The 144,179-nt window shown below is 39.3% G+C and overlaps 5 protein-coding genes and 1 long non-coding RNA gene across 12 annotated transcripts; 4 read left to right on the forward strand and 2 right to left on the reverse strand.

The window, feature by feature from the left end:
* Nucleotides 1-20,087: 20,087 nt before the first annotated feature.
* Nucleotides 20,088-24,090, forward strand: LOC134227648 (thiamine transporter 1-like). 4 transcript variants are annotated; one of them, XM_062709298.1, is made up of 3 exons: nucleotides 20,088-20,163; nucleotides 20,992-21,159; nucleotides 21,222-24,090. In XM_062709298.1, exons 2-3 carry the CDS (start codon nucleotides 21,034-21,036, stop codon nucleotides 22,422-22,424), a joined length of 1,329 nt encoding a protein of 442 aa, XP_062565282.1. In that variant the 5' UTR covers nucleotides 20,088-20,163; nucleotides 20,992-21,033; the 3' UTR covers nucleotides 22,425-24,090. The 4 variants fall into 4 exon arrangements, with proteins under 4 accessions (XP_062565282.1, XP_062565280.1, XP_062565284.1 ...); XM_062709296.1 differs by having other exon boundaries at nucleotides 20,123-20,163; nucleotides 20,864-21,159; XM_062709300.1 differs by having other exon boundaries at nucleotides 20,136-20,261.
* A 6,448-nt stretch (nucleotides 24,091-30,538) lies between these two features.
* LOC134224036 (MYND-type zinc finger-containing chromatin reader Zmynd8-like) lies at nucleotides 30,539-78,803 on the reverse strand. Of its 3 annotated transcripts, none has more exons than XM_062703274.1 (8): nucleotides 78,529-78,803; nucleotides 62,297-62,545; nucleotides 61,230-62,176; nucleotides 60,897-61,169; nucleotides 58,349-58,523; nucleotides 47,752-50,162; nucleotides 46,478-47,122; nucleotides 30,539-31,367 (listed from the first exon to the last, which is right to left on the reverse strand). In XM_062703274.1, the coding sequence occupies exons 2-8, from the start codon at nucleotides 62,535-62,537 to the stop codon at nucleotides 31,119-31,121; spliced, it is 4,941 nt and encodes a 1,646-aa protein (XP_062559258.1). In that variant the 5' UTR covers nucleotides 62,538-62,545; nucleotides 78,529-78,803; the 3' UTR covers nucleotides 30,539-31,118. The 3 variants fall into 3 exon arrangements, with proteins under 3 accessions (XP_062559258.1, XP_062559259.1, XP_062559260.1); XM_062703275.1 differs by lacking the exon at nucleotides 78,529-78,803 and adding an exon at nucleotides 78,162-78,285; XM_062703276.1 differs by lacking the exon at nucleotides 30,539-31,367 and adding an exon at nucleotides 46,239-46,387 and having other exon boundaries at nucleotides 78,529-78,802.
* On the forward strand, nucleotides 38,863-40,172 carry LOC134220683 (uncharacterized). Its single transcript, XR_009982005.1, has 3 exons — nucleotides 38,863-38,996; nucleotides 39,220-39,541; nucleotides 39,606-40,172. It is a non-coding gene; the product is annotated as an uncharacterized LOC134220683 (long non-coding RNA).
* A 13,316-nt stretch (nucleotides 78,804-92,119) lies between the features above and the next one.
* On the reverse strand, nucleotides 92,120-134,381 carry LOC134219186 (E3 SUMO-protein ligase RanBP2). Of its 2 annotated transcripts, XM_062697889.1 has the most exons (8): nucleotides 134,013-134,381; nucleotides 113,767-114,936; nucleotides 111,447-113,607; nucleotides 108,940-111,386; nucleotides 97,986-98,128; nucleotides 97,149-97,918; nucleotides 96,059-96,886; nucleotides 92,120-93,507 (listed from the first exon to the last, which is right to left on the reverse strand). In XM_062697889.1, the coding sequence occupies exons 1-8, from the start codon at nucleotides 134,079-134,081 to the stop codon at nucleotides 93,206-93,208; spliced, it is 7,890 nt and encodes a 2,629-aa protein (XP_062553873.1). In that variant the 5' UTR covers nucleotides 134,082-134,381; the 3' UTR covers nucleotides 92,120-93,205. The 2 variants fall into 2 exon arrangements, with proteins under 2 accessions (XP_062553873.1, XP_062553872.1); XM_062697888.1 differs by having other exon boundaries at nucleotides 108,940-113,607.
* A 2,804-nt stretch (nucleotides 134,382-137,185) lies between these two features.
* LOC134227900 (ATPase family AAA domain-containing protein 3A homolog) lies at nucleotides 137,186-140,345 on the forward strand. Its single transcript, XM_062709605.1, has 4 exons — nucleotides 137,186-137,602; nucleotides 138,003-139,302; nucleotides 139,379-139,577; nucleotides 139,653-140,345. The coding sequence occupies exons 1-4, from the start codon at nucleotides 137,395-137,397 to the stop codon at nucleotides 139,722-139,724; spliced, it is 1,779 nt and encodes a 592-aa protein (XP_062565589.1). The 5' UTR covers nucleotides 137,186-137,394; the 3' UTR covers nucleotides 139,725-140,345.
* Nucleotides 140,346-141,607: 1,262 nt separating this feature from the next.
* Nucleotides 141,608-143,162, forward strand: LOC134223638 (uncharacterized). The gene is made up of 2 exons (XM_062702826.1): nucleotides 141,608-142,699; nucleotides 142,774-143,162. Exons 1-2 carry the CDS (start codon nucleotides 142,292-142,294, stop codon nucleotides 142,789-142,791), a joined length of 426 nt encoding a protein of 141 aa, XP_062558810.1. The 5' UTR covers nucleotides 141,608-142,291; the 3' UTR covers nucleotides 142,792-143,162.
* Nucleotides 143,163-144,179: the final 1,017 nt, after the last annotated feature.

The raw sequence follows: 144,179 nt of genomic DNA on the forward strand, positions 1-144,179 counted from the left end.
GAAAATCATTGTTTTCAGTAGTTTTTCAAGCGAAATCTTAGGATAAGTTGGATTTAACAGCATATTTAAAGCTCGAAGCATCAACTGAAACCATCGTGAAGTGTATACTTATGATTAATCTCAATAAAACCCCATTGACTCCACTATTGGTGCTACCGCCACTAAGGGTACGGTAACCCTATAAATAAATTACGCAGAAAATATCAAGAAGAATAATAAGTGACAATACAGATAACGTGGATAATCGGTAAACAATCCTATGACTATCAGGAAAGCTAGTTTTTCACGCCGTTCTGTTTGGATTTTTATGTTTTCCATCCAACGTGGTAAATGACAATTAAATCATTTTTAAAACAGTCAAATTACCGAGGATCCACGGTATTCTACTTATTTATGACTTCTTACTCGACCTATATGATTGTAGTCGATCATTTTTAGATGATTCCCTTGTTACTATTTATGCATTCGCTTAGAGACATCTTTAAATAGCATGGTGCTATTTTTAAGAAGATGTATTTGAAGAAAGTAGTTCCTTTAATTGAATGACGGCATTACAAATAAAATTTTAATAAATGTTTGCCTGGAGAACGATAAAAGAAATTGAGCAAAACGCATTTTAAGGAACAGGTCTGTTGTACTAATCTCCATGCTATTATGTTAATCAATTATTCGTCCATAAAGTAGATCTCTATTTAAATAAATACGCTCAAAGGTGATTTGGGGATTGTTTTGATTCCATTTCCTTTAAACTGTTATGTGCTATTATATTATTCTTATGTTGAAACTTAAAAAAACTCGAATATTAACCAAACGGTAATATTTTTAATGCTCTTCGTTTGCCATAAGTTAATAATTACTTATCTGCGATCAATATTTAAAGTAAAACAATTAAAACATTGTCCTTGTATGAAACGGTAATCTTAAATTATTTAAATGCTTTTATGTTTGTGTGTCGTAGTTAAAAAAATACAGATGACCCTGGAAAACTATTATTGGGCACAACACAACACAAAATAATTTCGGGGTTTGGTTTCGCAATAAAAATGCTGTTTTCAAACATGTGATTAATTATAAGAATTATCCACCAGATAGTAGGAGAATCGATTTGTGTCGAACAACATATTTTGATAATGCATTTAATTCAATCAACGGATGTGTCGACAGAGACCCAAAGGCTATAAAAAAAAACATTTGCAGATGAATAGCTTCGTGTCTTCACTGTGAAGCTTTTCAATCATCCATGTGGCAATAAAAAACGAAATGAAAATCAATGTTAGGTTTTTTCTACATTTTACATTCACAATAAATCCTATTATTTTTATTATTAAACTTAATCATATTTAATGTTTTTGCAAGGAAAGTATTGAGAACTCCATATTTGTTTACATCTATCGTTTATTTGGAAGGCTCATTTGCAGTTACGGAGCCGAAACTATGCTTTAATTTAATATTTCGCGATTTTTATACAGGTTACAGGTTACAGTAGGAATGCAAGGGAAGTTAGGGAGCTTAAATAATTACGATGCTGATGTTCATATAGGGGTAACGGCTCAAACCTTGGCCCATTATGCTACGGTTGAGCACATTTATCGTTATAAATCTTCATATATTGCGTTTCCAACCAGAATTATTCCACCAGCCGGCTTGCTTACATTTGGTTTTGACGCCAAATAGCAAAAAACGACGATGAATGTCCGCAATATCTCATTAAAACCAGCGAAAGTCTCGAGAGAAATGGACAAAATGTCGGCATCCTTGTCCCTATCAAGTGGATAATTTTTCAGCCCACTTGGGACGAATGATTGTTGATTTCGAACATACGAGAGATAAAGATGGGTTGCTGTTTATAGTACCAGTCATTTTGCTTGCGTTGAATAAAGGCAGCATGCAAACAAACAAAGAAAATCAAATCATCTTATTGAGCGTGAATTCTAATTGGTTGCATGTAAAATACTACCACACTGATTGTGAGAGTGCGTTTCAGATTCCCCCAATAGCACGCTTACCAAGGACATGCTAACGAAAATACTATTATATGAATTCTCGGGTACTTATTCAAAAGGACGTATGTGATTTTGTAAACAAAGATTCAAACGTCGATTTGTCCGATCTGATGGCACTCCCACGCAAACCAACACCGCTAACAGGTAGCCGAAGCCTTTCCCTATCTGTCTATGGTGATGGTTTGCGTGGGAGGGCAATCAGATCGGACAAATCGACGTCTGAATCTTTGTTTACAAAATCACATACGTCCTTTTGAATAAGTACCCGAGAATTATTTATTTCCCAAATATTCACCATATTTGCAGGTGAAATAGTTTAGAAAAATGAAAACTGTATTAAAAACTGCAATTGCAAAAAGGCTACATATTCTAGCCCTCATGTTGTGCCTTCAAACAAATTGCATACGTTAAGGCAATTCCTTGCATTGTACTCTGCATAAACAGTTATAACTGTGCCAACTACCTGATATTATTACACAATTATTCATAAATACAATTATTGGATGCTTGTTTTTAACTCTGCCTGCATTGAAGTTTCATGATTGGTACGTGCGTTTGATTCCACTCCTCTCTATATCGATCAGCTGTTGTGAATCCTCTCAAAACTCTCACGTGTTTTAACTTCCCGAGTTGAGAGAATACTTTTTCGGTATCATTTTACAGATCAAAATACTTTTTGCAAGCAATAATAAATCTAAATTATGATGAAGGTATTTGTCAAGTAATTTGACTTGAAATTATTCCCATGAAATGATGTTAAAAGTTTATCTAATGAAACATACGATCCATTGTATCTTACCATTATTCAACGAGAAATGGATTCGTGCGAAAGATGATAAAACTAAATATTCTTACACTAATTGAATAATTTATTTGCGAAATTATGAAGAAAATGGTGTATCGAACCACGAAAGGTTGATGCTTGAATCGCTTTTGCTTGAATCGTGTTTGGAGGCCGTAAGGTAGGCAATTATTTTTGGTATGTTCTGCGAATGAAAGCGATTATATCGTGATTCGAGAAAAGCATCATGAGGGCCCATATATAAACTACATGACGTTTTAGGTTGTGGGAAGGTACTTGTCTGAGCGTTAAGCCCCAAACGCAATACAACGGAACGGTGACGGAAACGGAAAATTTGACAGTTAGCCCATATATTTTCTATCAAATTTGCCGTTTCCGTCGCCGTTCCGTTGTATTGCGTTTGGGGCTTTAAGGACTTTATAAATTTCAGGACCCTACCATACATGAAGCATTACTAGAGGCTTGGTGTGGGTTGAGCTTAGCGTTAGGGGTCGTTCAAAAATGATGTCACAGGTTTTAGGAGGGGAGGGGTCTAAGATTTTGTGACAGTACATGTACTAGGTATACAAAAATGCGTGACGGAGGGGGGGTCTAGAAATCCCAAAAAGTAGTGGACGTCATATTTGAATCACCCCTTATGTTATTTGCGAATGAAACTTAACCGCTGAGTGGATTAACCTGTTTTTACAAAAATTCTTAGCAACCTAATCGCAAGCATCGGATATTCTATCTGCAGCTTTCGGTTATTTTCTTCAGTACGGGTTATTGGTGAGAATGTTTTGATTTTAGAGTTTCACCTATACTAACGTAGTGCTACCAATCGAAAGCGCATGCCACCATTTGGCTACGGGTGCCCCCAGTATTGTCCAAAAAAGTTTTGGTTAATTATGTCGCTATACTAATGGAAATTGTGAAATAAAAATGATAGCTGACATAGTGTGGTTGTTATCCATTCATCTGATGTGCGAAAGCAGGTATGTTCATTCAGAAAACTCTTTTATTGGGCAAAAGAAAAACTCTAGCACAGCCAGCCTGCATAAGTCAACAAAACATGGCTGCTAAAAACCGAGTCAAAGTGATTTTTCACGCAAGATAATTGCTTTTTATAGTTTAAGAAGTGTAAAACCCTAGAGTTATGAAGCAGATATATGTTTGATACACTTTTCTAAAGAAGCAGTGGTTAATATCTCCCTACAAATCGACGTATTATCGCTAAAATATTGATTAATTTGCGTGATGAGCCAATGTTACATCCAGGGCCAACATTACCGCCGGTTACCCTACATGATATTCTTGGCGATGTTTCACATCTGTAACGTGACAACAACGAGAAGAAGACGAAAGAGATTAACGACAGACATTGAAATGGACAACAAGAAGAAGACATTCGCTATGGGGCACGACAGATAAGGGGACGGGCGGACTATAATTACAGTCTAACATCAGTAATTTTCGAAAAATTGTGTACAAAGACATGTATTCGAGACACTTTTCTAATAAGGTTTGGCTGCTTTTCCTCGGACTCGGAGATGTCCAGACCTAAGGCCACGATGCTCCCCGCACGACCACACAACTTTATCGATATTCTGATAATCTGCCCCGCAAACATAGATAGGGCCTTCCGAGAGCCCCACTCTGAAAATATGTGCATTTAAAGTGTAGTGGTTGGCCATTATGTGTGTGTCATCCTCTATCCCTCACCCAGCTGGGAGTGTTGATCAAGTAGTACTACGAATAATTTGATCATATCTCTGAATATCTTCTGAAGAAAGAATATTTCTTCAGAATGTGTAGGGAATGGGATGTACTAGTTGATCATAACAGGTACAGCAAAACTTCACAAGGACGCCCTTATTCGTACTAGCTACTCAGGGAATAGAAGGTCGAGAAGAGCCACCGCTGCTAACTAAAGCGTGAACCGGATACCTGGGACTCCCACAATATCCGCGGCAATAGCAGCAAACGATGCCCTGTACGTATTTAGTGTTTAATTTCAAATTTTTAAATTCATATGACAACAAAAGAAAGAAAGGAAAGAATTGAAGAATGCTCACTAGTTTTAGTTTTGGACACGAATCAAGTACGTATAGCTGTTAATAGAATTAATTATAATAATGAAAAAACTATAATAAAATTAGCTATTTCAAAAAACAAATAAAAATTTTAAAAACAGATTTGAACTAAAAGGTTATGTATGACGTTATTTAGCATAAAGGCATGACGTCTTGAATAACTTGAAAAGTAAATAATGACAAATATAACTAGGAGAAATTACTGTATTATTACAAACATGTACTCTTATCATCGAAATCTCATTATTCATTGTGCAAACGCTTGTCGGCTTGAGTATGAGGTACCGACCCATCCAGTAAAAGATTTTTGAGGAAAAAGGATCAATTGAGAACCAAAGATAAGAAGAAGGATAAGACAGTTGAATGCAATAAAAAGATAACAACAGAGAATTTAAAATAATATTGGGTTGATCTCACCAAATGCAAATCGAGTTTAGATGATTTTATACATCCTGCGCGAAAAATGGCTCCAATCCATAGTACCAACAACCCTGCTGGAAACCGGGGTAATATTGCTCAAGAAGATGCGCCATCGTTTGGTTCAAAGGCAGCAGTTTTGATGACTACGATTCATTCTTGCGCACATTCACACCTTGCACACCTTGATCATCAGTCAGCAGCGCTTCATCAGATCCGTGCTGAATTGGGATGGCAGCAGCTTTCTCAATGTCCGGTTTCGATAGTAGAGATCCGACAGTAGGCAGACGGCAAACAAATTCGTTCACGCTGGGCTTTTGGATACGGTGAGCTTGAGGACGTTATGACGTTATATGCTTCAGTTTTATTTTATGATTTCACATTTCTCAAACACGAAAAACATTTAAATTTAAATGTAGGTAAAAAGCCCGAAAATTCATAAAAAATGACAAATATATTTTTTACATCCTTTCCGCTCTACACCTACTTAGATTCTTAAGTGTAGTGGTTGGCCATTAGACGAAAAAAGTCTCGTCTCATATTCATTTTTTTAACCATAAACGCTTCGACACCTTCATTTTCATTTATTTAGTCTACATCTATACAGATAACACTGAATCAACAATTTGACGCCACAATACACGGTTCGACACCTGCGGGGCGAATTGAATACTGCCATCTACCCAACTCCTCATTTGTCCATTACTGCTACCCGCGGATCAAGGTTTCCTGACGAAGTAAATGTGAAAAATTCATCGAAGGTGATTTTGCAATCGTATCACCTTGGCTAAAGAGTCCGCTTTCCTCGCCGCTTTCTCATTGCATGGGATCAGAGTTTGCAGAAATCGCTCTAAATAGATAACGAACAACGATAAAAGAGAGGCAAAAACTGTTCCGAATCATAATAAGCCATGATAACAAATTTATCAAACTTGAATTTAAGTTTTCTATCCGTAAAGATCTATTCAAGTCCTGATTTTTTTTTAGAATTAACCAAATTGCTGGCGCAAGCATTTCTGTCTCATATTGATATGTATGGACTGGACATGGAATAGTAGCTGTTATGCTTTTAGCGGCAATATTGGTGCGTCGATTTTGAAAAAAAACAGTGATCTAGTGACTACCGCTTCTGCCTATAAGCAGGAGGTCGTGGGTCCGATCGTAAGCTCGTTCCTTTCCTGTTCTGTATTTCTTAGCGTCAAATTATACCAAAACGTTTCCTTCTTCTCACACTAACTGCTCCATGGGGGCAGCAGGGACTATGTCCAAGGGCTGGACGACCCCTCCCCAGCTGTCTGCGAGTCAGGTTGTTCTGCCTAGGAGGTGGTGGGGTTAACAGGGGGCCCTGGGGGGTGAAACAATTATCCAGGTCGTTAACGGAGCCTGTGGAGGTTCCACAGAGTGAGGGCGGCAAGCGGGTGGCAGTGGGTGGTACCCACACACCCCCAAGTGGTGCACGTGTGGTGCAAGCGAATGGGAGTTAAGGGTATTACGAGTAAGAGTGTGAGGGACCGAGTGTATGGGTGAGCACACAAGTAAGACTCGCATGGTACGCATGGTCGGTTGTGTTAGAATGACTGAAGTCTGGTGAGGCCTGGCAGGAGTGTTGGGGGGCAGATACCTCTGCGGCACCTCAGAACTAGGAGACACGAAAGTCTCGCTGCGACTGGCAGGAGTGTCGGGGGTTGATGCTTCTGCAGCACCTCAGAAATCGGAGACATGTAAGGTAAGTGGTGCCACCCCGTTGCAGGATGGGGAGACCACCACACTGGCTGAGGACTATCGGGGCTTCGAAATGTCAATAGGTGGGTGCTACCTGCAAAGTACCTGTTCTCGGAACCTATTGGCCGTATCAAAGCCCGGGTAGGTGAGTGTTAGGCACGCGTGACGTGTCGGGTGTTCCACGCCCAAATGATGCACAGGAGGTGCACAGAGTGGATAAAAATGAGAGATGGGGGTATTACAACCCCTACTGAGTGAGTGACTGAATGTCAGTAGAGTGGTGCACAAGTGGTGCAAGCGATTGGGACTGAATGTATGAGCGATGGCGGCATGGGGTACCCCCTGCAGGGTACCTATCTCCTCTTGCAGTCATTCAAGCGGCATAGGCAGGTGAGTGTTGGGGCACATGTGGTGCCAGTATGTCTTGTGCAAATTTGTTGCATAGGGAGAGTCGAAGAGTTGAGGCGCATACGTGCACTTGTGTACGTCATGGAGGGGGCGCAATGCCCAATAGTCATCCCCCGAAGTATTGCTTAATTGTGGGCCGGGGGAATGACTGGAGAGGAAGGAGTTGGTTTTAGTGGGTCGGGAGTGGTGATTCCATCCCCACACTACCTGGGTTTGCCTCCCCAGGTGTCTGGTTGCAGATTTCCTCTACCTTCGTTAAAAAAAAACACTAACTGCTCCAAAACCTCCCGTGGCACCTATGAGAAGTCGTTGAGTTATCTACACCTATGTGGTAACAAATGCAGTTCTCTGGGGCAAAATGACTTTTGTGAGAATCTTTGACCCCTACCTACAAACCGCAGAGCATTATGAGTAAGTTTTTCTATGCTGGTTATGAAATTTTTGCGAGAAAATAATATTATGTAATAAATTAGTATAGTGTCGACCCGTTTTTGTCACTCCCCGATTTTGTCACGTTTTCGACCCGATTTTATCACGTCCTGATTTTGTCACAGCAAAAAATTTTGATTTTACTTTTTATTTTTGTAAATAATACCGCAAACAACATAGATTTTCATGGAAAACTTGCACCGCCTGTGGTTTATTATATTACAGGGAATCAATATTCGAGCAACGCCTAACAATATACCCTTTGTCATTAACAGAGTTTGTTACGGACAAATGCACTTCGCAACAAGCCTTTATCAGAACCCGAACAAAATATGACAAGAATCATTTCCCTTGCATGCTCTGATATTTCCGAGAATACGATGCTATTTTCGTAATCAGAGTTAGATTCTCGAATATTTCCATAAAAGCAGAAACTACGATAGAATAAAATCAGAATTTGATGTACTAGAGGTAATGCAAAATAACGGGATGAAAAGATAGCAACAAAACTGTCTTCTTTTTTGTTTTCTGACAAAAATTTTCGGTTATTTGTCATTATTATCTCCGACAAAAACAAAACTTTGTAGTTGGTTCTCTTTTGTCGCTTGTTTCGTAAGCGCATCCAAGGAAAATTGATTCCCTGCTTATAAATCATTTCTGAGTACCTGTCAATGATTTTTAAGGCCTTTCGACAAGAAATAACGGGTGCCAATCTCGCATTTTACCTTTCCAAGGCATGAACTGATTCATATTTGTGAAATGAACTAAAAAATTGAAAATAATTTTTCCGATTTTGTCACATTTCCTTTTTTATCACCCCAAAATTCACCAGGCGGGTGATAAAATCGGGATATTACTGGATCTTATAATTCAATTTACTTTCTCTGTACGAAGTTCTAATATAAGCCAAGAAAATGAACACATTTTCAATTTGTTACTCTGTCGCTATTCAAGCTACTAGTCGGGCAACCCTGAATATGAAATTTAAAAAAATGTCAGGCTTTCTTATCTAAGCTAAACTTAAGCTAAACTGTGTTAATAGTTTATTGAAAAAATGTATATAGACGGGCAGCTCATATTTTTTAGATATATTTGCCGGTCACGAAACATTTGCATATGAACAATTAATTGCATATTATTCGGCAACTCGGCCGTACGAAAATATTTTTTTGTTTAATATCTTGGCTATCAGCGCATGTTTCGAAATGGACAAATTGATATGAAATTTGCGAAAAAGAATCCACGTGTCTTGGTGGGACTCGAACCCTCAACCTCCTACTCTCTAGATAGGCGTGATAACCCCTAGACAACATGACCATTTAAAGGTCACGTTTGCGGAAAAGCCATCAGAATCCGAGTACCAACCTCCACCGCGGTTAGCTCTTTTTTTTTGCAAACTGAATATCTTCCGGATGCTTGATTTGTCCAATCGTCTCATGTGCTTTACTGTTGTGTATCCACAGTATGACTTTTTTTAATTTAAGATCAATTTTTTTGAGTCAAACAAAGATCATAAGAAAAGTACGCGGTCGAACATTTTAAGCGTGATAATGTTCGAAAACTTTCATAGCATTATTAGGTCTACTCAGCTCCATCGTATACAAAAGTGATTGTAAGGCCAAAGACACGAAGCAACTCATAAGCAGGATCAGAAGCAGAAATCTGGAAATCGAAATGGCATATCCGTACTGCCGTCATGTCATACCAGCAAGACTAAGCTGCGCCGCACGGCGATCCACGGACCATATGCTAATATGCATTAGTCAAAATTTGAAGACTATGGACAACTCTTTGTATAACATATATCAGATTGAACGGTACTTCTTTGTATTTTTTTCCCGAGCCATTCTTTTCTTTCCAATTTTTTAGCTGTCACCCGTTAAAATATCCCGACGACATTCTGACATTCTGACTCTCCGCAGCTTAAAATAAATATTCGTCATAAATCTATCCCCAACCTGCCCAAACTCCTTAGGCAGTGATATACTAGTAGTATATCCCACAAAACTTAAAACCCCCATGGGTAAAGATGTTGTGAAGCCTTATCCTTTAGTCCCTGGTGTATCATGGACGATGTGAATTCCAAATTCGCATCGGTGACTTGGTCCCTGGCCCCCTTAAGCCCCAAACGCAATACAACGGAACGGCGACGGAAACGGCAAATTTGACAGAGAATATGGGCTAACTGTCAAATTTTCCGTTTCCGTTGCCGTTCTATTGTATTGCGTTGGGGGCTTTACACATCAATAAAATAAAATAAAATAAAAATTAAAAAAAAAATGTGAAAATCGGTTGAGGGATTCATAAGTTGAACTGAATTGTTCGTTTTCTAAAGAATCTGAAGGATTTTTGGTTCCCGCGCTAAACCTGTCTTTTAGAAAATACATGGGAACAAAATAGTACTCGGGGGCATTTTTAGTAGAGTTATGAATTGAATAGGGGTTAGAAGATAAATTTGAAATTGTAAAAATGCCAACTTCAACACTGCCTATGATCGCATATTTGTAACAATCGACAAAAGTAGGCATGGGAGAAATGAAACGATGAAGTTTGTAATATGCATAAGTATGCAAATCTCAATGATTTTCTGAAAATTCCCAAAAATTGCATAAACACTTTATCCAGTTGGAATCTTCGGTAGAAACATTTCCATTACTTGGTATTTGAATGCCATCTATTTTCGAAAAAAATTGTACAAAGCGCATGGCGTACCGGCAATAAAGTTTTCCAGTGTTACGGTTATGCGGTCACTTTGCTTAATGTTACAAAACAACCTGGTAGTTTTTTCGAGTTTTTTGGAACAAACTTTCTTATTTCACCTGGTCAGCTGGAAGAACTAGCAATTTGGAGATGATTCATGAGCTTATCTCAAAATCGACAAAAATGCAAATGTTACAAATATGCGATCATGGGCAGAACAGACGTTGTAGTTTCAAAAATTCGAACAGTTTCGAAAGAACAGATCTGTGATCTACGAATTTTGTCATCCGTTTCAACATAATTTTACTGTAACACACAACTACAATCGGTGAACAATGTAAACAAATAACATCGTATTATCGCATAATCAGGTGCACTCCAATATCAATTACTTAGGGTAGTGAGCTAATTCCCGTCGTAGTAGGTAGTGCTTGGTTTTCAAATCTAATTTACACGCCAGCCCAACTACTTACTCTAACTAAGTTGTATGCAACACGTATTTTAGAGTTCCTAGTTTTCATTGTGTACTATTAGCGCATTGAACAAATCATAGTTTATTGAGAATCGGCAATCAAAAATACCCTTCAAATTTTTCAAATTTGTCTTATGAAAATCTGTTTACGTCCATGAGAATTTTCGTTCGTCCAGTCTAAAACTCGATGGATTGCTGTCAAATAAATCTGTTGGTATTGGTGTGCGATTTCTACAAGTACACCAAATTAGTTTTTTATGCGGTATCATACCGTGTTAAATAAAAATAACATAAATTTAATTAATATTGGCCTGTTCTGAATATGATATGTGTACATTGTGAAACATTGAATAGAATATGTGTACGGAGGATGTTCGCGGTTATCCAAGAAATATCTGAAGTGGAGGTCTTCAGATCTACACGCGTATCCAATGATCTACAGGCCTGTATTGTAAATGTAATATACCCATTGTGGTACATATAACAGAATCTGCGTATGGACGATCTTCACGGTTATCCAAGAAATTCCTGAAGTGAAGGCCTTCAGGTCTACACGCGTAACCAATGATCTACAGGCTTGTTTTGTAAATGTAATGTACCCATAGTAGTACATATAAATACCGGCAGTGAAGGCCTTCAGATCTACACGCGTAACCAATGATCTACAGGCCTATTTTGTTAATGTAATGTACCCATTGTGCTACATATAAAAGTATCTGCGTATCGAAGACGTTCGCGGTTATCCAAGAAATACCTGAAGTGGAGGTCTTCAGATCTACACGCGTATCCAATGATCTACATGCCTGTTTTGTAAATGCAATATACCCATTGTGGTACATATAACAGAGTCTGCGTATGGAAGATCTTCACGGTTATCCAAGAAATCCCTGAAGTGAAGGCCTTCAGGTCCACACGCGTAACCGATGATCTACAGGCCTGTTTTGTAAATGTAGTTTACCCATTGTAGTACATATAACAGAATCTGCGTGTGGAAGACGTTCGCGGTTATCCAAGAAATACCGGAAGTGCAGGCCTTCAGATCTACACGCGTAACCAATGATCTACAGCCCTATTTTGTTAATGTAATGTACCCATTGTGGTACATATAACAGAATCTGCGTATCGAAGACGTTCGCGGTTATCCAAGAAATACCTGAAGTGGAGGTCTTCAGATCTACACGCGTAACCAATGATCTACAGGCCTGTTTTGTAAATGCAATATACCCATAGTGGTACCTATGATAGAATCTGCGTATGGAAGATCTTCACGGTTATCAAGAAAAACCTGAAGTGGAGGCCTTCAGATCTACACGCGTAACCAATGATCTACAGGCCTGTTTTGTAAATGCAATATACCCATTGTGGTACATATAATAAAATCTGCATATGGAAGATCTTCACGGTTATCCACAAAATACCTGAAGTGAACTGCCCATGATCACATAGTTGACGTATAAGCCAAAATGACCAAAACACACTTTTTTGCGGATATGGATTCTTCGTACGATTATACATATGCTGCATGAAAAAATATTCATGTTTTGTTCTGAAACATTCGAGTTATGGCGATAATTGTTTTTGAAAAAATGGTCATTTGATCGCATAAGTTGACGTACCTCCATTACCTGCTGCAATATGGAGCAAAAGCCTGTCTCATACTTTTTCGACATTCACAATCCACTAATTAAGCACAACAGAGGTTTTCGTTCTACTTTGTCGTATTTCAGGACTACTTTATGATTTGGGCGTAACTGATTTTGTAATCAAAAATTAATATGCAAGTTCCTGCTAAAGCAAGCATTTTTTGTGAAATCCACGGTATAATCCGACAAAATAAGCTTTCATCCATCGAGGTGTAGCTCTGGAGATAAACGTTTACATTCTTTTGTATCAATAAAATATGTAATGTTTGTTTGCTAAATATTGTCGCCAAAAGTTTTGATTTAAGACAATCGCGATCATTCAAAAGGAAGTATAATATAGAAGAAGAATGAAAATCCTTTAATTATGCAACGCAATGATTAGCCATTTGTGTCACACTTTTTTTAGAAGCATATCAAAATTGTGTATGGAAAATCACACTTATCTAAATCCCCATTCCTTCTCTAAAGTGTAGTAATTTATGGGTATTTTCTAAAAGTGCATATCAGAACCAAAATCTAGCTTCATTTTTTGCGTGGCAGGAGAGGTCTGCCACTGAGGACTTAACACATAATAATTAGTGCGTGTTAAATGGCTTTTTATTTGGACCTTAGCTTGATAATATTGGTATGTTTATTTCGAGCACATTTACCGGGAAGGATCCTAATATATTTCGAGGCTGTTATTTTAGTTTTTACAATTGCAATGCAATTCTTATTCATATTTTCATTACCTTACCCGGACAGAGCTGGATTATAAAACATGATATGGACTTTGATGTAGGATTAAAAAAAGGCAAATTATCAACAACAAAATGCACCGAAGTGTTATTTAAATATCAAGATGTGTTTTGGATAAAAACAAACTAATAGCTCGAGATATTAATCACTTCGTCCAAATACCAAATACAATTAACTAATAACCTAATGATATTTCATAGCAAATTTGAATGTTGTCGTCTGATATTTTGTGCTTTTATATCCTACATATAAATCAGGACCATATCTCATTTTGCAATCTAATCACGATTGATTTACTTCTAATCGTCGTCTACTCGGGTTTTTTTAAAAAACGGGATTGGAACCATGTTTGCTTTAAATTTGGTTGGAACGAGGGCTTTGGCCAATACATGAAAAAGGGTAACTGCTTGCACACTTGTTACAGAACCATTCTAATGCTGTAATAGTGCAAAAAAAACGTACGGTACTGATTTGCAACACGAACTCTTCCACACATAATTTTATCTTTACCACATAATTTTAATTTTCACGGAAAGAGCTATCCGAAAAACCTTTCCCGGAAACTCGAACTTTTCAAAAGATTCCCCTTCTTCAATCAATAAATCGTTGGAACTAACTACAATTCTCGCGTGATTTTTGAAAACGTCGTAAGTCCAAATGAGAGACTCTCTTTCATTACGCTCTCTTTTGCTAATATCTAGGCTAGTTTAAAATTTGTTGCAATATTTTCACCTCAGCACACTAGACAAAGCTATTTTCTTCAGATCGGTGCTGGAAAATCTAATGTAAATGTTAGAATGGCTTTGTAATAATCGAAAGAGAAAGTAAACAAAGAGAGCCTCTCTTTTGGACTTACGACGTTTTCAAAAATCACGCGAGAATTATTCTTTAGCGCTATATAACCACACATAGTAGCCTGGTTTTTACGCCATGTTATGGGAACAAACATTTCACAAAACGTTTGTTTGATCGCATAAACTGTCGTACGCATATTTTGACCACTTCAATCAAAGGAATAATAATTAATTCCCCGCGGCCTTAAAATAGCTACTAATATTGTCCTTTTGGCCAGATTAGTTCATGTATTTTGTTGATTGATATGATGATTCGGGTAAAATTTATAAAAATGCGTTTTCCCAACATCGATGGTGTTGGTTGTTACGTCAACTATGAAATCATGGGCAGTGAAGGCCTTCAGGTCTACACGCGTAACCAACGATCTACAGGCTTGTTTTTTAAATGTTACGTACCCATTGTAGTACATATAACAGAATCTGCGTATGGAAGACGTTCGCGGTTATCCAAGAAATACCTGAAGTGGAGGCCTTCAGATCTACATGCATAACCAATGATCTACAAGATGGTTTTGTAAATGTAAGGTCCCTTTAATATCGACTCATGGAGGTTTCACAGTAACAGAATCTGCGTATGAAAGCCGTTCGCGGATATCCAAGAAATACCTGAAGTGGATCATTTCAGATCGACACGCGTAAATAACGATCTAAAGGCCTGTTTTGAATATATAATGTACCCATTATTTTTGCCTTTCTCGTACAACAAAGTTGTACCGAAAGGCTATCATTTCACTCCAAGAACGAACTTTTTATAGAAGGCCCGGAGACCCATAGTGTCATATACCAATCTACTCGACTCAACGAACTGGATGCATGTGTGAATGTGTGTGTATGTGTTTGTGTATGTGTGTGTATGTGTGCACAAAAGCTAAGAAAAACATTAGACAACTTTTCTTATATCCTTAGCCGATTTTCTCGCAACAAGTTTTATTCGATAGAAGGCAAAGCCTAGTTGATCGCGTTTGAAAGTTATTACGAAAATGGTACATTAAACCGAGCCATATAAGCGACATATAAGGTTGGTGTCTTGACTAAATGCGAGAAAGGCAGTATCACTATTCGGTGAAATAAGTTGGGTTTTTTTCCTTTGAGGTAGTTCAACAATGATGTCACAGGTTTTAGGAGGGGAGGGGTTTGTAAGATTTTGTGGCACTGCATATACAAGGTATACAAAAAAGCGTGACAGACGAGGGAGGGGGTCTAGAAATCTCGAAAAATAGTGGACGTCATACAGTTAAACCTCCATGAGTCGATATTGAAGGGACCATCGACTCATGGAAATATCGAGATGTGGAATAGAAAATCCTCGGGAAGATATTTGAAGGGACCATCACAGTAGCCCAGAACATATTTTTTAATATGGCATAATTTGCTTCCATGAGTCGATATCGAGTCATAGAACATCGACTCATGGAGGTTTAACTGTATTTGAATCATCCCTTTATTTGTGTGTTTTTTAAGTTTAAAATCAAGTTCAACACAAATGTATTCAATATGAAGAGAGCATGAACCATATTTAAAATCGGAACATTGATCTTCATCTACGCGTGAAGATCAAATTGCTTTACTCCAGGGATTTCTTGAATGACCAAGAACATATGCTGTGAGGGCATTCTGTTATTCGTACTACAGAGAGCATGTACCATATTTGAAACCGGAAAATTGATCTTCAGTTACACGTGTAGATCGAAAGGCCTTACTCCAGGGATTTCTTGGATGACCAAGAACATATGCAGTGAACGCATTCTGTTCTTTGTACTACAGAGAGCATGTACCATATTTGAAACCGGAAAATTGATCTTCAGTTATGCGTGTAGATCGAAAGGCCTTACTCTAGGTATTTCTTGGATGACCAAGAACATATGCAGTGAACGCATTCTGTTATTTGTACTACAGAGAGCATGTACCATATTTGAAATCGGAAAATTGATCTTCAGTTACGCGTGTAGATCGAAAGGCCTTACTCCAGGGATTTCTTGGATGACCAAGAACATATGCAGTGAACGCATTCTGTTCTTTGTACTACAGAGAGCATGTACCATATTTGAAACCGGAAAATTGATCTTCAGTTATGCGTGTAGATCGAAAGGCCTTACTCTAGGTATTTCTTGGATGACCAAGAACATATGCAGTGAACGCATTCTGTTTTTTGTACTACAGAGAGCATGTACCATATTTGAAACCGGAAAATTGATCTTCAGTTACGCGTGTAGATCGAAAGGCCTTACTCCAGGGATTTCTTGGATGACCAAGAACATATGCAGTAAACGCATTCTGTTCTTTGTACTACAGAGAGCATGTACCATATTTGAAACCGGAAAATTGATCTTCAGTTACGCGTGTAGATCGAAAGGCCTTACTCCAGGGATTTCTTGGATGACCCTTGAACAAGAACATATGCAGTGAACGCATTCTGTTCTTTGTACTACAGAGAGCATGTACCATATTTGAAACCGGAAAATTGATCTTCAGTTACACGTGTAGATCGAAAGGCCTTACTCCAGGGATTTCTTGGATGACCAAGAACATATGCAGTGAACGCATTCTGTTCTTTGTACTACAGAGAGCATGTACCATATTTGAAACCGGAAAATTGATCTTCAGTTACGCGTGTAGATCGAAAGGCCTTACTCCAGGGATTTCTTGGATGACCAAGAACATATGCTGTGAACACATTCTGTTCTTTGTACTACAGAGATCATGTTCCATATTTGAAATTGGAAAATTGATCATCTACGAATCCTTTCTCTGTACCACAAGGAGTATGTACCATACTTAAAACAGGACTGCAAATCTTTGTTCCTGAGCTCAAGCCATTTCTTGGATAACTGGACGACTTATCTGTGACTTTATGCAGAATAACTATCATTTCGGTCAATTTTGAAAGTCAAACTTAAAAGTTTATTTCGGTTCCAGTTAACAAAAATTTCCTATTGCAATCCCATTTCGACCGCATAAAAATGGTTTCGATTGTGCTGCCATTCAGTTAAATGCCTCAGTCTGTCAAACGACTAACACACATGCTTAACATGTACGTGGGTAGTGCTGCCAACTGATTTCTGTTATGAAATTATTTCTCCTGTTTCAAACTTTTGGAATAGTGGAAAATTTTATTGTGAATGACGAGTGTGTATGAAAAATATTTATTTGGAAGACTTTTCTTTTATTACACTAGCGGAAAATAATTGAAAAACCCACTTTTATTGACTGCATGATGTATTATCAGATGTGTAACATAAGATTATTTCAGTTCAAACTGCCAGTTTGGCAACGCGTTTTTCGACCATAAACAAGGCGACGAAGAAAATAAATTTCAAACGCTCCAAAGTTTGAAAAAAAAGATCATTTGAACGCCTTCCGGTAGTTATTTTTCAATTATTTTTCACTTGAGCAATACACATTGCTTTTATTTAGTGCGCAATGAGAAATTTATGTGAAAAAGTGCGGTGAAAAGCAGTGAATTAAGTTGATTTTGGTGACGGTGTTGCGCTTCTTCTACAGCAGTGAACGAACTGGATTTTCCTTCGTCGCACGGATAACGTAGGAATTTGTGAAAAAGTCACTGCCGAAAAGTTAAATTTATCTGTATTTCAAGTAAGTAACACCGGAATGTAATTTAAATGAATGCAGATCGTAGTGAACACTTTTTTCTATCTCGCCAGATGGTTGGTTCATTATTTTAGTTTACGATTCGCGAGTATTTAGTGATTTAGAATTTGATATGACGAATGCTAGCGCCATGGACGAATTAGCGCAGAACCCTAACTAAATATAAACATGGAGAGGACACACGTGGTTTTGGCGATCCATTTAGTGAGTATGTGACAATATTCGCGGTTCACTAATACAATGACTTCCGACCAGAAGCTCCCAAGAATTGTCCCGCGTGTCACTACAATAAATTCCACATACTCTTGAATATAATCTATATCATGTTATCAATTCCTACCGGGGGTTGTGGAATTTTCTCTCCATTAGGGTGACAAATAAAATTCGTATATATTTCGACATCATCTTAACTATGCTCCAAGCGGAAAACCCGGGAACAGCAATGAAAACGGATGAACGGAAAGATAATTTAAAAACAGTTAACAACCCTATGTATGCTGCTGTGGTGGAAGAGAATTTTGCGGACAACACTGGCTGTGAATCGGAGAAAGAGGTGCCCGATGACGTATTACTGGAGGAAGATGGTATTCAAATGGATGTGTCCAGTCCGGCAAGTGAAAACCAAAAAAATAGACTCGTGCAACATGCTAGAGACACCAGAAAAAATAGAAATGGAGGAACAATGCATGTTGCAGCAAGGGAAAAGAACAATTTCTCGGGCGAAAACTCCTCTCTTTACGCTCCCTCAGAGGAAGTATTATTAGGTATATTTTGAATACTTTTATATTATCAGTTTGTGGCTCAGTTGAGTCGTTTTTACGAGATCTGAACCTACCAAATAAATGAAATAGAGAAAAAATTCAAATGTTAACCCATATGATAGTTACCTTACCAATATGCATCCGAATTTAATTTTGTACTTTTTTAATCTAAAATAATGGAACTTAGTTATCACTACCTAGTTGAAAAACCACTGCGCTGCAATATACGGAATGACGAACATTCTTCTTTACCTGTGTGTTATTGCATAAATGTCCCATGCAATATATTCGCCTTGTTGCTAGTCTGAAAAAAGAGCGTGTAATGTGTTTAGTAAATATTATCATATTTGTAAAGTCGAACTTTTCGGTAAAAAAATATCTCTCTGGATGACTGAATGTTAGGCTTACGAAAATTGTTGAAAGTTTAATAATTCGGTAAGCTGGACCAAATACTGATGAATAAATTAGGTAGGTGTGTACATTTGACAATTCTCTGAATTCAAATAATTAAAATCATTATTGAGTTAAGTACATGGACACTACCCGAGCAGGAGCGAGGACCTCGATAACAGAAATTGGTATGAACTAGCCTTGCATAAGAGGTAAAATACCAAATAATAATACCAAAAATTTATATGCAGAATACTTGAGGCATAACATACTTAGGTATTTCAATACCAAACAAATAATAATTGGTTATGCATTTGGTATTAAAATTCTGCATATAAATTTTTCTGCAACTCTTATGCAGGGCTAGTTCATAACAGATTATGGTATCACCAACAGAATAAGGTATTATCACAGACAAACAGACATAACACATTGAACATTTACTTATTAAATTCATCGTCGTTCAAACACTAACGACATCTGTTGATTTCAGTTAGTTGGGCAAATCACGAACCAGATGGCGGTAGTGAGTAAACGTCAAACTCGAGCAAAAACGATGCGCGCGCCACGAGTGATCGATTGGCCAACTAATGATTATTTGAATTGACCAGCAAATCAGTGAACGATGGAAATTTGACGAGTGTTATGTCTGTTTGTCTGTGGTATTATTGAGCCAATTTCTCCTGCTCAGGTAATAACCTATTTAGATCACGAGCATTTACGAGATATTTTACGTGATATCATATAAAATGGAAATAAGATGAGTGAACGTTAACATCAAAATCCTCTTTATCATGTCATTAAGCTCGTAATCTAAATAGGCTATAAAATAGCTCAACAACTATATCAGCATGGGATCAAAAATAATACCTTTTTTTGCAAAGACTATAGAATTACGATGCCTTTTTTGCCAAGAAATTGATATAATTAAATTAATTTTTTTATAACCTGTTATTCTATCCATAGTCTGAAGCGATTTTTTCACTGATTGTGCATTTTGTTCTATCGGCCAATTATGCGAATCAAGTAACAGAGCTCGTTCTAAACACAAACTCTTCCATCGTGCCGGCACGTATTGAGAAAGAGAATGCCTCATTCTTTGCTCAGTGCAGAGTGCCAACCGCGACAGACGGTGGTGTTTATGTAAGTCTCCCGCTCTTTGATAGATTCAAGTGAACTATATTAGAATTAGAATGCAATTATTGCAATTCCCCGGGAAGTGCTTGTAATCTTGATAAAAAGTTGCGTTTTCTGACATTAGTTATTCAAGATTTTATTACTGTAGAATCTTTCCGGTGTTGCATGATGTTAATTGCATGTTTATACTACCTTTAGACTCTGGAGCTCAACATGTCATAAGCGAACATAGAGAAATGTGCAAAATAATCACAAGTAGTACCGTATCAGCTATAATTGCTTGAGATTGTTGTGACGGTTTGGTATTCATTGATTGGACCATTCAAAAGGGGCGGGTCAATCAACTTTCTCCAATGGTGTCAACAGTTTAATTAATCGTTTGATGCCATATAGGCGAATTGCAATGTAATAAATAACGTCCATGTTAGGGGTAAAGCACATATTTACACCACCCACATGCCTTCTAGTTAGTAATGCAGTGTTTTTAAATAATGTTAGATCTTGTAATATCAAGGCATTTTTAAGTTATATGGTATTGGAAACAAAAACGAACTTCAATTTTTTAAAGCACTCAAAACTTCGATCTGTTAGATGCACCTATTAGTCTTGTCCGTTCAAGCTCATATTCACCAATATCTGTTGAAATAATAAAGCTTTTATGCAATATAATTTGATGAAAATGTGTTTCCACTTTGACACCCTACAGCCGCACCCTACACAACATCAAACACTTAAGCTGATATCAAATCTGTACAATCAATCGTTCGTGAAGCATCCATCCTGTAGTACACGCAAACGCAACTAAGCTATTCATTTTGAAACGACGTTCTACAGGTGAGCATCCACCAGCCACGATCTCCATCGCTTCTCGGAACGATGCAACAATGGCTCAAAATTTCACTGATGCTGTGTACCTTCGGGTTTCTCAAGGAAATTCGTCCTAGCGAACCGTTCATTGTCGACTATCTGGCTGGACCATGGCGCAATCTCACGATGACCGAGGTATGTCGTATGATATTTATTGGAATTGCTCAACTGCTATTAATCTCGAACGTATTTTACAGGTCATCCAAGAAGCATTTCCCATTGGAACTTATTCCTACTTAGCTCAGCTGGTTATCATATTTCTGATAACCGATATGCTTCGATACAAACCACTTATCATAGTGAATGGCCTCGCAGGGGTCATTGTCTGGAGTATGCTGCTGTGGACAACCTCGTTGCAAGCACTCAAAATATTGGAAATCTTTTACGGTACTTACTGTGCAGCTGAAGTCGCGTACTTCAGTTACATCTACGCCAAGGTCGATAGAGAGCACTACCAGAAAGTGACTTCGCATACCCGTGCTGCTATCTATAGTGGCCGATTTTTCGCCGGGGTACTTGCCCAAATTTTGGTGTTCTTTGAGGCGATGGACTACAGGGAGCTCAACTATCTATCAATGGCAGCTCAAATCTGTGCCACATTATGGGCCTTGTTCTTACCTTCCGTCAAAACTAGTATGTACTTCCACCGAGCTACGCTACCACCGACAGTAGGTTCTCAGGCTGATGAAAATTTGTGCGACAATGAGATCTGTGACAAAAAACGCATAAAATCGCCACCATTCAAAAAGAAACTTATATCGGCATTCGTACTCATATGGATGCACTTCAAATCGTCTTTCACCAATCTTACCGTCCTTCAGTGGAGCATCTGGTATGCATTGGCCATGGCTGGTTACATCCAAACAATCGCTTATGTCCAAGCGCTGTGGAGTGAAGTTGATCCGGATCAGCCACCAATCTGGAATGGCGCCGTCGAGGCTACGCTAACGCTCCTGGGGGCCGTGGTGTCCCTGCTGGCAGGGTACATACATAGTGGTTTCTTACAACCAAGGAGTAGTCTTTTCGCCCTCTCCCTGCTGTCCATCGGGCAAGGGGGTGCAATCCTGCTAGCAACAATGACGAGTAATCTCTATATCTCCTACATTGGCTACATTGTATTTGGGGTGCTGTATGCCTTCACCATCACTGTTGTTAGTGCCGAAATCGCGAAAAACATTTCAGACGATAGCTTCGGGCTGGTATTTGGATTCAATACCTTGATAGCATTATCGCTGCAAACGTTGCTGACCTTTGCCGTAACAGATGCAGACGGTTGGTTTGCTCTAGATGTGATTGGACAATTCACCGTTTATGGTTACTATTTTGTCGCTCTCAGCGTTATCTACCTGATATTTCTGATAGGGGAGGTTTTGAATAGCTTGTGTAACACAAAGCTGTGAAGCTACTAGAGACTTAACAAGGCACTTAAACACTACAGTTCAAAACATTAGGAATAATGTGCCCAAGAGGAATAGTGATTACCTGAGCTTAGTCATAAATTGCCCTTATAACTGTTCCATGTAGATTAAGGTGGCTAAAAAAAACTTTTTCAATTTTTTTGAAAATGTATGAATTGAATCGAATTATCTTTATTTACGAGATTTTCGGCCCTAGGCCGGTTCATCTCGTAAGTGTATGACGAAACATCAAAAAATAGTGAGTGAGTGGAGTTAGATAGCACCATTCACGATTAAGGACTATCATGTCGCACTACACATAACTGTTTCATCTACCGTCAACTGGGGGGAAGATGATCATTGAGGTGAAGATGATCATTTGATGTGTCAGTCGAAAGTGCCAATTTTTTTTATGAAACGGTAGTCAACAATATTCTCCGTTCAAGTAATGTTACCGCTAGGTAGAAATCCAAGTTTTTCGATTATAATCATGAAAATGTATTTTGTGGAAGAAAAAGAGAGATAGTCATAAATGACGCTATTTTCGTTTCAAATATTGACTTCTTAGACTTCTTTACGTAGTAAATTCAACATTCATACAAATAACCTAGTGTATTATGACTACTAGGTCATAATGGTTTTAGTAGAGCTGTCTTGATCAACTTAACCCCAAACCAGATTATTCAAAAAATGTGTGATAATTTAATTTATTTTAATAAATGCGAACGCATTTCAGAAAACTAAAGTTGTTGATTATTGCAACGTATAGCAGTACATGTTTTGAAAATATTTGTTTCGATTTAAAATGTAAACACACATTGTTATTGCAATGTTTTGTCTTAAAAATGATCATCTTCCCCCCAGTTGACGGTACATAAGATTAAAAAAACAAACTAGCGTCAATTTGTCCCACTAATTTATCGATTGGATCTGAAAATTTTACTTATATTTTTGGAATGTAATGAGCGTATGAAACAATTTTTCAGAACATAATGCGGATCACTACTTTTACCTAAACGTTTTTTCAGTCTCCATTGTCATCAAACGAAAGCTTCATTTTTTATCAGTGGAACAAATTGTGTGTTTAATTTTTTTTTCTTCATAGGTAAAATGAAACAGAAATAAATAAAGAATGCTATACTGAAATCCGAAAAAAAATAGAGTTTATCCGGCAAAATTGTTAGTAGGTATTTTACTGAAGTGTCGTATGGGTGAATATTTTACTTTTCTAGTGTAAAAAAAGTTCAAACATACTTCAGAGAAATATAACGTCGCCGGGTGAACACTAATTTTCTCGCCGATTCTAGCATAACATTCTGTGTTAAATTCTGCAAAAATTGAATGAGTATCATAGTTTTTCATCTTAATTGGTGCCATCTAGATTCAAATTATTATTTTTCGATGTTTCTACATACATTTTTCCATATAAACTTTCAATGAGTTGATGCTGCGCTAACGTTGACCGATTTGACTAAAATTTTGCCAAGAGCACGAGGGCATCAAATTAAACGAAACAAGAAGGCGACTCATAACAAATGAAATAATGTAATAACAGGGGAAGCCCATCCCGAGCAAAGCTCAAGATCAAATCGATTACTTGTTTTGTTGTGGAATCGCTGATTTTGATTACTCAGATAGATATCTTTTAGGTCGTTGTAACGGTTAAATATACTCAATCCAGTTGAAACCCGAAATTGGGTGCTAGCGAAGTTGGATTTTTCTCACAATCCGTACGTTAAACCTAACTTCGGAAGTGGTGCGCTGAATAGCGCTTCGCGATATGAAAACAGCGCACCACTTCCGAAGTTAGGTTTAACGTACGGATTGTGAGAAAAATCCAACTTCGCTATCCCCCAATTCCGGGTTTCAACTGGATTGAGAATAACAAAATGCTACTGTACATATTGGTGACATCAAATTGATAACTATTTCTGCTGTCGCAAATTGAATGAAAACTGATTTTGATGTTGGTTTTCGATGACAAAATAAGTAATAAGTTTAATATCAGTTCATATAATTTAGAAATCAACAGCAAACTGAAATCAAAATAGTCATAAAACATGATGATAAAAATGTTGATACCAAAATAGGGGAACTGTTCCGTTTTCCATCTCACTGAACATATATCCATATCATCACAAAACAGAGAAATACAAAAATCACAAAAATAAAAAACAAATCAAATACCTTTTCATTGCTTCGTTTTTGATGGGATGGAAATGGGAGCTATGAGATGAAGTGCCAACCCGTTCCCCTATGTTTTCTATTTGCTCCAATTATGATCTCAGACTTTGCTCGGGATATGGTACAATGCCATTCGGCATAATGCCGTTTGTTTTATTGCTCTTTTACATAACGAGTCAAATGTCTAAGGTCTATTTGAAAGAATGACCATTTGGCATAATCGTTGGAAACGAATGATCATTTGGCATAACTATCTCAACAACAATCATTTAATAATAATTTATGAGATTGTATGAGAATTAGCGGAGTACCATTTCGCGGTATGACCCATTTTGCAGAAAAACTAAAAACACTATTATTTTGAATCATTATTCATAAAAAGGTTATCACTAGCATACCTCAAAGCATATAAGCATGCAGGAATTGAAATACATCCTTTTGACGTTGGACAACGTTTTACCCGAAGGTACTGGGTGTCAAATCAGAATCTAAAATTGGGGACCGTCACGAAATCATGTAAGATTTTGAACATGTAATGAACATGAACTAAGTAACATTTTTATCATAAATTAATTTGAATAGTGCAATCAACAGAACAACATGAAAGCTATTAATTACAGCAGTGTTTCTCAACCTGGGGTACATGTACCCCTGGGGGTACCTTCGCTGCCCCTAGGGGATACCTTGGACAACAATGCGTAATGGCGGACGTATTGAATTCCAATCGCAACTTTTTGATAAAATTTTGATAATTGTTTTGATAAAAGTTTTGAACTTCGTCTTGTACATAACATGCATGGTGATCAGTAAATCAAAGCCAATTAAATCCTGCCCTGCTCAAGGGCTGCGGAACAAAAGATCAAACGGACAAAACGTCGAATGAGCAAATTTGAAAAATGTTCAATGTAGTCTACCTGATCTAAACAAAATGTTGAATAATATGTTGGAAATATGCTTTTGAACTGAACTCTAGAATCTAAAGCCTTCGTTTGAGAGGCATGAAGGCTTTTTTCAGAGAAGACTCCTTCCAAGAAAGTCGGAGCCTTCTTTCAAGACGCTCAGAAGGTTATTTTCAAAATACTCGGAAAGCTCCCTTCAAGAAGCTCGGAAGCCTACTTTCAAGAGGCTCGGAAGGTTCTTTCAAAAGGCTCGGAAAGCTTCTTTCAAGAGCCTCGGAAGACTACTTTCAAGAGGCTCGGCAGTCTCCTTTCAAGAAGTTCGGAAGCCTACTTGCAAGAGGCTTGAAAGCCTCTTATCAAGAAGCTCGGAAGCCTTCTTTCAAGAGCCTCGGAAGCCTCCTTCCAAAATGCTCGGAAGTCTTTTTTAAGAGGGTTTTTAAAACGCTCGGAAGGCTCCTTTCAAGAAAGTCCGAAGCCTTCTTACAAAAAGCTTGGAAACCTCCTTTCAAGAAACTCGGAAGGTTCTTTTCAAAAAGCTCGGAAAGCTCCTTCCAAGAGGCTCGGAAGCCTCCTTGCAAGAGGCTCTGAATCCTTCTTTAAAAAGGCTCGGAAGCTTCCTTTCAAGAGGCTAAGAAGAGTGCTTTCAAGATGCAAAAGAAGCCTCCTTTAAAGGGGCTCGAAAGCCGCCATCCGAGAGGCTGATAATCAGCAAATAATTTGCCGAAAATCAGCTAACAAACGCTATTTTTGCCGGAATATGAGTTATTTATTTTGCTGGCGCACGGCTGCGCGGATCTTTGTCGAGCTATAGAAATAAAAACTGAGTGTGTACTTTCAAGTGAAACGGAAGCCTCCTTTCAAAAGGTTCGGAAGCCTCTCTTCAAGAAGCTCAGAATTCTTCTTTCAAGAGGCTTGGATGCAAAGGTGGCTCAAAAGCCGCCTCTTGTCAAGATGTGCGGAAGCCTGCTTTCAAGAGTTTCAGAAGCTTCTTTCAAGAGGCACCGAAGGCTCCATTCAAAGGGCTCGGAATTATTTTTTCAAAGGCTTGGAAGCCTATTTTCAAGAGAGGGTACCTCAATTCATGCGAAAGTTTGGAGGGGTTCCTCTCAAGAAAGGTTGAGAACCGCTGAATTACAGTATTCAAATTAATTCATGAAAAAATGTTACTTAGGTTTTTTTGAAAAGTTAAGCGAGATATCGCCTTTATCTTTCGATGGATTTTTTAGATTTATATATCAATCGACTCGGAAACTCCCCAGCATTTTTTTCAATTTCATTGAAACTTTTTATTATTGCTTGAGCTTGAGCTTGAGCTTGATTGACTGCTCGTAGTTGCTACTCCATTATGACCAGATCAGCTGTTCTTGCACAGGGAACCAACAGATGTTTGCTTGGGACTAGCACACATCTTCAATGTACAAGTACTGGTGATCTCATTTGTTAGGTCATACTGGCGCCTGCCACGTCAGAATGCAAGTCAATGTTGGGAAGGAGGAGGAAATGATGATGCAATCACTCGCCCACTGCAAGCCGAATATACCTCTGCACTTGCCACGAGTTCATGCGGAATTTGTTGGAGTTTCTGGGTTAGGTTGGAGAGGCAGAGGTCCGTCTTGGTTAACGAGCTGCCAATGTAATAGATAGGAGAAGGTAACTGATGGAATTTCTAGTTGGATGTAGGAAACGAGCTCTATAGATCATTTCCAATTCTAGCAGATTACTGCTAGAATACTCAAGTTGAAGGTATAGGAATAGTAATAGAAACGGTATGGAAGTCCATTTCCAGTTCTAGCGATTGCTAGAACATGAGAAATTAAGAGTAAGATACAAAGTAGGAGAATGGAACGGACCTGGGATTGAACCCACCACCTCCTGCGTATGAGGCAGAAGCAGTAGCCATATGACTACCAAGCCCGCTATCATTAAAACTTTTTATTATTTACGATAAACTATTGAAAGTATCAATTCTTGTCCTACCCAGTAAAAATATCAGAGCCAACCAAATACTCTCTTCAAAGTGAGAAAGTTGCCAGAAAGTTGCCGTCCGTAGCAGGCGCGTCGTCGAAGGGAGATGCTACAAATATTTATTCGCATGGATGGCATCAGTGGCAGTCAAGTTAAAGTAGCAATTTCATTTATTTCAATTTCAATTAAAGGGAAATTTCACTTGACCTGCTACTGCTGCTATCCATGCTTTCTCTGACGCGCGCTCGTGATTCTGCTGCCGACAGAAACTAAAGTCTGACGGAGTGAAAACCGTGAGATTTTTCTTTCAGAAAAAATCTCGTAAGATTTTGGCAGTCCTTGAAAAAGTTCAAGCTCTCGCAGTGATTAGTGATTTGAAAGATGCATCGTAGGGAGGTGCTACAATTATTAATTCACGTGGTTGGCGTCAGTGGCAGCCAAGTGAAATTTTCTCTCAAGATTCCACAATCTACAACATGTTTCAAAAGACACTTAACCATACTCATCATATTTTAACCAACAAAATAATAACTCTTTAGTAAAATCATAACCATAATAAACTACAATGCGTATTGTGTTACAATAATATCCTTATAAGGTTAACCTCTACGCTAACCGCGGTGGAGGTTGGTATTCGGATTCTGATGGCTTTTCCGCAAACGTGACCTTTAAGTGGTCTTGTTGTGTGGGGGTTATCACGCCTATCTAGAGAGTAGGAGGTTGAGGGTTCGAGTCCCTCCAGGACACGTGGATTCGTTTTCGCAAATTCCATATAAATTTGTCCATTTCGAAACATGTGCTGTGCATATGCACAGCCAAGATATTTAACAAAAAATGGTTTTCGTACGGCCGAATAATATGCAATTAATTGTAATCAAGTGTCGGTCTTCCACCGTCATTAGTCGTCTGAGTACACGCGACCGCATGCGCAGGGCAATCAAACTCATCAAATGCTTTAGCCAAGCAAGCCTTTGGCACAGCAGAGTGTGATTGATTCGCACTGTATACAAATCCGCCCAGCCCGTTGTTGGGGGCATAGAGTGTAATCCTCTCGTTTAATAAACAATGTGCACTCGCTTGACTGTGGATATACAACAGTAACGCACATGTGAAGATTGGACAAATTAAGCATCCGAAGATATTCAATTTGCAAAAAAGAGCTAACCGCGATGGAGGTTGGTACTCAGATTCTGATGGCTTTTCCGCAAACGTGACCTTTAAGTGGGCTTGTTGTGTGGGGGTTATAACGCCTATCTAGAGAGTAGGAGATTGAGGGTTCAAGTCCACCGCACGTGTATTCTTTTTCGCAAATTTCATATCAATTTGTCCATTTCGAAACAAGATATACTCAATCCAGTAGAAACCCGAAATTGGGTGCTAGCGAAGTTGGATTTTTCTCACAATCCGTACGTTGAACCTAACTTCGGAAGTGGTGCGCTGAATAGCGCTTCGCGATATGAAAACAGCGCACCACTTCCGAAGTTAGGTTTAACGTACGGATTGTGAGAAAAATCCAACTTCGCTATTCCCCAATTCCGGGTTTTAACTGGATTGAGAATATTTAGCTTGAGCTTGATTGACATTATGACTAGATCAGCTGTTCTTGCACAGGGAACCAACAGATGTTTGCTTGGGACTAGCACACATCTTCAATGTACAAGTACTGGTGATCTCATTTGCTAGGTCATACTGGCGCCTGCCACGTCAGAATGCAAGTCAATGTAGAGAAGGGGGAGGAAATGATGATGCAATCACTCGCCCACTACAAGCCGAATATACCTCTCCACTTGCCACGAGTTCATGCGGAATTTGTTGGAATTTTTGGGTTAGGTTCGAGAGGCAGAGGTCCGTCTTGGTTAACGAGCTGCCAATGTGATAGATAGGAGAAAGCAACTGATGGAATTTCTAATTGGATGTAGGAAACGAGCTTTATAAATCATTTCCAATTCTAGCAGATTACTGCTAGAATATTCAAGTTGAAGGTATATAGGAATAGAAACAGAAACGGTATGGAAGTCTATTTCCAGTTCTATGGAACGGACTTGGGATTGAACTCACGACCTGCTGCGTATGAGGCAGAAGCAGCAGCCATATGACTACAAAGCCCGTTTTGCATTTCGAAACACGATTGTAGTGATCTGATATTTAACAAAAAAATGGTTTTCGTACGGCCGAGTGGCCGAATAATATGAAATTAATCCTTACGTTGTCCATCGTCTACCTTGCGGTAGTGTATTGTACAAAACCCTTCTGATTTTTTAAATGTTTAACATTCTTATATATTGTTGCCTTTAAAATAAAAGATTGGCATGTATGATACATTTGTACAATGTCATGTTATATATAGCTCATTCTCGTTCAATAATATTGAAATAATAACTTATTTATATAAAAAACATTAGAGAATGATCGCTACCTATTGGGGACTGTAACGGGGAACGAAATCCAAGATGGACTGTACATCCGGATATGGGTTGCCACGGCTGTCACACACGGTGACGCTGGCCACTAAACGCTCTTGGGAGGTCCACGAATGCCACGCACTGTGGCACTGGTCAGCAAAGGACACAAAATCGGAACGCAATACCACACACTGTGGGATTAAAGCAAAACCGCCGGATTACGATAGTCACCCACTGTGACTCCATGGATTGGGAAACGGAACTTTATTAATGTTCTTTTGGCTCGGCTAAGCTTTTAACAGTTCCTAATGCTCGGTTGGCTCAAGATAGCCGCTTTCACATATCTCTGAATGAAGGATCCCTAGAAACAGTTGGGCTTATTCTACGAGTGGAGTGACGTGAGATCGCTCGAATGACGTGAGAAAAGTCGTATAGCCCCATTTCAATAACATTAGGCTTTCAGCGATCGTGTACCTACACGCACGTTTCACTCACACTTTTACTCGGTTTGTTTGCAACCACGAGCAGCTGTCACGGCAAAATCAAATGGGATTGTTTGCAACCACGAACCTGCGTTCGTGTTGGTGAGAAATGTCGGCGAGACCCTAATGGTCACCTCACGTGAGAATTGCTAAAATCGACTCATCTCACGTCACTCGACTCATAGAATAATCCAAAGTATAGATAAGAATATATGGAGAGATAAGAGAATAAAATGAAGAATAAAACTTAATTGTGAAGTTGCGTAAAACAAACGGTATGAAATCAGAAAAAGGGTGCAGACAAGCATGAATGAAAAGAAGATAGTAAAGTTATCGGTAAAGCTATTGGCAAGTAAAAAAAACTACCTACCTACGTATTAACGATTTTTTTTATTGTTTGGTCACGTCGTGGAAAACATGGACTGATGGGCAATGGCTATATTAGACTGAATTACTCTGAGTTAGGTACTTACTACGCCAGGCCTTCGAAGAATGTAAAAAAACTGTGCAGTTTAATAGTAACTCATTATTTTTATTAGTCGATGTTGTGTAAACTATTTATCCAGCATTTTCAGAATTCTCACTCTTTTATTGCGATTATAAAAATAAAAATAAAATTGGATCTGTTAAGAATTTACATAGATATTGTTTTCTTCGTAAGTGTCAGACAAGTGACATTTGCATTCTTATCACATTCAGAATAAAACTAAACAAAATACTTACAAATATGTACAAATTTAGACACTGGTTGCCACATTAGAGCTCCTACTTGGCGCCGACGATGAACTTCTCGCCGCTAGCAATTGATTTGGCACCGGTAGGTCGTCCAGTAACCGGAGCGGATATCACACTGGAGCTGGCCAGTAAACCAATTGGCGTAGGCGATGCAACGGCACCTGTCTGGTGCTCGATGGAACTGATAGAACCCGTGAGTGAACTGGACGGGGCCCATCTGCTGGGTGAGCTTCCACTTATAGTATAAGCCGGTAGACCTGATGACCCAGAGTTGAGTATCTACGAGTGGGATGAGATAGAAGTTTTGCGACATTCATCAATCGCACAGGTTTAGGTCCAAGATACAAATAATACGTAACGGTGTAGAACTTTACAAAGTGAATTACTGTTAAAAAAAAACAAGAACACCGTCTTTGACCAGAGGTCGTACAGACTGAACATTCAACACCTAGCATGAGACAACGAACAGGACACACATAACACCCAATGGACCAGTGGAGAATTTTCATGGTCATTTTTCAATGCTTTGTCAAAGATGTAAAACGGAAAATGCATCTTTGATAGCAGTTATAAAAACTGCACATGTTTTATACTGCTGTGATGTCAATGAACTGAATTTTTGGAAGCTGATCAAGCGTTCTACTTTTGTTTTGAAGAAAATAAAACTCGAGTAAATTCTTTTGCAACTTCGTGCAAAGATACAACTGAGCAGTATTCTAGTTATAAATTTTCTAACGAAATTGTTGGAATTTTTTATACTACAGCGTCTGTTGAAGATGGTATTTTTACAGTGCCAATTTCATTTCCTCTTATAACTCTACTAAAAATGCCCTTAAAGTGACAGTTTAATAATTTTTAAATAACCCTGCTCGCAGAGCAAGTTTGACTTTGACAACTCTACACATAAAAAAATAACCTTATAAATATGTTATGGCAAAAAACCATTCGAAAATACTTATACTCTTCATTATGCCACCTAATGAATGATCCCATATCAAAAAGCTAATAACATTCATAAGTTAATGAAAAGTATAAGTTTCCGAATGTATGTGACTAATGCGATGTATAAGTTTTTTCTTATACATTTCATTAAGCGCCTGCTTTGGCAAAAAAAGTATTAGAAATATTAATAATAAACAACATTATTTTTTTTTACGTTTACTTGTTCTTGAAATATTGACAGTTAGCCCATATATTTTCTGTCAAATTTTCCGTTTCCGTCGCTGTTCCACTGAGTTGGGTTTGGGGCCTAAAAGGCGCCTAACCCTTAAATACATTTAAAAATAATCGAAATAGTTTCTGCCTGATTCAGAGATGAACAACGGATATGGTTTTAATCGGTAAAAATAGTTTTAGGCAAATTCAGATATATTGTCGTGGCGCTACAGTGGTCAACGAATCAACATGGAATACAACATTTTCAAGCGAAACATCATTTGAACATAATTCCTAGAAGTGCAAGAAATATGTCCCCTGTTCTAAATAAATTTTGCACACTTTTGATATAATTTTTGATCCTTACTCGTCTTGCCCCGAGTCATATCGCCCCATATGGTATATAGGCATCATAAAAACACCTTTTTTAAAACCAGTTGAAAGATACTAAAACGTCGTTAATCAGTGTTTATTGAAACTTATGTCATCATAAAGGAGTTTCAGGGACAAATCAGTAGAATTCGAAGGACTGTCACTATTTTACAAGGGTTACCGCTTAGGGTGGCCACCTTGCCCCAATTTCCCCTAATTTATGAATCGGACCAAAGCCTCAGTGACGTCACTTTCTGAGAGCAAAATGCTCGCTGCAAATGGCAGTGTTGGTAGAATCATACTCAAATCTCAATCATCGATGCTTCATGCACGAACTTACTCGCTTGCGATTCTGTAGGGAGAGTTTGAGTTTATCGGTCAGAATCGCGTCGCTTTGCTCACTCGCCCAAAAATGATTTCGCTCTAAAAAGCGTCAAAACCGTCAAAACGTAATCGAGGCGTATGCATATGGATTTATTAGCCATTGTTTTAAGCAAAAGAAGATGATTCAATGCATTCAATAATGAAGGACATGTAAAAATCATGCAATGATGCAAATCGCGATTCGAGTTATGAGCGATTCTCTTGGCCATGATTCTGATGGGATTTGACTCATGCATGATTTATCGCCGTGGAGATTTAAGAATTTGAGATTTTAGGTATTATTAAAATTAGGAGGTTATGGATTATTACGAATTTTTAGAATTTTACAAATTTTAGGAATAAAGTTTAATTATATTTGAATTAGAATTAGTTTAATTGGAGGGGTTTTAGTTAGATTAATTTGTTTTAAGACCATGCTGAGGGTAGCTGGTTTCGATTCCCGGTGCCGGTCTATGCAATTTTCGGTTTGGAAATTGTCAATAAATTTTCATATTTCGATCGGCACCAAGCACTCTACTTCTCCAAAATATCATAATATTTAAAACATATTTTCAATGGCAGGTTTTCGACGACTATGATTACACCTTCGTACTAAATTAATCGATAATTTTGATGCTGGCATCAGAAAAATGGCTGCTTCGCAAACCACGTCAAAATCAAACACTTAAGGGGCTGTCCACAAACCACGTAGACCGAAATTTCACATTTTCAAACCCCCCCGTCCCCCTAGTAGACTTTCGTAGACTTTTCCGAAACCCTTCCCCTCTCCTTTGAAGTCTACGTAGACTTTTCTAAATTTCACAAAATATCATATGCTGTTTAAAAAATATGGAGATCAACCACGTTTTAAGCAATTCAGCTATTCAAATCAATTTCAGTATGTAAATGTTGTACTTCCAGTTGAAAACCGAAGTGAGCTCTCGCGACAATCGAGTTTTCTCCCGTTTCCTTTTGTCGCAACTACGTCGCGACTAGTGCGCATCATGGCGCACGACGGTGACATAGATGCGCACTAGTCGCGATGCAGTTGCGACATCAGGAAATAAGGAAAAACTCAATTGTCGCGAGAGCTCACTTTGGTTTTCAACTGGAAGCACAATATTACCACAAAATTCGAATTTCAAAAACAAAATTAAACTGAACAAAATCTAACAAATTAAAAATCAATTTAAAACGTAATAAAATTTAATCCTTTGTCCATGCTCCCGAAATTAAATCTCAAAGCCAATTTAATTTCTGTTGAACTCGATTCCTCACAGAGGTGTGCGCCACCGCCGCCGACACTTTTGCATAGGCACGCCATTGCCTCAAATCTGTAACGCATCTGAACGGTTCAAATTTGTAGAAAACCGAACAATTTTCAGAACTTCGAAAAATTTCGAGTTGAGTCCCAGGAATTTCCTTCTAGAATCCAAAAGTTTTCCCGTTATTAGTAATTTTTAGTGAAAATTTTAATTTATTTTCCGAGGTAATTTTATGTTTAAACGAACATTTCGAAATATTTCCCGTGGAATTTTAGAATGGTTTCCTACGATATTTTTAAATTTCTGTTTCAAATTTGGAGCAATTTCCACATTTCAAAGAATTTTCCGAATAATTTTCGATGGAAATTATAAAGAGTTTTCTGTTGAAATTTTGGTGAATGTCTCGTAAAAATTTCGAATAAATTTTCGTGAAAATGATAATGGTTTTCTCACAAAAATTGCAAATATTTTATTTGAGGAAACTCATAGAGTTTTTGGTGGGAAATTAAAATAATTTCTCGTGGAAATTTTCAACATTTTCTATAGCAATTCCAAAGAATTTGCCATAGAACTCTTGAATAAATTGCCGTAAATTTTCTAATAATGTCCTATGGACATTCCGAAAAGTTTTGCTTATCTGTCTAAACAATTCCTCGCGCAAATTCCGAAGAATTACCGAAATTAAGAAAAGTTTCCCTGCGACTTCCTGGGAACATAAGGCTTCCATTCTCGGGAAGGATTTCCCGGGATATGAACATAAGTTTCCCGAATTTCCCAGGAAATTCTTTTACGGGTTTTAAATTTGATACAAATATTAGTTTTATTAACTTAATCTAAGGAACTGATCTATTATATTTTTACTAATATTTGCTCTTCGTTTTCTTAATAAAACTTCGTCTTAAAAATTGATGGAGGAAATGTCTTCTTCCAATAAACAAATCAAAATCCTTTTCATTTTCCCACTTATTGATAATAAATGAAATTATGCATAAGAAGAGTTGCATGACTTGTGCGATGCAATCTTGAAGCTTCTAGGTGGTGGTGCAGAGCGACATGTTTCCAATATCACAGATCTTTGACTACTATATCGATTAGGAATACGTCATATTTCAGAAGGCGACAATGGGCCTAAGAGAAGATCACATCACGACACCGCATACCTTATGCTTGAACAAGAACAACAAAATAAAGATGAAATCTCCAAATTCTCTGGTGCAAAGGAGATGATGCTTTTGGATATGGACGGTAAACTTATTCAGAATCGTCAACCATTCTATGTTTATATGAGGCCATATCCATGTGAAATTGAGCCCTTATTTTCATTCTCAGCAATTATATGCTGTGAAAGTTGTTCAAGTCTATGTTTCGTATTTTTCTTTAATCATATGGTTAATTCTTCTTTTTTTCTTTTTATTTCGAAGCTCTCATTTTTATTAGACGTATTCATGATTTCAAAAAATATTTGCGATTCTATGCGTCTGCTCATAATCGTTTTCGCATGATGAGATATGCTTTTCATTTTTTTTTTAACTAAATTGGACTAAATTTCGTGGTAGCTAAAATAAATTGGTTGTTGACTTCTCAGACTTCTAAAAGAATCTATCAAAAGATAGGAATACTTACATTTTATGCTACAACATGGATATAAAGTATACGGCATACTTGCATAATTTTGTCATTCATTCAACTTTGCTTAGAATGATCCGATTTTAATGAAACCGGAACCACCGTCGCGGAAACTCTTCTAGTATACTGTCCCATTGCAAAACCTCAGATTGGCCCCTGGCCAACGGAGAAGTTCAGTATGCCATATACCCTGAAAAAAGTTACTTTCGCAGAACACCCGGAACCTGCTACAAATTGACCAGAGAGTCTTACAGTCTTACAGTATCTTTAATGAAGATCATATATTCATTGTCTTGAAAAAATATGAATCAACCTTTTTGTCTGTTGAAAAATAAATTGGGAAATTTCTTATTTTTGTAATGTAGGTATTTCAACATTGAGCACGCAGCAGTAAAGTCTACTTCAAAATAATTCTAACATAAGGCGAAATAACCTGAGCTCTAAAATTTATTTTTAATAATAATTTTGAATACATTTCTGTCGATCAAATCGCTCAAATTTATTTCCCGGGATCCCGTGAATTTCTAGAAAATCTCCAATGGTAATTCTGAAGGGTTTCTCGCGGAAATTTCGGAGAATTCCCCAAACAAGTTTTAAAAAATGTCTTTTGGAAATTCAAATGACTTTTTCCGTTGAAGTACGACATAATTTCCTGTGAAAATTCTTAAGAATCACTTGTCGTTTCCATAGAAGTTCCTGCCGAAAATCAAAAAATGTTCTAGTACCTAGAATCCGCAATAAAATCGGAGAGGAAATTTAAAAAAAATCTAAAGTTTCTATAGAACACATCAGAGAATTTTTCTTATCAACATAGAAGAATTTCCATGTGAAATCCATGGTAGTTTTAAGCCGTAGTCCAGCAAAAAAAACCTAAAAATCAAACAAGTGAACTTCTCACAAAGCTGCTGCACAAATTGTTATCAAAAAAAAGTCTACGTGGACTTTTGATATACCCCCCCCCCGTCCCCCTTCGTAGACTTACGTAGACTTTTTCAAAACCCCTCCCCCTCTCAAGAGTCTACGTGGTTTATGGACAGCCCCCAATCATGCAGCAACGATGTGGTATGCTTGAGATACCTGCTTCATTATAGGGACTCGAAAAAGAATTTATTTGCAGTAACTAACCGAATATATAATACATATGTCCGCATTAACGATTGCGCCCTAACAGATGATTCGATGCGCAGAGTCGAGCTTTGTTCGTCAGTGACAGGCATACGGGGCCCTTGCGATCAACTGCGAAGCGTCGAACACTACCTGATATTCCAACAATTTTATGGTTCATCCAGCAAAAACATTCCCCAATTATTCATTTTCCCGTCATGTTTTTGTATGAGCATTTTTTGAATAGATCTATTTCCGTCTTCTTGATCGACGTCAGTTTTGGACCATGATGAATAGAAGATTGATTGATTGGATACGAGTAACCTTAGGGAAGATCGGGTAACCAACCCCGGTGGGAACTATGGTCGTATGCTGACAGGGAAGGGTTGCTCCTCTCTGGAGGTGTAAATCTTACTGAGCGTCTGTTCTTCATGTCAGGGTCGGTCCATGTTAGGGGCGGCTGATCATCGTCCGAGTGCCAGCGAGGGACTCTAAGTGAAAATGTGCACCATGGGGAATAAGGAGGAATGGTCCTCCGGAAATTTAGGGGGTTTGGTGTCAGGCCCTGCAAGTCAGCCTTTAAAAAACATACGCAACGAACAATCTACAAAAGAGTACGGACCGGAACCATCGGCGAAGACCACCGCGACGAAAGAGGACTAGCGATTACAAAACTCGGTTCTTGGAACTGCAAATCTCTCAACTTCATCGGAAGCACACGCATACTCGCCGATGTACTCAAGGACCGTGGATTCGGCATCGTAGCGCTGCAGGAGGTTTGTTTGAAGGGGTCAACGGTGCGAACGTTTAGAGGTAATCATACCATTTACCAGAGCTGTGACAACACACACGAGCTGGGAACAGCTTTCATAGTGATAGGCGATTTTCAAAGGCGCGTGATCGGGTGGTGGCCGATCAATAAGAGAATGTGCAGGTTGAGGATCAAAGGCCGGTTCTTCAACTTCAGCATAATCAACGTCCATATCCCACACTCCGGAAGCACTGATGATGATAAGGACGCATTCTACGCGCAGCTGGAACGTGAGTACGACAGCTGCCCAAGCCTATACGTCATCAACAATATTCGGTACCGACAACCTGATGTCGCCACTGTATACGCGCAGCATCTCCAGGCAGCGTTGCCGGAAGAGGGTGAGCCCTCTTGAGGGCTGCTGGAATACAGTCAAAGCAGCCATCAACGACGCAGCGGAGAACAACGTCGGGTATATGGGACGAAGTCGACGGAACATATTCTGAAGGAGGAGGACGCAGCGCAACAAAGGCAAAAATTGAATCAACTAGAATGTTGGGGTTGTCCAATCTGCTCCGGGTGTGGTCCGTTTATTCAAACATTGAGTTGTCCCATGTTTAATAAAAAAGATTCGGATTCGACTCAATTTTAAGTAGGTTAGGCTTTTATTGGGGGCCCTAACGAAAGGAGGAAACACGGAAGGCGGAATCACAAAAAGAATATATCATAAGACGTAATTATAGAAGGCAGTTTTACTACAGTCATAGTTTTACTCAGGCGTCTGCTTGGAGTAAGAGAGGATATTTTTTATTCTTTGAAGGCTCGTCTTAGTTGAAGGGGGATATGAACTCTTATTTAAAAGCACCCCCTTCTGTATACTTCTTCTTTCTAACTATTCTAACTATCGCATCCCACATCTTCAACATTGGCTGCCTCGTAGTTTAGTATTCATTAAGCAAATCCACAGCTAGGTGTATAATTTCTATGCTTCGGAAAGGCGAAAGTTTATTTTTCTACTTTTGAAATCTTCTAAGACCGTTTAGAGAGTCGATCTCAGTCATCTTCAGCATAGTATGCTTCATACAAAGCTATACTTATACACCTTATCGTTGATCTATAGATCTCAAAATAATCTACACATTAATGGTACGTGAAAAATCACGTAGCCACTAAATTTCACTCACACCACTCATTTTACCTGATATCTATAAAAAGTAAGAAGTGGCACATGGTTCTTGACTGAAAACTTTTTTAATTAAACCAAAATAAACGGTATAATTTACGTGAATTTCACATTAGTGAGCATAAGCTGAGAACCTTGCGCAGCTTGATGTTTAGCTGTCAAAATAGTTCAACACGTCAGTCATTGCTGAATAACAATTTATTATAATTCTAATTATCGGGAATTTCTAAGGTATGTATTGTAGAAATAAGTGACCATATTATCCATGTGGCGGATGAATATATTTATTTACGTTCCCAAAATACGTTGCAGATAACCATCGGAGTAATATGGATGGACATGTCCCAGCTTTGTTGCAGCTCCAGCTCAACAAATGCAAAAATTAGGCTGCCAAGTGTGTGTACACTGTTATATGCTTGCCCTCGTCCTTCCCGGAAGGGTTCAGCATGTGTCGCAATACCATTAGGATGCATAAAATCAAAGAAAAACAAGGGCCACTGACTGAGTCGCCCCCCATTAGTTTCCGTATTTTGCCCATTTGCCAAGGGAACAAGCGACACTTTTCGCATGATTAATGGATCTGCCAATGGAGGTACGAAGGATAATCCCACCGACAAATACTGCAGGATGCAAGGTACGTAGGTATTTGAAATATGTGTAACTTGGTTCCCTTCAGTTGATACTCAATTTTGTTACAGCTTCACGGCCCAAAATCTACATCAACAAACCAATCATCAGTTTTTTTGTTTCTTGCGTTAAATTATTTTACTGTCCAAGACTTAAAAACTAAGCTGATCAGAATTACGTTCTGATGAACAGAACCTTACATAATAAGGTTCATAATAAGTCATAATAAGCTGTATACTACCGGCATTATATGAATCGGATTCCGGAGGATAATGTTGAAAATAAATGGAAATTGTTTGGAAGAAACAACTAAATTGGCTATTTCCCTGAGTATTTTCTTGCGTCTAAAATTGCGGACTTAAATATAACAAAAGGCAATCGAGTGTCTCAGCGGTGATGTAGGTAATTGCTATGTATGTACTCGCAGCATCAGAGCAGACAATCTTGGGTAGGTGGATTTGAATTTAGCTCAGCACTAAGAAATATTTGGTGGGAAATTTCTATCGAAGCATAGCTGGATGTGATTGAAAGCAATAATATTTTTTATGGAAGTGGTTAACATTTCTTTTCTATGTGACAATGTTAAGTTGTGAATGCTTTTGTGATAAAAGAAAGTGCACGGCAGTGATTGTAATTGTAATTTATTAACTATACTGCCTGTAACCGCATATTTGTCCCATCTTAATTCTTTTTTGCGTTAATTTTTTTTGTCTTTGTTCCAACGGGAAATTGTTTTGATGTAATCCTTCTCTCGCTTCTTTTTGTTGGTATTACATTCCACCACAGTTATTAACTGCGAGGTTTCTAAGCCAAACAAATAGTTGAATTTGTATATCATGAGCCTAGCACGATTATTCTTTCATGCCCAGAGAAATCGAGACAATTCCAACACGAAAATTTCCTAGACCGGACCGGGAATCGAATCCAGTCACCTTCAGCATGGTCTTGCTTTGTAGCCGCGTATCTTACCGCTTGGCGCAAGAGAGCACCATGTTTTTTTCCTTAATATTCGGATTTTTTGCTATAAACTTTTATAAATTTCCATGGAACCAAAAGTTTCTGAATTTAACTGAATTAAAAAATACATATATGTATAGTTTTATTAAATTTGCATAGATAAATTTTAAAAAATTCACGGACAGTTCCACTGGAAATTCTGCTGAATTTTCACAAGAAGGTATTATGAATTTTCAGATTTTATTTTGAACCGCTATGAAAAAATGTTTGAATTTTCAAGAAACATTCTTTTGAAATTTCTCAGGAAAATCTTTCTTATGTTAACGGTATGCTTCTTCTGAATTTTCCCGAGAATGATTTTAAATTTTCTCAGTAATTTCTTTTGAATTTACGAACATGTTTTATGAATCGCCTAAAATTCCTCCAGGATATCGTCTCTCGGAATCCCTCCAGCAAATTCTCCCGAAAGTTCATTCACAATTTTTGCCGTAATTCCTTTGGATGTTCCTTAGGAGCCTTTCACAAATTACGTAACGCTGAATGGAGAGGGAGGGGTCAAGCCGAGCGTTACGATCCATACAAAAAAATGAACCTCCCATACAAAAAGTGTTTTACGAGGGGGAGGGTGGGGGTCGAAAATTAGCGTTACGTAATTTAAGAAAAAAAAAACTCTTGAGGACCCTTGAGGAAACCCTTGAGGATTTTTTTTCGAAAGTTTGTCAAGGATTTTCATTTTAAATTCTTTATTAAAGTGATTTTTCAACAACATTTTGAGAGTTCATTGCTAAGTTTCTCAAGGAATTCCTTTGGAAGTTCCCTTAGGAATTCCCTCGGAATTTTCTCCAGAAACTCCTCCAGGAGTTTTTTTTTTTAATTCCTGTAGGATTTCCTTCAGAAACTTCTCCGGAATTTTCTCCAGAAACCCCGTTGGAAATTCCTTCTGGAATTGTTCCGGAAATTCGTCCATGATTCCTCCGGAAGCTCTTTTCCGAATTCTTCCGGAAGTTTCTCCAGGAATTCCCCCAGAAGATCCTCCCGGAATTCCTCCGGAAGTTTGCTTTAGCAATTCCTCCAAAAGATCCTCTAGGAGTTTTACTAGGAGTTTTTCTAACAATTCCTCCGGAAATTGCTCTGTGAATTCCTCCGGAAATTGCTCTGTGAATTCCTTCGGAAATTTCTCTAGGAATTCCTCCGCAAGCTCCACTAGGCATTCTCCCGGCAGTATGTCTAGGAATTAGTCCGAAAGTTCCTCTAGGAATTTCTCCGGGAGTTCTTAGCAGTTCCTCCGGAAATTGCTCTAGGAGTTCCCCCGGAAGTTTCTCCAGAAATGTCTCCAGGATCTCCTCCGGAAGTTCTTCCAAGAGCTCCTCCGGAAGTTCTTCCAGGAATTTCTTCGGAAGTTCTTCCAGGAATTCCTCCGGGAGTTCTACTAGGAGTGCCTCCAGGAGTTCCTCTAGCAATTCATCCGGAAGCTGCTTGAGAAATTCCTCCGCAAACTTCTCTGGAAATTCCTCCTGAAATTTCTCTAAGAGTTCCTCCTTGAATTACTCCGGAAGTTCTTCCTGGAATTCCTCCGGAAGATCCTCCAAGAATTCCAGCGAAGTCACCCCAAGAATTCCTCCGGAAGTTCCTCTGGAAGTTCCTCCATAAAATCCTCAGGAAGTTCCTCCAGGAAATCCTCTGGAAGTTTCTCCAGGAATTCTTCCGGAAAATTCTCCGGAAGTTTCTCCAGCAATTCCTCCGGAAGTTCCTCGGGAATTCCCCCGGAAATTCCTCCTGGAAATCTTCCGGAAGTTCCTCCTGGAGATCTCCTCCAACAGTTCCTCCTGGAATTTCTCCGAAAGTTCCTTCTGGAATTCTACCGAAATTTCCTCCTGAAATTCTTCCGAAAGTTCCTCCGGAAGTATCTCCAGGAATTCCTCCGGAAGTTCCCTCGGAAGTTCCTCCGGAAGTTTCTCCAGGAATTCTTCCGGAAGTTTCTCCAGGAATTCCTCCGAAAGTTCCTTCGTAAGTTCCCCCGGGAATTCCTCCAACAGTTCCTCCTGGAATTCCTCCGGAATTTTCTCCGGGAATTCCTCCGGAAGTTCCTCCGGGAATTCCTCCGGAAGTTCCTTCGGGAATTCCTCCGGAAGTTCCTCCGGGAATTCCTCCGGAAGATCCTCCGGGAATTCCTCCAGAAGATCCTCCGGGAATTCCTCCGGAGGTTCCTCCGGGAATTCCTCCGGAGGTTCCTCCGGGAATTCCTCCTGAGGTTCCTCCGGGAATTCTACCGGAAGTTCCTCTGTGAAGTCCTCCAGAAGTTCATCCAGGAATTCTTCCGGAAGTTCCTCCAGAAATTCCTTCGAATGATCTTCCAAGAATTCCTTCCAATGATCCTCTAGAAATTCCTCCGGGAGTTCCTTTAGAATTTCCTTCAGGAATTCTTCCAGAGGTTCCTCCGGAAGTTCCTTCAAGAATTCTTCCAGAATTTCGTCTAAGAATTCTTTTCAGTAGTTCCTCCAGGCATTCATCCGGCAATTCCTTCGGAAGTTTCGACAGCAATTCCTTCAAGAGTTCCTCCAGGAATTCCTTTGAAATTTTTTCCAGGAATTCCTTCGAAAGATCCCCCAGGAATTAATTGGGAAGATCCTCCAGGAATTTCTTCGCAAGTTCATCCAGTTGTTCTAGGAGTTCCTCCAAGAATTCTTCCGGAAGTTACTTCAGGAACTCATCTCGGAATTCCTGTAGAAATTCCTCAGGGAGTTTCTTTAAGCATCCCTCCGGGAGTCCCTCAAGGATTCCTTTCAGAAGTTCATCCGGGAGTTTCTCCAGGAATTACCCCGGGAGTTCCTTCAGGAATTCTCCCGGTAGCTCCTTCTCCTCTGACAGTTCCTCCAGGAATTTCTCAGGACATTAATCGGATATTCTAGGAAAAAATCTCCCTAATCGCGAAATTTATCTGATATTCCAAAGGAAATTCTTTCGGATATCTACGAAAAATTCTTCTGAATCTCCTCCTGCACTTCTAGTTCCTTTTTTTCTTAATGTCCACGGAAAATTCGTTGGAATCTCCAAGGAAAACTCTTCTGCATTTTCACAGGAAATTTTATTCAAGCTTTCGCGGATAAGAATTCTGAATTTCCACGCAAAATCCTTCTGAGATTCCATGAAAAAATTCTTCAGAATTGGCTCGGAAAATGTTCGCGAGTTTACACCGGATGTCTTACTGAATTTCCACGGCAAACTCTTCTGTTTTTTTTTCAAAGGAAATTGTTCTGCGATTCCAGTAAAAAAAATCTGATTTCCCACGAGAAATTCTGCTGAATCTGTATGGAAATAATTCTGAATTTATTAACATTATTTTGAAATCTCAGAAAAAAAAGCGGGCTTTGTAGTCATATGGCTACTGCTTCTGCCTCATACGCAGGAGGTTGTGGGTTCAATCCCAGGTCCGTTCCATTTTCCTACTTTGTATCTTTCTCTTTATTTCTCATGTTCTAGCAATCGCTAGAACTGGAAATGGACTTCCATACCGTTTCCATTATTATTCATATACCTTCAACTTGAGTATTCTATCAGTAATCTGCTAGAATTGGAAATGAACTATAGAGCTCGTTTCCTACATCCAATTAGAAATTCTATCAGTTACCTTCTCGTATCTATCACATTGGCAGCTCGTTAACCAAGACGGACCTCTGCCTCTCCAACCTAACCCAGAAATTCCAACAAATTCCGCATGAACTCGTGGCAAGTGCAGAGGTATATTCGGCTTGCAGTGGGCGAGTGATTGCATCATCATTTCCTCCCCCTTCCCTACATTGACTTGCATTCTGACGTGGCAGGCGCCAGTATGACCTAACAAATGAGATCACCAGTACTTGTACATTGAAGATGTGTGCTAGTCTAGTCCCAAGCAAACATCTGTTGGTTCCCTGTGCAAGAACAGCTGATCTGGTCATAATGGAGTAGCAACTACGAGCAGTCAATCAAATAAATAAAATAAATAATAAAATTATTTTGAAATCTCAGAAAAAAACGATCTTAATTTCCTTGGAAATTCAACTATATTTCCACGGAAAATTCTTCAGAGATTCTTTGAGAAATTGTCTGGGATTTCAGGAAAAGTCTTCTGAGTTCCCACGGGAAATTATTCTGAAATTTCAAGGGAAATTCTTCTGGATTTCAATGTTTTTTTTTAATTTCCACGGACAACTCTTCTGAATTTCTGCCGGAAAGTATTCTCTGATTCAAGAAAAGTTTATCTGAATTTCCACATAAAATTTCCCTAGTTTCCACAGTCAATAATTTTAAGTTTTATCGAAAAATTATACTGAATTTCCCTGTAAAATTCCTTTGCACAGATTTTGTTTCCACGGCAAACTTTTCAAAATTGTTACGGAAAATTCTCCCAAGATTGCTAGGAAAACACTTCTCCATTTCCTCGGGACATTATTCTGAGATTTCAGGGAAAAATCTTAATTTTCACAGAATTTTTGTTTTTTAATGGAAAATTCTATCGAATACTGGAAAAAAAATCTGAATATCTCCGGAAATTTATTTTTATATTTCAAGGGAAAATATTGAAATACGAGAGGGTAAATGAAGGTTGATCGGAGACGAAAGCTGGAAGCAAGCACTGGACTGGTCATTCTAGCAGCCTCATGAGCCCATTGAGACGTAGCACTGGAGCATTGTGCCCTAAAATAAAAATTTCAAAAAACATTTATGTTTGGTAGCAATAAAGCGTAAAGTACTTACACTTGAGATTATCGATGCTGAAGCTGATGTATCGCCAGGAACACCGACTTTGCAAACTTGGTTTGGAATAAACTTATTTCAATTCGCAAGGTCAGAGTGACGAATTGAAAAGGTATCAAAATACGCATTCGAACGAAAACGGGAATGCGACAAACATTCGAAAGAGTGAAGTTCGAAAAATCGAATGGTTAGAATTGGTTCGAACGAAAACGGGAATGCGGATTAGTGAAACGTTCTCACGTATCCGCTTCGAACGTAAACAAGAATGAGGGTGATCTTATGATAGAGAAAGGAGACTCTAGTGGTTCGAAATGTAAGCCTAATACTAATGACACACTGGTGGTATAAGTACCATGGTACAAGAATCTCTTTTTTTTTTTTTTGACTTTATTAAGGAGACTTTCAGCCCGAGGCTGGCTCGTCTCCGGAGACAAGAATCTTGAAATGAGTACCGTACCGATTATTGTCTTTATTAAAGATAGTCTTGTTAAAATTTTTGAACAAATCGTCCTCTGAATCTTTGTTTACAAAATCACGTACGTGCTTTTGAATAAGTACCCGAGAATTATGCCTTTCGTAGGACACCCGCACCACTCGGGGTGTACATGACTCATAACTAAACTAACTACAACACAGAATATTAACCACAATTATCCATAATCAGATTCCAAGTTCAGCTGACAATGAAACATCCAGACACATCGCATGGTTATTTCACTGGTGGTGATATTATTATTCAGCATGTAGCCGTGACGAACGTTGGAACTATAGACACAATTTTCTATGACACCAACCACGAAATTGTCGTTACAGCATTTGGTGCCAGATGTCGCCCAAAGACGATGAAAAGATTCTGTATCATAGGAGTGTGTATGCAGAGGCAGAAACTAATACAAAGAAATAGTATTTATTATGTAAACCCGAGAATAAGAGTAAATAAAACACAACACAAATATATACATTCTAATTGGAGCGCTGGGAAGATTTTTCTCAAATAAGAAACTTCTTGATTTCATACATAACTACAATAAGATGTATTTTTGTTTTAACTTAAAATTTAACAATATACTCCGCAGAAGGATGTTTTGCAGAAGCTTTACTTCACCAATGTACAAGGAGCTCATTCGGGCGATAAAATTAAAAAACTTAAAAATTAACGCTTTAAAATAGAGATCGAAAAGGGGTGAAAACAAAATAAAAAAGAAAATTAGCCATCTATCTATAGGGTAAAGTAATTAAATTAATTTACCAATCGCTGATAGGGTTGTCCTTTACCCAGTTGTGCTCCTCCTCTCGTGGAGGTTATAATAAGCTGTTGCTGCTGGAGCTGTTGGGCTTGCGATGCCGGTTGTATCGTCAAGCCGGATCGCCCATTCATGTTCAGAGTCTGTACCGTGGTGATTTTCGGCGTCGTGATATGCTGCTGGGCTGCCGTCAGCTTGTTGTTGATCACAGTCGATGGCTTGGAGGCAATCGCATTGCTTGGCAAATTGAACTGGCTCTGGGTGCAGTGACTCATGTGCGTAGCCCAGTGCTGTTGCTGGCAGGGGTAATCACAGTAGGAGGTGTTCCAGCAACAGTAGAACAGCGCCTCCTTGCCACAATTGACGCACCACTGCTTTTTCTTCGCTTCTTCCACGGAACGAATCCGTTCCAGTTCGCACTGCTTGCGAACTTCATTGATGATACGGGTTTTCTCCACTTCCATGTTCTTTCGCATCTCACACAGCACCAGATCAGAATTGTGCTTTAGTTTGGTTATCTCCTGTTGATGGTAGTGCTTGAGTTTCTCTATCTCTAGTTCCAACACTTTATATTTTGCCTCCAGGGCACCGCTGTTATTGGATAAATCGGACAATGTGTCCTCGATCACAGATCGGAAGAAATCAGCCATCTGAAACATTGTAGATGTGTCATAAATTTTAGCTTTTGTCTTTTACACTAAAGAAAGGTATTTCTGATAGTAATATTAAATGGCGACGACAGATTTTTTTTGGGAGAAAGAAAAATGACCTGCTAGCTAATTGGACGGCTTCATTTGCCTGCTCTTCAAAAATGGACACATACTTGTATGCGCCAATTACTGAAGAATAATTCTCCTTAGATCAGCGTAGAAATCATGTCTCGTATTCTGTTCAATTCAATGAGACCGATTCCTGAATGAGATTCCTTCGTTGACAAATACCGTGTGGGTCTTGTGAAAACCTATTATTGGTCAACGGTTTACCATGAGACAAATACTCGTTAAATTCCGTCTGTTTATTGATTTCAATGCAGCGTACGATTCAGTAAAATAAAATAAATCATTGCAAATTTAATGCTAGAACATGATCGTCCGTCGAAACAAATACGGCTGATTCGTGTATTCACGCATGTTTACCAATGGAATGGGCGCTTCATTATTTTATTCCGCAATGGAATGAATTTGTTACTGGGATGTTATAATTAATGAATACTTCTCCTACTTAACAAACGACTCCCAACCTCAAACGATTACCAGATTATTGATAGATAAATACATACCTTGTAGGAATTGTTAATCAAAATTTGAGAAACTGGACCAGCCCCGGATGGGTAGATGCAGTCACCTTCAGAGCGCAGGGCTCCACTCGGTCGCGAGTGCAGTTTTGGAGGCGTTGACACTATGGTTTCCGTAACTGCGGCTGCCAGGCTGGGTGTGATAAAACCGGCCATCATATGTTCCCCCTCTTCTGACCTCCCGGCCGCTGACGATGACGCTCCGGTCGCCGTTGTCCCTGATTGATTCGATAAACCAGATGTTGCCGTTTGCGGTGTGGAATTATTAACTGCTGCTGCTGCTGCAGGATCGTTGCTGCTGACCGATGGTGTGGTGGATGATGGATGGTGTTGTTGCGCAGTATCGTTTTGTTGGCCTCCCTGTTCGTTCGCCATTGATAGCGGACTTGGAATGTGAACCATGTGCATCATACTGCCGCCACTGGTTCTGCCTACCGAGAAGCTATTTGTCCCCGACGTTCCTGGAACAGTTGTAGTTCTTTTCACTGTCACGACGTTTTGATTGGATACAGCTAGCTGGCCAAGGGGTGGCTTACGAGCTTTTGCCTGGATTATGATTGGCGCCTTCGGTGTTATCTTTTGCGGGACTTTTGATTTGTCCACGGGTGTGAGAACTACTGGCTGTCCATTATTGTTGTATACTGCATTGGCTCTGGGCGCAGTTTGGTTGGTGAGTTGGTTAAGATTTCTAACCGTGATCCGATTGCTAGTACGTATCAAAACTTGATTAGAATTTTCTGCAGGTTGGATTGCCGGCGGTAGAGCTTGGTTTGTAACTAACTGGTTTGCATTACTTGTCGACGCTTCATCGTCCGAAATCGGTTCTGATTTTATGGGTAGTAATGGCAGGGATGTCTCTTTAGAAGCACTATCATTGACATTAGCTGGCATACTAACTAAGCTGTTGCTAGTGTTTGCTTGTGTTGGGGGTTCCACTGAAACTCCAGCAACTGGTGGTTCATTAGTTGATAAAGGCTCTTCATGGTCCGTTGGTTCAGATTTTATTTCATCTGCAGCCAACGGAACCAAGGGCAAAAGATTTAACCTGTTTGAGCTCTGTGCCTCGTTGCTCTTTGGCCCTTCAATCGGCTTAGAAGCGATTTCCCGCACAGCAGGAATGCTATTTGAAACTGAAACAGGAGGCTGTGTACATTGCTCATCCGATTTAGAAGCAGGATTATTGCAGCTATCTTCAACAGATATATCATTTTTTGTTTCTGGCTCACTGGCCGAGTTGTCCTGTTTCTCACATTCCGGGTCCGATGATTTTGAGGCTACGCTTGTTTTCTTGCCAGATGGGACAGTTTTCCAGCAGTCGGATTCTCTTTGTAGCACCACGGATTCAATTTTGCTTTGCTTGGGTTCTTTTACTGTTTCCGGTACGGGAGTACTTGATTTACGTTTCTTACTAGAGTAGCATTTCGGCGTAGAGGCACGTTCAGAAACACTAGAATTAGTATCTTCATCCTTAGGTTTGTTCGCAAGACTCGAACGGTTTCGACTACTCTTTTTCCGCAGTTCTTGCGATGATTCGGGACTTTGTTCCTTAAGTTTCGATTCATCGATGCTAATACTAATACTTTTACGTTTTCTCGTTACATAAAATCTTGTAGGATTCGTAGCAGGGTCCGGAGTGCAAATAGAATTTCGGGTTTCTTCTTTAATCTGTGTAGACTGGGAACGATTCTTGGGAGACGATCCTTCAAATGAAATCGATTCTGCAATTGATTTACTCTTCGGGCTGCCAAAAATGACTTCCTTGATTTTTTCTGGAGAAACGCTCTCTCTTTGTTTGGTTTTAACAGGTGTCGACGTATGTGGAGGATTTGGCGATACTGGAGAAACCGACAGTATATTATCGGCCGTTTTGATAATTTTGAGCATTAGTTTAGTTTTCTGCGAATCTCCATTTTCAGCTATTTTCTTCAATACACCCGGGAGCATTGCTTCCAAGTGTTCGTCGAGCTTCCCCATTTCAAGCGGCGTCCGAAGCTCCGCATAATTGAATTGACCAAACTTCTTTTTCAGCTTGGCAATGTATGTTTCAGCCTCACGCATACATTCGGCCATATTCGTTCGCCGATGTTGTTTGGTGTTAGGATCTCTATCGCAGAACAGGAAGCATTCCTTTATCGGGACCCAAGCTCGGTCATGATCACCGAAGAAACGAACGTCGGCCAACTGGTTGACATTTACCGACATTAACTTTGCCGGCCAATAGGGAAATCCTTTCAACTTAGCCCAAACCAGTAAGTGAGGTTTGGTACATACTTCGGTAAACCATGTTTTACTGGTGTTAGCGTTGAAGTAACACTCGTTGCAGGCTTCGATCTCATTAATTTCTTGCTTGCATATTTTCATCAATCCTTTCGCTATCGATAGCAATTTGTTGTTTACTGGAATTAAAACCACATGGATTAATATAAATTTATCAATTTTATTAAACGCTAGTAAGCAACAATTGAGACATTATGTAGATCAGTGTTAAAACATACGCAAGTATATAGGATCATGTTGAAATTTCTCGAGTTATTTGTGCATAAAAATATTAGGGAACAACTGCTCATGATCGCATATTTGAAACATTTGCATTTTGTGGGTTTTGTAAATCACAAATTCAAATCATACCAGCTTACCACATATAGTAAGTAAGTAAGATAGTGTGGTCTATTTTACTGTCCTTGAGTTTGTCGAAATAAATTGAATCCTTAAAACGATTTACGTTAAATTAATGATTTCGTGTGTGTTACTTCTACGTTAATGTATATCGCATGACCTTCCTCTGCCAAGCTCCTGCATGAAGGGGAGGAAGAATATCAGTGTGAAGCCAGTGAAGATATATCAGCTTCCACACTGATATTCTTCCTCCCTTCATACGGGAGCTTGGCAGAAGGAAGGTCGTGCGATATGTGCCATCACAAATATTGCCTCCGCTCGCTTTCAAATCGACTTCTATAAAAACATTCTTCATGCTCGCCGTATCCTAACGGAACTATCAATTCTATACTTTCGTCTCTAATGCTATCATGAACATGTACGTCCAAGTTTGGAAGATGATATTAGCATTTCCATATCATTGTAAATCGATTTACGTTGCCAAAAATTCTGGAAGCTGAGCAAAAATCTCCGCAATAACGTGAAGCAGAGCCCTCCCTTAAAAGTTGATGGCAACTTGCTAGTAACACCTACACAGAAAGCTGAAGCATTAGCTTATACCTTCGCCGCAGCACACAACAATCCACTGAATGGTGACTCCGTGACGACAGTAGAAGTGAATGAAACAATTGCAAGAATATCTGACAGCGACAGCATTATTCTAATGTGCTTGTTAGGCCAAAAGAAGTGAAATCCATAATCAGTGACATGAAAACAAAAAAAGCTTTTGGTCTCGATAGAATCAGGAACGTTCTACTAAAACATCTTCCTAGAAAAGGGCTTATAGGGTAGAGAACCATTTGGGCAGCACCCCCTATTCCCGTCAGCAACGTTCATTACTCGAGCGCATTACAACCAAATTACTTGTTTTTTAGTACATGGTTAGTTTCTGTCGATATCTAGTGATGTACAAACAATCAAGCCATTTGGTTGGAACGCGGTTTAATTATTAACGTGGCGGACGGGAATAGGGGGTGCTGCCCAAATGGTCCCGCTCACTATTATTAACAAAGATCCTCAACGCGTGTCTCAAGCTTTTTAAACTTTCCAGTGAAATGGAAACATGCATCGGTTATTGCGATTCCAAAAGCAACAAAGACACCAGGAAACTATCGCCTAATCAGCTTATTGAGTGGTCCTGGTGAACTTGGCCATCAAAGTGGCCATTGCTGAGGCTCCCGAGATGTTCAGATCTGTCATGCAGAGATGCCTGGACGAGGGAGTCTTCCCTGAAACATGGAAAAGGCAGAGCTTGGTCCTATTGCCAAAGGCGGGAAAACCACCGGGGGATCCGTCGGCATATAGACCAATATGCCTGCTTGAAGTTAGAGCTGGCTCACCACAAGACTGAGGTGGTTGTTGTTAACAATTGAAAGTCGGAGCAACAAGCGATGATAAGGGCAGGCAACTGCGCGGTCACCTCTGAACGCTCCATCAAACTCTTTGGGGGTATCGACGATAAGCTTACCTTTGGTAGACACGTCAATTACGCCTGCAAGCGCGCCTCCACAGCCATAGTGGCATTGTCCCGGATGATGTCTAATAACTCTGCGGTTTATGCCAGCAAGCGCAAGCTTCTGGCTAGTGTCGCTATACTGAGATATGGGGGCCAGCTTAGCCCGAGCAGGAGTGACGACCTCGATAACAGAAATTGGTATGATTTAGCCTTGCATAAGAGGTAAAATACCAAAAAATAATACCAAAAACATATATGCAGAATACTTAAGGCTCTATAAACCGTAATCAATCCGATGATGACGATGATTTTATTCAAAACCGCACTAATACTAATAAAGTTTTGAACAAAATTCAATATTTTGGGGCTATTTGCCGACTTACCTCAATCATTGCATATTCATTAGATTTTCATATTAATTTTTCACTTATCAAAACCATCAATTACTGAGGAATTGCTGGAAAAACGCTGAAAATTGCTTTTTTCCTAGACCGACATTCGCATTTTTATCGAACGCATACTAACTTCGAACGTTCGGAGCAAACACATACACACGCACTTGATTTTTCACTTGTTTTTTTTTTCACTGTTTCCTTGATTTAATCACTCCTAAAATATATTCACTAACTGAGTTTCACCTTTTTATTCAATCTTGACTACCGATCAATTCACTTCACGTCCAAAAACTGTCGAAAACTGCTTTCCAAAAATCGAAGTGAGAGACAAATTTGACGACCGTATTGTAAATGCAATAAAATGCGGAAGACTCAAATTCACTAGCGCAATAAGTGAAATGGTGAGAACAAAATCTACGCGATGCAACTTCATTCAATCCGAACAATACAACGTATACGCCAGCCACGTCTACGCCGACAAGCAAACAAAGGTGTGCATACACAAGGAAATAATCATCTCTTCACCGTTGCCAGATTTATTTATTGGAAAAAATCATTGCTGTTTGATTGAACAAATAAACCAAAAATAAATATTTAAACATGATATGTAAGCTTCTGTTACATTCGAAGTGGTGTATAAAAGATTTTAACCGGTAAAAACCCTATATGGGTTGATACACCGTGAACATGTGTTATGATTTAAAATAAACATTTCGTCAAGTCTGGCAACATTATGCATCAGCTGGCATATCCCCGTTGCCACCCACCCCAGTTGTAAACAAAATTTATTTATCGCTGCTGCACTTTTCCGTACCAATTGCCTCACTATTACAAACAAGCGATACAGTCATTAATTTTCAAAACATTGTGATGGAGTCTTGAGCCTTAAGGCATACCATGCTTAGGTATTTCAATACCAAACAAATAATCATTGGTTATGCATTTGGTATTAAAATTCAATTTAATAACTGAATTTGTTATGGCTTAAGTATTGTGCATATTAGTTTTTGGTATTATTCCTTTGGTATTTTACCACTTATGCAGGGCTAGTTCATAACAGAGTATGGTATTAATAACAGAATTAAATATTATTGAGCCAATTTCTCCTGCTCGGGCTAGGGCACGGCCCTGCGTATTAACTGCTACAGAACGAAGTTAGAAAGTACGTATAGGCTCATGTGTCTAAGAGTTGTGAGCGCGTACCGTACCGTGCCGCACGATGCACTTTGCGTCATCACCGGTATGATGCCTATTGACATCGTTATCGGTGAAGACATAGAGTGCTTCGAAATGCGCGGCACGAGAAACATCCGTAGGACTGTCAGGTTGGCCTCAATGGTCAAATGGCAGCGTGCGTGGGACAGTTCCACTAAGGGTAGATGGACACATAGGTTGATACCGGAGATAGGTACGTGGGTCAAGAGGCGCCATGGGGAAATCACTTTCCACCTGACCCAGGTCCTTATGCCATGGTTGCTTCTGGCAGTATCTATACCGGTTCGGACACTCGGCCTCGCCCGAGTGTCTGGTGTGCGCAGGTTTAGAGGAAACGGCGGAACACGTCTTGTTCGTGTGCCCGCGTTTTCGCACAATGCGTGACCACATGCTTGCCACATGTGCGTGGTCTGGACACTACCCCGGACAACCTCGTCAGGAGGATGTGTAAAGATGAAGTTGGCTGGAACGCCGATTTATCGGCTATCGTCCAAATCGTCTCGGAGCTACACAGAAGGTGGCGCGTGGACTCGAGGAATGGCTAGTTCAGGCGCAAATAAGAGGTGGTCCCAGGGTTCGGAGTCGGCTTCATGGGTCATACCGGTGCCCTGTGGTCGAACTCGATCCTTTTATCGAACAAGTGGCCGCGCGAAGAACAACATGGTATCATCGCTTTCGCGGCGTCGGTCAACTGGGCGGGTTCCGAGCCCGAGGACGAAAAGGGGTCCTCGTCAAGGCTGGGGCAGGCGTAGGCACCGCGTCGGCAAGTCCCTCCGTGTGTTGGCGAATAGACCCTATCGCAGAGAGGTCAGTTTGGGGTGCACGCGGCATCATCATTCTTGATACCAGTCGTGCAGAGGGAAGCAGGGCCGAAATCGACCCTTCCCACCTTCCGAGGACATAGGGCGTGGTAAGGCCACCTGGAAGGCCGGCAATGCGCTGGCACGATACCATGGAAGGACACAAAAAAAACACACACACGGGCTGCAAAATGGTGAGTTGACATCTGGTAAGGAGCGACCTACACAGCTCTGGTCCTCACAAGTTCCAATCTCACGCTTCCACGGGTCTTCCGATGACAATTGACCGCCAGCTAAGGGTTGCGTACTTAGCTGGTAGTGCAGCCTGGGCACTGTTGTCCTTCGGACATCAGCTAGAGTGAGGGGGTGCAACCAACGGAATCATCGTCCCTAACCCCTAATCCCAAGGCGTTAAGCGACCCGTGCCGAGGGGATGCATTGCCAGGGGGTGAAATAATAAGCTAGGCCTTTAACGGAGCCTGTGGGGTACCTGGGCACCCTCCACAGTAATTGTCCCTTACCGCGTCATGCTGGGCTCTGGCGTGGTGGACCTCTTTTCCCGAGCAACTCGTGGGACCAAAATAAAAAACCAAGTCAATTCTTCAATTAGTGGTAGTAGTGTAGGCGACAACCCCTTCGCAAGAGGTGGGTTGTTCAGGTCTCCACCTAGGAGGCCAGAGGCAATAGTCGGCAGCTCAGTGCGCAGCGCCAGCGTGGGTCACTTAACCATCTCCCAGGCTACGCCGGTAGAGGTTATAGACGGCCCATGGCTTGTGAAGGTGATGAACCGCAAACGCGATGGGCTTTCGGCCTTCGAGGTGGCGACGGAACAGCTGGACGCCATCATCGACTTTGCGTCATCGAAGCATAATATCAGTAAGGACCTCAAGAGGAGCTTGCTGAAACTTCGAAAGTCGATGCTGGACGCCAAACTGGAGAGGGCGGTCGTGACGGCCAAGTGTAAACCCGTGAAATCCGTGGAGTCGAGGTATACCCAGACTGAGGCCCAAGGATTCGCGGACTCGGGCAAGGTCGAATCGACCGAGGGCGTGCCAGCGAAGACGATGGTGCCAAAGTCTACCCAGACTGGGGCTCAAGTATTCGCGGGCACGTCTGGGGCGACTGCTCCAACTCCGATCAGGAATACATAACACAATTATAACTCAATTCTATAAATGGTTATAATTAGATAATTCGATAAAAATTTGTCTTCGGCCAGTTTTATTTCATATCAAAATTATAACAACATTAGTTATGTATATTTACACAAAATAATTGCCTACATGTTTTGATATTGAAAAAAAGCGGAGGTAATCACCTCCAGTATAACTTGAATCAATGTTCGATGTTAATATCTAGCACAAAGTTAATTGCCTACATTATGGATGGAAATCCGGCGTTGTAGCGTACCACATTTTTATACGTGATGTAGGCAATTACCAATTACCACCAAAGTAGAATTTTGTACCTCATAATCATATCAACGGTTGTTATAATGTTGAAATGAAGGTAACAACCTCTGATATAATTATGTTACGGCTAGAGGGAATTTTGATATAATTTTTGTTATTTTAACAACTAACCAGCCAATTTTATAACACATTTTGTTACATTATTTTTCTGAAATAAATAACTCCCCTTGTTATAATTTTGCTATGCATTGTTGATTGGGACGAAGCAGACACAAAAACGGGGGAGACAGTCTCCAGGGGATGAGCTCCCTGGGGGCCGCTCCAAAACGCGGAGGGTTACTACCCCGAACAAAGGTAGTGGGGCTGGGAAGCTGAACCCCGGCCAGGTACCTCCCAAACCGGGGGAGGAAGGACCTGGAAAGGTCCGTCCACCCAGGAAAGACGGTGGTAAGGGGTTACGGCAGGCTGAGAACTCTCAGCCGCCCCAGACCAGGGAAATAGAGGGGGATGACGCCTCCTGGACCCTGGTCAAGAACAAGAGGAAACCGAAGACGTCAAGGGCCGAAAAGAAGGCCCAGGCGAATGAGGGTAGCAAGAAGTCTAGGGTAGGCGCCAATTGCTCCAGGAACGATGCCCTAGTCATCACGACGGACGAGGCTAAGTACTCGGACGTTTTGAAGGCGATGAGGAGTGACGTCAAGCTCGGTGAACTCGGCGCCGACGTACGTCGAATAAGACGTACCCGGATGGGCGAGATGATCCTCGAGCTGAAGCGGGGCGTCTCGCAAAAGGGCGCCGCCTACATTAAGTTGTACCGGACCGGACTATGGGCTTGGCGACAATGGAAACGGTTTAGCGGATCGGGGATGTAGTCCTGCCTCCCTCGTTTGCTGTTGGAGGTGATCCCTAACCCCGCACTTCCTGGACAACCCAGGATGTCTGTTGAGCAGATTCCCCCTCCATTGAAGAAAGAAAAGAAAAAAAAAACACAGACATCACCTCAATTCGTCGAGCAGAGTCGATCGGTATATAACACTATGGGTCTCCGGGCCTTCTATAAAAAGTTTGTTTTTGGAGCGATCATATCTAGACCAACATTTGAAAAGGGCGTAACAGCCAAAATTTATTCCTTCTTATTCTTCGTCTACATATAAAGCTTTATATGGGGACGAAGAATCAGAAGAAATAAATTTTGGCTGTTACGCCTTTTTCAAATGTTGGTCTAGATATAGCCTTTACGTATACTTAGTATACTGCCGCGATTCGCATAAGAGTCCCATGTCGTTTTTTGGCGATTTTGATTTTCTTTCAGAAATAAGCTTAAAATAAGCTCATCTTTAAGAAAAACTGATAAAATAATACGCTTTGTTTTAGAAATTTGAAAATCAAAACCCACTTGGGTTGTCCCATCTTGCTATTTATTCGCATAACAGTCACATTCCAGATTTTGATACACTCTCGCAAAAAACATCAATGTAATTATGGTCCATTTAATAGTTCCATAGCAATGTATACAAATAAAGAATATCATGCCAAATTTTCAGGGAGATTGCTGGTTTTATCGATTTATTAGATTTTTTTTAAATTCTCCTTGTAAAACGAGTTTGAAAAATTCAACGGCATATTTCTCAAGTTGAAGAAAACTGACATGGGACGCTTATGCGAATAGGGGCAGTATACGAGAAAGGCAAAACATGTCGATGCTATACGTAAATAGTCATTTTATCAGTGGCGTTTCCCTAACCTCAATCTACCTGTGCACTGTATTAAAATTTAAGGAATTTTTGTACGGAAATGTATAGAATAACTAGATTTTGATTAGATTAAACGATTCTGATATTAATTTTATTTTCCATTTGGGCTGTAGAATTATTAAAATTTTCATTTTTCACGTCAGTGCACAGGTAAAAAGTGAGGTTACGCGACGCTACTGCATTTTATAATTAATCTAAAACAAAAATCGCGTCGTTTACTCTCATTACCAGCAACACGTCTGGCGTTGAGGCCGTTTACTCGATCTCAATCATTTTGTTTAGCTATGATGGCCAGTGCAGTTCTGCTATGCGATATATTGAAACCTAAGGAAGATATACATCATAACATTGCTAGAAGCCAGATTTCCTAACCAAACAATATAAAAACCAAAGCAAAACTGCGAATGGTTTAAAGGCGCCAAACAAAGGACTTATAAGTCACTTTGGTGCAGATGGTTCATAAGACGTTCACTTAAAAAATAACAATAAATGTATTTGTTAAGAAATATCAAAAACGGAGTTGCACCTAGAATGGAGAATCATTGACGAGGCGACTCGTCTATGCTAGAAAATTTAAAAAACATAGTTTTGGTTTCTAAGCCCCAAACATTGTACAATACAATGAGAATTGTACAATTTCGCTACATATTGTTATCCCTACAAATTTCAGTTAAACATTGTAAAATGTTGGATACATGAATTTTTTTTTATTCTTTATTAAAGAGGCGTGCAGCCCTAGCCTGGCCCACCTCTGAAAGGCATAATGAGTGTAATTTATTACAATACGGTGTTGTTTATAATAGAGTTGATCCGCAAGTCTTTGTATATAGCGCACTTACTAATTTCATTAAATGAATCGCAGTTTTTTTTAGTATATTTTGCTTTTTTTACTTACATGGATAAATCGTAGCGTTGTGCACCATCCAGCTTACATCTGCCTGAAATGCCTCTGTAGTTAGATACTTTTGCTCGGCAATGTTTGTTTGCAATGTTGTAAGATCGACGTGCTTCGTAACATATCCATCGTAGTTTGGGAACTGTTCTTTATCAAGCGGGTTCAGTATCGTACTCTGCAAAAGGACAATAAAATCATACGACCATGTTAATGCTTCTATCCCATTAGTAATACTGTGTTATGTATGAATTTTATACAATAGCTGTGACATCTAGTGGATTAAATGTGCAATGATAACGATGGTTCTGGCAGTTTTTTCTTATTCTCGTATGTGAACGTTCCAATGTGTTGGTGAACATATTCAGAGCATGCTTTATCTTGCACAAAAAAAAAGAAAGATTTTATTTGTGTTCGTTACTGACATAGAGCAAGGTAACACTTTGCGCTGTTATACATCGCAATGATAAAGCAATAAAAGTTAGCTATGGCTGAAAGCATGTGGTTCTCTTTATAGATGATGCATATCGAATTTTCTAGCTCTTCAAATTGGAAACTACAAGGAAGACTGAATGATTGCAAAAAAACATGCAGATTTCTATTTAATCTTATCTAACATCAAATAAAACTCTTTCAGGCTCAATCGTATCATTCTCTCAACCTGAGCCATTGGCCATTTTGTTTTTTGAACCTTTGTCTTTTATGTCGATGTTCATGAATGGCATCGGAATTAAATTTGCTGTGCAAAAATTATCGTTCGACAATCATTGAACGTATTTTAAGGAAAAATAAAAAAAATACAGGGTTAGGTAGAAAGGCCTTAAATTCTTGAAAACTGTGGAGCTGCTGTAAAATAGGAAATTATTGTCTAGGCAATTTTAGAATTAGAAACCTCGCGGATATAATAACTATGGAAGTGCAGCGAGGCGGCAATGTTCCAGTGGGGGATGTAATGGCAATAAGAAGAAGAAGATCCTTAGTTGGTCAATATCAGGCAGATTTTAACAACGACGGATCAACTAACGTGCCATTGATCAAAGTTTTGTTTTGCTATTATCATTACTGATGTTTTCAGTCGAAGACTGGTTTACCTTACTGTCGTAATCTGGAAAAGTGACGTAACAGCCATTTTACAACATGCATGTTTTTCATTTTTCTGTTAAAGAGCTCGATGAGTAGCACTTGTTAACACCATTTTTGGAAAATGGCGTATACATCACTTTTTCAGATTACGGCAGCTTAGTGGTTGATTTAGAGGCATTTAGAGGTACACTCTGAAAAAATCTATACTAATCGCGTTTCTCTTGGTTGACCCCAGCTACGTTTATGATCTCAGCGTTTATGTGCAGGTCTTACGCAATTAGTATAACATCCGCATGCTCTATGTATAGACGTTTTAATCTTAAATAGATTACTATAAGCTAGCTTATTGGGGCCCTCCTTAGCCGTGCGGTAAGACGCGCGGCTACAAAGCAAGACCATGCTGAGGGTGGCTGGGTTCGATTCCCGGTGCCAGTCTAGGCAATTTTCGGATTGGAAATTGTCTCGACTTCCCTGGGCATATAAAAGTATCATCGTGTTAGCCTCATGATATACGAATGCAAAAATGGTAACTTGGCTTAGAAACCTCGCAGTTAATAACTGTGGAAGTGCTTAATGAATACTAAGCTGCGAGGCAGCTCTGTCCCAGTGTGGGGATGTATGCCAATAAGAAGAAGCTAGCTTAGTATAAACTTTGCAAATACGAAAAATGATGCGTTTGTATGTTATTACATATGCATTTGGTCTATTGATGATTCTATTTATTTTGTCTATGTTTGTTCGATTCAAGAAAAAACCCAGATTAATCCACCTAGCGATGATGTATTGAAATGTATTGAAAAAATTTCATTAGATTGCATTTTTCAATCATTTTGCATGTTTAATTGATTTATAAATACGCATTGCTACCATCACTGAAAAAAAAAATTTCAATGGTTGTTATTTAAAACAACGTGTATACTAATTGGATAATTCGATAAAAATGTGTCTTCGGCCAGTTTAATTTCATTTTAAAATTATAACAACATTAGTTTTGTATATTTTTACAAAATATTGCCTTAATTTTTTGTAGATATTGAAAAAAAATCGGAGGTGATTACCTTCAGTATAACTTGAACCACCCATCCTCGATATTAATATCTGCAACAAAGTTGATTGTTTCCATTATGAATTAAAAATAGTCTTTGTATCGTACCATATTTTTATCCGTGATGTAGGCAATTACATTGAAAGTAGGTTTTTGTACCAAATAATTATATCAACGTTTGTTATAACTAATTTAATTGTGTTACGACTAGAGGGATTTTTGATATTTTAACAGCTAACCAGCCAAATTTATAACACATTTTGTTACAATATTGTTCTGAAATAAATACCTTCCCTTGTTATAATGTTGTTATGCATTATTGATCGGGTTGCAGCTCAGTAAGATGTATTTTTTGATATGTGTATCGACGAAATCACATATTTCCTACTCTGAGACGAGTTGATTTTTATAATTCTTACTCACCCCTTTTAGTTGTTGCATTCGCTTCATCGTGAACTTCAGCGAAACGATCAGACTATCCTGCTTCAGCTTCATATCCTTGGTTGGCTTATCGTTAGCACCGTCAACCAGCGAATCCCCTTTGATGCATTCAGGACAATTCCAGTTTTTCTCCACAATGAAGAACGCCGGACTAAGTTTCAGACAAACCGGATGGAAACACCTAATGCAGCCGGAGCACGCTTCCAGGCCGGGCTCACAAGTCTTGCATCGCCAACAAAACTTGTCCCATCCAAGCTGAAAGAATAGTGAAAGTTATGTGTACCATTGAGCACATACTGCTATAAAAAATCATACCTTCGGTGCCAGTGGTGGTGAAAATATCTGCACCACTCCCTTTTTTACTTTCGGTCGATCTCCTTCATTGTCGGAATTGTCCGATCCGCCATCACTTTGATGATGAATGCTGTTGAGAAACTTTTTCTGCTTCATGGAAAATTCGGCATTGGCCGACCGCATGCCCGAACGCTTCATACTCGAAGGGCTCCCTTTGCTATCGTCCGGATCATCCTCTTCTCGACCCGAAACCGAATACCGTTTCTGGGAGGTTGGCGTTAAACTGCCGCAACTGCGACTATCGTCGCCTTCTCCACGAGACCGGCATCGCTTCCTCAGCTTTTCCGAAGAGGACGAGTTTAGCATGAATTCAGTTAAAATCTTGGAACTGCTTTGAGATGCTTTGAGGCATCTCATTTCCCGGGACATTTTAATATTTGCGCTACTATCATGATCGTCGTTATGTTCCGTGTCCTCCGTTGACTGAGAATTTTGTCCTGTGGATTTGTCCGTATCTATTTCATCAGTTGGCTTAGATATATTCATCTGCTGCTTGCCGCTGTCAGACTCCGTAGACGTACTGGTCATAGAATCTGTAGATGTCGTCGTTGTTAGAGTTGAATTAGAAGATATTGAAGTATCACTTCCGGTCTTCGACATTTCCTGGTTTGCTGACGATTTTTGCTTTTCTGGACTCACCGACTTCAGTACTGTTACAGTCGAGAGACCCGGCGGAGAACCAACGTGTGCAATGGGTCGCAAACCTTGCACACTTCGAGCGACAGCTAGTGTTGTCGGTGAAATACTATTTCTAGATGCTGGAGCCGCAACAAATTGGGGACCACTCTGCGGCATCTTCGGAAGCATTTTCACCAGCACAATTTTATTCTGAGGAGTTTTCATCTGAAATGTTGGCTGCTGTGCCAAATTAATTTTGAACTTTTGGGGTGTAGTTTTCTCATTTTTATCTGAAACAAAATTAAGGTTTATCTTTCTGTTAAGCTGTTTAACTCGGGTGTATTGTATCACACATTTTTTTGTCAAAGCTAGTGATGGAATCAATGTGCTGTAATTAGTAGATCAATTACCTTCTGTCGGTTGGGTACTAGTGACGATTGTCTTGCTATACCCAAATCCATTTCCACTTTCATCCTTTGTGAACCTTATTTTGACCATATCTTGATGCTGGGGTACCGAGACGACAGGCTTTGTGGGTGATATTTTATACACATTTCGGCAATCAATCATGGAACCTGTAGCAGTTTGTGTCACTATGCTTCTTGGTGCCGTCGTTACAGTGGCGCCTGCATTTGAATTGATGGCGGACATGGTTCAATCTAAAACAATGCAACAGAAATATTAATTGCAGCAAAAATAAAACAAATTATACTCAGTGCCATTTTATGAAGAACTATCTAAAAAAATTAAGGACTAGATGAGCTCGGTGGTATAGTGACTACCGTTTCTGCATGATAAGCTTCCAGTATATAAAAAGATACAAAGCAACAAAGTAGGAGGAATGGAACGGGCCTGGAATCAAACTCACGACCTCCTGCGTATAAGGAAAAGCCCGTTGATTTTTTCAGAAGATAGATATAAATTTATGAAGTATGACGAACTTGCAGCGCTTAAATGAGGCCACAACTTTGTCTAACAGCTCGTTGCTGTAAATGTATAATCTGAGGCGGGAAAGGCAAAATGACATTCAAATGACACGTGACATTTTGGAGAGATTTCATTATCTAGCCTCAGATTTTATATTTAGAGCGAAATACTTCTTGGGCGAAAGTATACTGCCGCTAACCGCAAGTCGAGCACATCTGTATATTGGCGTCCATATACAGATGTGCTCGACTTGCGGTTAGCGGCAGTATAGGTCTACACAAGCATTATAACTTTAACGAAAATTATGAAGTAAACTAGACTTCTAAAAAAAGTTTTGTATACATTTGAAGAGAAAAAAACGCTGATTGTTATAGTGCTGCTTTACGCATAACCGTCCCATGATAAAAAAAATACAATCTAATAGTTCAACTTACCTCATTATTTTTGACTATTTTTCATTAAAGACAAGGGACAATTACGCGTGGACCGGCAGTATATTTTCGGTGTTAGCATTTCCCCAATTGTCTCCTTAACTGTTCCACTTGTTTTGAACTTGTATTTCCTTTTGAAACAAATCCCCAATCTCCTCTGGGTCACTTTTCCTCGGTCTCCTCTGCTAAACCATGAAACCCCCTCCCCTTTTTTGGAGGATGTCTTTTGAACGCAGATATTATTTCTGAATTAATCATAACCACCAGAGAAAACTGTACGAATATTGCGGCGGTATAGTGCCTAGAGTTATTTTCACCTTCGTTCTCCTCATGATCTTCAGTATCGTGACTGGTCAGCACTCATACATAAACAAATGTATCCCACATTGTGGATTGAAATGACCTTTGAAAAATACTGATTAATCCACCTAGCGGTGTTGGTGCCTTTCTAGTGCAAAAAATATTAAAAAATATGAATTAGTGTTTTTAGCGTGGTTTGCGCATAAAAATGTAAAGTATTTTGTCCATAACTTCTCATCCCCGTAGTCCGATCTAGCCAATGTTCAATAGCAAACAATGGGACAGGATTCCTCGTCGAATGGAACCTGTTGTTAATTCGGACAATGCTAACTTTCCAAACGTGTGTCTATAAAATGTGTACACATACATACACACATACAGACATCACTACATCACACATACAGACATAATCAAAAGCTCGTTTCTGGAGTGATCATATAGCCTATCGGTATTATTTTGTTGAACAAGAAAGGCAAAAAGAAAAGAGAACCCTGGAAACATTTGACCTTTTCCCATTTTCAATGTATTACAGCCAAAAACTTGGCCAAAAATAAATAAATTTACGCGATTTTCGCACACGCTATCTGAGAAACATATAATTGACCTTTACTGATATGCGACAGCCCGTTATTTTAGTTGTTATTTATACGCACAATCAATGTTTTGAAGTGTTGTCAAAAATAGAATTTTAAGATATTCGGAATAAATTGATCCCTCTCCATGAATTTGCTTCGGAAAAAGTAGAAAGGTGTTCTCTAGTTTTTAGTGCATATTCATAAATGAGTTTTGTAATGGAATTTGATAGTGCATTCAATCTTGACTTGATCCCTTTTTTATAATATTTACTCAATAAATATTGTTTGACCTTTTATTAAATTTGCCAAATCTACAAAAAATTAAACACCTGAGAATTAAATTTATATTTAATGTAATTTATTGGCCAAATTTTTGTTTTGGTGACTATTGAGGTTTAAAGTGTTCTTATATTGAGTTATCAACTTTAAATCTAATTACACATCTTAAAATAGTGAAGGAAAGTTGGCGCATGCACAGATCAGTTTGTGCTGTAAAAAAAATATGGAATTTGGTCAATGTTAGGAGAAGCCACTAAAAACGACCTCTAGAAGGGTCCAAACACACAAACCGTTCTGTAAAATTAGTATGGTTATTAATCTAGAAACTGAGTCTCTACATAATGGTAATTTGTCTAGAGGATCTTTACAAAAATACGCTACTTTGGTTCAAGTTTTACAAGAGATGAAATCTTCCCAAGTAACAATTGCAATGCTTCAAAGATTTATGCTAGTTTCATAGAGGTTTTATTATGACATGCCCAAAAGCTTATAGTTTTATTTTGGATTTATAGTTTCTTTCTTTCTTTTTTTTCTTTATTTGAGAGGTTTTGAGCCCTAGGCTGGCTCACCTCTTATGATTTATACAGTTGTCATTTAAACAAAGGCGCAAAAGTAATAGAGAACCACGTTTTTAATTTCAATATAAAACCACAGCTCCTAGGTTTTATAATGCTCCTGTGTTCCTACAGAGCTAACAAATGGATCTGACATAAAACCAGCAGATATGTTATATGTTGGTTTTGATCAAGACTTATATAAGTAGCCACACGCTATGTTTAATGGCAACTATTATGCAAAGTGAATGCACCTCGGATGTTAAGCCGTTAGATCATAGTTTTCGACCTCTAGTTTAAGGATCTGTGTCGATTAAAATATTTCATCGGTGAAAATTGGACTTTTTTACTATTTAAGCTAATATTTTTACCCTAAAAACCTTATTTGATTTTAAAAAAAATTGAAACAAGTTATATAAAATCCAACCACTAAACTTTTTCCTGATGCTTTAAGAAACATTTTCATATAAAAACATTTTTCATATGATGAATGTAGCAGAAGTTATACTAGAAATACTGTTGACATCGAAAATATATTTCATCTATAGCGAATTCTTGTGTAACTGCATATCTCATACGTGTCTATTAAAAAACCAGCAACCCTGCACCGTCCACTTATTACCATAGAAACAGAATTCAACGCTGGACAGATCAAGAAAGATGCTCGATTATATTTCAATTGTGTTTATAATCATCTTCTGGAAGGAGGAGACTATGACACAATTTTAGATAAAACCCCTCCTCCAGCTTACTTACTTACTTATGGATCCTGTGCACCTCCGGTGGTGCAAAGGGCCGACTTGAAAGATCTCCATCCTGAGCGATGCCCGGCTATCGCTTTAACCTGTTGCCAGGTTAGATTTCGGTCGACTTCTTTTATTTCTTTATTGAGGCTTCGCCGCCATGAGCCTCTGGGTCTGCCTCTGCTGCGATGTCCCGCTGGGTTCCAGTCTAATGCTTGCTTACAGATTTCGTTTCCGCCCCTACGTAGAGTGTGGCCGACCCAGCCACACTTCCGATCCCGAATTTCTGTTGCTATCGGCCTCTGGTGACAACGACGATGGAGCTCGTTGTTTGAGATCCAGTTGTGAGGCCACCAGGCCCGAATTATATACCGCAGGCATCTGTTAATGAACACATGCAGCCGTTGAGTGTTCTCCACTGATACACACCATGTTTCGCTAGCGTATAACAGCACAGATTTCACGTTAGAGTTGAAAATTCGTATTTTGGTGCGTTCACTTATCTGCCTGTTTTCCAGATATTTCCTAAACTCGCAAAGGCAGCCCTTGCTTTCTTGATCCGTGCGCCTATGTCGATCTTGGTACCGCCGTCTGACGCCATTTGGCTACCAAGATATTGGAAGCTTTCAACATTCTCCACTGGTTGCCCGGCTACTGTGAAACTGGAAGGAGTCACCGTGTTTACATCCAACGATTTGGTTTTGTTGACGTTGATGACTAAACCTGCCGAGGAGGAGCGATCGGCAAGGTCGTTGAGCTTACTCTGCATATCAGAGCGCCGTTGCGCGAGTAGTGCAACGTCATCCGCCAATTCGAAGTCGTTTAGGTACTCCATGGTTATAGGCTGCCATAACAGCCCGCGGTTTGGTTCACGGTCAATCGCATCTACCAGAATCTCATCGATTACGATGAGGAACAGTAACGGTGATAGAATACATCCTTGCCTCACACCAGCTACGACCCGGATAGGGTCGGACAGGACCCCATTGTGCAGCACTCTACACGAAAAGGCCTCGTACTGTGCTTCGATGAGGCCGATGATTTTCTCAGGAACCCCCTTGCGTCTCAGGGCGCCCCACATATTCTCGTGATTGAGACGGTCGAAAGCTTTTTCATAGTCAATGAATACCAAGTAAAGGGACTCTTGGAATTCGTTGACCTGCTCCAAAATGATGCGGAGCGTGACAATATGGTCCACACAGGATCTTCCGGCACGGAATCCGGCTTGCTGCCGCCGGAGAGCCGCATCGATCTTCTTCTGAATCCGGGCTAGGTTAATTTTGCACAGAACTTTGAGAACGGTACACAGCAACATAATGCCTCGCCAGTTATCGCATACAGTCAGGTCACCCTTTTTGGGCACCTTCACTAAGATACCTTGCATCCAGTCGACCGGGAAAGTTGCGGTGTCCCAGATATTACGAAATAAACGATGCAGCAGTTGAGCGGATGTCATGGGGTCAGCTTTGAGCATCTCGGCTGATATGCGGTCGACCCCTGGGGCTTTATTCGATTTCATGCTTTGGATGGCTGTTTGAATCTCTAGCAGTGATGGAGCTTCGGTATTGACACGTGTTATACGTCGGATCCTAGGCAGATCATGCCGAGGTGGTGATGGCCTGGTTGGCACTTGAGAAAGTTGTTTGAAGTGCTTGAGCTAGCATTTCAGCAGGTCAGTTGGGTCGGTCAATAACTGACCATTCGTGTCTTTTCCAGGGATCGTTGCATTCATCTTCGCCCCGCTTAAGCGTCGTGAGATATCCTAGAGGAGGCGAATGTTCCCGGTTGCTGCGGCTCTCTCCTTCGTCGACCAGAGAGTTCGCCCACGTTCGCTTGTCTCGTTGACATGAGCGTTTCACTTCCTTCTCCAAAGACGGGATCGTTGACGGGCTAAGACTTTGGCTCCTCTGGTTTTCGATCGCTCTATCGCGACTTTGGCTTCTTTTCGCTCCTCTATCTTCCTCCAGGTCTCATCGGTGATCCATTGTTTTCTCTGGGTGCGTAGTTCACCCAGATTGTTCTCGCTGGTGGCGATGAAGGCATTCTTGATGGCGGTCCATTGGTCTTCCACGCTGCCACCTTCCGGAATATATGCAGCACGCGTCTCCAGTTCTTCAACGAAGGACCGTTTCACCGTGACATCTTCCAGTCGGCGTGTGTTGAATCGTCGTCCAACTCTTTCCTCCTGCCGACGAATCCGCGCAATGCGCAGGCGTATTTCGCCGATGAGGAGGTGATGATCAGACGCGATATCGGCACTACGTTTATTCCGTACATCAAGAAGGCTCCGTTTCCATTTTCGGCTGATGCAGATGTGGTCGATTTGATTTTCTGTAAAGCCGTCACGGGAGACCCACGTGACCTTGTGAACCGGTCGATGAGGGAAGAGCGATCCCCCGATCACCATGTCGTTATTACCACAAAATTCTGCGAACAGCTCTCCGTTTTCGCTCATTTCTCCGAGACCATGGCGTCCCATAATGCGCTCATGGTTCGAGTTGTCGGATCCGATCTTCGCATTGAAGTCGCCCAAACAGATCTTGATATCACCCTTCGGAATTCTATCTACGACGGCATTGAGTTGACTGTAGAAGTTCTCTTTGTCTTGCAGATCGGCAGCATCGGTTGGCGCATAACATTGGATTATAGTAAGGTTTCGGACCCGTGTTCTAAATCTGGCAACGATTATCCTTTCACTTATAGGTTCCCACTCCATAAGCGCAGAGTGTGCCTGAGCGCTTAGTAGGAAGCCAACTCCGCGATGCCGGGGAGCGTGTTCACCTCGTAAACCAGAGTATAGCAGAACTTGTCCCGACGGCGTTCTGTGTTCTCCAAAGTTTGGCCAACGGACTTCACTCAGTCCCAGGATCTCAAGCTTCATGCGGCGTGCCTCATTGGCAAGTTGTGCCAATTTACCCTGCTGGGCTAGGGTTAAAACGTTCCATGTTCCTATTCGTGTCCGTTGTTTCGCGCTAAGAGTCGTCGCCGTAAAATCAGTCCGTATTCTTTCATTATCGGATTCTCGAACAAATTGATGTTTTGGGAACAGTAGGTTGTTGGCCCAAGGTTCCCTATCCACCGGGATGGGGCTGCCATCTTAGGTATAGCTTCCGGGGAATAGCATTTCATACCAGGGTTGTAAATATTCGGCAGCACTGGATGAAGGTGATGTTTTTTGTTATCATTTTTTTATTTTCTTCCTGCTTTGAAATCAACCTCACATTCCCGGAGAGGCAGAAAAGTAAACAACAGAACTCACATCACCCACAGCGCCGCGAAGATGAAATTTACCACAGCAAAATGTACACATTCACCCAGCAAATTGAAAAAAACACCACGCGTTTAAATGGGCCACTCACAGTCATACGGTAAGGCGCGAACTGAGCAGCATGTCAGAGCGACTTGTGAGTGGCTGAATGCGAAATTAAATAATCGGTGTTGGAAATGATTTTTCGGCTGCACCCAGTCGCACTCACCACGGCGGCGATGAAGGCGACAGCAGATTTTACTGAGATCCATGTTTTTCACTGCATTGACTGTGAAATATTTCTACTCTGTTTCATACTCAGCCGCTGGATGCCAGAACAGACGCTGTTGGAGCCGCACCTCCTTGGTGGACAGACGCTCGATCAGTCGGGTCAAATTTGTTTAAAGTCCCACCCAACACCAGGACTAGGCTAGTGCGCTTTGAGCGGCACACGGTCGCTTTGATAGGGCCTGCTTGGGGACACATGCAGCTTTTTATAGAAGTTCAACAGAGCCCACTGTCGAACCCCACCACATCCTAGGCAGACCCCATAGTACGCACCCTCTCACTCTAGCTGATGTCAGAAGGACAACAGTGCCCAGGCTGCACTACCAGCTAAGTACGCAACCCTTAGCTGGCGGTCAATTGTCATCGGAAGACCCGTGGAAGCGTGAGTATTGGAACTTGTGAGGACCAGAGCTATGTTAGGCGCCCCTTCCCGGATGTCAACTCACCATTTCGCAGCCCCCCTCCTCCAGCGCTGGTGGGATTATTGGTCTACCAAATTTTTGGCCCTGTGGCCTGGAACAAAAAAAATCATCAAGACAAATCTAAAGTCTGGACATCAGAGGGTAACTCAATCCATCACGCTCAACTTGGTTTCACTGGGCGTTACTGCCGAAGTCTTTTAGTTAAACGGGGTGTTTTGAAAGGAAAATAATACAATGGTTATTATAAAGTATTGGAGAGTCTACCACAGGTAGTTGATTGCTGTTTTTGTGTAACATTTATGGATTTCTATTCAGACGCCATACGAGCTTTTTGTGACAGTTGGATAGCATCCGGGCTACCAATCACCGAAAAATTTCATATTTTGAAATTCCATGTTCTTGAATTTTGTGAGCGCATCACAGAGAGGCCTTACAAAGAACAAGGAGCAAACAACGAAAGCCATCCACAAAAATTTTCAAACTATCTAGCAAAACTACAAAATGCCAGATAACCACGAACAGAATGCAAGTAAACTGTTATCCACGATGGTAGCATATACAAGTGGTCACATAATGCAGACGTCCATTGAGGCTAAATCAAGTTTGAAATACAGAACATAAATACTACTTTGAACTAGTTCGTAGCTTTAATTTTTGTTGATTTGAAATGTTAAAAAGTGATATTATGTCCTTAAATTCAATAATACTTCTTCTTATTGGCATTACATAAACCACTCTGGCATATGCTGCCTCGGAATTTAGTGTTCATTTAGCACTTCCACAGTTATTAACTGCGAGGTTTCTAACCCAAGTTACCATTTTCGCATTCGTATATCATGAGACTACGATGATACTTTATGCCCAGGGAAGGCGAGAGATTTCCTAGACAAGAGCGGGAATCGAACCTAGCCACTTTTAGCATGGTTTTGCAGTGCATCTTACCGCACGGCTAAGGAAGGCTCCAGATCTATTCATAATAAACCTTGAGTTGATTTAAAACCGGCAGTAATTTTAATATAACTTCTACTATTTTCATCAAATTAAAAAGGTTCTTATATGAAAATGTTTCTATCATTGTATCAGTAAAAAAATTAGTGGCTGGATTTTATATAGCTTGTTTCAAAAAATTTAAAAAAATCAGATAAGTTTTCAGGGTAAAAATATTATATTTAATAGTAAAAAAGTCAAAATTTCACCGATGAAATATTTTAATCGACACAGATCCTTAAACTCAAAAACTATGATTTAACAGCTTAACATCCGAGGTGCATTTACTTTGCATAATAGTTGCTTTTAAACATAGCGTGAGCCAAGCTTCGTAGATACCTCTATAAAACCCACACATTACATTTAATCCTAAAGAAGACTTGCTTATTAATATGAAGTTTTGAACTGTTACAATGGATAATTACAATTTCAGCACAAATTGTTTGGCTACTGATGAAGTCTTTTCATTTTCGTAAGTAAAAAAGGCAGTTTTTTCTCCATCTTGAATTATGTATACACATATACCTATTTTCCTGCCCAAGCTTTCGTTTAGTGGATTTAATTGATCGCAAATCGTATCGAATATTCCCCAACCCAATAACTGAGGATATCATACATCAAATCTCGCGTAACATGATTACGGCTTAAACCAAAACGGCTTAGCTTAAACCAAAACCATGATTTTTGATTTTCTGGCATGAACGATTGCTTTGTAAATTATTGTTCATGCTAGTTAAAACTACGTACTTGATATCTCTTAAGAAACACATTAATTGCTATTTTGAGTGAACGTCTCATGAACCATTTGCACCGTAGTGGTTTTTAAGTCCTTTGTTGGCGCCCTTAACTACCATGCGGAATGTTTGCTTTGGTTTTTAGGCCGTTCACTTTATATTGGTTATTTAGAAAAACTAGCTTCAAGTTATTTTAAAATGTATATTCTTACTAGGTTTTCGATATATCGCATAGCAGAACTGCTCTGGCTAACAAATCTAAACAAATCCGATGGTGTTAGTAGCTTTGAGCAAACGGCTTAAAAACCAGACGTGTTGCCGGTGATGCGAGTAAACGGCGCGATTTTTGTTTTAGCTGAAAATTTGTAGATTTCGAATGGTTTTTCAATTAATCTTGATCTGCTGTTATATATAATCATTTACGTATTGTATTGACATGATTTTGGCAATGAAATGAGTTTCTACTTCAATAAATGAATTAAATTAGTCATAGAAAATTTGAACCTCATTTTTCTCGGTTCAGCTTTGTTGGTTTTTCGGCCCTAATCATATGTTGCTCGAGAAATATACGTATGAATTGACATGAAATGATTCCCATTTTCCTTGCGCGAACAAAATGTTACAAGTCAGTCAAAAAGCCACTTGGTGCGGTTTGTCTGAACCCCGACCAAATGTACCATTTAACAATTGTCTGTCTTGTCACTATATGTTATTTCATTGAAATACTCACTTTTTTAAAAGGATTTTCTCTTGCATCTCCCACTTTATATTGTTTCCTTTCCTTGATGAAAAGCAAAACTACTCAACAAGGGCAGTAAAGTGCGGGAACCCAACGTTAAGTTATCTCATGTTTACAAAAGTTAAGAAAAATTTACCTATCTTTTGGTTAGTTCCTATTCAATATTAAGTACATTTCACTTAGTATTAGTTAATGTTTCATTTCAAGAAAAATTCACCTTATTATTATATTTACTAGGGTAACTGTTCCGTTTTGCATCTCACTGAACATATATTTATCTTTTCATGAAACAAAGAGACACAGAACCAATTTCGTCGCTTCTTCTAGCTAACAATTAAAATTCCTTTTCATTGCTTCGATTCTCATGGGATGAATATTGACATAGAGTGTGAAATTCTCGATAATATGCGGTGGATATTGGTACTCGGATTCTGATTGCTTTTCCGCAAACGTGACCTTTAAGTTGTCTTGTTGTGGGTTATCATGCCTATCTAAAGAGTAGGAGGTTGAGGATTCGAGTCCATCCAAGACACATGGAATATTTTTCGCAAATATCATATTATTATTTGTATTTATTTTTATTTACATAATCATTATAATCGCATAAATAGCCAGCACCTTACAGTTTTCAAAGCTTACGCAACTATATAGTATTTTGATTAATTCATATCAATTTGTCCATTTCAAAACATGTGCTGTACAGATATTTAATAAAGTGCAGAACTCAACGACTGCAGGTGTTCATCAACAGATGCCTGCGGTACATAATTCGCGCCTGGTAGCCTCACAAATGGATCTCAAACAAGGAGCTCCATCGTCGTTGTCACCAGAGGCCGATGGCAACCGAAACTCGGGAATGGAAGTGGGGCTGGGTCGGCCACATCTTACGTAGGGGCGGAAATGAAATATGTATACAACCACTAGACTGGCAACGCAGCCTCAATGGGAATTGTCAAATTTCTGCTTAGGTTGCTTGCTAGCTAGTCGGGTACGTCATGGTCCGAATGCAAAACACTGATATAAATTTTCTTTTATCAAAACATTGCTAGCAAATCCAAATTTCCTCCATTTGTACATTTTTTTTTCAACCGAAGAGCATCAGTGCTCACGCTACTGGTTGCTCATCGGATGAAATAATGCGAAGCTTCAATTCCGAACACAACTCTGAGAACCGACCGCTCCGCGATGTAGATTAGCAATAGCAGAGCATAACGTAGGATTGGGTCCTCTGTATGCTATTATTTACGTCGGATTTCGCTAACACTTGCATGAGAAAAAAACGGGATCAGTACAAAAGGCCGAATCACAAAAGGCCGAACCACAGAAGGCCGAATCACAAAAGGCCGAAATTGTTCTAGCATACCACAAAAGGCCGAAAACCCAGAAGGCCGAACCACGAAAGGCCGAATGATACAAAAGGCCGAATCTCAAAAGGCCGAATAACACAAAAGGCCGAATCATTACAAAAAGTTTCAATCTTTCAATTAAGAGAACTTGGAATATTGACAAATTTACGTTTACTTATATTATGCTGCCCTATTAAAAAAAAACTTGGCCACGTGTTTTGCAACTTCTAGCAGCGATCTTAATCAATCTTATTCAGTTGAGGTATTTAACGTCAGTTCAACGTCGAAGCTCAATCTTTCAATTGAAAGAAGTTGTATGACGGTGTTTACAGAGTCAATTTGATTCCTAATATATTGCATAATAGATCAATCTTCATTGCAGTAATGAAAGCATGAACATACGGATAAATATTAGGGGGATTCACTTAACGACGTAGGTTGCTGCGTATCTGATTATAGAAATGTTTCACACTCAATCACAAGGGACATATTTCAAATCGCCTATGAAACATTTCCATAAACAGATACATAGCAACCTACGCCGTTAAGTGAATCCCCCTATTATCACTTTAAAGTAACGGAGTAATCCAAGAGCTCTCTTTTTTCTTCCTTTGCTGACGTAGTAATCATTATCAGTAGTATTGGGAAAAGTTAAATTCCCAAATCTAATGCAAAAGCCCGAGTTAAATTCCACCGGATTCATGGCTCACAGAATCGAATTGCCGATTTGCATCAATGTAGGAGTTGTGCGCTTCATGATGCATGGTTGAGCATTGTGCTAATGATGCGCACTACTCATGATCTAATTGCGACATCAGAAGCTAAACAAAATAGACTTTTTTCAATTATTATGCTTTTGACCAAAAGCTGTATAACTTGCAGTAACGCGGTGTTCCTCAATGCATATCATTTTCTCCCAATTTAAAAGAAACTGACTTCACAAGACTTTACTGAGAAATCACAAAATAATCCGCATATTCTAAATTATATTAAGTATTTGAATAAAAAAAAGTCTGAATAAAATCGGCAGACCAACAAAGTGGACCGGAGCGAGCGCGCGCGCTCCGGTTCACTTTGTTGGTCTGCCGATTTTATTCGGTCTTTTGTGGTTTCGGCCTTTTGTGATTCGGCCTTATGTGATTTCGGCCTTTTGTGGTTTCGGCCTTTTGTGCATTCGGCCTTTTGTAATTCGGCCATTCGTGTTTCGGCCTTTTGTGATTCGGCCTTTCGTAGTAGACCCGAAAAAACAGTACAGGACAGACGATGAAATGACTCAAAAACACTGCCACGAAAAACTATTTAGGTAATTACGCTTTGGCTGGTTTTTCGGTTGCGGTCAAAATCACAAATCCCAAGAACATGATTTAGCTCTTTTTTAATGGAATGTTTTCATTTTCATAAGACGAGTTTAGCACAATTTGCTTAGTTCTTTACATATACTTACTTTTACATATACGTATTTCAACCTGAACTGTAAGGTCGTCTTCAGTGTCTCGTACTTGACTCGACTCATGACACGATCAATGGTGGTAGGTAGAGTTAAAGTTTGAAAATTGCTGTCAACTATTCGTCTGGTCTGCCTTGTTCACTCTATGAGGAATCCACCCCACACAGCACCAGTGATGGATTGGCATCCCATTCCATTCTAAGGACCACAAAGTTTATGTCCCACTTTTGAAACTAGTTGATACACCTTTGGTTACGTATGTAGAATTTCGGAGATTTCTTGGATAAAGCAGAACGATTGTATGTCATACCCCAGAAACCCATTGCCCAGAAAGTGATTCCCCATAAATTAATTCTCCTGAGTGCACCACTCCCCAGAATACCACAATCCCCAGAAAGACATTCCCCAGAATGCCCCTATCCCCCGAAAGACATTTCCCAGAATGCCTCCATCCCCCGAAAGACATTCCCCAGAATACCATACCCCAGAATGCACCATTTCCTAGCTTAGGCTAAATACTTCGTAATTGCTTATCCCGGGCAAATGCGTACTTTTAAAGAAGGAGTCATCTACTCTTTTGCTTCATCCTGGGCAAATGCGTACTTTTAAAGAAGGAGTCATTTACTCTTCTGCCTTTTTTCCTGGCAAATGCATACTTTTGAAGAAGTAGTTATCTACTCGTTTTCCTTTTTCCGCGCAAACGCATACTTTTAAAAAAGAAGTCATCTGCTCTTTTGCATTATCCCGGTCAAATGCGTACTTTTAAAGAAGGAGTCATCTACTCTTTTGCATTATCCCGGGCAAATGCGTACTTTAAAAAATGAGTGATTTACTCTGTTACCTTTTCCGGGCAAATGCATACTTTTGAAGAAGTAGTTATCTACTCTATAATAACTTGTTTGAAATAAGAGTAAAAATAACAAGCGAAAATAACAAAAAAATGCACCGAAATATCATAAAAATATCAGGTTTTGCCATTAACAACAACTTTTAAATATCTTGAGCCATTACTTTTTATTGTTAACAGCAAAACCTGATATTTTTATGATATTTCGGTGCAATTTTTTGTTATTTTGCTTGTTATTTTTACTCTTATTTCAAACAAGTTAATATCATGTTTTGTTATCAATACATATCACGGCTTCTACTCGGGTCCTGTTTCCAAAACGGCCCAAGTTATCAAAATCGGTTGAAAATTTGTTATGCAAATATCAATTCATGGGAACGCGGTTTTGCCTTCCACGTGGTAAAAAAAACCAGATACCCCTCCCCACGTCCCTCCTCACCGTATCAACTTTATTTTCTCACAGATGCTACATTTCATCGAATTCTAAGATGTCACCGAGTTAGAGCTTCCAGCTAAAAAAATGCATTTTGATTGAACTATCACCATTTGAAGTTGCAAAAGGAACACGGCTTTCCTGTCGGCCACATAAGGGTTCAAAACATAAATATGTTTTAAGAAAATCTAAATCAAATATACATATTATAAGTCTTCAAAGAATATTTCAGAACTATTTAAACTATTTTTACAGTGAAATGTATGACCATGCTTAATTAGATTTGAATAATTTATTTCGAATGGGAAAAGATAAGCACCCTATTTTAAAACAATCAAATACACAAAATACGAAGCTTTTTTGCACAGCCTACAATTATGATTCATATTATGCACAATTTTATGACTTTAATATGACCAATCCGCATTTCTTGTGAATATTAGTGCTCTAATAAATTACAGTTGGAATAATAGATTGTTTGATAGTGCCTTTCTTGCCCCAATGCTCATCTTGCCCCGTAGTATATTTCAACCAGTCAAAAGCAGAGTTTCAGTTAAGTCACATTTATCAGAATAACCGTCTTCTTTGCAATTCACATTCTAATCTAGGTAGATGTTAGATAAGATGCAACAAAAAAGAACTGCCGTATTGTATTATAGAAATGTGTGCTTTCTGAGAAGTAATTAAGGATTATCCTTAGGGTGCTCATCTTGCCCCGTCCTACTCTGTTACATCTGTGCTCAGTACATGTAAATTTCAACATATTTGTAGCTCACTGCCAAAATTTCACCTCAATCGGTAACCGGGGTACAATGTAGTTTGTAAAAGTTGGTCATATTCATAAAAATAAAATGATTGCTTTTCATAAGCTGGCGTATATAATATATTCTTCGAAAAACTGCAAATCTTTTTCAATTAAGGTTTGCACTTTTTTTTCAAAATCTCATTCAAATTTCATAGATTACCTTTTAGGTTTCTAACCTAGGAAGCCTAGGAAGGAGACCTAATTGGGTAGCACCTGTTATTCCCGGCCTTTGTTTCTCAGCCGCATTGCAACCAAAAGGACTAAATCTGCAATCTAAATTTTTACAGTTGGGGCGGGCATAGGGTTAAACATATCTTCTCCATATTCATTGAGACTAAGGAGGCAACATTATACTAAATTGGATTACATTTCGCGGGATGTTACAAAGTTCGGGTTTTTTTTCTCGTGATGAGATATGTATCATGAAATGGAATTAATTTTTCTCTCGTAATTTGCAATGAAATCATACTCGCTTTATAAATCAATTCTCATTAGGAATGTGTGTATAACAGGCATAGCAAATAAAAATAATGCGTGCCGAGCTGCTGAATTGGCTGTGTGGGTAACTTACTCGATATGGGGTGAACGCAGAAGGCAGTAATTCAATTGTATTGTTTATGCTAGAGCGAAATACTAAATATGCCAGTCTTTACTAGATTTTTAGTAGCATTACGTCAATGATAATGATTAACAGTAATTTCTGCAACTCCAAAATATTTTCTACTCCCTTTTTATCGAAGCTTACGAAGATTAACAACATACTGGGTACTGATAGATTCTATTGTATAATTGAAATTTTAATTTTCATAATTGAAACAGATTTCACGACCGTAATTGTGGTGAATAATTTGTTAATCTGCTTTATCGGTCATTTCTACCCAAAGTATGAGGGAGTAGATAATCGAAAGATAATTTGAAAATCATCAGATTGAAAGCCGTTCCCTCATAATTTGAGTAGAAATGTAATTTTAATTTTATTGATCAACGATAGCCTGCTAGGTCACAAAAGCTTTAGGTCATTGGAATATAAATAGTTATTGCAGACGCCATCTTATGGTTCTTCCGAGAACTAATTGTCCTTGTTCTTCGAAACAAACACACAAAGGGATAGTTTTTTATATGATCACTTTGCTCTACCACGTTTACCAAATGTGCACAATAAATTACTTACCAAAGCAAAAGTTGTATGAACTTGTGCTAGTGGGTATCGCTCGCTTCAATGAGATTATTATCAATTTTATGCAATGAAAAGGGCTGCATAGGCAACTAGATTAGTGCCCAATAATTTTCACAGGTTTGCTATGATAAAAATGCTTTTGCTAAAAAGGAATCGTATGATTATTACAACTAAAGTTTACGTTGTGTAATTTGTCGTATCTTGAAGTCTCAATACTTGAGCCAACAAAATTTACAAGTTGTTCGACCCGATGCCATCACCTTCCCCAGAAGCATAAAATGGACACTGAGACATAACCAGCAAAGATGAAAAAAATATTGTAATGCAAATTTTGCTAAATTGTCTAGCGCTATTCACTCACCTGCCGTCGATTTGCTGTCGAATCGTTATCTACAATACGTTCCTCCACTTCCGCACGATCAGTATCCGTAAAATTCCTGTTCAAATGGGGGCTGCATTACTCCTTAATTCTACGGTCACAATTTTTTCTCCTCCTGGGGACTTTCATAGGTTGCCTCGGTTTAGCTGTGAACTTTCTCTGCCACAATCGCTCGCGACAGTCACTGTGCTGTGTAGCTCTCCAAGACCAAGAATAAACTGGTGTTTTACACATGATGCCGTACCGTAAAGCCTACTGAGGGTGTTTGCGAGTGTAGTTGAATATGATGAACAGACTGGTGGCATCACAGCAAGCGTGGTGTACTGCGCGATGCCGATGCGGAATATACATCGGTATGAATGAGCAGCTTCGCTAGTTACGTGTATTGGTGCACGATAGTGTCTGTTTTGACGTTTTTAATCACATACGAACGCTAATCAATCAAGGACAATAAAGTGTACGAGAGCCATCTGCTGGATTTTGGTTGAAAAGCAAGCACGGTTAGCGCTGCGATTGCAATGAAGAACATTTTTATCGGGGACTGTGCCTTAGATTGTGGCATGATATCGTAAGGTCAACAAGAAAAGATTTAATATTAGAGTCACCTGCTCCTTGGATTAAGCTTATGCACCTATATTAAACATATACGAAAACGAATTATATATTTTTTTCTGGATAGTTTGTAAATATCACCATGTTAATTAATTACCTTATTTATTATTGCAAGTTTATATAAAATATAGCATGGAAAAACCACCCCCAATTTAGGGTACATTAAAAAGTTCTTGACCACATAAAATTCGCTATTGAGCTTTTTATTGTAAGTATTACCACAGATAAGTATTACTGAAGACCAAAAAAGATTTTACATAGAGATTTTTTTTTCTTTATCAATCATACAAAATATTTTCAAATAAGTTGAAATGAGTGAAGAACTTAAAATTTAAAAAAAAATCACACAAATAAAGAGTAGAAAAAAGAATATAGAAAAAAGAATAAGTTGATGGAAAATATAACAAATTTACTTTCATTTTCAACGTATCGAACAATGCCCATTCATTGAAATTACCTAGTCCTAATTTCTAGGAATGACCGTGAATTATGGGCCACCTGAGGGAATTGTTCCAAAAAGCACTGGAAAATTTAATAAATAATTATTTAAATGTAGTTGACATCTATAAAGAAATTGTTGGAATACACTTATGAAAAAGTATTGATTTTAATATGTTGCGGAGTAGTATGAGTCACTCTTCTACAAAGTAATTGTCGTGCAAGGTGTCATACGATGAATGAGTTGGATATTCGTACAACAGTCTAGAGTATTCGATAAAAATTTTACTGTTTTGTTCTTAATTATGAGAAACGCCTTGAACCAATTAGCTAACACTTTTTTTTCAACTTGGGCACTTGTTTCTATCTTAACCAATAGCAGCCATTCTGCCCATCCGGATGAACAGAGCAAATCTTTACATGGATGATTTTTCAGCGAAATAAAGGTTAGTTTCAATATTAAAAAAAACGAACCGAATCGATTTACCATTCTTTGCCGTTTGCTAAGGTTTCGGGCATTTCGATTTGCCTATGGTCACTTGTTCTGTATACGGATCACATACGGTATCGTTCATTTATGCGTCATATATTGGAGAATAAAGGTTGCATAAAGAAGAAGAAGCCGAAGGATATTTAAAAAAACAGATTAATCCACCTAGCGGTGACGATGCCTTTCTTGATTCAATCGTTTGGTTTCGCCGTAGTGTGATATACATCATACATTATTGTCTACATTACGGCTCTTGTAAACGCTATATAAATAATCAACCGACCAAGCACACGCCATTTCCTTCATAACTTTTGAACGGAATGACCCATCGTGATTATTTTCAATAGTGATCAATTAGGGTTTGTCCACCGTCGAATGCAACTTGTTGCGAAAAAATCGGTTGAGAATTACTATATGAAAAAGCGGCTAATGTTTTTCTCTTTTCGTTTGCACACACACATATACACACGGACAGACAGACATTTGTTCAGCTCAACGAGCTGAGTCTATTGGTATATATAACATCATGGGTATCTGAGACTTCTATAAAAAGTTCGATTTTGGAGTGAAATGACAGCCGAGAAAGGCAAAAAACGGGAAAGCATACGGAGTTTTATAAACTTTTCACACGAAATCTGGAAGCAATTCAATTAAAAACGGTTAGCAGTACGGTGTTGGGCTTTTCTCATATTGTATAATAAATACATTAGTTCAATTTTATTTTGTGACACAGTATAAGGTGGTATAAGTAAATATACTTCTTCATGCAACCTTTATTCGCCAATTTTTTGTAGTTTCAGTTGAAATGGCCTGTTTACCTATTTGCTAATTCTAGCGGAAAATGCACTATTCGACAATACTAGCGCGATATTAGTATAATGTTAACACCACAGATGACAATTCCTGTTTACATTATGCTCATACACCCTTTTTACGTGATTGATTGGAATTCATTAATTTTTCGATTAACCCTAACTTTCACAGCTTTTTCAGCAATTTTCTTTGATTTTTTGTAATTTTTTTCATGGGGTTAACTCATTGTTTCATAGACGCTGAAGATCAAACGACTAAAACAAAACTGTGTAATAAAAACCTGGGTGTATTGCGCTTTGTAACCTATGTAATAATGATTTTGAATTTACGTATTAAGGCGTTATAAATGTTTTTGATACATTGATGTTACCAGAGTTCCTACTATTTGTTTATTTAAGACGCCATTCTGGTCTTGGTTAACGGTCTATAGTGACGTGCACTCACTTATGTTAAGAAGTGACTACGAAAATCGTTATGACTTTTGGTTGTGCGACTATCTTTGTGGTAGGCATGCGGCACGAAGAAACCGAATGGGTGATGTGTTATGCAATGTTATCACGAGGACTATATTTTTTCGCTTTCTTCATACGACGAGAATGACTATTGAAAATTTTCTCCCATTTACAAATATCGTGACTGCATTGCAATTAGTGCGCATGATGGTGTATGGGTGTGCGGTTGTCCTGCTGGTTACCTATTTTGCAGGTTGTTTTCTTTTTTTTCGTTTGAGTCCCATTTCCTTCCCTTTTACAAAGATTAGGGTAGGATGGGGCAAGATGGGTCCCCTAAGGCAAACCCTCAATGCCTCTAAGTAGAAAAAAGAAATTTTAATTCAGCTTTCAACGTGGATCTATAAAAATAGTAATCATAATCTGTAAGTTAATAGTAATCATAATCAGGGATATGAAATAACAAAAATTTACCTTTAATTTCTTTTTGAGTCATTAAAGTAGAAGTCTATTTTTCTGCCTATCAAAAAATGCTAGGGCAAGATGCGTCACCTTCCAGTTCTGCAATTAATATTGTTTATATTCACAATATTCAATTACACACAGATGGGAAGTTTATTGCCAATAATTGTATTGAATAAAACCCAGAGAGAAGAAAACCCAGAACCCAACTAACAATTTTGGTGCTAAAAGTTTCAACTTCTAGCCTTTGGCTGTATAATATTTGAATAAAAGCAGCCAATGCTGAATAAAAGAAAAGCCTCCGCAAATAATCCCTTAAACTTCAACTCGACTATTACCCAAATATCTATCAGGTAGTCAGTGTGCCGAATATATTTAATCTTTTATCGTTTATGCAGCTTTCATATAGTCATAAAACAGCTCTGCCTGAATTAGCAACAAAGCTTATCGGTTAAGAGCTCATGTATGTAACTGAGTTGCTTGTTAGCAACTTTCCATATTACGGTGAGTAGCATTCACAATGAAAACGTTTTTGCTGTTGTTATAGCACTAACAATATAGCGTAATGGCGCTATAAATGAACTAACGAAGCTTTTAGGCAACTTCTGTATCTTTGAAGATTACACAACGTTTAAGTAAACATAATACTGCTTCTTTTAATAGCATATCAGTATGGAACGTCAAAACCGCTATGTTTACATTTGATTTTTGTTGCCGGAGCTGTGTGTGAGCTATTGATTTCTGTAATGCAGCTACAAAGGTATTCACCTGCTCTTATAGCAACTGTCAAAGCGCTGTCATTAATGCTAGCAGATAGCGTATGAAAACAAGCCATTTAGAAGCGATATTTCTGTTGACGGCTACTGTTAAACGATTAGCAGCAAAGTAGCATCAGATCGAGAAAATGTTGCCTAAAAACAATTTCAGCGATTGATGATGGATAAAAGTTAGCCAACAGAACATGCTGATAGATGTTTGAATAATGGTTGAAATAATGTTGAAAGCATAATTTTTAAGCTTATGTGCTGAAAGCAGCATGTAGGCCTCTTTCTAACGTTTATACAGCATGAATCTGAAAATAGCGTTAGTGAAACAACCTATAGGGTATGCGAAGAAGCACATCCATAATTTTCTTTGTTATTTACATATGTCAAAGTGACGGTGATGACAGAGCAGCGGCCATTGAATCAGGAGATCAGGAGTTCGAATCCAGGTAGCAACAAAATTGATATTTGAGTTTTCACAAAAAAAAACATTGAATAAAGTCCCGAAATTTACTCTCCTCTCTTAAGCGCCATTGAAGCGAATTATATTACTAAATGGTTTAGTAAAGATTGAGAAAAAATTGTGTAACATGCTGTAAAGTAGTTGTGCTGACACGTCAAAAACAGCTGAATAGATTCGCCAGATTTGCTGGTAAAAGCATTGAATAGAAGTTCTTGATCATATGTATAGCACACATATTCAGCTTGAAACCGTATAGACGAGTTTAAAAAACATTTACATTGACATTAAATGTTAGTTGGGAATAATTCACCTAGCCTTTCTCGTGTATTATAAAACAAGAAAACTCATAAGAGTAACAAGAAAAGCACATAAGAGAGCTCAAATTGCACTTTACCGAGATAGATTCAGTTATTTCCATCAATGCACATTTATTTGCGTTCCTTTGAATAGCAATTTTCGGAAAAAAAAAATCGATTTTGAATTTTTTTTCGAAGGGGGGACCCTTGGGAGAAATACAATGTTTTTTAATAACTCCGGAACGCAATTGGCGATTGAGCCAATTTTCAATAGCGAAAAATTAGGAAGGATTCCGCCTCGAATGTTGCAAGCAAAAAGTGTGTCTCACATTTTTTTGTACACACATACAGACATCACCTCAATTCGTCGAGCTGAGTCGATTGGTATTAAACACTATGGATCTCCGAGCCATCTTTCAAAAGTTCGGTTTTGGAGTGATCCTATAGCCTTTACGTATACACTCAGTTCTTTTTTACACGGATGGGTTTTAGTTGATTACGACCTATTACGAAACTATGAGTCAACCCCGTGAAAAAAATCACAAAAAATCAAAGGAAATTCAGGTGGAATTTAAAAAGCTGTGCAAAATCAGGTTAACCAGGGAAATTGAAGAATACCAACCGTGTAAAAAATATTGGGTGTACTTAGTATACGCGAAAGACAAAAAGGATTAAGAAATGGAACTACATTTAAAAATGCCTACAATTTCTCATGAAAACAAGCCGTGCGTGTATTGCTTTGGCATTTTTTTTAAATCAACAATGGAAAATACGTTTTGAATACGAACTATGCCGTACAATATGTGCTGACCCATCTTGCCCCATTTGCAAGTTCATGTTAGAATGACTAATTTTCGATCAAATTTATTTATTTCAACGCAGTTAGTACAGCATCATCTACATTACTTATGAGACTTTCACTATATTACTAAAAATGTTTAAACTTCACATTGCTCGACGAGATTACTAGTTTTATAGAAAGTGTGTTTCGCATAAGAATCGTAGTTAACAAAAATTTTTCCTTGCCGTACTCTACCAAAAATGAAATTTTATCCTCAAATCAAGTGACAATGAGGTAAAAATTACGTTTAAATGTATACGCTGTTCAAAAACGGCACTGACCCATCTTACCCCGTGACCCATCTTGCCCCACCTTACCCTATGCATATTTTTTATTATATGTAGGTCATTGCACGCGGCAAATCTAACCTCACAATTTTGACAGGTACTGGTCTTGTTATTTACGTTTCGGACTTGAATGTGTGCTTCTTCCAAATGAGGAAATACTGTGAGGCAGGGATATTCCCTTATCTGCGTCAATATAAACGCCGCGTGCACTCGCAACTTTCGGGGCTGCCTAGAATGTGATGGGGCTATGACAGTGGACTCTATTAAAGTTCCATAAATACCAGCCATTCATCAAGGACGGCTCGAACAGCATCAGGCACCTGAATTAAAAAATGTATTTCTCTGAAAGCTGCACCTATGTTGATAGCCCCATCCCGGTGAACATTGTTCGAAAAACCGACCGACAGAGAAGGAATGCGTAATGATTTATCAGGACCGACCATCAATGCTAAACAACGGGCGGATATTGGATACGTTTTAACTCTAGCCTAGCATGGTTTGCATTTGCAACATTTGCCAATGATCGCGCTGCGTTAGATTCTAGGACTAAGTGAAATCCGTTCTCCAAACTATGGAGAACACATAATGCAATCGGGAAAAAATCTGCTAAATTCTGATTAACTGTGTGGCTTCCTACTAAGCGACAACGATGCTAGATTGACTCAACATCAATTCCGTCACTCAACAATTTTGGCTGGCCCTATTTCGGCGCTCATCCTAGATAACAACAAGACCACTAGCCGTCAGAATTTATAGTTACTGGTCGGTCTTGTTATATACTAACTTTCATGAAAATCCAAAAAAGAAAGATATTCATAGGCACAGTACCTTGTACAGATTTCCACACTCGTCATAATGGCAATTGGCAGTTGCTATACATATTTTTGACAGTAACTGTCCAACGCTGATAATACCATTTCCGCATTTGATTTATCGAACTTTCATTGATTCAATATAGAATCAGTTTAATATTATGCATTTTTCAGACCACTTCAAATTATTAAGCTGATTGTTACCTAAAATAATTCTATAGGAAATACCTCCAGAAATTAATTAGGTAAGTCATCCATAAATTTTTACCTTCAGTTTTTTTTAGGAATACCTTCGGAATTTCATTAAAAAATATTCCAGGAATTCATTTTAAAATTCCGACAGGACTTCTTTTAAAAAATTTCATCAAAAACTCACTTACTTCCGAAAAATTCCTTCGGAAATTTTTACAGGAAAACCAAGTTTCGTATGGAATTCTTCTTGAACTTCGTTCAAAAATTCTAAGGATTCTTGAGGGAAATCTTCCGAAATTCCTTTTGTAATATTTTCAAAAATTCACATACATACAAAAATTTATATACATACAGAAATTTATTTAGAAATAATTTCATTAATTTCTAGGGAAATCGCTACAGCGAAAATCCTATTTCTTCTAAAAATTATCCAGTATTTCATTTGGAGTTCCTTCCAGAAATTTTAGGACAATACTTTAGGAACATCTGAACGAATTGCAAAAGGAATTTCTAAAGGAATTATGTAAAAAAAAAATCGAAACTCTTAAATTTCTTGAAGAATTCATTTGGACAATCATCCAAGAATTCTTTGAGATTTTTCTCCAGGGATTTCTTTGAAGAATCCTCACGAAATTATTACGAAAATAAATCCAGACTGTTATTGGGTAATTCCTCCAAATATTCCTTTGGCAGTCAAAAAAAGGACTTCTACTAATTCTTTCGGAATTTCCCTTACAACTTTCTTCTGAACTGCCACCAACATAAATTTAGAAATCCATAGGGTATATTATATGGATTTCTTAGAATTTTCGGAGGATTTCCGTAAAAACTTTCGAACAAAATTTCTGGAAAAATTTACAAAGTCTTTTTCAAAGGAAACTATTTGGAACTCCTGGAGGAGCTTCCGAAAGTATTTCTGGAGGAATCTACGAATGAATTTTTGAAGGATTTTCCTAAGAAGAACCCGGACGGATTTTCGAAAAGTATTCTTAAATGAATTTCTGAGAAAATTGCTAAATTTATTTTCGTTGGAGTTTCTAAAAGAATTCCTGGTGGAACTTCCAGATGACTCACTGAAAGGATTTTCGTATGAATTTACGATGGAAGGTCTTATGGAATTCCGCTAAAAAAATGCCTAGGTTTCTCCAGACATTTTTTTGAGAATTACGTCAGGACTTCTTCCAGGAAAAAATCATGTTTTCATGTCATCATAAATTAAGGAATTTTTAGATATTTTTTTTTTTTCATTTTAAAATAATTATTATTTTTCGTCCTTGAGCTTACGGAGACCAGTAGGACAAAACTTTCAATAAATATTAGTAACGGCCTTTCCCTCCCAATAGAAACTTATATACCAGGAACATACTAATGTTTACTCAACTTGAACTAAATTTTAAATCAAGTGAGATTATTTGCCAATTCTAAATTATTTTTACTTACTAAAAAAACTTACTAACTAAATAACAAACTATTTGTTTGTTCATCACCTCTACCTGGGACCTTATATCTCGCTTAACTTTTCAAAAGGTCCTAAGTAACATTTTTTTCATGAATTAATTTGAATAGCGCAATCAATAGACCAATATGAGAGCTTTTGATTGCAGTACTTATATTAATTCATGAAAAAAATGTTACTTAGGTCCTTTTGAAAAGTTAAGCGAGATATCGTTAAATTGGATCAATATAAGAAGGTGTGAATCCACTTCATCAACACCTTTTCATTTACCATATATGTCAGAATGCTCGTCAAATCAGAAACTAACCCACAGGCAAGCCTTACAGTGTTCCCGTACAATGTTAATCACTGGTGATTTAACTCACAGATACTCCAATTGAAATTAAAAGTGCGTTTTTAAAAAACTCCGTAGATTTCCGCAAAAAATTTTAAATTTCCGTAGTTTTTACCTACGGATACGTAGGGGAACGGTTCGCCACTTCATCTCATAGCTCCTATTTCCATCCCATCAAAAACAAAGCAATGGAAAGAAATTGGGTTTATTTATTATTTTTGTGATTTTTTCAGCAGTGAGCACGCATGTTGACAAAAAGAAGCGACGAATTTGATGCCGTATTTCTTTGTTTAGCGATGAGATGGATATATGTACAGTGAGATTGAGATCGGAACAGTTCCCCTAGATCCGTAAAAAGCAATCAATTCCGTAAATCTACGAACATTTCCGAAGATGTGGCATCGCTGCTAAGCGCCCATGCATAATCTGCGCTAATGAATTAGTAACCTGTTCGAGCCCACGCAGGGTGGGTCGACAGTAGTAGTAAAATTTATCTTTATTTTGTTCTCGTTTGGCTTAATAATAGAACGCGAATTGAACTGCACGCTACTTAGGGCGCTACAGAAGGTATTGTCGCGCTTATCTTTTTCTAGAATGCTGCGGCGATCTTACACTCGCAGGCTCGACTGCGAAGGTAAACATCAAGATGGTCCAATGCACTGAGTTCATCATTGACGTTTGAGCGGTGCGCTGTTTACTAAGAATGAATACTTTTTCATTCATCGAGTTCATGTGTTCATTTTTAGTTATCAGCGCCCGTCTCAAACGTCATTGTGTTCATTCGGTGCATTGGACCATAGCCGCCGTGTTAAAAGATAGGCAAAATTTTCCAGCTCAAAACAAAATCACGTGCTTTTCGCGAAATGACAGCAGTGTTCGATTGTATTAGTGAGAGGCAACCGGAGTCACTGAGTACATGGAGAGTGTTGTCGCTTCTTTTTGCTAACATTCGTGCTCACTGCTGAAAAAAATCACAAAAATAAATAACAAATCAAATACTTTTTCATTGCTTTGTTTTTGATGGGATGGAAATGGGAGCTATGGGATGAAGTGCCGAACCGTTCCCCTATCTAATTTATCAATGGCTCCTTTACACGGTAGCTATTCGTATTCTAACTCTTCAACTGAAAGCTTGGGGACGTCAGAAACTTCCATAATTTTCCAGAATCGTTGCATCGATTTCACGATGTTTTCAAGAGAGCCATGGTTTGATTGTTGGATAGTGCGTTGTCTCCCAGACACAGCTGACTAGGTTTCAAAATAATAAAAAAAAATACCCCACCCCGATCAACAAGGAACACTGGGCCGGTAACACTACTCCTCCGTAAATGTTCTAGTGGGATCGTGCTTTGTCGCCTTCCGCGTGAACACTCAAGACTGGCTTGAAAATTGGGTGCTCTAAAAACGATCTTCAGTGTTATTACCAGTAATGAATCGATTCTGTGACACTGCCCCGAATGTCACTAACCCGAACACTAGTACCCCGAAAGGCTATTGCCCCGAATATCCCGTTACCCCGAATGGTCACTACCCCGAATTATCATTACCCCGAATGACCATTACCCCGAATTTGCCAAAATAAAAAAAAATAAAACATGTACACCCGATTCTTTTTTTACACAGGGGATGCGTTCCGTGTAAAAAAAAATTTCAGTTCAAAATTTGAAAATCCGTGTAAAAAAAGTTTTATGATTTCTCGACAAATCATGCAACATGGAGCAACTTTGCAAAAATTTTGTATGGGATTTTTTTTACACGGCCGCAAGGATGTACTCTTTTTCTTGCTTACTTTATTACTTCATTAGATTGCGTTTCATAAATGAAGTTGAAAATAGAAAAAAAGGTTATCAGTCAAAAATAACATATGCTGCTACATAATGTTTCCAGATGCAACAAAATGTTTATTTTTGAGCATTTATGAAATATTTATTGTATGGAAACTTATTTTAAATTTCTTCGTACCACTGGGCTTTCAACATACAGTGTTGGGGAAAGTACAGTAAAACATTTTAATTTTTCGAATATTTACATTTTATCCGGTAAAATTTCGTGCACTGAGCAGTCGAGTACACTGAGACAGTTTCCCAAATAAATGTAAGACGAAATTAAGTCTTTTTGTTCTTCATCCGCAGACTGTTTGCTGCTGCGTGAGTCTCGTGCCATCCATCCACACTTTCTTGTGCGCAGTGCAAATAGAACAGAATCGAGTTGAATTAGGCTATGGCACACAGCCTTGAAAGAGTGCTAGCCACAGATACTGATTTATTAGTTCTAATCTGTAAAATGAGTAAGGAATAACGAAATGTATATTTGCCACCAAAACCGGCTATACGTTGAAAAATTATTCTACGAAAACATTGATTGTGGGGGGAGAAAATAGTAAAAGTATGTGCTGTCGTCTGCTTGGTCGTGGCTGCTGCTGCGGCTGCCGTAGTTTTGTTTTTTGTTTGACTGCATGATAGGATGAATGGTACGGTAAAATTAAATGTCAACCATTATCCACCCTGCCAACAGAAGCTTGCATAATCTTTTCTTTTTTTCTGGTTGATTTGATTAATTCGACAAACCGCAGTTATTATTTGATCAAATAAATCTGGCAACGATGAAATGATGATTATTTTCTTGTATATGCATAAAGTTGTTTGCGTGTCGACTAGCATATTCGATGTATTGTTTTGATATGTCTAAGTTGCTTTGCCGAGATTTTGAGCGCACTATTTCACCTAATGCGGTAGTGAATTTGGGTGTTCCGAATTTTGCAACATTCACAATACGGCCGTCAAATTTGTCTCTCACTTCAATTTTTTTAAAGCAGTTTTCGTTGGTTTTTCGACATGAAGTGAAGAAATTGGTGTTTAACATCAAAGACAAAAGTGAAAGTTAGGTAGTGAATTATGTTTAGTTGTGATAAAATCAAGAAAACGGCAAGAAAAGAACAAGTGAAAAACTGAGTGCATGTGTATGTGTGTGTCTCGATCGTTCGGAGTTGGTGTGTGTATAATTAGCATACGAAAATTTGTCTAGGAAAAAAGCAGTTTTAAGCGCTTTTTAGTCAATTAATTGATAATTAATTAGCTAGATGAGTGAAAAATTCATATGAAAATACCATGAATATACGTTGACAGAGGTAAGTTGGTGAATAGCAGTGAAACATTGAATTTTGGCTAAAATTGCATTAGTATTAGTGCGAATGAGAACAAAATCATCTTCATCATCAAATTGATTACGGTTTATAGAGCCTTAAAAGAAGGAAACATTCACTTTTTTGCCTTATCCCGGCCAAATGCGTGCTTTAAAAGAAGTAATTTACACTTCCACCTTTCACCGGGAAAATGCGTGCTTTAAAAGAAGGTGTCATTTACTCCCCCACTTTATTCCGGTCAGATAGGTGCGTTCAAAAAAGGAAGCATTAGTTTTAGAGAACGAAGCATTAAGGTGTCATTCATTCTCCGTCCTTTTTCCGGGCAGATGCATGCTTTAAAAGAAGGAGGCATTCACTCCCTCGCATTATTCTGGGCAAGCACGCTTTACAAGAAGGTGACATTTACTCTCCCATCTTGTTCCGGGCAAGTGCATAATTTGAAAAAATTAAGTTATTTAATAAGTAATTTTCTCGCTTTGTCACGAGTAAGTGCATGTATTGTATTTAGCGTAATTACATTATTTGTTGCTGAAGACATTTATATCCGTTCCATAGACAGGACATGTATCAAATAAAAGTAATAATTGCTTTCAATCTCTCCGCTGGTCTCTATATAAACACCGTCTCTAGCAAGGTCTCTGGCATTCGCCCTTTCGCATAATCCCGAGCGCTCGCGGCTCAAATATTAGGATAATTGTGAACATATGCAAAAGTAATAATTAAAATTATTGCGTAATATATTTATATGATTTTCGGGGTAATGGCCTCTCTGGGTAGTGGAATATTCTGGGTAGTGACCTTTCGGGGTACTGGCGTTTGGGGTAGTGACATTCGGTTTAGTGCCATAGAACCAATGAATCACATAGGACAGTGGTTGGTTTCCTACCTGCCGCTGCCAGCATCCAGGCGCTATGTATATGTAAAAATAGCCAGCATGAGTTAATCACCTGAAGTTTGTATGGCGAAAGAAATCTAATGCGGGTTTGCTCAACAGTAGGAACTTTTCGGGAAAAACTATTTGGTACCAGTTATGTAGGAAGATGTCCGCTACTACGCCTACCAAATATTTTTTTCGATAAAGATGCTTTTTGTTGAGATATTAATCTTTAGGTGACTTTTGCCATACTGATTTCCGAAAGTTTCCAAGTGTGCCGCTGTAAGCACGCTCAAAGTAGGCGATTCAATGGAACATTAGCTGGTTTCTTGGGCAGACCTAGTCGATTGATCAACTCTTGGCTAACAAAATTCCTGTCGAGAAACACGCGGCAAGAATAGGGTTGTTTCTTTTTATCATATACTTGCAGGCGAGGAAGGACTGCCTCAAAATTTAACAAGTAGGATTTTCCAAGAATCGTTAATGAAGACATTTTCAGATTATCTGGGGTGGGAGAGCCAGGAGCGCTAACAAAACCTCAAACATTGAGAGTTTGCTGATTTCGTTTCCACATGTTTTTAAAGGGGTGTAATCGAAAGGATTTCGACCAATATATCATGACGAAAATTTTCCGGAGGTGTGAGACTGCCTTCAAGATAAAAAGGCAAAAAAAAGTAATGGGACACATTTATTCTATTTGACCATACAAACTTCAAGCTCGCTTAGCACCCACTTGGACTTGACTTCTCACTTAAGGATAATTATGATAATACTGCCACAGATTAGAAAACAAACTTCTCAACTAGCCAATCATGGAACAATTTCGGACAAATACATACGAACACATGTTTTTATCATGTTATGAAATTTTAATTAACTGTATTATCAGAGAATTGATATCGGATATATGTTTGATGACATTGGTATTGTAAATCAACAACAAAAATGAAACCGTGTATAGATTGCAGAAAAACAGAATAGTAGTGTTGGGAAAACGACGCATTTAGCAGTTATCGTTATTATCAGGGATTTTCAAGTATCTATTGCGCAAAGCTTTGACCGCTCCCGAGTTTGAGTATGTTTGATCTTAAATAAACCCCGATAGTAATGTAACACGACCAAGACCGTGATTTCCTCTTTTGAAGTAAATTAAATCGTAGATGCGGCTATTGAAATTGTTTCATCCAATGTACATATCCAAATATACTTCGTAGGGTGAGAAAACGTTTTGTTTTTCTTTACCACAGCACGAAAATTCACTTCAGATCGCAATATTTCTCCACGGCACTGGTGCGTAGGTAATTTTATGACGCTTTTTTTCTCTTTTAAGCTAAACCGTTTCTTATTTTTCAATTGCATATCATAGTAGTTTCATAAAATTAGATTGCCAACTTAAAATTAGCGTTCAACCTAAAAACTAACCTGAAGTGAGCCGTCAAGCCATGCTTGCGCAGACCTCGTAACATTATATGGTCTGGGGTTGGTTAGTTTCACTATACGTCAGTCTTTTTTTACATCATCGCGGGATTTCCATAGGTGGGGTTGCTAATCGAAGCACCAAGCATAGTAGTCACTTCAAATTATTTTTTCTTTTCTTAATTTAGTTTTATTTTATACGTTAGATGTACCTAAGCTAATAGCTCTAGACGTGATTTAAAGAAAAGCTTGATTCCAAGTTTGTGATTTAACTTGAGCGCTATGTGCGGCGCAACGGTTTCATGATTCGATCTGACATGCAACAGAAAACCTATCCAAAAGTCAACGAAAAACAATTTTGGTAGGGCTCCATGAAAAAATCTTAAAAGAATATACATTAAAAGTGACAGATACGCTGCAACTAATTACCATTAATCACCAATATATAATAATTATACACATAAATATAATAACACTCTTTCTTTTGATGGTTACTCACGTCCAGCAGTGGCGTTGTATTAGTCCTGATCCGGTTCTAGATCTGGTTTTTGTCGAAGATTTTCCTGGCACTGATCCAGTATAGTCTTGAAGTTACCGGCAAGGTCCTCGTTCTTAAATCGCGCCGCTAACTTTTCCAACTGAGGACCCTCCTCGGCATGATTCATGGCGGCCCAAATGAACGCTTTGCTGTTCATCGATGTCACAAGTAGGTCGCTGGAGATTACGTGGTTTAGCACAAGTTTAAAAATTTGTTCTCGCCTCATCAGCAACCTGTAGCTCTTTCGTTCAGGATGGAACAAAATTTTCAGCTCACCAACACCTATAAAAAAAAGAAAAACAATGTATTTAATTTATTTAGGTCTTTATAGTTAGTTTATCCAATAATTGAATAATACATCCATATGGAGAGAAATATTTGTTTTTGGTTTGAAATACAGTTTTATTATTAGTCAGTTATCAGCGCAAAACGTGTACCTTGTTTTAATGTTGTGAAAGCTTGGATTTGGATTACTTATCTTGACATCTTTCTGGCTGGCCACTAATCGTGCTTCAGACGTAGTAATGAGCAAAATAAGTTGGTTAAGTGGCACATTCGGGGAACGGTAAGGTAAACATGTTCTTCACTTAAAGGCAAGACAATGCTGACTTATATGATACCGCGAACGATACAAACAGCACAAAAAAACTGTAGGTAAAGTGAGGTGTGATCGTCCACCGGACCACGATCGATCAGAAGTGTTGTGAAATTTGGAAGTAATGAAGAAAATGGTGTATCGATCCATATAAAGGTTGGTTGGTTTCGCTATGAAAAGTTTACACAAGCCGTAAGGGAGGCAATTATTTCTGATATGTATCAAACGGAGCTACCCCAAATGGCATAAGTCCGTTTGGCATAACAAGTTGAATAGCCAGGGGCCATTTGGCATAATGACCATTTGGCATAACGACCGTTTGGCTTAATAAAGAAAAATAGTCATAACGATTTAAGGGCCATTTGGTGTATAACGAACATTTGGCATAAAAATTAAAAGAATTATAAAAACTCTAGGAAGAAGCTCAATTTGCATCTGTATTATTGCTTTATTCTGGGCAAATGCGTGTTTTAAGGAGTGATTCACTTCTCTATTTCCGGGTAAATTTTAATTTAAATGAAGAAATAATGTGCTAATTTGCCTTATTCCTGAAAAATGTGATTTTTTAAAGCTTTTTCGACGATGGACAAACCCTAGTTACTGCTGAATATAACTACGATCGGTCATTGCGTTCAAAAGTTATGAAGAAAATGGTGTGTTGAACCATATACGGTTGGTTGGTTGATTTACCTTACAACGTTTGCAATAGCCGTAATGTAGGCAATTATTTATTAGGGATGAACGGGCAATATGGGCCACCTAAGGAAATCGTTCCGAAAAGTGCTGAAAAGCTCAAAAATTAGCATTCAAATGTAGTTGACTTATACAGCATCCATTCGCTAACTGAGCTAAAACATCAGCCCAGTTAACAAGCGCCGCTTTTGAACTGGGCTGTCGTTGTTATGATCAATGTTTTACATGGAACGACAACAAAATACCATTTAGACTACCCTCGTAGCCTAGTGTTTGTTTTTGTATTTTGACGGATATATTGACTTTTGATATTCATCAATAGCCATTTTTTATGTTCCGATCGCAATAATGCGGCATTGTAATTTATTCGTGATGAATCTAACATAGGAGATACTATTTTTGTATTCGGCAACTGAAATTAGAACTTGTTTGCATATTGAGGCCTAATATCTTGCTATCTTGCTTAATATATTCCTAAAGAATTTTGGAGAGAATACTCAAAAGAATTTACAAAGCAATCCCTAATTGATTTCTCGAATAAATTCCTAGATTTCACCAAGAGTAGCTTCGGAAATTCTCCAGGAATTCTTTTGAAGATGGGAAAACGTGTTTTTGTGGAACAACGATCCATCAACGTTCACTACATGTTAAATAGATTTGATTGGTATATTTATTCAAATATTTTAATGGATTTTTTTCATCCTTTGAGAGAATTTCACTCATTATCACCGGGTATTAAAATTTTCCTGATTATGGAATCAATGATCAGGAATTCCAGGTATTTTCCAGATGGGGAGAAATTCCCTGATAATTTCAGGTTTTCCAGTTTTTTCAGGTAGTAGACACCCTGCTTTTTCCGGGCAAATGTGTACTTTTAAAGAAGGAGTTTTTTTTTGCCAAACGGCCCATTGTATTTCATACATTTTTTCAAGGATTATGCCAAATGGTCGTTATGCCAAATAGCCTCGAGGTACTTAACAAATTATAACAAATGGTCGTTATGCTAAATGGTATTTATGTCAAATGGCCTTTAGACATTCAAATCGTTATGCCAAATGGCATTATGCCATATGGGCTTCCCCGGTATCAAAATCAGGCGCAACCAAACAATTGAGTTATGACAGGCATAATCGCCGCTAGGTTCTTCAAAAATCGGTGGGTCGGAATCCCGAAACTATTTATAATAATTTTGTTGTTGTGTCAGATGCCATTTATCTGTTATTGTATCGAAAATAGTATACCAAAAACCGAATCACAAAAAGTATAACACTAAAATCGGTTTTTACGCGGGGGACGTAAATCTTAAAAAACCGCATTAAAACTGATCTAACGAAAATCGCAATTTTCATGTATCTTTCGAACGTTTCGAAAAGTCACGTTAGCTTGCAAATCCGCGTAAAAATAGTCGACTGAAAAAGGTTCATATAAAAAGCTAATTAGGTACACCGCGAAACAGCATTAACCGCAAAATAATGCACAGACATTTAGGTAATACAATTCAGAAACTTCTCTACACGCTTTTTATGTTTAAAGAAATGTTATTACCTCGTTCTTTCCACTCCTTTGTATCCGCGTCGTACCGGTATAGCTTTGCTCTGCAACCGAACAATTTTGTCTCTTCCTCCTCGCCAGTCCGCACTTCGATTTCGTCCGGCAACTGTATAATAGGTTCATAATGGGGGTCATAGTTCTCATCACCACCCGCTGCTTCCCCTTTGTCGTCAGTGTCGCCGGTACTATCATTTTTGCTGCTGTTAGCCATCCTGGTGAAGACATCCTCCTTCACCGTTAGACCTACGAACCCAGTATTGGGGGCGTTTTGTTTGGTCAAGAAATTTTCAGATTTTCCGGTAGCAAGTGATGCAAAGCTCACGCCCGTTTCCATCTTTTTAAGCAAATCTGACTCAATGATTGTTTGCTTGTCAAATCCTTTGGCAGCATCGGCAAAACTGAAACCTCCTGTAAGATTTGCGCTCGTGGAAAGGGACCCAAACACCGGAGTAGAGGAGCTGTTACCAAATCCACCAAATATATTACCGCTTCCGGCGGAACCCAGCGCGGGTGTCGTTACATTACTAATTGGGGTATTGGCGGGAGTTTCCGACTTCGTGGTTGAGCCGGGAGTTCCTCCAAAGATATTCGCGCTGGCCGTGCTGATTTGTCCGAAACCGGAACCAAACAGTTGAACTCCCTCAGCCGACTTGTTCAAACTAGACCCGGAACCTACAGAACCAAACACGGAGGGCTGTAGTAGTGGTGACTTCGACTTGTCCGTTTGCGAAGATGGAAGCACAGTTTTAGGGGTTGTATTCAGAGAAGAGGAAAAAATCGATCCAGTAACGGGTGTGCCCGAGGTGGTTCCGGATGCAAAACCTGTATGGACAACGAAGAATTGAAAATTTTAGTTTTATGTTTCATTTTTGTAACAAAATTTACAATTAAAAAAAAATTATCCATTAAAATTGCTTGGAGGAGAGTAACCGCCAAACTTCCCAATAATGTAAAATGAGTATTGATATCGAAAAGATGAATGAAGCACGACCGAATCAAATTGTCACTTTGGGAAATGATCGCCAAGCGCATGCAAAAAAAAAAACCAGCGTATTTTACCATTCCGTTAAAAATATCGCCTTACCTCCAAAAATAGACTTGGGAGTTGACTGATCTGTTGTAGGTATTGACGCGGTTCCGAAAACCGTAGATGCTGACGATTGTTTTTCCGCCGAAACAAAACTACTGATAGAGAATGGTGAAGACTTGCTGTCGGTGGTTTTCCCGACTGTTGTGGTCGTAGATAACGAGCCGAACAGATTGTTCACCTTTTCGTCTTCATTCGATTCGGAAAAGCTCACTTTCTTTGGTGATCTCGTAATTTTTCGTGTAATGGGCACGGGTTTCACGTCGTTCACATTCATCGGTAACGGTTTTTGGTCCAGGAGATCTCTATTCATAGCAAGGTCGTACGTTGGAAAGACAAAGCCATCCGGATCACAGCCACGACAGCCCGGGCACGGTTGTTTAGGGCTGTCGAAAAAGTTTGCGGGCAATTTGTGCTTATCAATTATTGCTTTTTCGTCCAGCGAAATATCACTCAGCTGTGAAAAGTTGAGGTTACTGATCGGAGTCGAAATAGTGGAATCCAATGTAGCGTTGAGTATGTTGGAAGCCGGTGATGAAGCTTTGGTTGCTTCACCGGAAAGGGCACGATCGATTGCGATTTTGAAGTCATTTGCAATTTCGGCATTCTTAAAGCGCAATGAAAAGTTCATCACTTCGAAAACTCCTTCCGAGAAGTCGTTCGCAATAAACTGCCACGACTTATCGTCCTTCTTCTGGTACTGCACATCGCTATCCAGGGCATGATTCAAACATATTTTCAGTACTTGATCTCGACGCATGACCACTCTGTAAGCAAGCATAAGATGATTAAAATTGTTATAGAAGTCGTAAAAAAAACATTTAAATTGTTTACCTCAGTTTTCCATTGGTTTTGTGTTTTAAGATTTTAACATCACCGATACCTCGTTCTTTCCATTCTTTGTCAACATAGCGGTACAACTTCGATCTGTGTGAGTACAGCACATCTTCATCTTCCTCACCCGTTTTAACATCAACCTGTGCGATTAGAAGTAATAGGCATATATTATAAATTAATAGAACAGCAGTGAATTCTATCCAACTCGATGTTCTGTAACTCGATTGTCTCCCTTACTCAATTAAATTCAAAGTCCCTTGATTCTAACATACTGCGTTCCCTTCGTAAGTTGATACCTCCCTTACTCGATAAGTCGAAATATTTTTTTAATGCTTTTTACCTTTTTACCATCGAGTTAGTGATGTTATCAGAATCAGTTACGATTTTGCCAAATGCTGTTTGACCGAATAGAAAAAAACTTTAGATTGCGAGTAGTGAAAAATGAGTAATAAAAAAAGAGAAGATTGTAGGTCAATGCCCATACTGAGGATACTGATCGTAAGACCATCATACGATTCTCTTTTGAAATTTCGCCACAAGAAAATGTATTGATTTTCATACGATTCGCTAATGGAATGCATTTCATACGACAATCTTATGAAAATTTTTAAGTTTGTTTAAAAAAAAGTGTAACCTGGTTTCGAATCATGGACGTCGTGATTAGTAGGCGTGTGATCACAGAACGACCAATTCTCCAGAATGATATTCCCCAGAAGGTACCATTTCCCCGAAAAAAAAATCTCCAGAAAAGAATTGCCCTAAAACCCGAAATCCATTGTTTTTTTCAGATTACGGTAGATGTGGCTCCTTCTTAAGCATGCTTCTTTTTCTTTTCCTTTGCTTTTCATCACAATAGTGATTGCTATTCTTTATTGTTTGATTCATCAACAGACAACTTACATCCTAATGATGCTTATCCTAATTAATACTAATAAAAGTAATTATAATAAAGTCATCGTTAATTATGAAACATGGCAGAATAAGCCCTTGTAAAATTACGACGAATCGTCTGTCGGGATAGATTAAAATCAAAACATGGGGCAACCTCGTTGAATGCCCGCTGTAGATCCACCATCGCTCCACGTTGTCCGTAATTCGTTCTTCGAAAAGGTATCCTCAGCATTCCGTTATTTCGCAGTGCCCTAGGTCGAACGTTCAAGTTTACTGATTCCAGAATTTCAGGGCAGTCGATTCTGCCTTGGAGCGTATCAGCAACGACCATGGCCCGTGCAATGTGCCTCCGCAATTGTAGGCTTTCAAGATTAATTAATTGACAACGGCTGCTATAACTTGGTAACCGGAATGGGTTTCGCCATGGAAGCAACCGAAGAGCAAAACGAATGAAGCGGCGTTGAACAGAATTCAATTCTTACTGATCCGTTCTGGTAATTAGGATGCCATACAGCGGAACAGTATTCCAGCAAACAGTACAGTGATTTCAAGCAATAAACATCGGTGAAACCCTTGGCGACGCGAAAGATGAATCCTAATGTTCTAGAAGCCTTCTCAATCACGTAAGAGACATGATGCTTGAATGTTAGCTGCGTATCTAGAATAACACCAAGATCCTTTATACATTTTACACGTTGCATCACAATTCCATTGAGCTCGTAGTTGTAAATTATTGACTGATGTACACGAGTGAAAGAGATCACGGAACATTTGCTAGGATTGACAACCATCCGGTTCAATGTGCACCAAGCCGCAAATGAATTAATATCTTGTTGTAGGTCCATTGCGTCAGAGGTAGACCGAATTAGTGCATAGAGCTTCATATCATCCGCGTACGACAGTCGCGGTCCTCGAAGCACATTGTTTACATCGTTGAAATACAAGAGGAATATCTAGGGGCCAAGATGGCTTCCCTGAGGAATGCCTGAGGTTGCCAAAAATTCAGTGAACTGAGAATTGCCTACCGTAACAGACAGTCTCCGTCCGGTGAGATATGAATGGAACCAGCGCAAAAGATAACCAGCAATGCCAAGTCTTTCCAATTTCGCAACCGTGATAGCGTGGTTAATTTTATCGAAAGCTGCAGATAGGTCCGTATATACAACGTCCGTTTGTGCTTTCTGCACAAAGCTGTCGGTAATGCTCGAAGTTAGGCACAAAAGATTAGTGGTCGTAGATCTGCCTGAGATGAACCCATGTTGATCGGCACTCAGATGTTGCTTACAGTGAGATATGAGTGGTTCTGTTATAACTAGCTCGAATAATTTGGATGCTACAATGTAAGTAACCTACAATTATTGAGCGTAGATGTCCACACAAAAAATGATTAAGGTGACTCGGGGAAGCACTACACACCGTGTTATTTTTCCTATCTTCTGTCTCTGTCTAGCATTATTACCTCGTAACTTTGGAGTGACCTATTTCGGTTTTCAGTTGTTTGATGTAACCGTAAATGTATCAGCATGTAGACTGCGAGTAAGCACGCGCCGCTGATACTTTTTCAAAATCATATTTGTTGTAGAAAAAAAGACTTGATGATTGTTTGTGCTTCCCGTATCCCCTTAATAAGCGATTTATATACAGGAAATACTAAACTCAAGGTTTCGACTCAAATCTGAGAATAAAATTCCCTGACTTTCCAGACCATGTTTCAAAAAATTCCAGGTATGAAAAATGCAGTGGCGTCGCGTAACCTCACTTTTCACCTGTGCACTGACACAAAAAAATATAATTTAGACATTTTGACTGGCCAAATGGAAAATAAAACTAACAGAGTCGTTTAAACTAATCAAAATGTAGTTATTCTGTGCATTTCCGCACACCAATTCCTTTAATTTAAGTCCAGTGCGCAGGTAGATTGAGGTTAGGGAAACGCCACTGGAAAAATGTGTTTTTTTATTCCTAGCAGCATATGAAAATTCCTGCAATTTTGATTCCTTGAAGCCCGTACGAGTTCCTGTGTTATTAGAAGCCTAATCACTCCTAGAAGCAGTACATTAAGGATTTGTAGAAAATCGTAGGAATGTCTGATCGTTCACAAACATTCAAGAATGTGCGCAGAACTCCTGAAAGGATATAGAATATCTGTTCCTCAATAATGGATATCTATAACATGCTCCTATATAAATAACATTCGCAAAACAGGCCATTTAGGCTCAATTTGTGTCGTGTTTTGTTGTTATCCGGCGTGCTCACTGCTGAAAAAAATCACAAAAATGAGTAATAAATCAATTTTCGCACCAATTCTTTGTTTTCGAATGGTATTGATTTGGGTACATGATATGAATTCAAGGAGCAGTTCCCCTATCATAATTCAGCATTACTCACAACTTTGGCTCCAAATAATGTTATAGACTTCTGGGGCCCTCATCCACCTTTCGGAATTCTCATGAACTCCGCAATAGACCTGCAAGACTACTGATGGACTTCTTCAAATCGATGACGTTTTTATTATCTTACTAGAAATTTGTGTGAAATCTTGCATCATTTGACACGATTTTTGAACTCTTTCTAAACAATCGAAAGAGCTTCTAGAAATCCTTTGAATTTGATTAAAATTGTTAAGGATTTATAGGTATTATTGTGGACATCGAGAAACCTCCATTAGCTCTCAAGTATGCTTACGGAGTAAGAATTCTTATTCACTCTATGTGGGGTTTATGGGCTTCTAAAACTAGTCACGGACTGCTAGCAATCCTTCAGATATTCAAGAACTCATTACCTATAAGCTCCTATTTATTCATCCATTCAGCACTTACAGTAAGCCCAGGAAAATATTCTAACCACAGTGATTCTTTTTGGTCAGTAAACAATCAGGTCGTTTGTTTTTGTCGAAATGTAAAAGTATACAAAAAATTGTCGTGTTTGTGAAGAAGTGGCATAACTAGCCTCAAATGCTAGGGAAAACTACTTCTACTCTATATAGGGTAGAGAACCATTTGGGCAACACCCCCTAATCCCGTCAGCAACGTTCATTACTCGAGCGCATTACAACCGAATTACTTGGTTTTTAGTACACGGTTAGTTTCTGTCGATATCTAGTGATGTACAAACAATCAAGCCACTTGGTTGGAACGCGGTCGAGTTATTAACATTGCGGACGGGAATGGGGGGTGCTGCCCAAATGGTCCCGCTCCCTAGTTTATCGATTTTTAGTTGTTTGCCAAAAACTTCCCAAGTGAATCAATCGTCTTGGATTTAACTTGGATAAAAGCAATCGAGAGAATTCTTGAAAATTAGTTGGGGAATATTTTTTTGTTTCAGGGAGAATTCTGCAGTAATTTTTAAAATTTTATGAAGGAAATAATTATCTTCAGAAGATATAATAAAGCACCTTCACTGAAGTAATTTCTGAACAAAATTCTCAAACATAAACCGAACATTTCCTGATAAAGTTGTTTGAAAAACATCAAAAGCAGTGAATGTAAAACTGAAACATTTCCATTGAAAATAAAATTGCCCTCCTCTTGCAAATATCGGAACAAATTCAACTCGCAACAAGCGATTATCCCTAACTGCAACAGAATACGACTATATTCGACTGCCGCGGATCTAGAAAAGTAATCGGGTTCCAATAAAGGTTTTAATGATGTTTTGTTTCAAAAATATAAGTAGTGAATGTCTACAAATAAAAAAGCCTGCTATCTTTTAACCTGATTTCAGTTTTGCTTGTAGGATGAATATGCAAATAATCGCAGTTTAAAAAGTTCACCATATCACCGTTGTAAATAAAATTGAACGTAGCATTGTCTATGTCGGGGCTACCCCAAATGGCATAATTCCATATGGCATAACGAATTGAATAGCCAAAGGCCATTTGGCATAAAGACCGTTTGGCATAATAAAGAAAACTAGTCATAATGATTTTAGGGCCATTTGGCATAACGACCTTTAGGCATAATGACCATTTGGCATAAAAATTAAAAGAATTATAAAAACTCTAGGAAGAAGCTCAATTTACATCTGTATTATTGCCTTCTACAAAGAAGTACAATTTAATCTGATATATGTTGTACAAAGAGTTGTCCTTAGTCTTCAAACCTAGAATGAATATGTATTGGCATATGTTCCGTGGTTCACCGTGCTGCTTCTGATCCTGCTTATGGGTTGCTTCGTGGCTTTGGCATTACAATCACCTTTGTATACAATATAGCTGAGGAAATGACCAAATAATGACCAAATAATGCTTGGCAGTTTTCACAACATTTTCACGTTTAAAATGTTCGACCGTGTACTTTTCCCATAATCTTTGTTTGCTTGAAAAATTTACAAAGCGCGCCGCAGTATTTTTTTGTTTCTACGGCATGTTGTGAGCAGCTTGGTGAGCAGTGTTGGAGTAAAGTGTGTGTGTGACAATTCGTAAAGTCATACATATTTCTTTTGCCTTATTCCGGGTAAATGCGTACTTTTAAAGAAGGAGCCATCTACTCTTTTGTTTCATCCCGGGCAAATGCGTACTTTGAAAGAAGGAATCATCTACTCGTTTGCTTCATCCCGGGCAAATGCGTACTTTTAAAGAAGGAGTCATCTACTCTTTTGCATTATTCCGGGCAAATGCGTATTTTTAAAAAATGAGTCATCTACTCATTTGCCTTATTTCGGGCAAATGCGTACTTTTAAAGGAGTCATCTTCTTTTTTGCTTCATCCCGGGCAAATGCATACTTTTAAAGAAGGAGTCATCTACTCTTTTGCCTTATTCCGGGCAAATGCGTACTTTTAAAAAAATGAGTCATCTACTCATTTGCCTTATTTCGGGCAAATGCGTACTTTTAAAGAAGGAGTCATCTGCTTTTTTGCTTCATCCCGGGCAAATGCATATTTTTAAAGAAGAAGTCATCTACTCTTTTGCATTATTCCGGTCAAATGCGTACTAGACTGGCCCAGGAAACAAAAAGTTGTCTAATCCCACGGGGCACCCCCCAGGATTGTGTCTTTGGGTGAGAAAATCAATCTCTGAAAATTTCAGCTCAATCGCTTGTTGCATAAGCTGGCGCATTTGATTTGAAGTTTGTATGGGGATTTCAGCCAAAATGTATAGGAAAATACACCTCCGTCACTCATTCGATCTGAAAATTGGTTTCGATTGCTCAATTGACCTCAGAATTGCAAAAACGGCAGTTGGTATGCTACAGAACAATTTCACAGAACATTGTATGATGATTAAATGAACTTTTATATAGGTTTCGGCTGATACGATTTGATCAATAAATCCAAAAATACACAATTCAGCGCCTAATAAATCAGACGAAAATTATATAAAAGTTCATTTAATCATCATACAATGTTCTGTGAAATTGTTCTGTAGCATACCAACTGCCGTTTGTGCAATTCTGAGGTCTATCCAGCAATCAGAACCAATTTTCAGATCGAATGAGTGACGGAGGTGTATTTTCCTATACATTTTGGATGAAATCCCCATACAAACTTCAAATCAAATGCGCCAGCTTATGCAACAAGCGATTGAGCTGAAATTTTGAGAGATTGATTTTCTCACCCAAAGACACAATTCTGGGGGGTGCCCCGTGGAATTCGACAACATTTTTTTCTCCCCACACTAAGCTGGGCCAGTCTAATGCGTACTTTTAAAGGAGTTATTTACTCTTTTCTTTTTTGCTTCATCCCGGGCAAATGCATACTTTTAAAGAAGGAGTCATCTACTCTTTTGCATTATTCCGGTCAAATGCGTACTTTTAACCTTCTGTCTGTGCTCAAAAAAACTTACGTTGTCTGTGCTCTGGGGTCAAATTGACCCCAAATTGAAATTGCTATAACTTGTTTAATGTTTGGCCAATTTTGGATTTTTTGGGCTGTTTTGAAAGATAATTTAATCATCTTTCAGGTCGTTACCAAAGATTGACTATAGGTGGGCGGGTACATTGCGGGGAGGGGTTTTAGTGAACAAGAATTTACAAAAGCAGTGATTTTCATGATTATTTTACTTATATCCGAAAAATCCTACCCATTTTGAACTGCAACTTTTTTAAAAAGGCTATGCAGGAAGGCATGTGCTTTGGCATGTGGCGTTGATAAGTTTAGAACTCGGCCGCCAGGTGGTGGTATATTTCAATTCATTATTTTAGACTACTCAAGATATTCCGATATATAGAATACTCCTCAGTGTAAATATTCTTATCGCACAAATTAAAAAATGGGAAGAAGTGCTCATTATATTGAGCACCGCTTTGTAGTGCTAGACATCCCGAACAATGTTGCCGAATACAACTTGGGTGTAGGTATGAGGGATCTCAAGCTAAAGCAATATTTCATATATGCAAGAATATTGCAAGTACACTAGCGCCGCCTATTTGTAAATTTCCTTATTATTTATTCCGTCACATGACAGTCTATTCCCACCAGACGAACTTTGTTACAGACGTCATCTTTACAAATTTCAAAATTGTGCGATAAGAATATTTACAATGAGGAAAATTCCATATATCGGAGTTACTTGAGTAGTGTAAAATAATGAATTCAAATATACCGCCACCTAGCGACCAAGCGCTAAACTAATCAATGCCTCATGTTAAAGCAGACGCCTTCCTGCATAACCTTTTTGAAAAGGTGCAGCTCAAAATGGGTAGGATTTTCGAATATAATAAAATAAGCATGAAAAATCACTGTTTTTGTACCCTTTTTTACGAAAACCCCTCCCCGCAATGTACCCGCCCACCTATAGTCAATCTTTGGTAACGACCTGAAAGATGATTAAATTATCTTCCGAAACAGCCCCAAAATCCAAAATTGGCCAAACATTAAAATAGTTATAGCAATTTCAATTTAAATCAATTTGACCCCAGAGCACAGACAACGTAAGTTTTTTGAAAAAAGGACACTGTAGCGCATATTTTCAAAAAAATTTAAGCGAATTTGCACCTAGGAGATAGATCTCGGCGAGTTTTACCAAACTACCAAAAATTAGGAGAATCGGTTGAAAACTAAAAAAATGGCAGCCACTCAAAGTGGCCTGGGGTCATATTGACCCCAGAGCACAGACAAAAGGTTAAAGAAAGAGTCATCTACTTTTTTGCATTATTCCGGGCAAATGCGTACTTTTAAAGGAGTTATTTACTCTTTTCTTTTTTGCTTTATCCCGGGCAAATGCATACTCGCAAACGTAAACAATACCTTTTCCTGCAAATTTTTCAACAACTAGGACGGCACCCAGCTAACAACCACTTGGAAACAGAAGTGGAAAATATCGCCAGAAGTCTTTTATCTTTCTGAAATCATCAGAAGAAGTCAATGTTTACGTTTGCGACTTTCGCCCTTATGAAACAACAATGTCGATATATTCCTACGATTAACCTTTTTTGTGCCAAAGGGTAGTTTTGCTAAACGGCCCGTTGTATTTAATTCATCTTTCGAGGATTATGCCAAATGGTCATTATGCCAAACGGTCGTTATGCCAAATGGCCTCGAGATACCCAACAAATTATGCCAAATGGCCTTTAGACATTTAAATCGTTATGCCAAATGGCATTATGCCAAGCGGCCTTATGCCAAACGGCATTATGCCAAATGGCATTATGCCATATGGGCTTCCCCCGTTGGTAGCGAAGACTAAATACGATGAATCCTTAATTACCACAACTTATTGCCCTAGCTAGAAAAATGGATTAGGCTAGTGCTCTGTTTGGTAGATCTTACACCGCAACACATTACGTCAAAGTGATCTACCGTGTTACGGGAGTATATAGGGTTTCTCACCCCATTCCCGGCCTAACATGCGCACGACTGCATTATTTAATTGATATTTATGACTAGGGGCAACTTTTCTGAATTTTGTGGGCCGTGTAATATTGCGACGGGGTTCACCTCTGCTTCAAAAATAGTTATTCTTGCTAAACACCGCTTGAAAAAGCTTTTATTTGATTTAAATTAACATGGTGTAGCACTCATTTCAGTCATAGGCGATTGCTTATCCGCCATACCCAAAATCTCCTCGGCATACGCAATATTTTACTCAATCTCTCAACATCTTACTCTCATTCTCTCTCTCGGGACGGTAGAAAATGCGACGTAAACAAAAATATGCACGTTCCACGACAACAAGATGCCAGATGGTATTATTCATAATCATTTTTATTTGGTTGAGAAGATATATTTACTCATCCAAATTTCTTCCAAACACTTAAAAAACAATATCTTTTCCACCTTTTGAAATCGAGAGAATTATAAATAACATGATAGCTTCAACGTATTAGACAGTTTTCCTATTAACGATGAAGGATTATCTTCATACTAAAATAAGACTTATGGCCTTTTGGCAGCACTGTACAGCTAGAAGTTCTTGGGCCGAGGTGATTTTTTGTTCGGTTTGAGGATACATTTTTAAATGTATTCCAATATGTTTATATAAAATCTAGTGATACGAACAATTACAAAAGATTAAAGTGCGTGAGTTTAGCATTATTGTGTGGTGATAAACAGCCTGAAGCAATGGTTGTATCGAGCACTGTGACGATTTTCAGGTAGGTGTTTATTTTATGATACCGTTTTGTAAAAGTGGAAAGAATCACTTCGGCTCAGTGGTGTTGCAACGAAGAGCAAAAGTTTGAAATCTACATTTTTATTTTCTATAATTGGATCGATTAGGAGTGAAATAAATGGTTGAAAAATATTGAGTATTGTGCGTGATAAATAGGAGACTTTTTTAAAATGATCAATCATAAACCTACGGCTACTAAACAGTATAAATCATTAGCTTTCTGAGCAGTGAGCCGGGAATGGGGTCCATAGGCCCAAGTAGTGATTTACCCTATATGGGTTTTAGAGAGGTTTTATTATAATAGCGTTCTCAATCCTTTTTTTCTGCAAGGGGAGTATTTTTTTAATTTCTACGGATTTTTTTTTCCGCTCAGATGAAATGGTCAGCATTTTCGTTTCAATGACCTATTTGGCCAAACTAATCTATTAACCAAATGACCAGTTCGGCTAAACGACAATTTCGTCCAGAAGTCATTCGGTGGAAAGCTATTCGTTAGAATGCCACTTAGGGCTGATTTCTTCACCTCCGCTTAACTTTTGAGCGGTGCTTACCCATGCGTTTAAACTTGGTTCAAGGTCTAAGCGGGGGAGAAGAAATCGGGCCTTAGCCGAATAAAACGTTAAGCCGAACGACGTCTAGCTGAATTGCGTGGTTGGGCACAAATTGGCCCACTAGCGACGTGAGAAGATCTTGTTTACAAAAGCAGTTTGGCCCTATTGAAAGATTATTAAATCGAAAATGGTTTGGTTGAAAATGCTCAACATTCGAAACTGGTAGTTTGGGCCAAAGAATTGTTTGCCCTAACTAACCACCTTGGCTAAAAATTCAGCTGGGTCAAAATGGTCGTTTGGTCGAAAATTTCGTTTGGGGCCGTACACTAATTACGTAAGCATTTTTTCTGGGTTTGTGTATGCAGGTAGTTAGTTATTTCTGCTTTGTGCGGACGAATTATAGTTTTGCTAAAATCATTGTGTAAAAAACTGACACGGTCGCATCACTTATCAGAGTGAATCCAGATCCAACGATGCCTACCTACTAACTGATAATTCGGGACTGCTTTGCTATTTGGGCGTAACTTATTTTGTAAACAAACATTGCTTCATGGATTCCGGACAATGCAAGCGTTTTCATCCCTAACTAATATTCTTATCTTGTAGAGGAAAGCTTAATCTGTCGAATCCATACCGTGGTTTCCTCATAAAATGCTTGTTTTAGCAGGAATTCCCCTTCCAATGTTTGTTTACAAAATAAGTTACGCCCAAATCGCAAATCGGTCCCGAATTCTTTCTGTGATTCTTGTGGAAACGCAGATGTGAACACGGTCTTCAAATAGCAAACATCGCCTACTAATATTTCTTATGATGCTATGATGATGTTTTATGATATTTTAAACTTGGCAAACTTTTTTTTCCTAACGATAGGTACAGGAGGCAAAACCCACCCTTCATTCCTCTTATCAATGGATGAGCCGATGAAGATAAATGAGAGAAAATGAATCACGCGCAACTTACCTTATCCGGAAGCGGAATCACCGGTGTGAAGTAGGTGTTGTTCTCCTCCTCGGCACATTCTTCCCCTTCCGCTTCACATTCGGCATCGTCATTGGCAGATCCAGTGCTCAAAGTGCGACCCGGACTTTTCGGTTTCCCCGGAGATTTCGGCTTGAACACGAACTCGAACGATGTCTTCTCGGCGGGAGCAGGCAACCTAGGGGTGGTTGCACTCGCAGTGTCTACCGTGGATTTCGTTGGCGAGGGCCCAAAAGACAACGTCGGTTTCGGAAGCTCAAACTTGAAACTACTGGACGCAGTCGTAGATGTTACCGCAGTAGCAACGTCAGTCGATATAGTTGAAGGCGTTGCTGTGACAGCCGGTTTTGGAAGGTTGATTCCGAAAGTGAATCCAGATCCGGGTGTAGATCCAAAGGTGAAGCCTGATCCAGTGGTAGTTGTCACAACACTACTACTAATAGTAGCAGTGGATGTGACAGCTGGAACGCCAAACGTGAAACCACCACCGGATGCAAACGTAAGCTTAGGACCATCTCCGGCAGCTCCAAGAACTCCTTTATTTTCTTTTTTAGGAACTGTGGAGTCTTTCGGAGTATCACATGCCAAACAGTACAGGTCATCGGCTTTATTGGTGACGTAGCATCCAGAACAAGTCCAAGATCCGGCCTTTGGCTTGAATTGGTCGCCAAAACCTGCAACAGGTGGATCTTTCTTTGAAGCCGGTTGCACACCGAAAGTGAATTTACTTGTGGTTTTCGACATTGTGTCCAGCAAGTTGCTTTCCTTTTTCGGCACTGTAGAATCCTTTGGACTGTTACAAGCCATGCAGTACACATCATCAGCCTTGTTTGTTAGATAACATGACTCGCAGGTCCACGAACCGGCTTTAGGTTTGAACTTATCTCCAAAGCCTTTTGGTTCAGTTTTCTTGTCTTCCTTTTTATAAGTTGCATCGGATTGTGGCTTATCGCCCATAGCGGCTTGTACCTTTGTCAATATGTTGTGGAAATCATCACGGACGTCAGCCGTCTTGAAGCGAATAGCAAATGTTTCGACCACCAACTCATTCTCGGAGTAGTCGTGTCCCACCCAGGTCAAAGAGTTGTTCTTCTCGGTACGAGTGAACTTCACGTCTTTAGTAATCAGTTGATTGCAGCACAACTTCAGCACCTGCTCCCGCCGCATCAGTAAACGAGCAACGTTGTTGTCCTCTTTGTTTACCAGCACTCGGATGTTTCCGATACCACGTTCCTTCCATTCCTTAGCCGTTTTGTCCATGCGGAAAATTTTTGCTCGGTGTTCAAACACACAATCAAAGCCTTCTTCGCCTGTTTTCACTTCAACTAGTTCAGGTAGCGCAATCACCGGTTTGAAATCTGCGGTGGGGACGAATTCTTCAACCACGTCTTCGTTGAGAGAAGTATTCGAAGGTTGCGTTTCGGGGTTCTTGGATGCGACGACATTCACCGGTGTGGAAATAATCGACGGAGCAGTAAGCTTGTTTAAGCTATTATAAATATCAGTGAAAGATTTTTGACCAGTTGATGAATCAACGGATGGAGGTGTAACGGTTTTCGTGTTAGCCCCGAAACTGAACGATGCAAAAGGACTCGGTTTCGTCGGTTCTTTTGGCTTTTCCTCGACCGTTGTTGTTTTAGGTGTAAAATTATTGGTGAATGTAAAACCTTGGAATGGTTTTGGAGCTGTTGTTGTAGACGTAGCTGCAGTTGTTGTGGCAACTGTAGTCATTCCGAAAATTGGTTTTATCGGCGGCACAGTTGCAGCAAATGATGATTTGTTAGTAGCGGTTGATGACGTATCTGGTTTAGGGGTACTGAATGCAAAGTTGGGAGTAGCTGCGGCATTTTCCTTCTGTTTTTTCAGCTTGTTTATCTCATTTTTAGCATCGTTAAATTTATCATAGAATTCTTTGGCCAGTTCCACACTCGCAAACCGTGCGCAGAACGTTTCCTTTCTAGGTTCCTCGTCAGCGAAGTCCATTGCGGCCCAAGTGTAACATTTGTTATTCTTCTCCATCGGTTTGATAATCAATTCCGGTGAAATCGAATGATTGGCGGCAATCTTATGAACTTGCTCTCGCCTCATAACGATTCTATACTTGGACGGGTCGGTTTTGCTTTTGAGAATTTTTAGATCGCCCAGCCCTCTTTCTTTCCACTCCTTATCAACCATCCGCAATAGCTTGGACCTACCGCAAAATATCTGTTCTTCATCTTCTTCGCCGGTTTTCACTTCGATTTCATCTGGAAGGGCGATGATTGGTTTGAAGTCTGGCCGAGGATCGTACTCTCCAGACACATTGGCGGAATCCTCCTCGTCGTTGTCTTCTTCAGGTTCCGCAGTGCTGGTGTTTAGTGTCAAAGATGAGTTGATGCTTTGACTGAACATTCCCGGCATAATGGTTGTCGGCAATGTTGCCTTCGGAGCTGGAATTGGGAATTTGGTGTTAATTGGCTGTTGTTCAACCGGAGAGATATTTTCTATACCCGAGGCAGGAAGAGCGACTGGTACAGACGAAGGGACCACTGGCGTGACCGTTGGAGTATTGCCAACAACGCTATGTTTGATGTGTTGTGGTGGAATCGTGACGCTGTACATTGGTTGCGTAGTTCCAACCGAAATGTTAGTTGGTAAAGGATCGGAGTTGGTTATTACTACATTGACTGGCGCTGCTTTTTCCAGAGGAGTTGAACTAGTGGCCAGCGGTGGAGCCATTGAAGTTGCTGGAATTGCAGAATTGTAGGTGGAATTCCAAGTGTTAAGGAGGGTGGGTGTTTGAAGGGCCTGTTCAATCAGCGATGAACCTTTTGGGATTGCTACAGGAACTTGTGGAGTTGGCAGTGCCACTGGTGGAAGGGAAGGCTGCTGTTGCTGATAATAAGGAGCTGAAGAAGCTTGTACCAAAAGATTATTGTCCGGATAAGTATGCATGGGTGAAGCAATGGATCCTATCTGTGCGCGACCTTGTTGTTGGGCATACTGTTGCATGTACATTGGATAAGATGTGTTGTAAAATTGCTGGTAAGCAGCATTTGTTTGTTGCATAGCCACTGCTGCCGCCGCCGCCGCAGCTGCGGAATGAGCAGGAGGTAAACGATTATGTGATGGGCCCATATTAGGTGTTAGTTGCTGCATTGGTGGATTATATGCTGCTTGGCTTGCGAAAGAGGGATTTTGCAATTCATCCAAAATGTACAGATCATTTAACACGGAAGCCGCTCTATTTGCATCATCTTCAGCAGGCTTCTTATGAATGTTTTCTTCGATCTTCACCAGCCGCTCCTGCATGTCACCCACATCGTTTCTTATGTTCAACACGTCCTCCTTCACAATGTTCAGTGTCTCCATCATCTTTCGAATCAGATTTTCCAACTCATTGGTCTTGGCGGAAAAATTAGCAGCCTCGCGTTCCGATCTGTTCAACCCAGTGTTGGTCGAAGAGCTGAAAGATTGGAAGTGATCACTGTCATCAATACCGCCAGCAGTACCGAAGCCATTGAGAGAGGTGTTCAAGCTTCCGTCCATAGAATCGTTGAACTGTAAACGCTTGATTTCACTATGAACAACGAAATGCAAAGGATGGCTTTTTTCAATGTAGGGCAGCTCTAAATATTTTTGAGTTTGTTTCATACAATCCCGAGCCCTTTCACTGTAAAACTTCTTCGTTTTCAGGGGCGTCTTACTCGACTCATCCAATTTTTTAAAAGCTTCAGCTCTGAAATAAGCAGCAAATGGTAATGGAATACCTCCAAAATCGTGCGTGAATTCTTCGTATCGCCCATGCCTGAAGTATGCACCAGCCAGGTAGGTCAGAGCTTCCTCGGCAAGCTTTACCGCTTCTTGGCTGCAATCAAACGATTCAATACCATACTTGAAGAAGATGTTGGTGCTACTGAACGAAGCTTCGTTTCGCATTTTCCACAAAAGAACCCCCGCCTTGTAAACACTTTCGGTTCGTAGCTCTAACTGACGTCTCTCTTCTGGTACCATTGCGGAGGTGACACGCTTCGCCAGAATCTTCCCCAGCTTAAGCAGAACAAGTACATCCGTTATCGGTGTTCCGGTCCCTCTTACTGCCTGGATGCCATGTTGGAGCAGCTGCTTGTTCGAAGACATATTATCCATTTTTGTGTTCTTGAAAATGGCACTTGCTGCGTTCCACCAATCCAGCTTATTCTCCTCACATAGCGTAGGAATCATGATGGGCGCAGGCAGGATTATGGGTTTGCCAGTATCGATTTTGTCCTGATATTTCCTTTCTCCTTCCATGCAACTTTTCGCTACCAAAATCGAGCAGTATAGGAAACAATCCACATCCAGTTGATTTAGGGTTTCAACGTTACAATTGTCCAAATTGTTGGTAGAAAAGTTCAGTCCTTTGAACGATTTGCATTTCAGTTCGGATAAGTCTTCTACGCCGAGACCCAGATAGATTTGGTAAGCCAGCGAAGACGGGTACAGGTATTGGGCGATCTCCAGATACATTTGCATATGTTCTCGCTTAGGGAGCACATACTGAGGCTCGCCAATGGAACCGCTCTGCATAAAATAGGAAGATGACATTTTTGAAACGTGATCCCCATTATTGCTGTACAACGCACGGAAAACGTGTTTCTTCCAACCGACATCGGAGCAAAACTGGCGAACCTAAAAATAATGGAAAATATTTCATTGTGTTAATGAAGTTTTATCATAACTGGAAGAATTGTGCAAATCGCAACCTTGGGACACATCCTGCGGTGACCAACACTCGATTCGAAATAGCACAATTCTCCGAGATATGATTTTATAAACGTAAAGTCTTACCTGATTGACCAGATCTTCCGCGGTATTCCAAATTTTACTCTCCGTCACACTTTGGATCTGAGCAATCACCGACGCGTCCACACTTTCGTCAATGCAAGATAGTATCGTTCCGCCGGCCTGACAGCACCGAAAACTGGCCTGTTTGTTCCAGTAAGCTACCAATCCCCGCGTGATGTCGTTGGTGTGCTTCAGCCATGGTTCGTCCGAGTCCGGAACGCCACACTGATATGCCAGGAACAGGAGCGGCAAACATTTCGTAGTCACATCTCGCGCTTTGCCGCTGCCTTGCTTCTCATGCTTAAAGAGTAGAGAAGATGAGTGAAGCAGTAGCTGGCCACGGTAGTGGCGGAGAAATTCCTCGGCAAGCTGTTTATTTGGACACGCATTTCGCCCTTTGTCGGCAAATTTGCGTAGGGTCTGGTCCAGTTCAAACAAGAGTGTGGCTATTTCTTTCAGGTTACTCTGCTTGATTGATTGAAGTGACGAATCAGCCAAAAGGTTGAGGTAAATTTGGCGGTCAAGGGTTAAAATGGACAGAAGCCAGTAGTTCCAATTCGATTGGTAGGTGTTGACGTTCTGTTCAACGTACTTGGTCAACATGGATGAGATGGCATTGGTCCATTCGATCGACTGTTGGAACGTTTCGGTAAACTTCATTTCTATATCAAAGCAATATTTGAAAGCATCGTCCATCCTTTTCTCCTCTATGAAATGCTTCACAAGGCGTATTCGCAGACCCGGATCCAGAGGACGAGCTACGATTTCTTTGAGAATAATCTCCTTAATCAGCTTGTTGTCAGTAGTGGTGTCTTTATTTGCCACTTTAAGTTTCAGATTCAGTACGGCTTCATGGTTGATGCGTTCCGTTTCGGCGAGATCGCACCAGTGCTTAGCTTTCGAAAGATTTTTACTAAAGTTATCATCCGACAACAATAGTTTACAAACTTCCGTGATCAATCCGGTTTGTTTGGAATCCAGTTGAAGAGACCGTTGATATGAGGTGATTGCTCTGTCGATTTTTTTCTGCTTCTCGTAACATTGCCCAAGAAGTTTATGACCGGGAGCGCTGTCCTCTTGCACCGTGAGGAAACAGGAAAGCCAATGCTCAGCACTGCTGTACTCGCCTAGTTTGAAATATTGTCGAGCTATCGCCAAACCTCGTAGAAATTTCTGAAAATAGATTTAAAAAAATAAAAATAAATAGTTACCCTGAATTAGCGGTTTATGCCTAATACATATACACCTAGTAGTGGTACCTACTGCCTTGGGTACTGCTTTCCTTGCATTTAGCCAAGACACCAACCTCTTTGGTATGGTTCATCTTTTTGCTAATGATAGCCTTTCGGTACAACAAAGTTGTACCGAAAGGCTATCATTACATTCTGAAAACAAACTTTTTATATAAGTCTCAGAGATCCATAGTGTTATATACCAATCGACTCAGCTTGACGAGCTGAGCAGATGTCTGCCTGTCCGTGTGTATGTGTGTGTATGTATGTTAACGAAAGCTAAGAAAAACATTAGACAACTTTTTATATAGTACTAATCATCATCAATTTTCCAGCAACAAGTTTCTTTCGACAGGGTGCAAAGCCTAGTTGATCACTATTGAGTTTGATAACGGTCGGCCGTTGCGTTTAAAAGTTATAAAGACAATGATACATTGAACCATATTAGCATCATATAAGGTTGGTGTCTTGGCTAAATGCGAGAAAGGCAGTATCACTACTCGGTGAATTAAGTTGGGTTTTGCCTTTCTCGTACTCCAAAATCGAAATTTTTATAGAAGTCTCGGAGACCCATGAACAAATGTCTGTCGGTCCGTGTGTGTGCACGAAACCCGAAAAACATCACCCACTTTTTCATATAGTAATTCTTAACCAATTTTCTCGCAACAAGTTGCATTCGACGGGGGACAAACCGTCGTGTCTATTGAATATAATCACGGTCATTGCGAAGTTATGAAGAAAATGGTGCGTTGAACCATATTAGCTTGGTTGGTTGATTTAGCTATACAACGTTTGCAGAATCTGTGGGTGAAGTTGAAGTCTTCAGAAGACCTACCTGAAGTACGACGAGTGATGACGCTTACAACGATCTTCAATTCTAACCAAATTCACAAGTTCAGAAAGCTACAACGGGTTATGTCAAACGTGATTAGATTTATAAATAAGAGGCGCAGAACATCCGATAACGTCACGAAGTACGCATATATTTAGCAGATTCAGATCATTGGTCAAGGTGAGCGATATTCGTGGGCTTCGTGGTCGTGCGGTTAGCGACGTCAAGCGTCTAGACGCATGTGCTGTGGAGTGTGGGTTCGATTCCCACCCCGGTAAGGAGAAAACTTTTCGTAAAGCGAAAAGCTCTCCACTGGTCCACTGGGTGTTGTGTAAATGTCCTGTCCGTTGTCTCAAGCTAGATGTTAAAGTGTTCGGTCTGTGCGACCTCTGGTCGAAGACGGTGATTCTGTCTTTTTTTAAGGTGAGCGTTATGTTGGAAGACTACGAACACTAAAATCTTGGGTCGACGCTAATGGAATTCTGCGTGTAAACGGTAGAATAAAATATGCCAGCGTTACCTTCGAACAGAAACATCCACCGATCCTTCCTCTGCAGAACATCCCGTGATAAAGCTGTTAATCGAAGCCACCCGCTATGAGAATCTGCACGTGGGTCCTAGCAGTACACTTTCCATCATGAGGCAAAGATTGTGGATCCTAAACGGCCGGAACGCTATTCGGCATCAACTTCAAAAGTGCATTCGTTGCTTCAAGGCTAGACCAGGAGAAACCAAAATCTACATGGGAAATTTGCCAAAATATAGACTATAGTGACACAAGCATATACTTTCTACCGAACAGGAATCGATTTTGCCGGACCTATCGACATTCCAGGAAGCCACAATACGAAAAAGGAAACGTATGCATCACGACAAAATGCATCCACTTCGAATTTGTGTCAAACCTTATTACAAGTTCTTTCATAGCCGACCTGCACCGCTTTGTAAGTCGACGTGGGCTACCTTCTGACATGTTTAGTGACAATGTCAGTGATTTTGCATGTGCAAGCATGTGTAAGCAAGTACAATGGATACACTATGTCCAGGATGTCGAGAAAGTTTCCAACCCGAAAACATCCTAGACCGGACTGAGAATCGAACTCGCCATTTCCGGATTGGCAATCCTACGCCTTTGCTCGCAAGGCTACTGAAGACCCCATATTCAATTCTCTATTTGATCTTATTCAAACTATTTCAAAGAAGTCCTTCCTGAGTAGCTGAAGAAGTTTTTAAAATTTTCGTAAAATTATTGCCTATCTAGGAGAGAGTAGGAGGTTGAGGTTTCGAGTCACTCCAAGACACGTGGATGCTTTTTCGCAAATTTCATATTAATTTGTGCATTCCAAAACATGTGCTTAGCATATGCACAGCCAAGATATTTTCGTACGGCCAAGTTGCCGAATAATATGCATATAGAAATCTGGAAATTATTTTTTTAATAAATTGGCAGAAATGTGTGTATCAATAGCATGGGAGCTTCCTTCTAGAGCGGAAAGGAAATTGAACCATCGTAGAAACATTTCTTGTCTTCCAAAACCTCGACATGTCAATTTTGGTTTCATTTGCTCGAATAATTCTCGAGTTATGCAGATATTCGCGTTTCATTTGTACTCGAACGTATAAGAACCTTCCCCGGCATACTGAGGGTCGTGTGTTTGAGTTCCATCGAAGGAAAGTGGCTACCTCAATACCTTTTTTAAATCAAAATATTCCACATAATGCACATATACACATCTGAGTTTTCAGAACATAGTAAATTAAGGTCCAAGTCAGGTGGCCCAGTACCCGGAAAATAAGCAATTAACTTTGATTGAACTAAATCTCGGGTACTTTTTCAAAACGACGTATGTCGCAAATTGTAAACAAACCCGTTTTCAACAGCATATGGCATCAAATTCATCTAAAAATGTGTATATCTTCAAAGCTACATGAAAATGTGTTTTTAAAAATGTAAATCAATATTTTGCAAAACGGTGTAACATCATTGTTGAAAATATTGCACATACACCGCTTAGCAGAAAATGTACTTTAAAAAGTTTTTTCGAACAACTAAATAGTTTAAAACGTGCATCTGCTTGTACTTTTTCATCACTGATTTCAAAATTAAGCATGTCGCTTAAATATTCTGATTTTCGTTAAGAAAACATTTTACGTTGTTTTTCTGCAGCAAATGTTGTTACGTCGTGTTGTAAGTGTTGCAATTTTTTTGTCGCATGTGCGTGAAACGTTTCAACTTGACGCAACATTTCGACGTATCAACAATGCAGCGTACGGAGCAGCGTAACATTTCGACGAAAGTAGCATGACCTCGTCATACTGACGTATCAAAACGACGTATGTGATTTATCTGGTGCAGAACGTTGTAACATATATTTTTATCAAAATAACTGAAATGTTCACACGCAGTGCAGATTTCAAGGTCAGTGACGATGAACCTTTTCATAATGTATCGTTGAGGTGTATTCAATTGCAATAAAAATGATTAGTTTCTAAATAGGAATAAAAATGAAATCTGAAAACTTTCAAGCTCATTTTCTCAGCTTGATCAAAATGTTACATACGCCGATTTGAAAAAGTTCCCGAGAAATATTTATAATAAATGTCACTCGAAATTGATATCAAAATGATCTAGTGCATTGGGAAAAAGGTCTACCTATTTTTAGTACCTCACACATAACATGTACTGAACTCGAATAATTCCGTTAGAATGCGACTGAGTATAGAATAAATCACTACTTGGGCCTATGGGCCCGATTCCCGGCTCACTGCACAGAAAACTAATGATTTATACTGTTTGGAAGTCGTAGGTTTATGACTGATAATTTTGAAAAAGTCTCTCATTTATCTCGCCCAATATTCAATATTTTTTCACAATTTATTTTACTCCTAATTGAGCCAATTATCTTCTTCTTCTTCTTCTTCTTCTATATATATAAAAATCAATCTATGTATGTATGTTCGCTAACTACTTCTGAACCACTTGGCCGAATTCAACCAAATTTGGTACACACGTTCTCTATCCTCAGGGGAAGTTGACAAAGGGGGTGGGAGGGTCATTTAGAAAAGGGGGAGGGGTTTTGTTTAGAAAACGAACAATTATGTGTAACTTGCATCTCCTAGGGCCGATTTCAATCAAATTTTGTACACATATTCAATATAAGGAGACAACCATATGAGAGTGTAATCTTTGAAAGGGGGGAGGGATCTGGAGGGAGGGGTATGGTTCAGAAAACGGGTAATTCAGAGTAAATTCTGAACCCCTGCACCGATTTCAACCAAATTTGATACAAACATTCTCTACCCTAAACAAAAGATAACAAAGCGGGTGGGGCGGTCATTGTAAAAAAGGGAGGGTATGGGGGAGGGGTTGTCTTTATAAAACGAGCAATTCAGTGTAACTCCCAACCCCAGTACCCATATCAACCAAATTTTGTACACATATTCACTAAGAGTAGTCGATCATATGGAAGTGTAATTTGGTAAAGAGGGGAGGGGCTGGGGGAGGTATTGTTCAGAAAACAAGCAATTCAGTGTATCTTTTGAACCCCTGGACCGATTTCATCCAAATTTGGTACACACATTCTCTATCCTAAGGAGAAAATAACAAAGGGTGGTATGATCATTGGGAAAAAGGGATGGTAAGGGGAAGGGTTGTATTTAGAAAAGAGCAATTCAGTGTAACACCTAACTCCCAGGACCGATTTCAACCAAAATTGGTGTACACATTTTCTATCCCAAGGAGAAGATAACAAAGGAGGTGGGAGGGTCATTGGGGAAAAAGGGAAGTTATGGGGAAGGGGTTGTCTTTAAAAAATGAGCAATTCAGTGTAACTCCCAGGATAAATTACAACCAGATTTGGTACACTTATTCTCTATTTTTGGAAGATGTTTATTGAAAAGGTAGAAGGGCCAAACAAATATATAAAAATAGATTGATACAAAGGAACAATTCTATGAGCGGTAGATCTACCTCTGTGGGTTTTGTGCTACAGCATTGGACATTAAATTGAATAATTTACTTTTCAGTCCCTAGCAAAGCCGAATACATATAGCTATTAGCTATCTATATATCTCGGATACTTATTCAACGTATGTGACGTATGTGATTTTGTAAACAAAAATTTAAACGTTGATTTCTGCAATCTGATAGCACTCCCACGCAAACCATCGCCACATACAGCTAGGGGAGGTTTCGGCTACATGTTCGTTGTGTTGGTTTGCGTAGGAGTGCCATCATATTTGACAAATAGACGTATGCATCGTTGTTTACAAAATCACATACGTCCTATTGAATAAGTACCCGGGATATATAAAACTCAATGTTTGTATGTTTGTGGGTATGCTCCAGCCTAACTTCTGAACCCATTATTGTATTGTTTAGTTATCGATCAATTTAACCATGTATCGAAATTATGGTTGCCCAGTGACAAGCAATGATTAATGTGTTTCCTTCTGGATGGTGAATGTGATCCCTTCTTTAAAATAGACGTTTGCCCGGAATAAGGCATCGGTGGATGTTTTTCCTTCTTTAGAAATAAACGTTTGCCCGGAATATGGCGATTATGGGTTTGCTCCCTTCTTCAAAACCAGTCAATGTTTTCAAATGAAATCTGCCTTCTTCTGATCAAATGATGAAGTATCGATAAGAAAACGCAATTATCCTGTTGACCAATTGGTTTATTCATTTTCCGATTGTGAAAAAAAAACTGCGAATCAAACTGGCAATTCCGAGCAAGGCCGGGTACATAAAGCTAGTAAAAAATATAAATGTAGATATCAAACATTTGCTCTTCGTTGAAACACCACTGAGCCGGAGTGAATCTTTCCACTTGATAAAACGGTATCATCAAATAAACACCTACCTGAAAATCGTCACAGTGCTCGATATTATTGCTTGAAGCTGTGGTGATTCACAACAATTCAAGACAAAATTTTCAAAACGACTTATCTGCTTTTGTAAACAAAGATTCAAACGACGATTTGACGAATCTGATAGCTCTCCCACGCAAACCAACACCATCAACAGGTAGCGGAAACCTTCACCTACCTAATGGTGGCGTTGGTTTGCGTGGGAGAGCTATCTGATTCGTCAAATCGTCGTTTGAATCTTTGTTTACAAAAGCAGATAAGTCGTTTTGAAAATTTTGTCTTGAATTCTAAACTCACGCACTTCAATCCTTCCTATTTGTTCGTATCACTAGAACTATCACTATCACTATAAACATATTGGAGTAAAATCAGCAGTAACATTCCTTTTTCCAGCTGTTCTAGATTTATATTTTATACCAGTCAACTGTCAAAAAAATAAAACTGGTATAACTCAGTTCTATTTTCTGCAAATTTTGAACCACGAATGAATCACGAGATCATTTTTCAATTGTTTTGGTGTATGAATGCGTAATTAAATCTACGGGTCAACCCACTTTGCAATTAAGGCGCCTTCCACAACACAATGATTTCATTTAATTGAAAATTTAAAAAACATAAATGGAACACTGCTGGGGAGTTTGTTTTGTTTTGCTCCAGATTCAAACTAGAATAGTGGTCGAAAATTTGGAATGAAACTGAATCACTACTGATTTCACTCTTAGAATACATTTAATCATGTATCATCAAACCATTAGCATTGTTACGATGTAATTCGTAGATTGGACACTACACTAGTGATACTCATATTTTAATTTTGATATCCTAGAATGCTATCAGAAATCAAGGAGGGGGGTGATCCTTGATTCCAGTCTTAAACAAAAATAACAAAAGCATTACACCTCTTGGCCTCGCCCATTTTCACCGTAACTAGGGTTCCTGTCCTGTCCTGGAAGTGTTGATGTGGTACTTACTTAACGAGAGGCCACCGACTAAGCGACACCCTCATAAGTACCACGGAGTTGGATAATGAGGAAGGTATTCGTTGGGTCAGGATTCGCCTGTTGCTGGCAATGTAACCGTGAGAGATCTTACCCCGTAAAAAACTCAAAGGTGCAGCCCACTCGGGTTGTACGCAAAGGTGACGTAGGACTACGTAGCTATTCGAAAATGATGGTATTTACCATAATAATTTGTCTCGTTTTATTAACATTGAGCAAACTGCTCGGAGGCCAACTCAATCAAGAAGTCGATTAGTTGTTCCCAGTTGGATGGACTTTGAATCTCTAACGGTGGAATTAACATGACTCATCGGCCGCTAAAGCCACTCGACTGGCTTTCAGTCGGGGACATCACAATCCTTACTTTGCCACGTACGCTCACATCGCGGGCGAAAATCAAACGTTGCAAATAAATATATTTCCGTTTGGTTTCACGTCACTGCTTATTTCTCCTTTATTTCGTCAATTTTTGAGGACGATGTCCTCCAAAAAGGCCTTTATACAAAAGGTTGATCCGACAATCCGATATGAACTTTCTTCAAAGTTCAAAACTCAATCGTAACTAGCGAATTTGATAGCGCATCGGAGGGAGATGATGCAGTAAATTTGAATGGATGGAATCACTAACAGCAATCAAGCTACCACGCCAAACCCGATCCCACCGAAACAATTCATTTTCGCAATAACCTTTTCTTATCATAAAATTCTGGTCCTGAGAAGAACCATTTTTCATTTCCCAATGCGACTTTCTAATAACTAACTGCATCCAAACGCTTTCCGGCACCTTGCGTTGAAACTGTCCGACCGCCACCTGATGATTTTTCGCTCAGCCTCCAAAATTTGGAATAAATTTTCCGCATTGCCACTGCCACCCCACGCCTTCGTGCTGCTGTGTCCGCTCCGCTGCATTAAATGTCGAAAAGCTCTTTGTGGAATCCCGATCAAAATGGCTCGCGCGCGCCGAACAGCAGCTTTCTTGTATTTAATAAATTAAACCAGTAAGCCCCGCCTCTTTGTGATCTGATATGAGTGTTAACGTAATATGCACTCTTAACGATTAATGAAGGGGCGGGGCTAACGGAGCTACTTCATTAGGTATAAGAAAGCTGCTTTTTCGGCACGTGCGAGCCATTTCGATCGGGATTCCGCAGACAACGGACCGTTCGGAGAATGACAAATTCTAAGAATCCAATGAAACTTTCTCGCAAGATTCTGAAGCGACAGCGACTAAGCTACCACGCCAAACCCGATGCTACCGAAACAGTCCATTTCCGCAATTAACTTTTTCTTTTCGTAAAATGTTGGCCCTGAGAAGAACCAATTTTCTTTTCCCAATTCCCATTCCAATAACTAACTGCATCCAATCCAATCGTGTAAACTTGCAGCATGGCCACACTGCCACCCACTTCGTGCTGCTGTGTCCACTTCGCTGCATCGAATGTCGAACCGCCTTCTGTGGAATTCCGATCAAAATGGCTCGCGCGCGCCGATGGATGGAATCACTAACAGCAACCAAGCTACCACGCCAAAACCGATGCCACCGAAACAGTCCATTTTTGCAATTAACTCTTTCTTTTCATAAAATGTTGGTCCTGAGAAGAACCAATTTTCTTTTCCCAATGCTCCTTTCCAACTAACTGACACCACAATTTGTAATCAATTTTCAGCATCGGCACTGGCGGTGCGGGATCGCCACAGTACTATTTTTATGGTCAACCTTTTCTTCATATGAAATTCTGGTTCGTTGAGGTTGAATGATCTGCAGCAACACATCGAGCACCACCACCAATGCGACGGATTTTCTTTGAAAATGTCATTAGCACCTCCGTGATGCTGTGTGCGCTCCGCTACGATCGCTTTGATGCGTCTGCTATGCGTAAAATCTTGTTCAAACTGAGGATTAGATCCAAACCCGCAAGTGATTGATTTTTGATGTCTGTGCTAGTGATGCATGTACGTGATTGGTTAGTTTACCTATTTCCAAACTTTTTATGAATTTTCGATAATAAATGGTTAAAAATCAGTATTTTCGAATAAATACAAAGAAGCGTTGACTCATCCTTGATCGAATGGTCCAAAAAAATTTAAAATCCATCGAGAAACGGCTTAGATATTAAAGTTTAAAGTCTATCATATTTTCGTGACGGTCCCCGATTTTCGCAATCGTAAAGTGTACCCCAATATAGAAAACACAGACGTAGTCCTACGTCAAAAATTTGCTGTTATAATATAACCATTCACGTATCTCATTGACATGTTTTTGGTAATGAAATGAGTTTCTACTGCAATCAATGAGATAAATTAATAATAGAAAAGTTGAACCTCATTTTTCTCGGTTCAGCATTGTTGGCTTTTCGGCCCTAATCATATGTTGCTCGGGAGATCACATCGGCCCAAGAACTTTTAGCCGCACCATCCTGCTAAAAGGCCAGGAGCCTTTTTTAGTATGAAAATAATCCCTTATCGTTAATAGGAAAACTGTAATACGTTGACGCTATCATGTTAGGGTAGAGAACCATTTGGGCAGTATCCCCTATTCCCGAGCGCATTACAACCGAATTACTTGTTTTTTAGTACATGGTTAGTTCCTGTCGATATCTAGTGATGTACAAACAATCAAGCCATTTGGTTGGAACGCGGTCGAGTTATTAATGTTGTGGACGGGAATAGGGGGTGCTGCCCAAATGGTCCCGCTCCCTATTTATAATTCTCTCGATTTCAAAAAGTGAAAAAAAAATGTTTTGGGGAATTTGAATGAGTGAATATAATATCTTCTCAACCAAATAAACATTATTATGATTAATACCATCTGGCATCACGTTGTCGCGTGCCGTGCATATTTTTGTTTACGTCGCATTTTCTACCGTCAGGTGAGATAATGAGAGATAAAGATGTTGAGAGATTGAGTGAAAAGCGCTTATGCCGGGAATTGAATTGAAGTATGTCGGAAAAGCAATCACTGTGACTGAAATACGTGTTACACCTGGCTAAATAAAATCAAATAAAAGCTTTTTCAAAGGATGTTTTGAAAGAATAGCTATTTTTAGGCAGATGTGGATTCCATTGCAGTATTACACACCCCCCCCACAACTTGACATTTCGCCTTAGTTTCGCGTACTCACTTGCAAATCGCAGATGGCGCTACGAAACATAAACAATGGGTCATCCTTCATAGCCACACTTTTCCTCCGTAGAAACCATGTTTTTTGTTTCGTCATTTTCGTTTCACTATGCCTTGTTGTTGAAACTATTATGAATAATTATCCATTGTTTCAGAAAAAATGCACCACTGATTCAGTTCAGGTAACACTATTTCGCAAGAACCACAGTTGATTTTTACTGCGCGCATGTCAAAATCAAACGGGTTTATTAAAATAACCCTCAGAATGATTTCCACCGCAACATTTTTTTTCTGTGTATACAAAATTAAAAATCAAAAGGATGTGTTCCCAAAGGTGGCAACAAGACGTAATAGATTTCCGATAATTTAAACAAAACTCGCCGAAGTAAGTATTTCACGGTTTGTATTGTTAAATTTTCCCTATTAATAGTTTAAATACATAAAACATGAGCAATTCGCAGTACAATGTCTGTTGGCTTGTATAGTTACTCACGTTTAGTGTCTTCGTCTAGTCCGTTACGTCCGGAATGCGGTCTCGTACGGTAGCTTTCAATACCTGTTTGTTATGTATTATTGATTATGCTATAAATGTTCCAATCAACTTAATCGTAGTTACCTTGCTATATGCTCAAGATTACAAACTATGTTTGAGCTTTTGTCTTGGACTGAACTGTGATCCTCCTATCTATGATAAGTTTAGGATAAGTTTGTGTTTCTTACACATTAGGTTTATCGTAGGTTTTTATTTCTTTTGTTTACCTGCTATATATGTTATTTTCTCAATAATCCACTTCCTATTCGTTTAAGCTAAGCAAATTGCACGTAAACTAATCTAGTGCCAAGAAAAATAGCAGATCAATATGTGAAAAACTAATAATTTTAGCCAATCTAATCCAATTACTTTCAACGACTCTGTTATGGTTTTATTATTGTTATCTAACTACCCATCTATCTCTTACTCATTGAACGTGTCTGACGTTTCTCTACTTCACTATCTTCATCTCGCTGCTGTAGTGATGGTGAGTTCCATTGAGCTCGTTGGGACGAGGGTGCGTTCACAGTTGATGGAACAGGATGAATCACCCATTTTGAATTAGATTTTTATAAGCTATTTTAAAAAGCGACATCTCCCGTTTACATTTATATAATAACGTTACTTCCCTCCTATGTTGTATGTCCAACCCAGTTCACCCATCAGTTAGTTCTTCACAAAACATATTCTATCTGCGAATTCTTTATAAATGTCCATGTTATGCGCTGCTATCGGACGCATAAATGTCACATGTTACATTTTAACATTTTTGAGGTTTTGATGTCTATCGTCATAATTTGATACGTATTTTTGAAATATTTTGTCAAAACAGAGGTTTTATTCTAGAAAACTCGAAAGAAATCTGAAGTCAATTTGTCACATTCGAACAAATGGGCGCATACTTGTCACACCGGGATAAATGGACGCATATTTGACACACTACAAAAAATATAACAATCACACAAAAAGACACATGGCACTGCGTGATGTGTCCTGAGACCGTCCATAAAATATACCATACTTTTAGGGTCATCTACAATCCACGTGGGTAGATTAGAAGGGTGGCTGGTAAGTATGCAAGGTCTTTCCCTACTTTCAGAATTTATATGGACGGTTGTCCATATAGGGTAGGTATTATATTGTCTAGAACCTCTCCAAGTAAAACGTGAACGGCCTTTTGGGAGAAGGCGATATAAAACTGTGACATAATTAAAATATTCAAGGGCCGTAAAAAAGAGAGAATTCTCTTCGTCGACTTCCTCTCTTTCGAATAAAAGTGACAAGCAGGGGATTTCTTTGCAGTTTATCACCTCAGAACGCAAGATTGCATTGTTTTCTATCATTCTGAGATGATAAACCACAAAGAAATCTGCTGCTTGTCACTTTTATATAAAAGAGGGGAAGTCGAAGAAGAGAATCCTCTCTTGCGACATTCCCCCTAATTCCAGATAGAGCTTGATTTCTTCGTCGGAAGATCAATGAAAAACGAAACTACTTCTTGGAAAACAACTTTTAGGAGTATTTGAGGTCTTTACTGTTGATATTGTTTGCGTATCCAAGTTCATAACGGCCTTTTTCAAACACCACTTTCGCATGGAATCCACGTACGGGCGTTGCTTGCAGTGGTTTATCGTATACTCCAAAACGATGAGCTTTGAAGAAGTCAGTTGCTTGCATACCAAGTACGTCAACATTGTTCTTTGCATTGCCAACCACAGACTCGAAGTTTTCACAACTGATTGAAACAAACGCCGCATGGAAAGAGTCAGCGGCCATTAGCGTATGTCAGTAGGGTAATCGGGGGTCTGCTGTTTTGGTTGTGTTTTCGTAGTGTAGATGCAGTCTCGTTTCTTCTGCTTGTCGTTTATGAAACTGTCATTGTGGAACGCACCTATCTCTTGAGTCGAGTCAAGTACGAGACACTGAAGACGGCCTTACTGTTGAGGTCGAAATACGTATCTGTCAAGATACAATAAAGTGGTGGAGTTCAATGGGATTGTACAAACTCGTCTTATGACACGCACATTTAGAAGCTGAAATGTTTTCCAGTTATTTAACTTTTCAAATTTAGTGAAAACTTTTCCTTTCTCTCTATGTTTATTGATTTTGATGAATTGTGAAAAAGTATTATTTGATGTCTCTTTTTAAAACTGAAACATTTTAATATTGTTCTAGATGCTAAATTGTTTTTGATGCATATTATTAAGGAGAAAAAAAGAAAAACAAACCTTTCCCAATCATCCCAATTAACGAAAACGTGCGCGCGTGCCCTTTCGGCAAAGCACAGCCCGACACGACTGAGTCTAAACCGAACGTACGTCGCGTCGTTGATTGTTCTCACAGCGCGTCGAACGGGTTGGACTCCTGCACAACATAGCAGAACTCGCATCTAAACGTGCCTGCTTCGCAAGCGAAAGAGAATGATGTGAGGAAACAATAGAGGTAATAACAGTGGCGTCGCGTAACCTCACTTTTTACCTGTGCACTGACCCGAAAAATGAAAATTTTGATCTTTCTACAGCCCAAATGGAAAATAAAATTATCAGAATCGTTTAAACTAATCAAAATCTAGTCATTCTATACATTTCCGCACAAAAATTCCTTAAATTTCAATCCAGTGCACAGGTAGATTGAGGTTAGGGAAACGCCACTGGGTAATAAACTTTACTAACAGTAGGGGTGATCGGGGCAATATGGGCCACCTAAGGAAATCGTTCCGAAAAGCGCTGAAAAGCTCAAAAAACATCGTTCAAATGTAGTTAACTTATACTACAGAATGTTACCTTTCATATTACGTCGATGAATGACGAAAAATGCGTTTGGATATTGTTGGAATGCACTTTTGAAAATGTATTGATTTCAATGTGTGTTCCCGACTATACGGGGCAATATGAGCCACCATTTGGGGCAGTATGGGCCACCCTTCCAAAACCTTTATTTAGGCGAAAAAAGTATCGTAATATGGAAGAATATGATATTCCTACAACAGTTGTGAGTATTCCATACCAAATAAAATGAAAAAACTGCACAACAGCGGACTAAACTGATTTGCCACTCTTCACCGTTTGAACAGCCACATTTCAATTGGTCAATGGTCATTTTTTCTGTTTCTATCGCAATAATGCGCTGTTATAATTTTTTCGTAATGAATCTTTTACATATATGATAATATTCTTGTATTTGACTATGTACTGAAATTTGAACTTGTTCGCATTTTAAGGAAAGGTTTCTTGATCTATGCAGGTATGCCCATATTGCCCCATAGATACTAGTTTTGGGGAAAAAAGTTTTATGATAAATTCAGATTTGTGTCAATATAAACATGTGTGCACAAAATTCAATTTTAATATATCTTTTGATTGTGGTGTATTTTTGACCTGTATTTTAATCAGTTTTGTGTCAAAACCTTATTTAAAACTTGAAATCTTATAATAATTTTGCCTATGCAACGAAAATTTACATTTTATTTTTATGTTTGAATTGAATTTTAATGCGGTTTTCACGTTGATGCACATGTGTAGCATCCTCTTAAAGATCATATAACTTTTACATGATAAAACTTATTAATAAGCTCAAAATGAGGGTGGCTCATATTGCCCCGTATGTCCATATTGTCCCTACTGCCCCTTTAGTATCAAGTTTATTACCTCTATTGAGGAAACGGAGAAAGCTGGCAACGCTCACGCTGGTTCTCCGCGCGCGGAGAACGAGTGAGCATACCACACTGCTAAAAAAGTTTACACACAAAAGACTTTGAAATATGTATGCTCTTTTGACAATAAAGTATTCAATTTTGACTTCAAAGTACGCTTTTTCGTGGGAGAATGGGACTACACACAAAAAGGAATAAATATTATGGACAATTATGACTATCTTTTATTCACAAATGATTAACATTTATGCATAAAAACAGGAAAAGTGTGTAAAACTTTTTATGCATAAAATTTTACTCCTTTTGTGGGTAGTCCCATTCTCCCGGAAAAGAGTGTATTTCTGCCCAAAAGAGCATACTTTCAGCTGTGCGTGCAAGGAGGAAATTATTTCAAAACATTTGTCATGGCGCAAAACTTTGAATTTGACTTCTGGCAGCGCTGCTGTTGGTTCTTTATTATGAATCGTACGACGACAGGCAAAAGCTTTCTATGTGATGTGGTGTTTTCCGTCGGAGAAACGCATATTTTGCTGCAATTTTACTGTACGCCAAGCATGTGGCGTTGAGTTGATCTTTCTACGCAATTTTTTGTTTCGTAAGATGTTAAATCATCATTGGAAATAGTTTCCTACTTCTGAACTAAAAATGGTTACCTGTTCCATGAACAGGTGAACGTATAGACGAGGCGCCCCTGTTTTTAACCACAGCGGAATGACCATCGAACTGTCAAATTTTAACCAAAAGTTAAACGAATCGGTGAAACGGTTCACAGCCTACACGCACAGTAGAAAGTATGCTCTTTTGGGGAGAAATACACTCTTTTGCGGGAGAATGGGACTACCCACAAAAGGAGTAAAATTTGATGCATAAAAAGAATAAGTTTTATACATTTTTCTTGTTTTTATGCATAAATGTTAATCATTTGTGAATAAAAGATAGTCATAATTGTGCATAATATTTATTCCTTTCTGTGTGTAGTCCCATTCTCACACGAAAGAGCTACTTTGAAGTCATAATGAACCGCCTGCTTTGAGCGTACTTACAGCGGAACACTAGGAGTTAACTTTCTGAAATTAGTATGGCGAAAGGCATCTAAGGTTTGATTTCTCAAAATTAAGCACCTTAATCGAAAAAATATTTGGTAGGCGTAGTAGCGGACACCATTCTTCATAACCGGTACCAAATGGTCCAATGCACCGAATGAACACAATGACGTTTGAGACGGGCGCTGTTTACTAAAAATGAACACTTGCATGAACTCGATGAATGAAAAAGTATTTATTCTTTGTAAACAGCGCCCGTCTCAAACGTCAATGATGAACTCGGTGCATTGGACCATAGTTTTTCATGAAAAGTTCCTAATTTTGAGAAAACCCGCGTTAGATGTCTTTCGCCATACAAATTTCTGGCGGTTAACTCAGGCTGGCTATTTGCGCCTGGATGTGGAAGCGGCGGGTAGAAAATCAGCCATTGCCAATAATTCATTGAATACTTTATAGTCAAAAGAGCATACTTCAAAGTCTTTTGTGTGTAAACTTTTTTAACAGTGTAAGTAAGTTTGACAGAACCACCTGAATCAATTTTTTGGGGTTCACTGACAATGTACTGGAGCTGTCAAGTTGCTCACAGCCTCACAGGTTGGTATTACACCACCCAGCAATTTCAGCAAACGTTGTTTCCTGTCATAAATATCAATAATAATTAAATAATGCAGTCGTACGGATGTTAGGCCGGGAATGAGGTAAGAAACCCATTGGCGTAACTACCTCCGATGCCTAGGGGGGGCTATAGCCCCTTTATATTTTTTCTCTTTTTGAAAATTCTCGAACATTTTAACATCTCATCAAGTTATCAGCGGTAATATGACAAATGCAGTCCAACCACCTAAGGCAATTGCGGATCCATCACACTCATTCATATTATTCTCTTTTCTCAAGCACGTGCACGTGTGCACGTGTGAGCAACAACTCACAGTCTATGTTTAATTGCGCTCGACTAGCGTCAGGCAGTGGATATATTTGCATACTTCATAAATATTCTGTCTATCTTAAATGAAAAAAAAAAAAAATGGTGCAACTTTCAATGGATTCCGCCGAGAATCTTCCAAGAATTCTGATAAGAATCCTTTAGTGATCCTGACTGGAACGTTCCAGGGACTCAGACGGGAATCTCTAGATATTTCGACATGAATCCTTCAAGAATACCGATGGGAGCCTCCAGGGATCATGGAGGGAATCTACCAGAGATTTCGGAGGGAATGTTTTAGGAATTCCAACGTAAAAATTTCAAGGATTCCGACGTGAATGTTCCAGGGATCCTTCGCCCTCCAGGAATTTCGACGGGAATATTTCAGGAATTTGAAGGGGAATATTCCAGGGATTTCGTCGAAAACCCTCCAGGAATTCCAATATGATGGTTTCAGGTGTTTCATGAGCAATGTTCCAGGGATGAAGACGCATATCGTCGAAGGATTCCGAAGCAATCCGTTGATGGACTTCGAAGAAAATCGTCGAGAGACTCCGAATTAATCCTTCAGTTATTTCGAAAAGAATCCTCCAGCGATCCCGAAGGGAATCCTCCAAGGATGTTGAAGCAAATCGTTGAGAGCTTCCGATGCAAATCATCAAAGGATTTCTAAGCAAATCGTCGAATGGTTCCAGAAAAAAATCGTTAAGGGACTCTGAACAAAATCTATGAGAAATTCTTAAGCAAACCGTCGATGTATTCCGAAACGAAACGTCGAATGATTCTGAAGCAATTCTTCGCGGGATTCCGAAGCTAATCGTCATCCGGATTCCTTATCTTCTAGAGATCCCAACGCAGATCATTTGCAAAACGTCGAGAGACTCCGAATTAAAACTTCAAAGGATTACGTAGCAAATCGCCGAAGGATTCTGATTTGTCAAGGAATTCTTAAACCAATCTTAAAACGAATCTGGAGATATTCCGGAGCAAATCAACGAGAGATTCTAAAGCAAATCCTCCATGGATTTTAAAGGGTATTTTTCACAGATTCCCAAGGATATTGCTTAACAATACTGGAAAGAATCCAGTAGGAATTCTTCTGGATTACGATTGGAATACTTCGATAAATCCGAAAAGAATTCTTTAGAGATTGAAGTGAGAATTCTTCTCGGATTCTGATGAGAATCCTTCTCGGATGCTGATGGGAATCTTTCTCAGAATTCAGAAAAAGCTAATTTTACTTCCACTCTTTTCATTAAGTATGATAGAGTGAATATGAGTGTCTCTTTAGTCTTCAAACTTTTTCGGTAATTCATTATGCTATATGTATGTTCAGGGAATCAATTTTTTTGGAATGCGCTTGCGAAACAAGCGACAAAAGAGAAACAACGACAAAGCTTTGTTTTTGTCGGAGATAATAATGACAAAGATCCGAATTTTTTTGTCAGCAACAAAAAAGAAGACAATCTTGTTGCTAACTTTTCATCTCGTTATTTTGCTTTATTTCTAGAGAAAATTTCGGTTTTATGCTGTCACAGTTTCTGGTTTTATGGAAATATTCGAGATTCGAACAATGATTACAAAATTAGCATCGTATTTTCGGAAATATCAGAGCGCGCAAGGCAAATGATTCTTGTCATATTGTGCTCGGGTTCGGATAAAGGTTTGTCGCTAGGTGCGTTTGTCAGTAACAAACTCTGTTGATGACAAAGAGTATATTGTTAGGCGTTGCTCGAATATTGATTCCCTGTGTATGTTGGAAACTGATATCACTGCCAACTAACTTATCAAATCCTAGGAGGGGGGCTAATTTTTTTCTAGGGAGGGCTAAGCCCCCCCTAGCTCCCCCTTATTTACGCCAATGAAGAAACCCTATACTAACTGGTTATCGTTGAAAATAAACAAACAATAATTAATTAATGATTTTTGTGTGTGTTACTTCTACGTGAAAAGTTAAACGATTTAAAATGATATGGAAATGCTAATATCATCTTCCAAACTTAGACGTACATGTTCATGATAGAATTAGAGGCAAAAGTATAGAATTGATAGTTCCGTTAGGATACGGCAGGCATGAAGAATGGTTTTTATAGAAGTCGATTTGAAAGCGAGCGGAGGGCAATATTTGTGATGGCACATATCGCACAACCTTCCTTCTGCCAAGCTCCCGTATTAAGGGGGAGGGAAGAATATCAGTGTGGAAGCTAATGTGGAGATATATCAGCTTCCACACTGATATTCTTCCCTCCCCCTTCATACGGGAGCTTAGCAGAAGGAAGGTCGTGCGATATATGCCATCACAAATAGGGAGCAAGACCATTTGGGCAGCACCCCCTATTCCCGTCCGTAACATTAATAACTCGACCGCGTTCCAACCAAATGGCTTGATTGTTTGTACATCACTAGATATCGACAGGAACTAACCATGTACTAAAAAACAAGTAATTCAGTTGTAATGCGCTCGAGTAATGAACGTTGCTGACGGGAATAGGGGGTACTGCCCAAATGGTTCTCTACCCTATTGCCCTTCGCTCGCTTTCAAATCGACTTCTATAAAAACCATTCTTCATGCCTGCCGTATCCTAACAGAACTATCAATTCTATACTTTCGCCTCTAATTCTATCATGAACATGTACGTCTAAGTTTGGAAGATGATATTAGCATTTCCATATCAAACAATAATATTGACAATAATTATTATTAAATTACAAATACGCAAAGGAATTTTGAATCCAGTTTAGGGCTGCAAGATTCTCTAATAAAGACACACACAAAAAAGGAGTTTGAAAAGAGGGTCTGCTCTAGACCCATTTACCCTATGTAGAGATGTTGATTCGATCAATCCCTGCGAAACCATAACCTCAAAGCCACAAAATGACGAAATGCCGCTACTGTCAAGGTCTTTTGTACTCTCATCGTCACTGTTGCGACAGAGCGTCGCAGCGGAAAAGAAAAAAAAACTTCCCAGAATCAAAATTAGACCAACTAAGTCATTAAAAATGTTACTTCCGATTAAAATATTTTTAATTCCATTGTAAAAAACTTACCTCATGCTCCGGCAATTTCGCTAGCGACGTTTTAACGTGCCGATCAATATCCTTTTTGGTGGAGAACATTCTCAGTGATGTCGGCACCGAGCCCAACTTACGGTGCCAGCAAATTTGAAATCTTTTCTCACTTCACAACGCACCGAAAACGGGTTAAATCAGCACTTTTTCTCTGCAAATCACACTCGTCCGTAGGAAATATTCCTGTTTTATCACGAAAAACTACAAACACTGCGTCGCACTCGAGGGCAAAACCGAAATTTTCTCTTTTCGACCGTGAGTTTTTTTTCGACGTCTGCAGTACGATGGTGTGCTTTTCCGTTCACTTCGCGATACTTCTTCACTTTATGGCGGTCGTTTTCGGTTTGAAAGTTGAACTCGTTCGTGTGCGACTCGCACGGTGAAGTTCGAAAAAAACGAAACAACAAACTGTCACTGGTGGGCTACTGCAAAAAAGATGGATTCGAGAATGAATTTTCGAGCATGTAAAATTAGTTTGATTTCATGCACACGGTAAGATCAAACTTAATTTTTGAGTAATGTTCGGTTTGGGTTTTTAAATTTTGAAAAACATGTTGATTATTTTTTATTCATTTGCCGCTTTGATGTTGCATTGAAGAAGAAGAAGCAGAAAGATGATAATCAAAAATATTTCCACGGGAATGTATACGAAGCTGTTTATAAAATTTTTCTAAAAAATTCTGAGCATACCACAACTTTAAGGTAGCCTCACACCTCGGGAATGAATTATTGGCAGTGGCTGATTTTCTACTCGCCGCAGTCACATCCAGGCGCTATAGTATATGTACAAAATAGCCAGCAAGAGTTAACCGCCAGAAATTTGTATGGCGAAAGACATCTAACGCTGGTTTTCTCAAAATTAGGAACTTTTCATGAAAAACTATTTGGTATCGGTTATGAGGGATGGAGTCCGCTACTACGCCTACCAAATGTTTTTTCGATTAAAGTGCTTAATTTTGAGAAATTGAACCTTAGATGCCTTTCGCCATACTGATTTCAGAAAGTTAACTCCTAGTGTGCCGCTGTAAGCACGCTCAAAGCAGTCGATTCATTTGGTCCGCGGATTTTTTCCCCATGTATTTTTGCATATGCGATGTTTTTGGAATTTGGGCACGGAAAATAAAAATCCCGGCCCCCTTTAAAATACACAGGGACCAAATTCCGGCGGAAAATTTTCCCGAGATGTAAAGGCTGCCTTACATCTCGGGAAAATTTTCCGCCGGATTTTTGGCCCCGTGTATTTTAAATGGGGCCGGAATTTTGATTTTCCGTGCCCAAATCCCGAAAACATCGCATATGTAAAAATGCATGGGGAAAAATTCCGCGAACCAAATTCCCGAGGTGTGAGGCTACCTTAAGGAGCCTTTAAATGGGGACTTTTTTTACTCATTAATGAGTTTCCGAGATTATCCGTGTATAAAGTATGGTCCAATGCACCGAGTTCATCATTGACGTTTGAGCGGTGCGCTGTTTACTAAGAATGAATACTTTTTCATTCATCGAGTTCATGCAAGTGTTCATTTTTAGTAAACAGCGCCCGTCTCAAACGTCGTTGTGTTCATTCGGTGCATTGACTTATTAGGTTCTGCAGCATGACGTCACAAATGAATTCGGTCCTCGTCAAATGAACTTTTTTGACAGTTCAGTAGTACTTTCCACTGACTCCGACGAGGACTCCGACAAGGTTCGAGTTCGTGATTGGTTGGCTGCCCCCGAGTCCAACGCGAAGTACTACTAATCTGTCATCAGTTTGAGGTTAGATACAGACGCTGCAGAACCTAATTAGGCTTTGGTCCGATTCGTGAATCAAAATCGAATTAAACTTAAAAGTGACAGCGCAGACAGACGTTCAAGTTCGACTCACTAACTTGTGTAAAAAACATGGCCGACGGATTGCCAAGTAGCAATAAGCGAAGAGATGGCGCCACATGTCAAAACGGCAAACCCGGCAAACGTTATTTGTCGTTTTGTTTTGATTTTTGATTTCGTCAAAATCTTTTAGTTTCTTGATCGGATCTGCTCGATGGGACTCTTAATAAAAATGCATGATCACGCACACACGCGCTTTTGAAAATGAATCTAAAAATGCTAGCACGCCAGAGATGATATTTGTTACTCAGGAGGGGTTATTTCATTTTTGATTTTTAAATTCTTTTCCATGCCCTACTTGACTGGACTATTCGTTAGTTTTGCAATGGAAAAAATCTACGATTTTCCGTCCAGGCACATGTTTTGAATCACAATCGCCAAAAAACACGCATGTGAAAGGATCTATGTAAAACAATCAACGCGGAAGTTCCGAAAAGATGGTAACAGCATCCACGCAGCTTCACAATTTCCTTACCATATCGTGGCTAGAATTGCTAGTAAAGTGATTCCCTTAGCTACATTGTTAAAGTCGATTGTAAAGTCGTTCAGATAAAAATTATTTTTGCGGCCGTGCGGGAGATCTTTGTTGAGTGTTTCTGTTTTGCTTCCATGGTTCGGTGGGTGGCAAACGTGGGTGAGGTAGAAGGCGATATGGCAAAACGTCAGTTTTCATGTAGCAATAAGTTGTATAGGCGGCGCTAGCGTGCTATGCAATTCCAACGTATTTAAATTTGAAAATTTACACAAGAAAATCGAATTCAAATGTATGAACTTAAACGTCTGTCTGCGGTGACAGTTCAAAAATTTCCAAATAACCCTGCTCGCAGAGCAAGATTACTTTTGACAGATATTGAATCATTTTTGATAGATGTTTTGTTGGTCTTGCTGGGTAGCACCAGCCATTCTTATGAGCGGGGGATTTCATAATTTCCGAACTGTTACTTTTAAGTTTAATTCGATTTTAATTCACGAATCGGACCAAAGCCTTAGCGTACTTTGCTCTTTCGTGGGAGAATGGGACTACACACAAAAAGGAATATATATTATTTTTTTTTATGACTATCTTTTATTCACAAATGATTAACATTTATGCGCATAAAATCAGGAAAAGTGTGTAAAAATTATACGTTTTATGCATCATATTTTACTCCTTTTGTGGGTAGTCCCATATTTTCCCGCAAAAGAGTGTATTTCTGCCCAAAAGAGCATACTTCCAGCTGTGCGTGTAAACCGAAAGATATCTAATTCACGATTCATCCAACGAAAACAATTCAACTGTCATTTTGACGTTTTCAAATTTCAACTTTGCGTGCGGCGGTCCTCGTGTGAGTTTTCATCTCTCGGTCTTCTCCGGTTAGTTACCGTGTCTGCATTTTAATTTCATCATAATCCAACATCTGCGGTTCCTTTTTCGTGGAATATCCTGTTCATTTGCTGTGCTGACTTTCGATATCTCGTTCAGCTTCTATTCCGTTACGAGTTACGAGTTGAAATGTCGTGGTTATTCGGGTACAAAAGTCAAGTTCCTCAGGCTCCGTCAGGAGCTGATGTTGGTGCCCCGCCGGATCCCAGCTCAGCTGGCCAAGCAGCAGGTGATGTGAATTTGACCAAGGCTGAGCGCAAAGCAATGGAAGCATATCGGTTCGATTCTTCGGCCCTAGAGCGAGCTGCGGAAGCCGCCCGTACGCTGGAGAGATCAAGTGAGTGATGTTACTGTTGCGTAATTGCGTAAAGATGGCAATAATCGTAATAGAATACTAGCTTAATAACTACATTCGGAGTTTGGAGTTCAGAAATGTCCAACGATCGAGAAAACGATGAATGGGAATCAAATCATTTACTTTTAAAATATCCTTAGGGTTTGAATATTTTTTTTCTATATATCCTTCTTCCTGCTCTATAGAAGACAATCATGATTAGGTACACAGCTCAAAGTTGATAACACCCCCGTTCAAAGTAAAGGTTTTCAGGCCTTCAAATACTTTTGCCAGTAATATCTGCACTAAATTTGACTTGCAAAATAATCAACTCCATTAGTTTATTCAACTATTTCCTTTTATTAAATTAGCGATTTGTTGAAATTGCTTTATTTTTTTTTAGAGCATGCTCGAGAAGCGCTGGAATTGTCAAAATTGCAAGAGGCGACAAGACAGCAGGAATATGCAACTAAAGTCAAGGAATACGAAGCTCATATAGAAGCCTCCAAAGTTGAACAAAAACGCGTAGACCATGAAGAGCGACGTAAAACGCTTGCCGAAGAGACGAAACATCAGCAGCAGAGGGCACAGTATCAGGATCAGCTAGCCCGGAAGCGATACGAAGAGCAACTTGCTCAGCAACAGCGAGTGCAGGAAGAGAACCTTCGTAAGCAAGAGGAGAGCGTAGCGAAGCAAGAAGCAATGCGAAGACAGACTATCGAGCATGAGATGGAATTGAGGGAGAAGAACAAGATGAAACTGCTGGAGGCGGAGCTTCGGGCAAAGGCTAAGGTTGATCGCGAAAATCGAGATTTGACTTTGGAACAGATACGTCTAAAAGCGGAAGAAAATCGCATCACTGTTATGGAAAGTATCAAAACGGCTGGTTCAGTTCTCGGTCAAGGTGCCACAGCGCTGCTAACCGATTGGAATAAGGTGGCCACTACAGTCGGGGGACTATCGTTACTCGCCTTGGGAGTATATTCCGCTAAGGGTGCTACGGGTGTGACGGCTCGTTTCATTGAAGCCAGAATAGGAAAGCCATCCCTTGTGAATGAGACTTCTCGATTTTCGATCTTGGAAGCAGCCCGTCATCCGATACAAACTTTCAATCGGTTCAAGTCTAAACCAGTAGACGCTCTACAAGGTGTTGTACTTCAACCAAAGTTGGAAGAACGTCTTAGAGATATTGCTATCGCAACCAAGAATACAAAGAACAACAATGGCTTGTTCCGCAATATTCTTTTCCACGGTCCTCCGGGAACAGGTAAAACCATGTTCGCAAAAAAGTTGGCCAACCACTCGGGTATGGATTACGCCATCATGACCGGAGGTGATGTTGGACCAATGGGCCGCGACGCTGTTACTGCGATTCACAAGGTGTTCGATTGGGCCAACACCAGTCGACGGGGATTGCTGTTGTTTATCGACGAGGCGGACGCCTTCTTGAGGAAACGGTCATCGGAACAAATTTCCGAAGAGTTGCGTTCGGCTCTGAACGCTTTCCTCTATCGAACCGGTGAGCAGAATCCAAGGTTTATGCTGGTGCTGGCATCGAATACACCTGAACAATTCGATTATGCCATCAATGATCGTCTGGACGAGATGGTCGAGTTCGTCCTTCCAGGCATTGAGGAGCGTGAACGATTGATTCGGTTGTACTTTGACAAGTTTGTGTTGCAACCTGCGTCTGAGGGCAAGAAGTAAGTTTTTCTAGCACTGTTAAGTATACTGCGACATAATTATAAAGAAATGTAACTTTATTTTACCTACTTACAGACGATTCAAAGTAGAACAATGGGACTACAGTGCCGTGTGTAGTAAAATGGCGGAACTGTGCGAAGGAATGTCGGGTCGCGAGATTTCAAAATTGGGCGTGTCGTGGCAGGCTGCTTGCTATGCTTCTGAGCAAGGAGTGCTTACTGAAAAAATGGTTTTGGATAGATGTGAAGCTGCCGCTCGACAACATAGACAAAAGGTTCGGTTGATGAAAAATCAATTTATCATTGACAGACAGAGATTCTAAAATGTTTTTGTCTTTTATCATTCACAGATGGCTTGGCTTTCGGAGCAAGAAAAGCTGGATCACAAATCAATCACAGGCGGAAAAGGATTTCTAATGTAACGTTAAGGTAAAATCTAGATTTTTTATAGGGCTTAAAATTCGAAACTTTGACCGCGGTGTATATTATAGAAGGTTTTTGAATTCAATGAGCTGGTCTCGTTATCCATTGGAGTGAAAGGTGTATCGCTTATTTCAAACGCTGAGCATGTTATTATATTCAGTATTGTGGAGAGTGATCCATCTTTGCTCCGTCTCATGCGGATCAACTAACCAGCTTGATTGGAACGTGTTATGTATATTGAACAAATCTTATTCCAAACTTAAAAGCTGATCCCACTTCCACGCCAAAGGCCGTTCATCTCAGGGAAATTTATATTAAACTTCTTCGAACGAACTTTGACATAGCCTGGATAAGAGGACGTAGTGGAATCTGATTCCGACGAATTAGAACAATTTAATGCATTTACTACTCATTTGCATTGTCACTACTCGAATGTGTTCAGCGACGGCAGTTTATGATCGTGATCGTATCATAATTTTTTTATGACCCAGTGCTAGGGATAGCAATTTAGTAATTTCAGTTCATGTTGGAGATCCTTTTTGTGAGAAACTGTATTTAGTTGTGGCGATGTGATTGGTTATAGATCCGAAAAGTTATAATTAAAAACGTGTATAGTTGAATATTTTAGAGACAATTGTGTGCTATAGAAATTGAGAAATCCCATAGAACAACGTTTTACTTAGGTGTTTGTTTGTATTGCGTTTCACACTAGTAAAAGGGAAACGACAGGCATTCCTGGCTGGTATCCTGAAAACTAATGATGCCAATGATGGTGTTACCACGTGTTACTGAATATTCAAACAACTTCTTATCTCACAGCGCGAGAAAATTACCCTTTTGTGAAAGTGAGGCAAGATCGCCACCCTAAGCTCTGCTACTAAATAGGGGAACTGTTCCGTTTTTCATCTCACTGAACATATATTCATCTCATCGCAAAAGAAAGAAATACAGCACCAGTCTTGTCGCTTTTTTTTGCGAACATGCGTGATCACTGCTGTAAAAAAACACAAAAATAAGAAACAAATCGAATACCTTTTCATGGCTGAGCTTTTGATGGGATGAAAATGGGAGCTACAAAATGAAGTGCCGAACAGTTCCTTTTTTTAAGCATATGCGGTATTTAGAAAAATGTCGTTACAGGTGGTTCGAAACTAAATTCCGCGGAGTTTGAGCATGCCAAAATCTGATTTCTTGATTTCGTTTCGATTCGTAAAATTAAAAAAAATCGCTATAAAAAACTAGCTTTTAACGATATTTAACGGAATTCCGCGGAGATTCGAAACTAATTTAAACTTGAACCATACTGTCTTGTTCTTTTTATTGGCATTACATCCCCACACTGGGACAGAGCCGCCTCGCAGCTTAGTGTTCATTAAGCACTTCCACAGTTATTAACTGCGAGGTTTCTAAGCCAAGTTTACCATTTTTGCATTCGTATATCATGAGGCTAACACGATGATACTTTTATGCGAAGGGAAGTCGAGACAATTTCCAATCCGAAAATTGTCTAGACCGGCACCGGGAATCGAACCCAGCCACCCTCAGCATGGTCTTGCTTTGTAGCCACGCGTCTTACCGCACGGCTAAGGAGGGCCCTGTCTTGTACCGTCGTGTATTAACAAAAATGTTGGCTGCGCCGCAGAACAAAATCTTCTGTTTTAAAAACTAAATGTTTGTAGTATTCCGTTTCCGTGTTTTATTATAATCTGTATTTCCTTCAATTATGTGTTGTTTCCGATAAGTGTGTTTCTCAATTTGATTATTTTGTTCAGTGTATTATGTATGTCAAAAGTCCCACCTTTTTGTATTATCTAGAAAGTACTTCCTGTATCACTTCTAATCCGGCAACCGACACGCGCAGTCGTGAAAATAAAATAAGTGTAAAACCACGAAAAGTAAGACCGCGTGTTCTAGTTATCACATCCTCAGAAGTGGGATCGAAGATTTTTTGACGCTCACGATGGCCATGCGGATGAACAAGGAGGAGCTCCTTGAGTGGCTGCAGGAGCATGAAGTCGATATTCCAGCAACGGCGACCATTCGGCACCTACATGTTTTATACGACAGCCATCCGGCTAATCAGATCGCAAATGATCCAGAGGAAAAGGACGAGGAACAAGAAGAAGGTCCATCTGGATCGGATGGTGACGAGGAGGAGGCATTAGATGACGAGATTCGGATTCTAAAGAAGAAGAAGAAGCAAATTGCAGATTTGCGTCAAGAACTAGCTCGCAACGAGGCGTTTGTTCGACCACCGGAGTTCCAGGATGTAATGTGCCTTGTGTCATTGTTTACCGGTAGTGATTCGTATGTTCCCGAGAGATGGTTGGACGACTTTGAAAGAGCATGCGATTCAGTGGGAGGAGATGCTACTTTCCGGCTGAAGTGTATTCGTAGGCTAATGAGACCGGGTACATAAGCTGAATGATTTTTGCGTGTGGACCGTTCTATCACGTACGCTCAATTTCGTAACAGTTTTCTTCTAAACTTCGGCCACACATTCACGGTGACAGAAATCATCGACCGGCTCCGGAAAACCACTTTCTCCAGTTGCAAGACATCGGTGATGGGCTACATCCTAAAGATGCAGGAGACTGCAATTGACGAAGCTCAAACAGTGCAAATGATCGTCGATGGATTCCGTGATCGATCTGCTGATATTTCCGTACTTTACCCAGCTAAGGATTTGACGGAACTAAAACAACTAGCACGACGGTATACGCAGCTTCGCGAAATACGTACCAGTGCGACTCGTGCAACGTCATCCTCTTCATATTCCGGAAGTATCAAACCGCAGATCAAGAAAGTTTCCGATTCCGAATTACGTTGCTACAACTGTTTCGGCAAAGGACACATTTCCGCTCGTTGTACGGAGCCTCGCCGGGAGCCAGGCTCATGTTTCCGTTGTGGTTCCGGCGAACATGTCATCAGGAACAAGGAGCAACTGAGTGCTGCTCTCTCCGAATTGAACTTGGTAAGTGTTGCTTTCTTATCTGACAAAAAAGTGCATCCCCTAAGAACTTTTATTTCTCTTTTTGACACGGGTAGTCCGATCAATCTGGTTAAACGTTCCGCAGTGCCCATTGAGCTAATTCCAGTCGATGAAAAGTTCTCAGGATTCCGTAGTATTGGGAATTTTCCGTTATGTACGTATGCTGTCATTCCGGCTTATGTTACGTATGGGTCTCATTCTGAGCAGTTAAAGTTCTATGTTGTTCCTGATCATTTTATGATCCATCCCATTTTACTGGGACGGGCATTTTTAAAAGCCTTTGGCATTATCTTGTTTAATACACGTTCAAATAAATACAAAATTGAAATAAAAAATGAAAACGAAATACAAATTTTGGATAACAAATTACATTGTGTATACGATATGTCCCGAAGATCTTTGAACTTCATGAGAAGTTGTCCCACCTGTGTGACTCATCTTTGTAAAGACAATTCTGACAACCTTGCTGTTCCAGACATTTACGCTATTGAACTCGATGAAGAAATTAATATCAATCCAAAATTAGAGCAGCAAGTTCAATACGAGCTTCTAGAGATTATTAAACAAAATTATCTAAATGTACTATTCCGGAAACCCAACAATCGTATGCAATGAAACTAAAATTGACTTCCGACATTCCGCTTAGTTATGCTGATAGAGTTGAAGTGGTTCATATTGTTGAAGATTTGCTATCGGCTGGTGTAATCCGACCCAGTAACTCCCCGTATTCCTTTCCGATTGTGTTACGAACGAAGAAATCTGGTGAGCGGCGCATGTGTGTTGATTATCGATCATTGAACAAAATAACTGTCCGGGACAGCTACCCTATTCCACTCATTGATGACTGCTTGGAACGAGTTGAGGGAAAAAAGTATTTCTCCGTCCTGGATTTAAAAAGTGGATTCCATCAAGTAAATATGTCACCAGATTCTGTTCCATTTACAGCTTTCGTGACTCCGGGAGGACAATACGAATATGTCAAAATGCCTTTTGGATCCCTTTTTGATGCCTTGCGGAATGCCCCAGCAGTGTTTCAGCGCTTCATAAATATGGTTCTAGAACCATTCATTAAGGATGGTTCTGTTGTGGTTTATATGGACGACGTGACGTTGGCCACTGATACGATTGCTGAACATTATGAACTATTAGGAAGAGTTCTCCGTAGGTTGGCCGAGTTCCGTTTAGAGATCAAACTAAAAAAATGTCAGTTTTGTTTTACGGAAATTGAACTATTGGGCTTCACGGTGAGCCATAAGGTTAGAATTGAGCAAATGTCTTGGGCTGTTTTCATACTTCCGTCGATTCGTTTCGTCTTTTTCTGCCATCTCATTACCATTGCGTAATTTAATAAAACCAGGTGTAAATTTTGATGATAAGTGCAAACATGCTTTCATTACATTACGTGAAAAGTTGGTTTCGGCTCCTATTCTGGCACTTTACAACCCATCGCGAGACACTGAAC

Source organism: Armigeres subalbatus, chromosome 3 (genome assembly GCF_024139115.2).
Source record: "Armigeres subalbatus isolate Guangzhou_Male chromosome 3, GZ_Asu_2, whole genome shotgun sequence".
Classification (NCBI taxonomy): Eukaryota; Metazoa; Arthropoda; class Insecta; order Diptera; family Culicidae; genus Armigeres; species Armigeres subalbatus.

What these genes read in the sequence shown, in the direction of transcription:
- LOC134227648 (XM_062709298.1), top strand. Translation starts at nt 21,034, where the DNA reads ATGCAACAATGGCTCAAAATTTCACTGATGCTGTGTACCTTCGGGTTT. An exon ending in GCAATCTCACGATGACCGAG is followed by an intron (nt 21,160 to 21,221) that starts GTATGTCGTATG and finishes CGTATTTTACAG; the next exon opens with GTCATCCAAGAAGCATTTCC.
- LOC134224036 (XM_062703274.1), bottom strand. Translation starts at nt 62,537, where the DNA reads ATGTCCGCCATCAATTCAAATGCAGGCGCCACTGTAACGACGGCACCA. An exon ending in TGATTAACAATTCCTACAAG is followed by an intron (nt 47,123 to 47,751) that starts GTATGTATTTAT and finishes ACAATGTTTCAG; the next exon opens with ATGGCTGATTTCTTCCGATC. An exon ending in GACAACCCTATCAGCGATTG is followed by an intron (nt 31,368 to 46,477) that starts GTAAATTAATTT and finishes TCCCACTCGTAG; the next exon opens with ATACTCAACTCTGGGTCATC.
- LOC134219186 (XM_062697888.1), bottom strand. Translation starts at nt 134,081, where the DNA reads ATGTTCTCCACCAAAAAGGATATTGATCGGCACGTTAAAACGTCGCTA. An exon ending in TCCCAAGTCTATTTTTGGAG is followed by an intron (nt 96,887 to 97,148) that starts GTAAGGCGATAT and finishes TTGTCCATACAG; the next exon opens with GTTTTGCATCCGGAACCACC. An exon ending in AAAGGAGTGGAAAGAACGAG is followed by an intron (nt 93,508 to 96,058) that starts GTAATAACATTT and finishes TTTTTTTTATAG; the next exon opens with GTGTTGGTGAGCTGAAAATT.
- LOC134227900 (XM_062709605.1), top strand. Translation starts at nt 137,395, where the DNA reads ATGTCGTGGTTATTCGGGTACAAAAGTCAAGTTCCTCAGGCTCCGTCA. An exon ending in CCGTACGCTGGAGAGATCAA is followed by an intron (nt 137,603 to 138,002) that starts GTGAGTGATGTT and finishes ATTTTTTTTTAG; the next exon opens with AGCATGCTCGAGAAGCGCTG. An exon ending in CTCGACAACATAGACAAAAG is followed by an intron (nt 139,578 to 139,652) that starts GTTCGGTTGATG and finishes TATCATTCACAG; the next exon opens with ATGGCTTGGCTTTCGGAGCA.
- LOC134223638 (XM_062702826.1), top strand. Translation starts at nt 142,292, where the DNA reads ATGGGCTACATCCTAAAGATGCAGGAGACTGCAATTGACGAAGCTCAA.